A 122,307-nucleotide genomic window follows, 5' to 3' on the forward strand; every position below is an offset into this window, starting at 1 on the left:
AGAATATTTGACACAATATGAATACTGCTCCTACGCGTTATAAAAATACTAAATCGTAACGAGTACATATCCCGGAATTCATAAAGAGATCCTATATGATCAGATAGTCAACTTGTTCCAGTCATTCTTTATGTCTTATAAGAAATATTGTTTGCTTCAAACTAATAAAAGTAGTCATCACCATGACCAAGCATAGAACACGTTATCTTTAACATTTATCCAAACGCATTTCAGGTTGAACACTTTGTTAAAGAGTGAGGACTAACGACTGTTGATACAGGACTGTAATTACAATCGGAATCATGCTTTTGCTGCCTCCTTATAGAAACAAGTCGGGAAACCGGAAGCTGGACACTTCAGGTATGAAAGGTTTTGTGTATTTCTTTTATAAACACATTTGAGTGTGAATTTGTCCCATTAGTACGTAACACGTAATATACGCATATATTATGTGAGAATATCCACTTTCGGGTGATATTAACATTCAAAATCTTGAATTTTCAAAGAAGTGACAACTTTGACCTATTATAAGTCTGTTAGTAATGGTGCGATTTCTACCGAACTTGGTAGGACCAAGCTCTATATTATAGTCTACATTGCTTTCGTGGTGCAATTTCTGAGAATGCCAAATGATCACTTTGGACCCCCGAACTCTCCACCTTTAAACAAATGTCAAAACTAAGACCGGCTTCGGAAAGTACTAACGGAGACCTTTCATTTGATAACCCACATGACTATATTTGATGAAAAAAAAAATTACACCCCCCTTTTGCATGTATGGGGACCTCCCCTTAAATACAACGGAAGCGTTCACAGTTCCTACCTTTTCACCAAATTTGTTATCAATCGCTGCTGCAGCCTCCGAGAACAGACATACAGACAGACAGTGAACCGATTTTAATAAGGTTTTGTTTTACACAAAACACAGAACCCTCTACACTATATACTTACGCAACGAAATATGAGTCGTTTGATTCTAATCTAAAAACTACAGTCTTAAGCTGCTAGTCATAACGCGTTGTATCATGTAGGATCATCTACGTATTTCGTCAATGAAAGCGCAAAAAGAGTCAGTAACTGCAATTAGGAAGCAGATAGTGTTCCTGTAATTTAAAGCGGAAGAGAGTGGCCCAAACATAATTTTGAGATAAAATAATGATGCGGAAAATCTCGTTTCAACTAGTGATAAGTCCACAGGAAAGAATTTAGTTCACTCCATGACCATTATAATAACTCTGCAATTTTCTCAGGCACAGTACAATCACCGACAATCGTCCTCGAAATCGTTTATGAAATTTTCCATAATAGAGAAGAATACGCTACGTATTCATTGTCTACTCACAAAAGGAAGACGGTCACAATGAATGGCTTTTTGCATCGCACGTAAAATTTTTCCACTGAGTCGTTAAATTGAATTAAGTCCAATTGAAACATTGCGAATCTGATATTTGTTTGTAAACAGTAATATGTACGTAGCTACATATAAGCTAACAAGAACGAGTTATTCACTTTTCAACTTACGCAAATTTTGTTATGTCACCGTAGATTTCGTACTAAATTGTTATCAAATCACTTTCGCTCGGGGGTAAATTAATTCAAATTTGCACCTCAGATTGCTGCACGTTTTACATAACGAGTCATATCCCACGATCAAAATTCATATTAACTAGGATACTCTTCTCAAAGGAAGGGGAGGAGTGGAAGGGCGTAGTTTCAGCTATCAGGCCATTGCACTATAATAATCCATTATATTACAATTTGCCCCCTTTAGATAATTACAAACATCCATGATTATTGGCCGGGATTAAAACCCCAAGGGCCGACGTGGACACACCAACCATCTCGGCCATCGCAACGTCTAATTAAGATACTAAAGGTGAATAATGCCGAAATGTGCGAATGGTTTATACATAGAACACTAAGTTGTCGCAATGGGACCCCGCGGTTCAAATCGCACCGACAACAGAGGACTTTTACAACACGACCAGATATCTAATGCATCCCGAGTAAGCGCAATGCTGGCCACAATGCCTCTACAGTGCGCGAAATAATTATACCGAACAGTCAAAAATCACATTTATTACAAAACCAATCAACCCACTTTCCTTCTGTTTATTGTCTAGGCAAAGAGAACATAAATATATTAAATAATAAATACTAATTCCATTAAAATAATATGCAATAAACACCGATAAAAAATGATAACAGTCAAACAAGTTGAACGAAATAGATATATGGGAGGTAGGAAGTATAAAAATTTCCAAATAAATGGATTCCTTTCCTTTTCTAATACCCTCCATTACAAAAAGCATACTCTCTCGGAAAGTCTATAAGGGCAATATCTATGGTAGAAAAAAAAGACGAGGCAGACCCTGCCTCAGATGGAGCGATGGTGTGGGCCAGGACGCCAGACAGCTTTTAGGAATATCGAATTGGTGGACCTCGGCGCAAAACCGGGATGTCTGGAGTTCCTTATTAAGTCAGGCCTAGACCGGATACCGGTTGTTGCGCCGTTGATGATGATGATGATACTCTCAGTTTTTATCCCTTGACAACTTTCAGCGTTGATAGAGTCTCATACTGGCGGTCTGCAGGATAAATGCGGTTAGAAAAGGTCACCCAGTCATTTCAACATTACCATATTCCTCTACTTCGTTTTCTTTGGTCTTTGTTCCGTTCACAAGCGGGGTCAGCTCATTGCGATCGGTTGCGCTATTATGTTCTATTTAAGCCCTGATCTGGATGCAGTTGCGTGGCTTTCAAATCAATATCCAGCGTATCAAACCACCGTTGTTTTGGCTGTTTAGATCAAACATAGCGAGTGAATTCTCATTAGCACGAATTACATGACCATACTATCGAAGACTCTTTTTTCCACTGATCGTGGATATCCTCATTTTGGATGTCACCAGGCCGTGTCACGCCACTAGCCCAATGCAACATATTCGTCTCCATTAGCGTAAGACGCCATTTATTGTCTTTTATATTCGACCAACACTCAGAATCATAGAGGGCGCACGTGATTGTGGTCAATTTTAGGTTTGAGATGTTCGTTGATACGTCGATCACAAAGAACCCCATTTCAACAAAGTTGCGCTAATGCCTAAAGGAATTTCATAACGCAGTTCTCCATTGGCTGATAGCATTGACCCGAGATATTTGAATCGCTCAGTTCTGGGCAGGTCACTGCTACTGATAGTGATACTCTCTGTTTCATTGGAATCGGTCATCAAAAATTATGTTTTATTCAGATTCAATCTGAGAGGGTGTTGCATGAAGTGATCATTCCATTTTCGGACTAGTTGCTCGAGATCATTTTTGCTATAAGACGCCAGGAAAATATCATTTGCAAAAAGTAGTGAATAGAGCGCTAGGCGTTGAATGTCCCGTTGGACAGAGTCCATAACAAGAGCAGAGAGGAGTGGTGAGTGGGCGCTTTCTTGATGAACAACGATAGGGACAAGAAGCGGCGCCACACTTCAAACTTTACTTTTCGGATCGTGGTAAAGCAATTGAACCCAGCGCATCAGTTCTTCTGGTACTAGGTATTGTTGTAGAGCATACCAGATGAGTGTGGCATACAGTCAAACTCATTTTCTAGATACAAAAATACAATGTAAAGAGGTGTCCGGATGGCTCAAGTGGTTAGAGCGCTGGGTTGTCGTAATCCCACTGGTGGCGGAGGGATTTGTTATCGTGACTAGATGTCGGATACCAGTCGACTCAGCTGTGAATGAGCACATGAGTCAAATCAGGGGTGAGCGCAATGCTGACCATATTGCCTTCCACAGTGTACTGTAGTGTACCGTAACGGTTTTGAATGAAGTGCTCTAACACACTTCAAGGCCCTGATCCAATATGGATCGTTGTGCCAACGATTATTATTATTATTATAGAGGGTGATCCTTCTCACGATGTTTCTGCATGAGTAACCACGCAGAACGTATTACGTCAGTAGTTCCGAAGTTCCTGACAAACTCGGTTTGATTCACGCTTCTTCAAACGATCTCGCAAATACGGATTAAGAATGTATATAGGTGGTTTCCCAATACTGTCCCAACCAACTCTTTGATCCGAATGACCTATCGACTATAAAATCATGTTGCGCAAACCACAGCTCCTCGTTGAGCTCCTACATCAACAATAACGGTCGCAAACTGCATCGTCGGCTGACCATATACCCCGCTATTCATAATATCCCCAATTCAGATGGCATATAACGAATTTGTACCAACAAGCTTCTTCACCTTCCGCAAATTTATCTCTCTTCAGGACGATATCCTCCAAGCCATCTAATACAAGAGAATCCACCCCTCTTATTCTTTAACAATGACATTCATGATTTCGACCGGACAGTCCGTGAAAGTATCTTGACCCTGTATACCAACTATCTCCACAACAGTCTCTCTAATATCAAGCTAAACTTAAACACATACAGGGAGCCCAGGCAAATGTCCCCCACTACTCGGCAGCACTGTCAACCTTAACGACGTCCTTCTACAAAAAATATCCCCTTCCGCGAAAACAAACATCTATACGAATCAGTCCATAAAGACCAACCATTATACTCTCCATATGCTTAACAAAATCTTTGAAGCTGAGGTCAATGCATCAATTAACTCCCTTCGACCCTCGTCTTACTTCCACACAATCAGCCAGACCCGGTTTGATTCACGGTTCTTCAAACGATCTCGCAAGTACGGATAAAGAATGCGTTCAAACATTTTGATGGTATGAGATCGGAGATCGGTCGCAGTACATTCTGTTAGCAGAACTACCGGGTAAAGCCTGCGGCTCATATCGGTAAACCGGGCATGCCCCCATGATCAGCCCATATTTTTATACAAGGTTTTGATGGATTACCTTACATGCAGCATAGGTGCAAAACAGTTTAGCCAGAAACCTCTATAACGCCGAACCACATATTCTGCATTGGTCATTTTCCATGCACTCTTTTATTATGAGCTTTTAATAAGCTCGAGTGGGGACTACGCTATCTCGAATGGTACATATAAATCCCTCCGCCTCAGCAAAAGGATGCCCAGCACATAGCCATCTGTTTGACAATTACAAATGGACAAATAGCTGCCAAAGGCAATTCACGTATGTACCGTGCATTGCCTTCAACTGTCATTTATCGACCCGCTCCTGGACAGAGTATTGAGGAATCTTATATATTACGTGTTACGTACTAATGGGGCAAATGCACACTCAAATCTCTTCATAAAAGTAATACACAAAACCTGAAGCGTCAAGCTTCCGGTTTCCCGACTTGTTTACTGTTAGCACTGATGAAGGGAACATTCAAATATTTTAATCGCTAGAAATACCGCTTAATTTCACTCAGGTAATCCGTATGTTATAGTAACTGAAGACATTTCTTTGGCCTCTAATTGCCTGTCTCACAACTCGATAATAAGATGATCTTTGCAACTCCTTGATCCAACTCGGCAAGCCTTCTGTTCCTCGGACAGAATGTAGTTAGTCCGGAGATGCGCATTTACCTTCACATTATACACATATACATACATGTGTGGAGTTGCCAAATCTCCCATCAGGCGCGTCCCTTCGTGCGGATAAGGGAATGCTCGGCGAATGTGTCATGGCCATGCACATGCACGCATCCGGAGATGTGCGTGTATGGGCATGTTTATGCGCAGGCCGGGTAGGTGGGAAGTAAACGCCCACCCGTGGATAAAAATTGGCTATGGGAAGGATACCCAGAAATAAAACCAAACATGGAGGAGCAGAAGAAGAATGAAGTTACGGTGCAGGGCTTCGGAAACCCAGTGCCGGCGGTTTTTGGGAGTGAGCAAGCGGGCTCCCGGCCGTCGATATCCAACGACCGCAGTGCCTCAGTAGTGGGAACCTTGGCTACTGTGGCATCTAATGTTACAAGCGTACGGGAGGAACTTGAACTGGCTCCAGTGATGGATCCGTTCAGAAGGAGCTCGATTTTTCGCAGATCCCCTCCCACACGGGCACAAGCCCCCACGATCGCTACCCCCAGTGGGAAGCGTATAGCGGGAGTCTTCGATGAGGAAGAATCGCTGACGCCGATTCACCCGAGCGATGTTTTGGACAATGATCAGTCTGGAGCTGCCTTTACTGCCCTCGGTAAAAAGATCATGGAGCTGTGTGAGTTCATAAAGGAGCGCAGGAACATTCACCAAAATATAAGGGCCATGATAAGAGGCATCCGTTTGACGTACGGCAAGGCCCAGGATGAACGAGTAGGGAAGTCGCCGATTGGAAAAGTGAACCAGGCAACTCAAGTAACGCCGGTTCAAAACACAAAAGGGGAGAAACCGGGGAAGAGGCTGCGCGAGAAGCTGAATGACTCAACAGGCCAGCAAACCCCGAAAAGAAGAAAGGACTCAACTCCCAAAAAGGCGGAGTTCATGAAAATTATGTCTGAAGCTACCAGGGAAAATACTGCAGTGGCTACCTCGAGAAAAGGGATCGAACCTTCAAAGGCGGATGCGGAAGCTTGGAGGAAGGTAGAACCGCGGAAAAGAAACTATCGGAGGAAGATTAGACCGGAGGTGATTTTCATTTCCAAACGAGGCGAAGGGTCATACGCCGACATACTCAGGAAAGTGAAGGCAGACCCCGAACTCACCAATTTGGGAGACAACGTCAGCCGTATTAGACGGTCGCAGAAGGGAGATCTTATGTTGGAACTTAAGAAATCCAAGGATGTAACCGCGGACAAATTCTTAAGCCAAATCGGGAAGACTTTAGGGCAGGAAGCTGACATAAGAGCTAGCAGGCCGGAGATCACTATAATCTGCAAAGATATAGATGAAATCACGACGAAGGAGGAGGTTCGCGAAGCGTTGGAGAAACAGTTCGATCTTGCCGGACTACAAGAGTCAGCGGTAAAAACTCTAAGGAAAGCCTATGGGGGAACACAAACCGCCATCATCAGCCTACCAGTGGAGAACGCACTCAAACTGTTAGCAGCAGGGAGAGTGAGAATAGGCTGGGTTATGTGTCGCCTTAGGGAACAGGTGGCGTTAAAACGGTGCTTTAGATGCCTTGGCTTTGGTCACATTGCGAAGTCATGCACTAACCCAAATGACAGGTCAAAGCAATGCAGGAGATGCGGAGTGGAGGGCCACATCAGCAAGGACTGCGGAGCTGACCCAAATTGTCTACTGTGCAAAGGAAAGCAGGGTGTGGACCATCGGCACATTGCAGGCAGCAGCAGGTGCCCGGAATACAGGAGAGCCCTTAGCACAAATCGCAGATGAGGTTGATACAAATCAACCTCAACCACTGCGAGGCGGCGCAGGATCTACTCGCGCAAACTATCCGCGAGAAAAACATCGATGTGGCCATACTAAGTGAACCATACCGAAACCGCGGTGGTAGCGTTTGGGTCAAAGACCAAACGGGCCAAGCAGCGCTGTGGACTTGTGGAGAACAAGCCTTCCAGGAAATAATGGAGCACCCGGAGGAGGGCTTCATCAGAGCGAAGGTGAAGGGCATCCACATCTACAGCTGCTATGCTCCACCCAGCGCTACACTCGTCGAGTATGAGCGGATGCTTGCTGCTCTTGTTTTGGATGCAAGAGGACGTTGGCCGATCATAATAGGAGGCGATTTCAATGCGTGGGCTCTTGAATGGGGCAGCCGGATAACTAATGTGAGGGGACGTGTTCTCCTCGAAGCATTCGCGGAGCTGGACGTGGTACTGGCGAATGTTGGGTCTTCGTACACTTTCCGGGGAAGGGGTCTGGGGTCTATAGTGGACCTGACATACGTGAGTGCCACTTTAGCCAGTAGAATCGCTTGGCATGTCAGTGAGGACTATACTCACAGCGACCACCAGGCAATCTGCATAGAGATCGAGGGCGGATCGAGCTCGAAAAAGAGTTTTCGCAAAATGCCGGGTGGTATGCTTGGCTGGACAGTGAAAGCGTTCGAGGGGGACACGTTTTCCGCGGTGCTCAAATCCGACATATCCCTGAATGGTACGGCTGGAGAGAAAGCCACCCAGATCACTCGATGGGTGACGGAAGCATGCGATGCAACTATGCCCAGAAGGCGATTGCTCCCCAGTAGGCAACCCAACTACTGGTGGAACAATGAAATCGCAAGTTTGCGAGCCGCATGTTTTCGGGCAAGGAGGCTTTGCCAGAGGCTCAGGGGAAAACCCGGTGGCGACGGTCGAGAGGAGGCACACAAGCAATTGCGTGGCCGCCTAAAGGAAGCCATTCGGAGGAGCAAAAAGAACTGCTTCAAACAGCTGTGCGACCATGCCGACATAAACCCTTGGGGCGAGGCTTACAGAGTGGTGATGAAAAGGCTGCGGAAATCACCCCAGGTGACCTGTCCGCGCCTCCTGAAACAGATTGTTACCACTCTGTTCCCTCACCACGAAAATAGGGGAAGACAAGTTTTTGTCCAGCCAAATGACGGCATAATACCGCCTGTAACTGTGGAGGAGCTGCGGGAAATATGTGGTAGGTTCGGTGACAACAAGGCCCCAGGTTTGGATGGCATCCCCAATCGAGCTTTGAAACTGGCAGTGAAGACTAGGCCCGACCTTTTCGCCAACACCTTCGAGGCGTGCCTAAAAGAAGGAATATTCCCTGCCCAGTGGAAAAAGCAAAAGTTGGTGTTGCTTCCGAAGCCTGGCAAGCAACCTGGAAGCCCAGCGTCGTATCGTTTTATCTGCCTGTTGGATACAATGGGGAAGATGATGGAGAGAGTCATCTACAACAGACTCCTGCCCATCGTCGAAGCCAACAATGGTTTGTCGGAACGCCAGTTTGGTTTCCGACGCGCCCACTCTACGGTGGACGCAATTGGCATGGTGGTAAACCTGGCAAAAGGTGCACTGATTTCTGGCGGCTGCTGTGCCGTGGTGGCGTTGGATGTCAAAAACGCATTCAACTCGACCAACTGGAATAGAATTAAAGGGGCGTTGGCTGACATAGGTGTCCCCGGATACTTAGCGAATTTGGTGGAAAACTACCTCTCAGAGAGGACTCTCTGGTATGGGACGGATGAGGGCCCCAAAGAGTACATTGTCACAGCCGGGGTACCACAGGGATCGGTACTTGGTCCCCTGTTGTGGAATATCATGTATAATGGGGTGCTTGCTCTTCCCGTACCAGAGGGGACTACGATTGTCGGCTTTGCTGATGACCTAGCTGTGGTTGTTGCAGCAAAACACCCAGAAGATGTGGAGGTTTACGCAACGGAAACAGTGAGAGCGGTAAAGTCCTGGCTAGAAAAGGCTGGGCTGACCTTGGCGGACGCGAAAACGGAAGCGGTCTTGATAACGAAACGCAGGAAAAATAATACTGTAAAAGTGGAGGTCGGTGGATATACGTCGTATCAAAGCCGGCTATCAAATACCTGGGGGTAATAATTGACACCAAATTGAGTTTTAGGGAGCACCTAGAGTATGCATGCCAAAAGGCAAAGGTTTGCAGTGCTTTTAGAACCACATCAGATGAGGCAGTATTGGTGGTGGCAGGCATGATCCCGGTTGACATTCTGGCCAAAGAAATGAGTGTCCTGTACAATGCAAGACATATGGAGGGGCATGCACAGCGTAGAAATGCGGCAAGGTCAGAGTCGCTTGATCTCTGGCAACGCAGATGGGACGAGTCTGCGAAAGGTCGGTGGACGCACAGGCTCATTCCCAACATTAAGGTGTGGCTTGAGCGAAAACATGGGGATACCAACTACAACATTACCCAGTTCCTCACGGGACACGGTGGTTGCTACAGGCAGTATCTGCACCGCTTTGGGTTGGATGATTTTCCGAACTGTCCCAGATGCGATGGCATACCGGAGGATCCAGAGCATGTGATGTTTCACTGCCCACGATTTGCGATGGAGAGAAGGAGCTTAAACCAGGTGCTGGGCAGGAGCGGGACCCCGGAGAGCTTAGTTACTGAGATGCTGGAGTCCGAGGAGAAGTGGCTTGCGGTTAACTCCGCAATCATCCAAATGCAGGAGGAGTTGCTGAAAGAACAAAGAAGGAGGAAAGCTGCAAATAGGAGAAGGATGAGTGCCTAAGAGCAAACCTACCCCGCGAAGTAATACCTCAATGGTGGTCCCGCGGGGCGGGGGCTGGAGAGACCGGGGGTGGTTTTTAGTGGGTGTGAATCCCACACGCGCCCGCTGTTGTTCCGCCGTTCGGGCGGCGGAGCTGCGGCGGACGTGTCTTTCTAAGATTTTCCACCTCCGTGTACGCACAAAAAAAAAAAAAAAAATACACATATACATTATAATAAACGTATGATCTTGTAGATGGTTGGTAAGCAGTGTCTGTGGAGTTCTGCACCGTGCCGCTTGCAATAAGGTACGTAATCCCTACAGTGAGGAAGGGTACAAATTCCTCCGGCCGAATTATGACCTGATTTATACCATATGCCAACCAACCATGTGTACTGGTAAAGCCCAGGGTGCAAATTATTCGGGCCTGGGTTGAAAATTGTGCGGGCCCCCATATTATCCCTTTTTTATGGAAATTTCTATTCAGAACCCCCGAGAACACTTCGGACTCGAGGAGAACCCCCGGCTTGCCACGCCGCTTTCGTCAGGCCTGGATGGGTCTGATCTAAGCACACTTCACGTTCGAGGGGAAATGAGCGTACGGGAAGAATAATTGAATAATGTCGACAACAAAAGGATGACGGAGACAAAGCATTTTTGTAAGAATTATGGAAGGGATTTTGTCAAGCCCAGTCCACCTTTTGCTCTCGCTCAGCTTTATGAACATTGCTACCATTTCGGGCTTCAAGAATTTAAAAAGGGGGATTGAAGTTAGTCTGTTTGGAAAGAGAGGGTACTTTAAAAGTCCAGTCTGGCTGATTGTGTGGAAGTAAAACGAGGGTCGAAGGGAGTTAATTGATGCATTGATCTCAGCTTCAAAGATTTTGTTAAGCATATGGAGAGTATAATGGTTGGTCTTTATGGACTGATTCGTATAGATGTTTGTTTTTGCGGAAGGGGATATTTTTTGTAGAAGGACGTCGTTAAGGTTGACAGTGCTGCCGAGTAGTGGGGACATTTGCCTGGACTCCCTGTATGTGTTTAAGTTTAGCTTGATATTGAAGAGACTGTTGTGGAGATAGTTGGTATACAGGGTCAAGATACTTTCACGGACTGTCCGGTCGGAATCATGAATGTCATTGTTAAAGAATAAGAGGGGTGGATTCTCTTGTATTAGATGTCTTGGAGGATATCGTCTTGAAGAGAGATAAATTTGCGGAAGGTGAAGAAGCTTGTTGGTACAAATTCGTTATATGCCATCTGAATTGGGGATATTACGAATAGCGGGGCATGTGGTCAGCCGACGATGCAGTTTGCGACCGTTATTGTTGATGTAGGAGGTCAACGAGGAGCTGTGGTTTGCGCAACATGATTTTATAGTCGATAGGTCATTCGGATCAAAGAGTTGGTTTGGACAGTATTTGGAAACGACCTATATCCAGTCGGGGATTGTTTTTTGCGGCAATGTTAATCTCTTGGGTTTTAATGTCGTTGGCGGGAAGAGAGGATTGTGTTGTAAGGAATTTGTCGGAGAGCAATATTGGGGTGCCTCCGGCAAAGTATGATTTTGGCTATGATGAAATCTGTGCGGAAAAGGTTGAAATTGGAATGGAGGGTTTGCATCGATAGTGCAAGCAAGTTTCACACAGAAGCACGATTTTCTCCATTGCCTTTGGCAAAGTTAAGGCACTTTGGACTTTCGTCTGGCGTCTTCGAAAGTAAGTGTTCGTGTATGCCGTTATATTTGACGCCGAGATTTTGCCAGTGACAGTTTGGTGTTCCACAACTGACTCATTGGCACTGCAAAATCTATTTATTAATAACCCGCTCAAAGTGGACTAAAGTGCGGTATTTCGCTTTTACTGTGGTAAGATCGTCCATCTCAAAGGGGGCGTCAAAGGTGGCTAGACACAGGCTCAGTCTGGGGCCCACTTGCTTCGTCTTCAATGTAATGAAGGCTTTGGCTGACAGCACAATTTTCGGCAATTGCCTGTGCAAAGTAGGTGTGGCCCATATCACGAGTGACATGGTTTTCTCCGAAGGCAGAGTATACGTGAAGAACTTCACCGACGAGCAGGTTCCCTGTTGCGTTATAGTCGTCTAGCGATTGGAGGAATATTTGGTGATTGGAGTTTCCTGATTTCTTCATTAGGAAGTCCTTGGTTACGACATTGGAGATGGCAGTCTCTGTCACGTTGAAAATTTCCGTTGGGTCAACAATAACAATAGGAGGGATTTTATTACTCACTTACTTCTTCCGAGAAACCTGTAGAGGTTGTCATTGAGGTTTAGATGGTGTTGGGGCTTACTTCTAGATTTGATAGCCGAAGTGGCACAAGGTGGAATTGATGTTATGGATAAAACCAACCAAAGCGGAACTGATGCTACTTATCACCGAGGCAAGGGTACCCGAATTCTACTTCCCGCGTCTAAATGGACAAAGATTGGCATTTCCTTCCAATGTAATGTATTCAAGTGTGATCCTGGATTCTAAGTTAAATGGGATGATATTTTTTTGAACCCTGTAATATTTTTAATTTTGATTATTTTCACCTGCGTTAAGGTTCACATTCCTACAAAATAAGTTAATAATGTAAAATTAAAATATTATTGGTTTCAGATAAAAATTGGAGTCGCTACACTACCTGCGGTTGGATAAATCCAGTTACGACTTTCAGCGGAACAATGAAGTCTAACTTTTTCATTTTTGGATTAAATTATTCAAAAAATGCTCAAAAGTTGTTTGACATATGACTATCGTAATGTATAATTTCATTAAATTCCAATTATATCTTCCCACTAAAAAAACAATCCCGGAAAAGTAGGTAGAAATAAACCTTCTAGTGTGGTTTTCCCCCTTAAATACGTTGTAGCGTGTGGAGCGGCTGGCGATACTGGAGGCCTGCCGATGGCTGGGTCATAATCTGAGCCACAAACGTAACATAGGCTTTCTGACTGGCAGCCAAGCTCCCATTAAGGCTGTGTACTCAGTGGTTACATTCTCCAGGCTGGATTACCGTTCTTAAGCACATAGGAATAAGGGGATGGACTGCCCAGATGGCTCTACTCTTGACAGTCTCTCGGTGGGCGCAGTTGACGTCCTCCCTGTGAAGCGTGGAATCTACTCGCACTACTTAATTGACTTTTGATGGTAAAAGTTCACCACCTGCGCCAAGTCCCTCCTATAAGAAGAACCGACCACGAGAGGAGAGAGCTTTTGGGTCAAATGCAAATGCGTACAGAATTGCAATGGTTTGCACGAGGTGCTGACCTATAGGAGATCATCCCCCCGAAGTTACTGAAAGAAGGGGCCCTCCGGCAGACCTGAAATGTTGAATAATTTTATCAATAGCCTAAATCACAAATAGCCTAATCATAAAGACTTACGGATGGCACTTTTTTTAACGCCGGATTTGTATTTTTAATTTATAATAAGTGCATTTTTAATGGAATATATGTATGTTGAGTTTGTAATTAATTTATAAAATAGATATCAGAAAATTCCAAAGGTTTCAAGAGTCACTCTATTATCATAAATATAGTGATTGTCCCATGACATTGACAATATTTACTCGAAATTAAATAATTGTTCTATCGATCTTCATTATGTTAGGTCATGGAAGCCACTCTGTTCTCACAAACCTCTTCATTGACCGAGTTATCTAAAAATCTTCCGCGAGTGACAGCATGGAAGTTTTCTTTCAGAAGAAATACACGTGAACCCCATTTAATACAAATGATAAATTCGATATCGTTCTGATTGATGCAATTAGAGAACGAACATATTATGTTTATGACGCATGGAATATATGTAAGAATCTTCCAGAGCCCTAATCGGGGAATGTTGGCACTGCAATCATGTTCATATGTGTAGAGCGAATTCTTCATTGCCCGGAAAGTATCTTGGCCTGATCGATGGAAATTTCCATTTAGAATAAAATTGCTGGAACAAGCACCAAGACTTATGTTATGAATCCAGTTTTTTTCCTTAAAATAAGACACAAACCTCAGCCAGGCATGGTAAGGTTATATAATATATAAATAAACAGAACCTTCTGCTCTGCTTAAACATTCTCGGGGTAACGTTATTTCAAGATCAATCACAACACGGTTTTTTGTGTTTTGGCAAAGTGGAAATTATATATTGATGATTGTTGATATGCAGAATGGTCAGAGCCAGCTGCTACTATACCACTTAATTATTCATTCTACTCGGCCCCTCATCCTATATATAACGCCGGAATTTTTTAGACGTAAACTAGTCGCCATTTGATAGCGCTCTTTTTGAATTTTAATTTTAAATTACCTCCCAAAAACTACATATTAGTAGTTACAAATAACCCACTTGAGCTGACTTCAAACATAAACATTTTACCTATTTCCACAAATTATGTTGTCAAAAAGTATTTAAATGCATAAAATATGCTCAGAAAAATCTCATAAAGCTAAACGTAAAGTAAAATTTTAATATTTAATCACGTTGCCTTTTGCTGAAGTCATAACTCATATTCTTCTTGGCATAATTTCAATACATTTAATGCAGCTTATTTTTATTTCATTACTTCTAATCAAAACTGCAATAAGCGCTCCTATCAACTGTTTGGTTTTCTTCTAGAAATTTCCTTTCCTTTTTAAAATATAGACCATAGTCGTGCACAAAAATAAAACCGCTATTTGATAGCAATTCGTGTACTGATAGCATTCTGAGTTCCAAGGCCCTTATATATTGCTCCTGCCTTATTGTCCTTTGTCTCTATACTTTTGCTATTAGTAGCTGCGAGGGTTATGCTGAATGAATTCTTGACCCTTTTTAAGATGCAATCTTCTTTACTTTTTCACCAGGTCTTCTCCTCACAAAATCTGGTGCTGGTAAAAATGATAAAGCTCCCCCTTTTTTCAAGAAATCGCAAATTAATAAAACGAAAACCAAAAGCATCTTACATGATTCCACCACTTTCCATTTTACTAAGTGATTTATAGAACTATTCCGGTATATGTAGCAAGTAATTTAAAAAAAAAGTTGAATTTCAGGTAAGTAAAAATGATAACGACACTACGGAAAAAACATTGTGGGTGCGAATATTTGTACTGTAAAAAGGACGAAAAGTATTCAATTATTTTTTAATATTTGAAGCCGATTTTGCCTGCCAAAGAATTGGACAATAAAAAGATCATATGACGAAGAAAACCACATAGCGAAAATTGCTATAATTGTGTTGCGGAGCAGATGTATGGTCCGTGACTTTATTCAGCGGCCTGGAAACTACGACAAGAAAATCTAAAAATAACTCCCAAGAATTGTAAGTCCTCGATCCGAACGGAGAACTATTCGATTGGCATCTAATTCTAGACTTGCCGCACAACGAATTCCGGCAAGGGGGGCGTTGCTACTAAGATTAGAAATGTTAAAACATTGCGGAAACCAACTTACGTTGGAAGAAACAAGTCGGGAAACCGGAGGCTGGACTCTTCAGGTACGAGAGGTTTTGTGTATTTCATAGTACGTAGCACGTAATATATGCATATATTATGTGAGAGTATCCACTTTCGGGTGAAATTGACATTCATAGTCTTGAATTTGCAAAGAAGCAACGAATTTGACGTATTATAACTGTTAGTAATGGTGCGAGTTCATCATCATCAGATCATGCTCTATATTATAGCCTACATCACTGCACAATTTCGTGGTGCTAGAATGAAGTTAAGGGAAGTTTCCTTGTCAATTACTAAAAATTATAGTAATATACTATTATTAGGCACCATATTAGGCTCCTAATATGGCCTCCTGATTTTTTTTAGATCTTTCAGTTGGGTAGTTTCTGATAATGACCTCCTTAAAGAAATGATCGTTTTTAACCCTCCGCACTCCCCACCTTTCTAGCAAATATCAAAACTAAGAGTGGCTTCGAAAAGTGCTAACCGAGACCTTTAATTTGATACCCCACATGACTGTATTCGATGGAAAAAAAATGTACCCCCCCCCCCGTTTGCATGTATGAGGACCCCCTCTTAAATGCGACGTAAAGGGTTATAACTCACTGTATGCGTGAGCGTTGACAGTTCCCACTTTTCTCCGAGAAACATACGTGTGACGGACAGACAGTAAATCGATTTTAATAAGGTTTTGTTTTACACAAAACCTTAAAAATGAAGTTTTGCCATTTTCATGGACGCAAACAGATTTGATCTCGGCGGGTCCGTTGGTTAATTTTTATTTCAATGATTCAAAGCCAAACAAAAATTACGAGCAAGATGTATTATGGTGGCGCAAATGTAATAGTTTGGACTTTTGCAGGATACACATTGCAAAGGTTGGTAAGCAGGACTTCCAGCTGAAATAAATTATAAGCTCTGGATTTCCGAAAAGATCTTGGAAATTAAATATTATCGAAAATTGATGGGGCCATCTAGCCAAATTGTTTGGATAGAGACGCAAAGGTAAGCTACTAGCTCTGGACTCGGCCAGATTCTAAGAAGAAAGATTAGGAAATTGTGTAAAAGTTTGTCAAAAAGAAGAATAGGGTTGCCTCAATCGCATTCCACAATGCCAAAAATAAAAACTCTTCTATCTTTTTTACCCACTTGAACTTCAACGTTTTTTAATTACTCGATGGTCCTTAACGGTCGACTCCTCATCCACGATGACGAGCAGTTGAATAGGTGGAAAGAACACTCCAACATGGTCCGTAGCCTTTGATACGCCTAGTGAAGTGAAGATTCTCCTCTTGTAGATGAAATGGTTAGTCATCGTAATATGCGGATACGGACTGCTCCTCCAAGTAAAAGAGAAATAATTTCGGGCATCAATGGTCCCAATCCGAGTAAATCCTTGCGGTCTCTCCGCACAGTTCTTTATCGCAGATCTGCTATTTCCATTAACGGAAATTCTGGGAATCCCAGACGGAGATAATCGTTAAGATTCCAAGGAAAGGCACCCGTTTTAAGTATGACCATTGGAGATATCTGTGTGCCCCTTTTCGTTGCAAAGATAATAGCTAAAATAATTCTGGACCGTATGAAAAAAAACTCTTCGTTTCACCTGCCCTTCTCGATTTCGAGAAAGGCTTTGACTGTGTGCTCTGCGCAGGAGGGGCATTCCGGAGAAACTAATAGTAATTATTAGAGCGATATATGTTGACGCAAAATGTCATGTGATGAATCAAGGTGAAATTTCAGAGGAATCTGAGGTGCAAAGCGGAATCCGCCAAGATTCCGTTTCTTTCTTCTTCATGCTACCTTGTCCGGAGGACGTGGAGGAGTTGAATGCACTATGACATCTTTCCCCAAACACCTAAATTTGGACCTATTAATTAAGATCCGCTTTTGCTGTCTAGTCTAAGATCTGCAAATGCAGTTATCTCAATACCAAGATTGAGTTGATACTGTTCTGTGCTAGTGTTCTTACCATTTTGCTATTATAAATGGGAATAGCCGCGCACTGTCTGTGAGATTTGAGTTGCGACCTGCCACTGCTAGAATCTAGCGTCCTAACCGCCGAGCTACCAAGATAGAAACAACTAATGAATAGATAGGTACTTCCCAAGCGACGGCGTAGAAATCACGAATCCTAATTAAAATCAGTGTTGCGCAGTAGTTAACTAATTTTTTAGTTAACTGATTATTCGACTAATAATAAATTCAATTCAATCAAATTCAATCAGGAAGTGGCAGCTATTTTTTTCAATTTTTATTTATTATTCTAAGCTTGCAATTAATAATTAGAAATTGGAAAAGTTAGTTGGTCACTTGAGATTACGACTGATTAATTGTTAGTGGGTTATTGCAATTAATAATTAACTTTCTAACTAATTCTATAAGAATTGAGCCTACGAAAGTCGTGCAAGTTAACATCCTTTTAGTATGCTAATTTCAGAAAAACAGGTTGCTGTTGGAGAAATTTCGGTGAAATGGAATTCCAAAGCAGTTAGTTTGCTTGCTTGCTTATTTTCACTTTTGAAGTTATTTGGTCAAAATGATACCGGGAGACTCGATTAACATGTTAAAAACCAATTGCAAAACCATGTCACCAAACAATTTCAAGAATGGAAATTTTGCATGCGTTGCAAGTCTATTTCTCGGGATTTTACTCCATGGAAAAGGTCCAAACAGCAACCGGTTTTTCCCAAATTTTCGGGATACAGCAGCAGACCTGCGAGCCGCCATTCTCCCCCTACAAAAATCCATATCCAACAACCCCGTTCGCTAATTACCGCGTGGATGGTAGCACTACTCTACCTTCTTTTCCAAACACCTGTAAAGGCAAACAAAAGTGCCCATTCCCCTACCCAACGCACATCCATTATCCAACCATTATAAATTCTACATTGAGTCAAATATTTGATTGCAGCTGATATTGGAAATGAGATTGCTACTTAAAATGATGGTGATAGAAAGGATATAGGTAGGTTTTATTTCCTCCCGCGTTTGAGCGCTTATTGTTCGAAGGGATCTGAACGACGCACGGAAGTAATACATAATTTCAATTGTAAATCATTTTCTCAGTAAGTAGTCGAATGGTTGCCGTAGTCATAAGCATTTCCTCTCCAAAGCCTGATCTTTTTGTTTACTAGGATGTGTGTAATAAAATGTCTGAGTTTTATGAGGGCATTTTCCCAAATAAATGTAGATCACTCCCATGGCTTACACAGATGTAGACGAGAACTTTTATTAGTTAACCTGAAGGAGCAGCATTTATCTATGAAATGAACTGACTTATGTATTAAACCCAGGTAATTCTTACAGATAGTTATGAACATGCATGCAATTATGTACATACTATATAATATAATAAGAATGCAAAAGCTAATTTTGGTGTAAAACATAAATACGTATGTATGTACGTGGAAATATATATATGTGCATACTTGTATCAGATATATGTAATTATCTAGGAGAGGGCTGTTGAGATTCGCGGTTGAGAAAAGGAGGCATTAAATAATTTGCAATACTAACCCTCATAACCCGATATTAGGAAACGCTTACCTACAGTGAAGGTTTTCGTTACTGCTAATGAAGCGCATTTACCTGTATCCATTCTTTTTTTTTCTCAGAACTAAGGCCTCAATTGGTTCAAAATTAATTCATGCAGATAACATTTATGAGTAGTAAAAAACGAGATTCGTCTTTTTAGGTTTATAGATTTGTGTAATTGCTTATATGGTTAAGAGTTTAATTTACTAGAAACAACGTGGTTCGCTCTGTCAGTATTTCCATCATATTTCAAGTGAACTATTGTGTGTATTATATAAAACTGGACGGTGGGTAATCATTTCACATACATCCTCTTAATCTATTTCGTCAAATCTATGGGATTTACAATTTGCAAATTGGAAAGTAAACTTTAAGGGTTTTATTCACGACTTTGAAGTCCAGTATTTGTATCGATTTGGATGAAAAAACGCCTTGATGACTAGGGCTGGCTTTGGAACTGGATATTTTGGATACACAGATTTACGCGTGTTTGGGAGCACACGACTGTAGCAGAAGGATTTGAGATCCTCCCGACAGTCTGCCTACATACATATATCCAATCTGCCGAGAATTCCAGCAGACCAAATCATAATCACAATCTTAAGACCGGAAATTTCCTGAGTTGGACTTCATGTTCGAATGCTCTCCAGATTCAGCAGAATAGCTATCTAATTTATTAGAGAGCCTACTTGACAGATGCTCCTCTAACTTTAGCCTGCTGCTTTACGCAGCTCGCGAACCGTACTAGCCGGAAAGTTGGGAGTTGCCTCTGAACGTCGGGTTTCAGCCCATGACGTAGTAATTCAACCAATTTGTCTACCGTTAAGGAATTTTCTAGCCTATTGGCTAGCAAACGCATAGCTTTTTAGTAGGTATTGGTCTCGCATCAGTTCAAGTATATATTAGTCATCTTACTTCTTAAACTTCGTTCGGCGTTTCTTGTGGTTGTCTTTGGGACTTAATGTCTCATGAGTGATTGCCTTTGAGAATTCTATGGATCCACGGGCCCTTGTGGGTCTATGTTCGGGGGGTTCGTCGGGATTAAGTAACGAGTGAGAAGAATCTTTGATGCAGAGGCAATCGACTAAATGCTATACCGTTCCGTCCTAATTGATTCATCCTCACTTTTTTTCTGATTCCCAACGAAGAAGATCGAATTCTCACGATCCTTTTTTATTTTTTCTTGATTACTTGATGTACCAATGCTTGAACCAACTTTTGAGGTTGGGATGGAATGTTAACCATCTCTGAGTTTTGCGAAGGTTATTTAAATGAGGGTCGGAATAAATTTTGGAATTGAGCAGTACTGAAGATTCCTTTTTTTGTAGATAGTTGACTGTTTGGTTGAGCACTTCGATGGAGCTTCAATATTTGCGAGCGGACTTTCAAGGTGAATTTTGCCATCTTTTTAGGTGTTTGGGATAGTTCCCCACCTCTTGGTCGTCGCCGGCCCCTTTGTATGGGCTTTAGATCATCGACCAAACCCATATTGTCATTACATATTCTATGTAGCTCCTTTCCTGAAAGTTAATGTTCGCAATGGGAAACATAACCTGTAAAGTCCTGCGTAAACAACCTTTATAAGGAAACTTCGTTTTTAGTGCAATGTTATACATATGTACATATACATGGTATTATGGTATTGGTTTAAAACTACCTCTCAGAGAGGACTCTCTGGTACGGGACGGATGAGGGCCCCAAAGAGTACATTGTCACAGCCGGGGTACCACAGGGATCGGTACTTGGTCCCCTGTTGTGGAATATCATGTATAATGGGGTGCTTGCTCTTCCCGTCCCAGAGGGGACTACGATTGTCGGCTTTGCTGATGACCTAGCTGTGGTTGTTGCAGCAAAACACCCAGAAGATGTGGAGGTTTACGCAACAGAAACAGTGAGAGCGGTAAATTCTTGGCTAGAAAAGGCCGGGCTGACCTTGGCGGACGCGAAAACGGAAGCGGTCTTAACAACGAAACGCAGGAAAAATAACATTGTAAAAGTGGAGGTCGGTGGACATACGTCGTATCAAAGCCGGCTATCAAATACCTGGGGGTAATAATTGACACCAAATTGAGTTTTAGGGAGCACCTAGAGTATGCATGCCAAAAGGCAGCCAGTGCCACCACGGCACTTGCAAAAATGTTGCCAAATATTGGCGGGCCGAAACATTGTCGGAGGTTGGTGCTAGCCGGAGTGGTGCGCTCCATCCTGCTCTACTCGTCGCCTGTGTGGGCAGAGGCGCTTGCAAACTCTCAGAGACGGAAGCAGGTGAACTCGGTTTACCGGCGGATGGCTTTGAGGGTTTGCAGTGCTTTTAGAACCACATCAGATGAGGCAGTATTGGTGGTGGCAGGCATGATCCCGGTTGACATTCTGGCCAAAGAAATGAGTGTCCTGTACAATGCAAGACATATGGAGGGGCATGCACAGCGTAGAAATGCGGCAAGGTCAGAGTCGCTTGATCTCTGGCAACGCAGATGGGACGAGTCTGCGAAAGGTCGGTGGACGCACAAGCTCATTCCCAACATTAGAGTGTGGCTTGAGCGAAAACATGGGGATACCAACTACCACATTACCCAGTTCCTCACGGGACACGGTGTTTGCTACAGGCAGTATCTGCACCGCTTTGGGTTGGATGATTTTCCGAACTGTCCCAGATGCGATGGCATACCGGAGGATCCAGAGCATGTGATGTTTCACTGCCCACGATTTGCGATGGAGAGAAGGAGCTTAAACCAGGTGCTGGGCAGGAGCGGGACCCCGGAGAGCTTGGTTACTGAGATGCTGGAGTCCGAGGAGAAGTGGCTTGCGGTTGGCTCCGCAATCATCCAAATGCAGGAGGAGTTGCAGAAGGAACAAAGAAGGAGGAAAGCTGCAAATAGGAGAAGGATGAGTGCCTAAGAGCAAACCTACCCCGCGAAGTAATACCTCAATGGTGGTCCCGCGGGGCTGGGGCTGGGGCTGGAGAGACCGGGGGTGGTTTTTAGTGGGTGTGAATCCCACACGCGCCCGCTGTTGTTCCGCCGTTCGGGCGGCGGAGCTGCGGCGGACGTGTCTTTCTAAGATTTTCCACCTCTGTGTACGCACAAAAAAAAAACATGGTATATATTATTTTCTCCAAAACTTTTCGTATAGTAGTGTAAATACCATTGAAAGTCGTAGCAGATGCATTTCAAATTTAAGTATTCTAATCCAAATAACGTAAAATAAAGTGTTTTAGATACGGGCCACTTTTCCATCATCTATGATAGACCCTCCAACCCATATACCAGTTTGCTGATCTAATTTTCCTCTAAACTAGTGACTAGCTCCTTTCCTTGAAATTCTCAATATTAACGGACATAAAATTTTCCAAAAGATTTTTCATTTTCCGATCATCTTACCAAGACTTAGACTCCCGACCTATACATCACTACTGCGCTATGAAATTGCTTCACGCATCAAAGCAACCTGGATGAAGTGGCGTTCCACAACTAGTGTTCTTTGTGATCGACGTATCAACGAACGTCTCAAATCGAACATTTACCACAATGTCGTCCGTCCTGCCGCTCTCTATGATTGAGTGTATAAAAGACAATGAACGCCGTCTTGTGATAATGGGGATGAAGATGTTGCGTTGGACTAGTGGCGTGACACGTTTTGATCACATTCGAAATGAGGATATCCACGATCGTTATGGAGTTGCACCGATTGTGGAAAAACTGCGAGAGAGCCGTCTTCGATGGTATGGTCACGTAATTTGCGCCAAGATTGTTCTGAATAGCGAAGTTGATGGTAAACGACCAAAAGGCCGTCCGAAACAAGGGGGGGATGGGGATTTAAAAGTATCGAGATTGCATCCAGATCAGGCATTTGTCTATAACTGCTAGCTACATGAGCAGGTTTTCTGGCTTTGGGGTTATTTTCGGGCCCAGTTGAAAATAGCCGCATTTGACGCATGCATAGAAGATATACATGAGAAAGAAGATTGCTTTTCTTGGCAACTTCATTAAGCTGACAGCTCTCTAACCAAGTTTCTGAAATTAATGCAACATCAATTTTACTCGTTGGTAAGTACTCAAAAAATTCAGTTTTCTTATTTGCTTGGTTCGTTCTTATTTTTGTTACTGGATAGTTGTTACAACAGTTTCCGTGACAGAAGCAGAAACTCTTGCGCAGAGGAAAAGTTAACGATGATATTGATTGACTGAAAGTTGAGTTGTATAGTTTCCTTACATTGAGGAAAATTTCGTGTTACCTGGCTGAACTAGGTTGGCATATTCCACTATTTAACAGTGGTGTTTGCACTCACTAAATTAGGAAAGAAAGCCCCGGAAATTTGAATTGTCTCTTTGAGGCGGCTTTTGCCGCTGTCCACTCCTTTCTGCCAGCTTTTGTTTTAATACGATATTTTCAATTCGTCATTTACATTCTTAGTCGCTGGCTATGTGATGTTCCCCGCAGTTGGCACATTTGGCTCCCGGTTGTTAACTTCGCATTGTGGGAAGTAATGGTTCCCACTATAAATCATGCATAGTGAGATGACAAAGCGAAGAACCATGCCCATACATTTGGCATCTTCTGCACTACGTGGGGCCGGTTATTATCGTAGTAATGCCATTGCACCAATGTATGCATAATGGCTTTATGCGCCCTGAATGAACTCAATTTCGCTCCCCTTTCTAGGTATAAGAGATGAACGCTTTTATTTAGCACCTCCTCGTTCGGATTGATTCAAGCAGGGAAACGCTTTAAATGTTTCTTCAAGTGTTCGCATGGTATGTCATGCAGCCAATATTATAACAATATTTTGATGGTACGCAATTCCGTTGATAAGTGAAGTATTTTACATTTTTAGTCGTTAGGTAAGCTAATATTGGGGAATATGATACCCCAATATCCTCCAGCAAAAGTCTGCGTCAAATTATAATAATTTTTATAGAAAATTTTCCAATTTTCAATTCCCCAAGAATGGCGAGGATGGTCTCATGTTGTTGCTTCGTAATAGTTATTGGCGATACTTTAATTTTTCTCGGTGTTTGTTCCTTTTCGAGAACTGACGGATAAATAACCTCTATAACTAAAACCGAAAAACGATTTCGTGACGACACTTCCGCACTTATAGCCATTTTGGGCATTTTCAGTTTTCTCTCTGAGGAAGACTTTTTTCAGGGAATGCTCCCGGGACTGTTTTATTTCAATCGCTACTACTGGCATTATTAATATTCCTATGATTTTTATTTAAAAAGAAACTACCTTTTAGCCACTTGAATAATATTGTTAAATCACACTTGGAACTTAAAATCACTTCCGACTTCAATTTTCATGTATTCTCACGTACTATCAGATATCGAAAGAACATTAAACTCTTGCAACTCAGCACAATCCAGGATTGTGTGAGACTAATCCTTGTAGAATTTGAGTTTCTACAGCGTAAACAAATAGCGTGAGAAGCCAGAAAGTTGAAGGCATACACTTTCTTCTATTTAAGGCACATTAATAAAAGGTTGTATTTATACAGTCACCGAATCGCTAATTTGTTTCATTTCGTTTCATATTTCACGTAAGATATAGCGGTTCAAGTGCCGTATATATCACTAATCAATATGATATAGGAATCTGTTCTTAAAAAGACGCCATTTGTAACTTGTAATAGATGAAGTACAAATTATATATAAAATATATGATATACATTAATTAATGTTCAATTTATCCAGTCCAAACGCGATAATAAACTGTTAAAATGTGCTTTATTTTAAAATTATCTTAGAAAAATCTATTAGCTTCATCTTATACAATAAATAGAATAAATTTTAATAATTATGCGGATGTAAATGTAGATTTCGCCTTAAAGCATCACAAAATATCACCAATAAAGAAATAATCAATATAACAAACATAAAATATGCTTAGGATACGTTATAAAAACGTTTCAGTATTCAAGGGAAAATGCCGATCGAATGTCCATGAATGAATGGAGCGTTCACCGATTTTTGGAACTAGATTTATAAAGGAAGTCGTATTGCACTTTAAATGAATAACCAATATCGAAAGGACAGAAGCCAAGGTCTAACAATTGGAATCTACCTCTTACGGTCGTTATAGATTATTTCGAATTTTAAGACGAGAATAGACAATGAGATCTAGAATTGTTGGACAATTCAATCGACGATTCAATCGAATTTCCCGGATTGATGTATATATTTTTGATTGAAAAATAAATAGAAAATCTTTGGATTCTTATCAATATAGGCAATAATGGAAAGTGGTTGTTGCCTAAAAAATTGTAATTGAGGTAATTACTGTCGACACGGGGAGATGCAGCATGGTATCAGTGTCGCCAGCATTATGTTTCAAGGCTTTTCTTGCATTAATGAGGAATGTGAGCTTCTTATTTATGTGTGATAGCTATCTATTTTGTGTTTATTGAGAAAACCAAATCACATGGGATTGATTGACTTTTCTTATTTCGAGACGACAGAGGCTGCATCATAAATAAGTTATTTTCTCCATAAAAGCTGTCACGAAAAAGCAATTCTGCTATTAGAAGTAGCTGTTTGGATTGATCGATAAACTTGCTTTCTCCATTTATTTGTTTGGAAAACACTTTTACGATTGTACCATCATTGAAATTTGGGGACGCTCGTCGACCGCGTGAAAAAATGATATAAGAAATACTCGTAGTTGAAAGGAATGTTTCACGACTTTTGCATCTCATCGTAATTGGAATGAGAAAAATTAGAGAGAAGAGGTGGAAATAAATACTCGAAACGCATTTATAACAATTCTCCCCGCCACTAAAAAATCACACGCTTGCGACATGGAAAAAAAATACAAAAAAAATGGCGATAGCATTACAATTACAATATCATTCGAAAGCATATTTATATTTTTAACTTCGGACTTGCACTAATTGTCGACAATTTCCCAATCGCCGGAAATATGAGTTTCCGATTGTTCATTGGTATCGTCAACCCTTTCGATTCGCACATTCCATATTGATGGTATATTCATGTATTCGGGCATAGACTGAACATCCGGAATATCTTCAACTGCAAGATTTCCTTCAGGCCGCGGTATCTCCTCTCGTTGGTAGCTTGTGGACGCATCCAAAGTAGGACTTGTTGCTGTAAATTGCAGCGATTTCGTTAACTTATCCCGTTCGGTTGATTTCATGGGACTCATTGAAGTTGTGCAATCTGATTGTATCATTACATTTTTCATATCTCGAGATAGGGTTGTTTCATCATCAGTATCTTTCACTACACCAGCAGGATTCGCTGATTTAGGAGAATCTGGTTCATCATTGATGAAATGAAGCTTTTTGCGTGGTGTTGTTTGGACTTGTGCATCATCAACGCCACTTGAAATAGGATACTTAATTGGATACTGCAAAACCGGTAGCGAACTGTTTTCATTTGCCGCTAGTACCGACTTTTGCAGATCTTCTTTAGTTATTTCTACTAGTTTCACTGGTTCCAAATTCAAACATGCTGCCAAGGCCCGCTCTTTGGGTTCGAGAACTCTTTTTAGCGTGTCGGGTGACCGAGGGTCAGGCAATAGACTGCAAAATAAAAATAAATTTTAGAAAATTTATAGTATCTACAGTATATTATAAGATAGATTTTGCAATTGTTCTGTTTTCGTGGATGACCATAGCTAATTCGGATGGCCATTATAGTGTTTCCTGTCCGCTCTTTGGGGAAGAATAGTGTAGTTCATCGCACTTAACGTAGTACAAATGATAAGCACAAAGCAACGAGACAAACACAAAACGAACACAGATACCCATGACGACTGGGACTCGAACCCAGAGCAACGAGATTGGGTGGCTGACACTCTAACCCCTCAACTATCCTCACTATCACAGTTATTACAAATCATTGAACAAGTGGTCGAATAATGAAAAAAAACCGACGGATTACCCCTAACGAATACATTTTGTTAAGCAAATGTTTGAGATTTATGAGCAAAATGACAATATACTCTTTTTATTAAGCAATAAAGCGCTTTCTTCTTTACGGCTCCAGTGGGCATTTTTCGAAAGAAATGCTCTTGGGTGCGATATACTAACCTCGACTTGGTATCAACCACTCAAAATATAATTTTAAATCTCATACCACTTTTCTTAAACCACAATTTAATCCACCAAAAGCCTTCGGATTGGTCTTTGGTGGATGATATCATCAGACACTTCATATTATGTTGAATATTAAAACTATTTATGGGGATGAAGTTATGAATCGTTAAAGTGGGTGTAGGTGGTGCTGCTGGAATTTGAAAACGGCCGTATTTCCGTGCATGATGATCAGTGGAGCGAAAGATATTCAATTGTGGCTGACGAACTTGTAGAAAAAATCGTGAAAGCGGTTCGTGACAATCGCAGATTGACATTGATGAGCTTTCTGCGATGTTTACACAAACCTTTAGACTTTTGTTGCGCGAAACAGCCACAGAAGCCCTCGGATATAGGAAACTGTCTTCGAAATGGCTCCTAAAACACCTGACAGAACAACACAATTTGAATCGAGTCAAGCCTCCAGAGTTTTTGGAGAGAATTGATACTAAATTCGCTCCAGTAAGCATTTCTGAGAAAAGTGCGTCTAACAGACAGACAGCTCCGCGAATTACACGTCCCGATCTGTTTGTTTCCTCAGGAGAGCCCGAGCGGCAATAGCCTCCAGAGGCCTTTAGATGTGACTATAATATAAGACCCTCAGAAACAATGAAAGAATTACTGGAGATTTACAGTAGGAGGGGGAGACAAAAAAAACTGGTGCCGTCGCCTAAACCTGGTAAGCCTCCCGATGAACCATTTTCCTAGAGAGCTATATAGCTATTGGACACTATGTGGAAAATGTTGCGGCTAATATATAACAGATTGCTCCCGACTGCAGAGAGTCTAGGAGGCTTATTAAACCGACAATTTGGCCAGATCTACCTTCAACGTTATTAAACTCGTTACTGGATTGCTAAAAATGCGCAACACGGAAAGGGTAATATTAATAAGTATTGCGCAGCGATTGCCGTTGATGTGCAAAACGCATTCAACGCTGCCAATTGGAACCTTCTAAGTAGGCCTTTGGCGGCGATTGGTGTAGCGACTTATTTAACTGCGGTTGTTGACAACTATTTATCAGGTAGAACGTTCTGGTACGACACAGACTATTGTGAAACATCATGTGTAATGATGTTTTCAACATTCCAGTTACTAGTGAGGCCAGAATAGTGAGTTACACCGATGACATAGCGGTGATTGTTGTTGCAAAATACCTCGCAGATGTGAAATTGTATTCATCTGAAGCAATCACTTCTATAAAGAAGTGGCTGAAAGATGCAGGTCTTACGGTGGCGGTGGATGAAACAGAGGAGATGTTTATCGCCAAGCGGCATCGCATCAGAATGAACAACCACATCATCACTTAAAAACCAACAAATAAATAATTGTAGTGGTTGAATCTTACATCTGAATCTTACAATATGTTTGCATTAAGGCGTCTAATGTATTTTGGTCTGCAATGTACCGGCTGCTAATAAGTAGAGTAGTGAGCTCTCTACTACTCTACGCAGGTCCAGTTTGGGCAACTGCGCTGCATACCGCATGCAATGATCAAAAGATGAGCGTGGCTTATTGAAAGACCGCCTTAAGGCTTTAGAATCATCTCAGATGTAGCGGCATACGCAATGCCGATCGACATTCTGGTCGCGGAGAAGATGCGCATCTATGATGGACGCAGTTCTTCCTCTGATTAGCACGTGAAGAACGCCTAAACGGAGGGATCCTTGAACAGATGGCAACAATGGTGGGAACGGGCGGAAAAGGGCCGATGGACCCGCACATTGATTGCCAGCAGTGAGACAAATTATGATCTCAAACAGTTTCTAGCGAGACATAGCGTAAATATGTCCATAGATTTAAACTGGACAGCTCACCTATTCCAGCTGCGACGGTATTTCAGAAACCCTGGAGCATGCCATTGTCCTGGCTTCGCGCAGGAAAGGAAGAGTCTAAACATTTAGAGGAACAGTAGCACCGGAAACTCTAATTGGGAAAGTATGTAGTTAACCACATGGTGGTGGGGCGGCTTCAGTGCAGGTTGAGAAAGGTAGTGGTGGCGAGAAAGCCGCGATTTCGAATGCAATCGATGCACGAAGGTAGAAGCTAAAGCCACGTCCACCCCGAAACGTAATACTCTACGATATTTCCGCGGGGAAAGGACAGAAGTTAAGGAGTGGTTTTAGTGGGTAAAAAACCCACAAGCTGGAACATGTCTTTTGAAAATGTCCACTTCCGAATAAACTTTAAAACAAAACCTTAAAAAGGTTGAGTGGTGAAAGGGATGAAATTTCAGAAGGATATTCCGTATGCAATTATTTTTGGAGGTTATGAAATAGTCCCTATGTTGTGCACGGAGGGGTTTGCAATTAGCAAAGAGTACAATATTTTCTTCTACTATCGATGTTCTGTTGGACATCGACTGGCGATTGTGGTTATTGAACTTGATACCTGGAATCTTCACATTCACTACCGCATCAAATCTTTATTTGCCACCTTATTTATATATATAGCCAACTGAAATTTCAACGAGCACCACAGAAATCATTAAATTGGAAAATGGTACAATTGCAATCATAAGTTCGTTTGTTCCTATTAAACTTCTGCGCTCTATCATGGAAAAAAATCCGTCAACGGAAAAAGGAATGGTTTTCAGAGGTAAAATGCAGCGGGTTTGCGCGATTGATAATGTAAATAAATGAGTATTAGTTATTCCTGAGACAAAAAGTAAAAAAGCGTAAAAGATGAAAAGAAACTCACAATAAATAGTAGAGGAATATACATACCAAGTGTCTGTGCAAAAGCTAGCATCCATTTGAAGTGGTCGTGTCGTCACTTCTAATTTCATATTGCTCTTCTTATTACTCTCTCCACTAGTCTTATCAAATGAACTTGAACTGCTTGGCGTTTCATCCATTGCTTGCCCAATTTCCACAATGCCGCTTTTCGCCTTCTTCTTCTTCGAAGAATGGCCTTTACTAGAGCTTGGATCCTTTTTGTGTCGTCGGTTCGCGCCGCTTCGATAAAGTATCGAATCTTCGTATTCCATTTCATTAATCCTATCAAAAACTTCTATCCTCCTGCTCTGTTCCATTAACAATTTATTTTGCTTTGAAGTAGGGGATTCAGGTTTTGCCTGGATAGGAATATCTAAGTCGATATGTTGTATTGGAGGTAGTTCAAAACATTCTTCAGCATTGATCACAGCTTCTTCTTCGGCTTCAAATTCAAACGGTAGCTCGAATAATGAACGAGAAGGAACTGGCGGCGGTAGAAGTGGATTAAAAATGATCTTGGCTATAAAGAGAAGAATTGAATTAAGAAATATCTTGAGTAGCATTTCCCATGAAAAGTTTGGCTAAATTTTGAAGCAATGCCCAAATGCGGAAATCTCCAATTTCCAATGCCGATATTAGGAAAAATTTTCCCACTATTTAGATAATACGTAACATAGAAATAAATATATGCAACGCACAATCAAAACTGTTATGTTATAATACTTACTTGTCTTATTTGGTGGTTCTGGTGCTGATGACAATCGAATCAGACTTCTTGGCCCCTCTAAAACAAATATCTCCTTGCCACATATCGCCACATCAGATATTCCTCGCATTATTTGCGTGATAGCTTCAACTCGCAACTTATCCAAATTCAATACGAACAATCGTCCTTCATCGTACGTAATTATGAAATTTTTTGAGTACATAAAAACTTTTCCGAAATTCTGTAATGGTTTCGATATTCCCTTAGAAGGGTTTAGCAGAGGTATTTCCCAAACGGGCATTCTGGTAATTGCTTCTTTGAACAGTAGAGTTTGCTGCACGTTGCCGCTGCAGTCAGCGATCCAAAATCGCAGTCCAGGTCGACTGCATATGACGGTTGGTGTTTTGGTTGTTGATGTTGGCGATGCCGGGCAAAACGTACCACCGAAATCGCTCAGAACCTTCCGATCTTTTTTGCCGACTTGTGAAACTTGCCATTGACCATTCTTCTCGCGCAAGCATATAATTGACCGAAATGTTGTAGATACGAGGAGATACTGTTGGCTTAAACTTAATTGGACTATATCGTAAGCTTCGTTCAGGATTTCAACTGATTTACTTAAGTGCTGAAAAGAAAATGAAATTTAATGGAATATAATAGCTTAATTAAATTAGTGTTTCGCGAAGCTATATCATTAATCTTATCCAATTCAAGGTATTGCAATAATATGTTGTCATTTAGCAGCGTTAACTTGTAATTTCATAACAATATTGAAACTATAGTACAGTTTACCAAAAGTACTCTTAACAACAGACATTATTACCTTGAGGTGTGGTGAGAACTTCACTTACAGGCATATTATGGCTACTTAACAACATGTTTAATACTCTTTTGCCAATGAGGCAGTGATCAGGAAGATTAGTAACATTTTTGCCGTCTATTTGCAAATGCGTGTCCGGATGGCTCAAGTGGTTAAAGTGCTGGGCTTTCGTAGCGAAAGGTCGCGGTTCAAATCTCACTGGTGGCAGAGGGATTTGTTATCGTGATTGGATGTCGGACACCAGTCGACTCAGCTGTGAATGAGTACCTGAGTCAAATCAGGGTAATAAACTCGGGCGAGCTGACCGCATTGTCTCCTGCAGTGTATTGTACCGTTACGGCCTTGAATGAAGTGCTCTAAGACACTTCAAGGCCCTGATCCGACATGGATTGTTGCGCCAATGATTATTATTATTATTATTTGCAAATGCTAGACAATCTTATTAAAGGAGAGTGAAACTTTTACCTAGAGCAAAAACACCACAAAATCATATGATTCCTAATTTAATATTACAAACGGGGCCAGGATGAATAGACTAAACCATTTTTCGTTGACATTGATTTTCTCATTACCCAAAATATCTGCCCCTGCAAGCGCGATGCATTACCATTTTGAGCTCCATGGTGTGCGTTTGAGTGTGTATGTGGTGGAGAATTTTAGCCTCCTTAGGCGGGGGGTAATCTCATCGAAACTGTTCCGTGTATTCCACTTCCTCATTACAGGATGGGCACGTATTATCTTGTAGAATCTTGGATACCCTTTGCAATATATTAGTTTGGTCCTGACAAGAAAAGTTTACCCTGTTTGGCGGCATTTACGTTCTACCGCTTGTCTTTATGAAAATTTGTTTCCAGTTTTTGATAGCAGTATTAGCAAAGTTGCTGACACTCCACATGGCAAAAATTGAAACCTCGCTAAAATATCCAAGACTTCATGTTCCTCTGCCCCACAGTGACCAGATACCTAGATTATGCCATTCTATCGTATTGAATCTAGAATAGTAGATAGTAGAGTGTAAACTTCTACATTCTTGAATGATTTTTGAGACGACCAAAGCACTGCTCAACACCCTCAGCGCAGCTTGACTAACTACAGGTTATGATGTGCCTGTCCTTCAATTACTCGGTTTGTTGCAGATTTTAAGATGGCATACAGTTCAGCTTGAAAGACTGTTGGTTACTTTTATCCGGAAGTTCGATTCCTACTTCACACACGTGTTCTCTTTTTGAGTCATTGATTTAGAGGAATTCAGTATACCTCGCCAGGTATTCTTTTGATTTGCCTCAGTTCCCTTCACTTTTGAGGATATATTTATTTTTCCTGTCATACAGATGTATGAAAATCCTAAAATCAGAAGGCATTACAAGAACTATATCCACATTTCTTTCAATGCTATGTGCTCTTCGTGCCCGTTGTTTGTCCATAGATTTAAACGTATTGGTCTATAGGCTGATCTCATTGTAGAGCTTTGAGTTCTTGGCAGTGAGGCTTGCTTACAATAAAGATTCTTTTATTTCACATTAATCTACCACACTACGGATGCAGAAGCGAATATCATCCTAATAATAGTAATATAAATCCACATTACCACATGGAGCCTAAGTCCTCCCGTCGAGACAAAGCCCGAGCGCAGAGCCCATAGGCTGAGAGATCTCATTTAATTTAGTAGAAATCAAAAGCAAATTATGGGTTACTATCAGTAGTTTTGTTGGTGATGATTTTTCGCTTTTCTAACGTTAGAAAAGCGGACGGACGTACGAACGGAATTCGTCCCTTGCTTAACGAGGTTGATTGTAATTATAATTTTTTTCGGAAGAGTTCGATTTTGTTCAGATTTATCTTTACCTCATGCGGGTCCACGTCTGCTTCTTTTTAGCACGAAAGTACATACTATGAATAATTTGTTGAATAGTAAGATTCCCAAGATTTCTATTTCTCTTTACCTATTAAAGCTCTGTTAGATTATGGATTTTAGGTTTTCGATATATTTACATAGTATAGCCATAAGTCCTGCCAAATCAATCGAAAAGTACATCATTAGAAAAGGGACACATAGAGCTTTCAAACAACATTAAAGGTATGAAGCGACATTTCTTGAGCTGCATGCACGATGCTGGCCTTCAAACTCTCCGAATCGATGTAAGTTCGATTGCAGACAGTCTTCTCTAACTTAGCCCAAAGGCTGTAGTCCAGAGGATCCAAATCTGGGCCGCCTGAGGCCCATTCATCCGCGGTTATGAAGTCAGGAACATGCGCCGCTAACCACTGCTGAATTATCCTGCTGGAAGCACCACGGCTTCTCAGCGAATAGAGATTCACTCAGTGGCTCGACTACATCCTCTAACATCTTTTCGTACACGCTCGCATTGGTTTTGACACCGGCCTCGCAAAAATGAATACAGTTACTCCGTGATATGAGACGCCCCACCGTACCATGAGAGAAGTCGGATGGTGACGACGTTGGACTCGCGGAGCATTTTCTTTGGCCTCATAACAATTGTGAAGCATATACTCGATCATTTCGCTGGTTGAATTTTTCCTTATTCAGTTTTGGCGTTCAACATATGGTTAACGCACCGCCGGTACTCACCGAGACCGAGAACTTCTCGTAAAATACGACTCATACTTCGAGTTAAAACGCCCATTTCCGCCGACATTCTTTTCTGCTAGCGGCGAGGATTGCGATGAACACGCTCACACACAGCATGCACGAAATTCGGGCGACAAACAACATATTTCCACATTGGTACAACGCAATAATCGTGATTCATTTTTCGTAGTTACCGAAATTCATCGTGTTGTCGTTCAGGCGCTACTGACCTTCGGAACCAGAAAGTCGCAGTGCGCAGTGTTACACGTTTCGGTGGCCTAACATTTCTCGCTATGCGCATCGACTGACAGAACTTATGGCTATACTATGTACATATCTAACCGGGTGGGAAAAACGGACCACTCTATTGGTTGCATCCACAGAAAAAAAAACAAATCGGAAACTGGAAGCTCAGGCGCTTCAGGTATGAAGGATTTTGTTGATTTGTTATGTAAGAATATTTCTCTACACGATGGTTCCATTTATACCGAGAAGACTAAACACAGTTGGAACAAATCAAGTGTCTAAGAGATACGAAATGCCAGTTCCTAGTCGGGTAGGGAAGAGGTAGCCAACTTGTCGGTGGCCCTTGTGGTTCATGCATTGGTGTATCGGTGTGTCAATGGCGCCTCGATGGTTTTCTTGGGTGTGTTTCCCCATCCCGTGTGACAAGCCATAAACAACAACCATGTGGCGCACACCAATGCATAGCATCACATACACGCCACGAACACAAGAATCAATGCTTGGAGTTTTTCTTGCGCAAGTACCGAAGAAGGTCAAACATGATTTTGTCCATCATACAAATTCAAGCACTGCCCCGGGAGAGGAATCTCCTATTTGCAGCTTTCTTGATTTATACCTAGCTCGAACTGTATATACGTTGAATATAGTATTGATACTTTATGAGTAAACATTTATCTATTTCAAATGTTTTTTTTTTATTTTATAAATCAGAGGGCCTCGCGGAATGTGCCTTGCCTACATTAAATTTAGGTCTGGCCCCGCCACTGTTCAATTCGATGTGGTACTGACATTTTATTTCTTAGGGAGTAGTAATTTGACGCGAATGGGGCAAATTTGACTTACTACAACTTTGTTAATAATAGTAAACTTTCGAATATGGAACAATGTAATTCACCTAATGTGTGAGGGTTTACAGTTCCAATCTTTCTATTATTAGGCGTAACCGTTACTAAGAAAAGTCCGTGAGACAGACAGAAAATTGACCGATTCTAATAGAGAGCACATACAATCGCCAAAAAAACGCGACAACAATTCTAGTTAGGTGCTCTTCTGATTTACAACAGAATGATTTGCGGATAAATAGACGACAATGGAATCATGACATGGGCAGGAAATGGATTCAATGGGGAAACACATGACGTATTTTTAGTGGATTGAATGGTAGGTTTTCGTTACATTACATTCCTCCGATCAGCCAACAGATCACGCTGCTAAAATTGAGGAGAGGAATTATATTTTTCACACCGCCGATATTTGCGCGATCAAAAACATAACGTTCTTCCATGATCAGTGCGATTGCCGGACTTGAAAATAATCGAAAAGGATAAATTAGTTTTTGCCAAAGGACAACACGACCAAAATTATATCAGATATATGTACTTGTCCTTGCCAAAGCGGATGTGTGAAGTGCTTAGCAACTAAGGCAGAGCTCACTATTGAGGTCTATCCTATCCGGCTACCAATTCTACTTACGTTTTTTTTTATTAAATTTTTTACACTTTCTATTAGTAGTTCTATTAGTATTGAGGTAAAAGTAGCCAATCTAATAAAGGAAATTAATTATTATTGTCAGTTAAGTTCTCTAATATTTGTTCCATATCTTATACTCTTGTCTCGAAGTGTATATTGACTCAACGTATCGTGGCGCTGAAAAAGTTTTAATTTGGCACAATGAAGTGCAACTACTTATTCGACAAAAAATGGTTAACTTTCGAGTTCAACTTTGAAAATATAGAAGAATTGTCGGCACTGTACCCTGGCTTTTAATTTTCTTATCTCTTCGACATGACATTGTGAGCCTATAAAGGAAACAGAATCATTTGTAAATTAGCCACAACATAAGTGACGTAAAAGTAGTAATGCAGGAAAATAATGCAAAATATCCAATAGGAAACATTCTGTTCATTTCCTGGCTTAATCTCAAGGCGCCCGTCATTGTCGCGTGCTGCCAACTCCAACTACACAATTAGTGTGGATTGCCTGAAGTCCGCCCCTGGCGCCTTGCCAGCCAGAATATTTATCGTTTCGAATTTGCCAAGGCAACAACCACGTAGCTAACTGCTTGCATCAATGCATCGACGTCGCTATCAATTTTTTTTCTGTTCTTGTCTTGCAAATGTCACGACCTATTTTTCGGGTCTGATAACGTGCCACGCACATTTCGGACAATCTAATTTTGCACTTACCGCTTGATAGTCGAATTCGGTTAGAACAACAACTCCTTGCTTGTCCCCTGAGAACAGTTTCATGCCGTTCTTCGACCATTCACAACACGTAACCGGTCCGCGATGCAGGTCTCGGATCGTGTAGCGTTCAATTGGTTTCGTTTTCGTGAGCGGGGCTGCTAAATTCAAATCGGGCGGAAGTTCTTTTTGTATTTGAAAAACGTTGACCTGGCCCGAGGAATTTCCGGCGGCCACCATGTACTCCACGGAGGAGACAACGCGCAGACAAGTAATGGGCGATGTTCCCTGGCGATAACAATTGACGTCAATTTTGAAGGGAAAGTTCTATGAAAAAGATGAACTCACCTCATTACGAAGCTTTTGGATTTCCCCGGATGCTCGATTATACCAAAAGACGATGCCGGCATCCGTCCCGAGGGCAATAAACTCCGGAACGGCAGCCACGGATGTTATGTTCAGGTTCTGTGAAAAGATACCTTTCTGAATGCGAGCCGGGACTTTTTCCAGCAGATCAGTCAACGGTGCCCATTCCCTTAGACTTTCGACGTCATAATTATCCATTTACGGTACCGTAGTGAGAAGAACCTAACCGTAACTTAATACGCGCCCCTAACAAATGTGATTCACTTGTAAGAGTCGGGAAACTTTGTAAACAAAATGTGTGCCACACACGAAAATATATCATCTGACGGGCAACGGCAGGGCTGTGCGAAACCTACTGTCAGTAATCAGCTGATGGAAATGATTGGGGACCGTTCTGAGGATGAATTGCTTCGCACACCCTCAAACAGAAAGCGAATCAATAACTGAGTATGTGTGCAACTGTATCGCGGAGTACAAAGTTCTGAAATGACAAGTGAAACCATCGAGACGTAAATTTGATCTTACCGAGCAAAGAAACCAAATCCGGAGTCTGGGATTAGTCGCGGCGTTTCTATAAAATAAATATTTGTTCGCGCATAAATTGCAAGTATCAATGGCGCACAATCTCGGCAACTTTAGATCCCCGGTATTAGCGGAACCTCGTTTAATTCCAGGCGGATCTGCGAATCTAATCCAAACGCCTTTAGGAAATGTCCGGTCGAATCAAATAGTGAGCTCGGTGCCTCCTCCGCTGCCGCCTCCCCTAAATGGGCAGTCCAATAGTTACTCCTATGGCGGCGGGAGTCCTTACATGGGGTACAACAGTTACAATAGTTATAGCCCAATGTACGGGGGCTACGGCAGTGGAGGTCTCGGAGGATATGGTGGTTTTGGAAGTGGATTTGGTAGTTACGGAGGATACGGATCGTATAATCGGTACGGTGGCATGAATCCCTATGACCCAGAAACCAGGTTCATCCAGCTCGCAGAGGAGAGCTCCCGGCCCGCATTCCAAAGTATTGAATCCCTCGTGGGAGCGATAGGAAATATCGCGGCGATGTTGGATTCAACATTTTTCGCTTTGACAAGTTCATTCCGAGCCATCCTTGGTGTTGCTGCTAATTTTGGCCGACTAAGGGGCGTATTCGCGCAGTTCTGGTCGACGTTCGCAATCTTTCGAGGACTGAATTGGATCTATAGGAAGTAAGCCACGCCGATAGCTTCCTATTTTGGTTTAAATAATCACGAAACCTTCCCATTACAGACTCCTGTATATGCTGAAAGTTTCGAACATTGACCCGTCATCCGAGGCCTTTAAAGAGGCCTTTGCTGCCGCTCAGAAAGGCTTGCAGACCGACCCGCAGCAGAAGAGAAAACCGTCACCCTGGCCTGTTGTCGCGTTCCTCGGTTTCATCTTCACCGCCCCATATCTGATCATGAAACTTCTGAGCACAGTGTCCAATTCGGCTGTTGAAGAGTGTGAGTACAGCTTCAAATTTAGCCTCGTTTGCTTTTGATTTTTGCCACTTTTTAATCTCATTTGAACTCAAAATGTGTCCGAGTGTTTGTCGCTTCTGTGAATAATAGACGGATCTAATCTTATCTCGTTTTAAGCTGCTGGCGAGATTAGCAGGTTGACTCTGTGTTTTTTCATGTTGGCTTTGTTTGCTTGTTTGAACTTTCTGGCCTTGGGCCTGAAATTCGTTGGATCTTGTGAACAATCAAGTTAATACCTGCGAAAATAGTTTGGAAATTTCATTGACGATTGGTTTCATCGGCCAACACGATAGCTATTGAACATTGGGGTCAATACAGAACTTTATTGAGCTCAATAAAATCAGATGCCTCCTATGCAATATAAACATAAAAATAGCCTCATCTGCGTTCATTATTATCGAGTACCGACTTGAAAGGGTTGTTTTTATGTAATTTGATTCTTTGGCTGGAAATAGCGCATTTAATTTCATTAAATAAGCTATCACCCATCGCGTGTTTTCATTTGATGATTTATCTCTGAATAAAGAAGTCATTTGAAGATTATCATAATTTTTCCTATTCAGGCGTAACTTTTTTTTGAGTATTTCACTTGTACTTTGGAACGAAAATTACGCAATTAGGATAGAATGACGATTGAAGTTAGGTCGAAAGCGTTAACCTAGGAACAATACCGGAACATTCAAGGCTGGAATAGAAAAGGAATATAGGTGTCATTCGATTCCAAATTGCGACTACGGACTATGGATACGAGTTCTGACGAAAATGTGTTTGGACTTGAGACCAGGGGCGTTTGAATTTACACTGAAGGAGGTAAAAGAAAGCATCAAAAAGGTCTCAAATTTTCGTGAATATGTTTCTCCAAAACAAAGACTGACTGTTATTTCAAGGTATGAAAACATTTTACTGTGTATTCAGTTCTTTACTCCAATGGAAATTTGAAATATTCAAATGGCGCTTACATCTTCAATTATATCTTGAACTTGAACTCTCGTTTCGAGAGTTTGAATTTCTTTTCTTTCCTTAAACATTTGTATGTTTTCTTCTTCAAGCTTCATCAATTTGTTAACCACAGTGAGATTATTCACCTCGGCATTTTTTTTTATAAGCAATAGGAAAGTTTTGCGGTGGCGTACTTTCATCTGTTGTCTTCACTGAGATGATACAAGAGTTTGTGTTTCTGACTCTGGTTCGTCTGCAGCAAGATTAGGGGAAACGTAGTAGTTAAATTATGAGTGTTTCCATTAAAAGTTGTCCCACTCAGGACATTACTCTGCCATTTTTTTTTAATTGGTTTTTCAAAAATTATGTTTTTAAAATAGGCCCACTTAGACTCTTTGATGGTTCCGTTGAAAGCGAACACTTTAAACATACCAGAGAATGAAAATATTCCATCAAACGACATTTTAGCATCCTATGTTCTTTTGGCTGGATGTTTATCCTCTGAAATCGTATCTATTGAAATCAAATTTAAGAAAAACACTTAGTATCGAAGAACGGATTTCCAATTGTAGACTATCAAGAGCCAGTAGCTAAGTGGAGGTGCTTAAAAACTGAACTGCAAATTGATTCAGATTAAATAGGCATCGTAGTTAAATACGTTTGTCTTTTGTATAACATAATCATCGATAAGGAAGGTCTTAAGCTTCGTTTACATCTGATACTTCTCTCCAAAAATAAATTGCCGATTGCCGGACAGAAATTGCTTTGAGCGTTTACATGCGGATGGAAATTGCGAAATATTTATGTCATGGATAAGTGTAGGGCAGAAAATCTTAGAATAAATGTACGAATTGTTGTGTCTACTTGTTTTTCGGTAGTATACATATTTATTTTATTCCGGACACAGTTTAATTTATCCAACTCGCACTGTGAATTGTGATGCTATTAAGAGTGGACTGTTATCGATACAGTTGTTTGAAGAACAAATTAGTTATGTTAATAGTTCTTGAGAACAATGCACAATTGAATGTGTACCTATGTACAACAGGAACTATCGTGTATTCAAGATTTCTCACATAAAAAAGTACACGTTCATTGCTGCGCTTCCGGTTCCCCGAATTGTGTAATTATCCTAAAAATCAAGGGGTGAAAAATCGACTTATGTGGGTTTGGGAGTGGATTTTGAGACGTGGAAAAGCCAATGAATGTCAGAGCTCAGCATTGAGGATTCTGCAATGTTTTGGATTTTTTTAAGGATAAAATTTCGTAAGGCTTGTTTTAAAAATGGTATGCTTGGAAACGCGCTCAAGATGTGGTAAACTACCTCTGGGATATCAGGGCAGTCATAACTACTGAAACGACGCTAAAGAAGTACCCGCAGAGTATATAGAATATTTTTCCAGCAGCAAAGGGAAATTTCTTGGCCATATAGAGATACTGTGACATTACTACTCATCACTACTTTGGGCGGATCTTGTATTTCTGCATTTTTAAATTCACCATAAAGTTGCTAATTCAAGTTATGAGCTTTGCTTTGAATTTTTCGGCCGTCGTTCTAAATTATTCCGCTATTTCCCTTAAAGCATCTTGTTTTTGCAGTCTATTTTTATAATTACTGCTTGTACCATCCAATGCTTCCCATTTACTGTGATACATATTAATCAATTTTTCGATCTCGACTTTAAATTACTCTTTTTTCTCACCCATATTCACCCGACACTTATTTCTTAATTCTGAAAAAGTAAATGAACAACTAAATTTCGCGGTAAGTGTCAGGTAATTTTGAATTTGCAACTAATCAGTGTTTACATTTGTCCTATAGAAAGACATAAATTCTTTATCGTTCACATTAACTGCGATTCTGTTCGATATAAATGTCGCGACATAAGTATCAGATGTAAATGCACCTTTAGTTCCCTCGATATTCCTAAGATGAACTTTGTTTCCCTACACAATGTGTTAGCTTCACGGAGATATAATAACTACGGAAGAAGCGCAAATGAGACTAGAGAAACGTTGAAAACTTATTTTCTTAGCCCAGTAGATGAGGTTCTGTTTTAGTACGACCGAGTGTAATGATCTACAGCTCTACAAGTCATGTTGTTGATAATGGAATTTGAACATTAATTCTAATTGTTTGTGTAATTAACCTGATCCATAAATCAACATCAAAAATCGCACTTACTATTAGTGTTGGGTTCTGAAGCAATTTTCTCCCACTTACCCAGATAAATATCCCTATTATGGATAATTTTTGATCTCACAAACACCTGTTCTCTTGCACAAGAGTAATCAATTTATCAATATTCATAGTGAAATTAAACCCCACATTACCCTAATTGGATCAATCCGTTACAACTCGCATCCGTAGTATCTGTATCCTTACCCTAAACAACTCTAGCCATTAACAGGAGCCGAGCTTTCTTTATTGTTAAATTTAGTAAAAGTTATCACATCTCGGCCTTTCGGGGGACGTTTGAAGTCATTGTAGAGGAGTGTAGGCATATTCCAAAAATCGATCAAACCTTCTTACGTAGCCAAATTCGCAGTCGGCCAGTCTATCGAAGGCGTAGATGATGTTTCAATAGGAATTTATTGATGATAATTTTTGTTTTAAGGTTTTGTGTGAAACAAAACATTTGAATCGATTCAATGTCCGTCTGTCACACCCGATTTATTCGGAAACTTCTGTGAATCCCTTTAGATAGCAGCAGCAAGTGGCGCCATTTTCTGTTAAATTTAAGGGTGGGTACATGCGAAAGGGCGTTCAATTTTTTTTCACAGAATATGGTCATGCGCGGCATCAAATGAAAGGACTCGATTAGTACTTTTTGAGACTGAATTTTATTTATAATATTGTCATTTGAAATCAAATTGATAGCAACAGTTGGTAAGCTGATGTTATAATCCTCTGTATGTCTCCCTGCAAGATAATGCTGCATCATTATGCGGCGACTTTTGAGAGCTTGCACATAACGGTCCTCGGTTTCTTTACATCGTTCGAAATATCCTCATCTTAAGATGTTCACAGAATTTCTTCCCCTCTTTCTATCGCACGAATCGCATATGCCTAATCCTCTAAAGTTAACGTTCTATAATTTGATCCTTTAGGCCTCGGGGAAGTGTACAACTCACGAATTTTTAAAATAAACTTAAAATATGAACAAAGAAATCTCGAGAGTCAAATTTTTGGATTTTTTTGTAGATCCTTTTCGTACGGAATCTAAAAAACTTTTCTAAAATTCGTCTTCAAGAGACAAAGAAAAAAGTTAAATTTATTCCTGTCTTCGAATCCTCCAAGTTCGAATTATCAAGGTTCGAGTGTACTTAGCCACGAAAACAAAGTCTTTTACGGCTATTCAGTTGCGAAAATGAGCCTTGCATTTTCATTTCATTTCAAATAATTATATATTATAATATATTATAATAATTATCATGCCGAAGAAATTATCGAAGCGAAAATATATATGTACAGTGGTCTTAGACTTTTATTGACATTCAAAACATTCAACAACTTCAAGTAAGTAAAGTTTATTCAACAATTTCAAGTAAGATTCAGCACCACTGGTTTTTAATTTATTCTCAAGTAGTAATAGATCTATCAAATCTCTCACTTTACTTAAACAACTCGCCAGTCAAGGTTTCCACGTCATTGGATCGGATGCAGCAGTTTCTCCATGGCCAACCAAATCCACTTCTTTCTAATTCCACTAACTTCGACTGCCAAATACTAGTTCACTGTAGTAACCCCTTTAATGAAGATGCCTATGTAACAGCACCCACAGCCCGAAACTTTGATATTGTCAAAGAGATTTTGCGATGGAAAACCGATGAGGTGATAGTAAGTGGAAGGCGACATAAACTAAAGTTGGTCTCCATTGGTCTCTCCTTCCCCCAATCTTTCTTGCAGTGGCTGGTTCAACCAAATTAAAGTTGAACTTGAAACCATAAAGATCATATTTATAATCAATGCGTGCTCGCGGTATTTCTAGCAAAAAGTGTTTAGGAATTAAAACTCAACATCGCCTCCGTCGCTAGTAGCAATTTTTTATTCCATATATATCGGAACAACTTTTCCCTTCTTCAGTGCCGTGCGTATACTGCTAGCGATGGAGACTGTGTGGAGTTTTAATCCATAAAGATCAGATCACACAGAGAGACTGCTCACTAATCATGCTTTAAACAAATGACGGGTGGAATGAGTGCAATGAATGTGTTTCATTTCCAAAAATACACCAATATCAAACCAGCAGTACAGTTTTTTCGTGAGATTCAATTCGCTGACTAGCTTTTTAAAGATCGTTTCACCACTTTCTGCATGGAATTGGCTAGCTTCACCGAAGAGGCAAGGCTTCATATCTAATCTTCATATAACAGTGTAAAACACCGAACTGCAGGTGTCATATTAATCGTACAGTTTCATCTGATCACACCAATTCAACACTCTTGAATCGAAGTATAGCATCTATAACGGCTGCTACACATATCACTCCTAATTGAGTATTCTCTGGCAGTCAGGGGCATCACTCGATTCGGTCGTGCGCAATGCTTGGATTCAACAATTTGTAAATAATTATCAATCGTTGTCGCTAGGGTCATAGGCATATTGCCTGCCAATCAGTCCGCCATTTATTCATTGTAAGGTAGAACACCCCCGGAGCACCGCAGGACCAACACATATGTTACGTGTGTACATACATGAAAACCATTACCAGAAGTAGTGATTTATATACATACATTTAACATTCAGGCAAAATTACCTTAAATAAATGGTGTTTCCCTTTAGATTTTTGGCAGTACTGCTCAAATACAAAATATCGTTTATTTTGTTGTAATATAATGTGTTCCGGATCTTAAAATGCCGTGAAATAAGAAAGACCGTTTTGGTTCGTGTCAATTTTACAACTAACTTTTATTAAACTTCAAGAGCTTACTAACTAAACTGATCATATACAAGTTTAGAGTTCAAATACCTTTGGACTGTGAGTGCAATGTGAAAAATGATACAATAGGATTTAACTTTGTACAATTAATCTAAAACTGAACCCTGAGCTAGAGTGTATGTCTCAATTTTAACTTTGATAATTTAACAATATTCTTATTTCTAATTGTCTTTGTTGAAATCCAAACATACTTTATCTATAAGATCTGTGTACAGCAGGTTTTGGACTAGATACGAAAATATTACTGCTTTGTAGTTGCTAGATTACTTTATATTTGTATGCATATAGCGGTGCAAAACTGAAGTAAAAACAGATCTTTAAGTGCCAATTTAGTATTTTCAATAAAGTTGGCAACGTTTGTAATGGACCTTCGAAGATTTTTTTTATTAAAGTAGTAAAAGAGTTGAGTTTCCCAAAACATTTGCAGTGTTTTCTTTGAATTGAGTAATTACCGCAATTTAAGAGGGAGTAGTCGTCTGTCTCCCTGTACTGGTATTTTTTTTGCATGGTAGCAGCCGACTTTAGAAACTGAAGTATGCTTGGCCCGCAGGCTTAGGCAGAATGTTTAAGATAAAGTCTTTATCTTTGCGAAGCGTACGAAACTCCCGTCGTTGTATATATTCTCTGTGATCTAATTAGATACATTTTTCGCCAATGGCAGTGCATCGTGGTGGACCCCATCCACGCGGAAACCATTTCCACTAGATGTGTCTCATTGTTGGCACAACTCGATGGAGATGAATTTAACAAGGTTTCATAGATGGCTGCCGCTCTCTAATGGCTAATCCTTACTACTCTGAAGGACCTTATTAAGATGTTGAGAATCACCAGTAATAATTACAATTTTACTAAAGTTTCTGTTTCGGGCCAATTATATAAATGTGTTGCTTAGAAGGTTTAAAGTGGCGGAAAAAACCTGTGTTGATTTTTAAGTTGACTGGTTTTGGAGAGGTAATATTGGATTTGAAATGGTTGGATACCTCAGGAGGATACTGGCATAACGACTTTAAACAAATATGTTGTCGGAACGACGAGATAAATCTGTATCAATTTGTTAAAACCTGACACCAGTGCATACGCGTTGCCTGCCTAAAGACGAGCCGCGACGAACAGATGGCGCGAAGTATTCCGGCCAGGTTTCAAAGCAAGAATTTACTCAGCCAGTATACCAATCCCTGCCCACATTTAAAGCAATTGACGAGATCGCAACTGAGTTCTACAAAGTGAAAAGCCCCTTATCCAGTTCTTCAATCACGTTATTGGGGAGGAAAAAAACACCAATATTGAAAAACAAACTTATCTTGTATACATTGCGGCAACACTTAGTATAAGGGGAATTCTTCCGCCAGGTTAAATTGTTCTACCGTGTTCCAAAGAGTAAAGTTAGGAGTGTAAGGTACTATATCAAAATCATCCCTATCTTTCTTGGTATTCATCAAAGAAGCGATCTCTCGCCACTCCTCTTTGTTCTTTTAAGGACACTGCCACATGGAACGTTAACGTTTAATGCCATGCACACTGTCCTATAGCATCTCGCAACAAAGGTGATCTCGAGCAACTTGTCCAAAAGTGTCACGTAGCCGGCTTTCCGACTGAATCTGAATAAAACAGAGTTTTTGACGACCGACCCTAATGAAACCGACACTATAATTGTCAGACAACGATAATATAATATAACTGAATGATTTAAGTATTTCGGATCAAGTCAATAGTGAACTATGATCAAGTCAGTAGTGAGCTATGGAATTATTTTCTGTATGAGCGCAACGTAGATGAAGTGCGATAGCCTGATCCACTACATGGTGATTCGAGAGCCTTTTGACTACCTGGACCAAGCCGATCTACACGAACTGATCTTTCTATTAAATGGGACAGAGTCTAAAGAAGATATCATCTCGTTTTGTCACAGATTTTTCATCTCTTTGAGTCAGCTTTTACGATAAGAGGGAAATTATTTGAGTGGATTCCTAATCCCCAACTCAAAGGAGAATCAGTGTTTCACTGAGATATTTACTGCCATTATTTTATAGTGAATATGACTATGGTAATTTTCCTCTCCTCTTTTTTCCAATCGTTTTAAGACCGTCTTTGTTATAAAACTGAGTCCAGAAGGCGATGTGACCTCCTTTATTGACCTAACAATTCAGGTTCTTCGCAGGATACAATCTTGTAGCGAAGGCAATATTAAAATCGTTTTTTTTTTGTGTAAAAATCAGCTACGACCCAAAAGGAAACAAATAAGAACGGAAAAGGTGACTGACGGTTTCGTCTAGGGCAGAGGCACAAACACAAACAAGTCGGGCTATCGAAAACTGGACATTTTGGATATAAAGGTTTTGCGTTTATTTTATATACATATATATGTATATAAAAATTTATTGTTTTGAAATTACCCTTTCATTGATACCACCCATCATGATCATATTCTGTGAACAAAAAAATCTAACATCCCCTTTCACATATTGTATTGGATTATGGAGATGGGCTCCTTAAATCCAACGCAAAATGATGTAATCGTAATGAATTGGTAGTAATATACTATTATATATTGGCTTTATTTGTGCGGTTGTTGGAATGGAATACTTTTTGAGGCATGACCTCGAATTTTTTTCAGATTTCTGTGTTGGACAGTTTCCGAAAATGAGTGGTGCTTCATTTTCAGTTTACACATTTTAACTCCTTGCTCGCCTTTTCAAGAAAGTATAATCAAGTTTTTGGTTAATGATGGTTTAAATCCAACCGAACTTTTACTATGATTGAATGTACAGTCAGATACAATACTCTATCATGGAGGCATTTCCAGCTTCATATTTCCGAATTGCACGGTAAATGTTTAATGAATTCAAGCTATATCAAAGTATTTGAATTTAAAACTGCAGCTTTTATTTGTCTTTAAATAATGGCAAACAGAAGGTTGTAAGCAAACGATAACATTTGATTAGGAGCAAATGAGAAACAAATAAATTGCAGTTACATGATCGATTAAATGTAAACACATTTCAGCCTTAACGAAAGAGCTGATGCAAAATAACATGCACATTGGAGCATTCATGAACTGTAATTATAATGAAAGTAGAAGTATTCTCTCTTAATGTGACCTTATCAAATTTAGGTTCCCAATCGATTGTTGCTGGGGGTGCTATCTGGTGTTCCATGATAACGGCATTGTTTATTCACTTGATCACGTTTTAAGTAGAATCAATACAAACATAATTGTTTTCGTAATTGATAGAGACACAAAGATTTTGATTATCGCGGACCCAGATCTTATGTATTTTCTATAAATGGAAAAAACGAAATATTAACCTCTTATTATACTATTTCTGTCTTTTCAATGTGACTGGTGATTTTTCACTTTTGATAATTTTGTATTTATCTTGCAGCTCGGAACCCGCAAACCTGGGTTCGACCAATAAAATCAACAGCTGTCTACAGTTTCCAAGGACGCAATCCAGAAGAACTTTCAATTCGTGCTGGACAAACAGTTTTAGTTGCACCGAAGGAGGTACAAAACACACATAAGCTAATGAGTTCTGGCTGGGCGCTAGCTACAGTAGATGGGCGAACATCAGGACTAATTCCAATTCAATACGTTCAAGGCCCGAATCAAATTAATAGGGAAGCGCCAGTAGTACCAAATAGTAATATTGTAAATGAATTTCCCAAAGAGTGGAATCTGCCAGTTGAATGTGAAACACTAGAACAAGTTCAAGTTCCTGCTGCCCCTGCGGTAGATTCTTCCGTGTCAGTATCAGCGCCTGTGGCGACGGAATCCACAGGGGAATGTGAAGCTAGTGAATCGGTTAAAGAGTCCTGAATGTACTGATAATTAAGTCTTTAATGTAATTATGTAATTTTAAGCTTAATTATTAAATTTCGTGTCAACTAAAACGCGGTTTTTAAATCGTGGACCCATTTTCCATAAAGGTGTTGTCTCATATTGAAAAGCATTTAAACGTGGCAATTTTTAATGTTTTTGGTTTTTTTTGTGAAAATTGTTTATAATACATTTTGTTTTTATTTTGATAGGCATTGTGATTTTTTCTTTATGCGAATTTGTGTAATAAATTAGGATTGCATCCTGTCAAAGCTTATTATACATGACATAGGTTGAGAGCCTTTTTATTTTTATCTTTTTTATACCGTAGTTCTCGGGTTTGCTGTTTATTATTTTTACTTGAAAACACACGCTCACATATCGCACACACGGTATATGTAATTAGTACAGGCTGGAAAAATATTGAAATTCGTTGAAATTTTATTGGCAATCGTTCTAATATCATCAGTTTAGGTTGAGCTCAATGCCTAGATTTCACATTGGCAACCGTTAATTCGGGGTATTCAGGTTGAAGATAGTTGCGTAATTTGCTTTGAACCTTATAAGATAGCATAAAAACGTGTGTGTAAGTTAGTGCTTTAGGGCATGCGTGATTTATTTGTGCAGATTGCTTCTGGCCAAATTTTGTCAATTGGACTTCAAAATATTTTATGTGAAATTAGTTTGCAACTTGTTTGTAAGGTTTTGTGTAAACCAAATCCTTTTTAAAATCGGTTTACCGACAGACGTCGGTCGTCGGTCTGTCTGGCACTTTGTCTCAAAACGGCGATTCAAACGAAATTTGGTGGAAATGAAAACTATTGAATTCCACGCATACAGTGAGTGACATAAATTTGGGTGGAGTTTGAAAGAGGACATACGTACCAAGGGGGATGTACATTTTTTTTCTCGTAATGGAGTCTTGGGGTATTTATTTAAACAAACGTCTCAATTAGTATTTACACGAGCGGATTCTAGTTTCGGCGTGATTTGCAAAATAGGCGAGTAGGTGGCAATCTCAAAGTGAGGCACGACTCGAAAACTATCCAATCTGAAAAAATTTGGGGGGGGGGGGGGGGTGCGCTTATATGAAATCTAGGTCATCTCATCCCAATATTTGCTAAAATAAGGTTAATAATAGTGTATTACCAATTTTTTTAAATTGGCCGGAAACCCCTCCTTAAGTTTATCTTACGAGCAGCAAAGGATGCGGTAGCATAGAGGATAGTATCGCTTATGCAACTGGAATTATTAATGTCAAAGTTTAACAGTTCGAACTTATTAATTTCGCTCGAATTTATAATTAACGAGAATAATTGACGTACGAATGAAATTTTAAAGTCCCACATATGAAGAAGCTACTTTCCCCAGTCCTGTTTAAGGCTTTTTTTGTAAAACAAAGCCTTATTAAAATCGATTCAATGTCTGTCTGACCCACGCACTTTTCTCAGAAACGGTTATATTGATTGTACGAAATTTGGTGAAAAGGTGGGAATTGTGACCACATATGAAGTAAGTTAAATCTTTCTATGTTGAATTTAAAGGGCGGGGGGGGGGCTTTATACATGCAGAAGAGGGGTGTGATTTTTTTACTGAATATAGTCATGTTGGCTATCAAATGGAAAGTCAAGATTAGTACTTCTCGAAGCCTTATTTTTTATATTTGTTTGAAAGATGAAGAGTGCAGGGGGTCGAAAGTGATTTTTTTAACGGACCCATTCTCAGAAACTACTGGGCATACGGTGTCTAGGGCTCAAAATATTCTCCATATCGATATCTACTCAAATTAAGTTAATAATAGCATATTATTATATTTTTGCGAAATGGATTAGAAAGTATCCTTAAGTATATCCCAGAGTTATATATAAATAAATAAAAGTAATATAAACTATAGTATGAAGCACGATATCCCCAGAATCGTATTATTACTGATAAAGTTACAGTAGCTCAAAGTTGTTTATTCCGTGTAAATTAACTGCAACCCAAAATATTGGATATCAATATCACAATAAAGTCAGTAGTTTGACATGCTAAATATGTATGCATATACATATCGGGCTACTTACAAATGGGATAGTTCTGCATGCAAATATACTTACATAAGAAACAAACAAAACCGTTCATATCTGACGCGCCGAACTTACTGTTTCCGACTAGTTTATATATGTTTTAGTTGTCCTTTTGCACACTTGCTAATGATGGTGAACTCCTAGTGTGGAACATGTAAATTTGGTTGTTATCGATGCAGTGCTTTCCAGATCAAATTATTTTGTAAACGGTGTACACATACAACCTTTGATATCTGAAGCGACCAGCTGCCGGTCTTTTGACTTGTATTTTGTTTATTTCTGCGTGAACTGTTCGCATAAAAAGGCTAGAGTAATTCACTCGAAGCGAGCGATATTCTAAAGGGAAACAAGCTAAACATCTAAGTGATGAAACTTTCATCGTCTGAGATGATATCGGAAACCAGAAACTTATGCAGAAGCCCTTAAGAGTATAGAGAAGGCACAATAGACCTGGTAATAAAAAAGAAATAGCATCGATGAATGCAAAACTTGGGAACTTGTTGGAAGTATAATGATTTGGCATGTACCCCGGCCGCCATTTGCTGTCTTCTTCGGCGGAATAGGTAGACCCACAAAAGCACTTGACCTAAATTTATACTAAATATTTTAGCCTAATTATTATTAAATATCCTAATTTATCTATCCCCTCTATAGTGTTAATGAAAACAGATGAGTACCTATTATCTATTTTCAAACGGTGCTCGTGATGGTCTTTTCCGATAAAGAAACTCTCATAGGGGTCCAATTTTTTGTCTGTGACTTCTTTGAGCACCGTCACTTTCTCTATTTTATAATCATCTTGCACAATGGGTCGTGTCACTGCAGAATTAATGTATTTTTTACTGCCGCATTTTACTAACTCGGCTTCCTTTAAATGTTTCTTGATGCGAGTGCTGACTAGGCATTTGGTTTGTCCAAAGTAGGTAAATGGGCAATCCTCGAAAGACATTTTATAGATGACGCTTTTTAGAGCACGGTTTGTTTTCAGCAAAAGAGGTCAGCTGTGCAGCTCTTGCTTCCTAGGCTATACATTTTGGTAAAGAAGGGTTGCAGTTTAAGCATTTTTGCCAAAGTAAAATCGCAAGACATTGAGTTGCCGAATGTGAAAATTTCATACATTTCATGTAATTATGTGAAGATGAATAAAACAGTTCCTGGCACCTCGCAAATAACTTGCTAAAATCTAACTGCAAAAAATGTCTCCAAATAACACCGAAAATGAAAATTTTTGCAAGTAAAGCAACATTATTTTTCTGATTTTTATCCGCCAGAACTCCTAAAACGGCAACCATTTTTTTTTCAAATTTTAATGAATTTGGGTTCTAGCTCCCAGTCCGTCGACCAGAAACCGGGAAAGAAAGTTTCTTTCCTCTCCTTCATAATCCTAAGAAAAATATGTGATGGCTTAATTAAAGTCTTTTGGTCCACGACAACTTGACAGACCGCAACTCTAGCAATTTTGTTCTGAATTCTCCTCCACTAACTACATCAACACACTACGGAATGGACCAGTGTGCGGACTTCGGATCTTCGTCTGCTCTTCATCGATTGTGCGAGTTTATCAGCGATACTTTATGCAGGGGCGAAATTTTAGAGAAACTAATAGCTCCTATCAGAGCAACCAATATTGGTGCAAAATGTCATCGAGGTTAAATTTCCAAGGAATTTTAAGTATAAAGCTAACTCCGACAAGGTTACATTCTGTTGCCGATACTATTCCCTCTTATTATCGGTGAAGTTTTCAACGCTGCCTTGTACGGAGAAGGGATCATGATATTTTTTCTTAAACACCTCGACATGATATCTGTTTACTCTCTCACTGAGTCATGGATGAAGATAAATACGAATAAAACTAAGGTTCTTAGTCTAAAAGGTCATTGCATTCTTCCTATTTGCGTTAACGTGCAGAACATCAAGGGTGTCGATCCACTTGTCTATGTTAGTAGCCTTGTTTGTGAAGGTGGCCCCGATCTTAATGATGCATAACAGTGGTAAATCCAACTTCATTGTTTGTCTAAAATCTGAGAATGGAAATGCCTCAACACCAACATTCAGTTCAGGTTGTTATATTGCCAATGTTCTCTGTGTGCTGCTAACTGCTAAATGGGGGTAGCATATGACAAGCGCCCTCCACTGATACATGGAAGTTCCAAACCTCCTTTACTCTGTGTGTACTCTGGCTCCATTGACGGTTTCGAACGCAGAGCGGCGTCAGATTTCGGGTCAGGTATCGAAGGATGTGTTGATTAGAAGGTGGAAATAATAGTGCATAGTTGTCCTGGAAACCCATGGCGCAGAATAGCAGAGAAGTGTAGGCTTCTCGGGAAAATCTGAAGCATATTTCGGGGATTCGGTAATGATCGTGCCTAGGTCTGGGCGACTCACTGTGCGCCACTGAGGGGATATTGACAACTATGTATATCCATATATAAAAAAAATGCCTTATTTAGTTTTACCTCAAGGCTACAGCAAACACGTAAGCTAAAAAAATATATCTTAATGTTGAAGATGGACTGATCGAGCCTGTGTTACAGAAGAATCTACCAAATTTAGTATAAACATTGTATGTTATGTCGGTTTCAACCTAAAATGAACTGAACAGTCAGTCACTACAATAGAGAAATATTAGTGCAAAAGTCAGCTATCAATGAATAAACTGATCTTAAGATTTGGGATTTTTTTCCTGGCTTTAAATACGCTAACACATATTCATAATCAATAACGTTCTTGTATAAAAGCCACTCTTAAAATTAGTTTTGCTGGGGTTGGGGCAATTGTATGTAGTTGGAATAGCAGAGTCAAGTTGACAAAAATTTCATGAATCATATTATTATGATTTCTAAAAGTTATAGCGTGAAACAGCCTAAGGCCACTAGAGCAGCATTTTTGTTGTCCCTTAAGAAGTGGGATTTGAAAATCCTAGTAGGACTTTTAACGGGACACTGCTCCTTAAAGTACCATATGGAAAAGATTGGGGGAGTGGTTTCGGCTATGTGCAGCCAATGTGAGGAGGAGGAGATGACCCTGCACTTTTTATGCAGCCACCCGGCATCCTCAGATCTCAGACGAAGTCACCTTGGCAAGGTTTTCTTCAATGAAGAACCTGCACTCAGCCTGGAGAATGTTCTCAGATTCGCTAAAGCCTGCGAACACCGTAGGCAGGAAGCCTTTGAATAGGGGATTTACGGGGTAGCACAATGGGCCTAACAATGGCCTGAGTGCTCGGAGCTGTGGCTCCCCCCAGTAAACTAAACTATAGCGTTTTTAAACTTCAAACGCGTTTTTCTCGAAGCCATGTCTTCAAAGCCGGCGAGCAGTAGAACTCGAAGAGTTTTCATGCGATCGCCATGAACATTTAACTTCTTAACTCGATTATCTTGTGAAGTACACACGATTTTAACAGTCTTTTTTTTTTGTCGAAAAAGTGCCATTCTGCGAACAAATTCTAAAATTATAATTGTGTGTACTTCACCAGCTAAACTTGTTTAGACCACAAAAAAAATAATTGTGTTTCCAAATGGTGGGGGAGTTTTACTGCTTGATGCGGAAGACCTTCAGAACATCTTGTTCTCTTTATACAGGCAAGCAGGTAACCCCTATTTTGTAAAAAGTGTCAATAATTTTTTTCTTACACCTGAAGAGTTGCTTAATCGATTGGTATATTGGTTGTGGATTATAATTTAAGAATGTACTCACTGAAAAATCTTGAAAGAACAAAACCTTTTTTTGGGCCTCCAAGCACATATAACCCCTTAAGGTGGAAGTGAAAGTAGCTGATTCACTTCTTAAAAAAGTTTAGCGGTTTTATTGAAAATCATCTTATTTCCTGAAATAGACTTCCCTGGCAAGGCACATTATGATTGGTGAATCACTAGTGCATTAGTCATGTGCAGAAACCACATTCATCTATAAGTTTCCTACTGGATGTTATTCATAATTGGATGTTCTGTGTGTATAGCGACGGTAACCGTGTGAAACCCGTATTTTGCTGCAGGTCCGCGCAAAAATCTAGATAAGATTTCCTGCTTCTGTGTTGATAAAGGAATTCTTTAGTATTCCGATGAAAAAACACTACATCATATAAAAATTAGGACATAATTTTATTAAAACAAAGTAGACCTTATCCTACATACATACAACAAGCTCAAGCTATCTCACAGCATTTACAATATCCTGTTTCCTTGAATATTGTTCTGATTGTTTATTTTAATCTGTTGCTGCCGCTTCTTTTCATCCTTGAAAGCCAGGGCGTTCGCCTTCTTTTCCATTCTTCTCTCGGCGCGATATTCCTTGAGTAAACGTTTTCGCTCGTGTTTCTCCTCTGGCGTTTCGTCTTTTGGACGAATTGACAGCACACTCAAGGTGGACAGAACAGATTTCTCGCAAAGAGATTTCGGTCCACTGGCGCCTGATGTGGGCAAGTTCTCATTATCGAACTTCGCCAGCGATTTAGTGGTCAATTTGTCGCTATCGGCACCGCGCAAGACATCCATTGGAATGCCTGTTTTCGGGTCGATTTTTATTTTGCGACTGCGGCGCGGCTCTTCGATGAGCTTTGGGTGGTTGTAAATATTTGAATATGTGGATAAAATGCTTTCACAGTCTACTTTCTTTTCTTTTTCGTCTTCTACTTCCATTTCAACTTCTTCTTCCGAGGAGTCGTGCTCCTGAAGTTGCTTAATTCGTTCTTTATCCCATGCTTTGTCGTACTTTAGAGGTTTCTTTCCTTTTTTGAATTCTTTCCAGCACTTCATGAGTACAGAGTGCGATGTGTCCATGTGTCCGTCGATTTCCTCCAGATCTAAACCGCCAATTTCCGTGTCGTCGTAGGTCGCGTAGAACTTTTCGAAACGCTCGTCCAGAAGGTTCAGTTGTTCGTTGCGGCGGATGACGCTGCTGGACATGGAATACTCTGTAAAGCGTGATTTCGTCTCCTCATCGCTAAAACGGCGCTCCTTCATCAATGGTCCCAATTTATCCTCCAGTTCTGCGTCGCTGACATCACTGTCTCCTAAGTTATCCGAATCGAAGTCAACTTCTTCTTCGTCTTCCTCGTCCTCGTACTCCTCATCTTCATCGAACTCATCATCCTCATCTTCTCCACCCATTGCTTGCACAACGAAGTCATCCTCCAACTGATTTTCTGGGTCTTCAAAATCGAAGTCTTCATCGAGCGCCGCAACGACATCCGGGTCCCAGTCCGGCCGTGGACCAGGACGCGGAGCTGCCTTATTCAGCATGCCCTCCTCCTCCTCAAACTCGGACGCGAACACAGAGCTGGGCAGCTGGATGGACACTTGCTTCTTCTTTTCCTTCTTCTGGTTCGGAGTCTCGACATATTCCCAAACAGTGTCTCCGCCAACTTTCTTCAAGTGCTGTAGGTAATCGTAGTCGTCGTCGAAGAGGATTCCATATTTCTCCTGCTCCTCCTTGCGCTTTTGAGGGTCAGTTGGCTTCGCTGCTTCGACGAGAACATGTTGAGGTGCGTTCTCATCAGTGATCAGCGGATCGTGTTGGCTTCTATGGACTAGGTGGAAGGTGACAGCGTTCTTCTTGTCGATGAATTTCTTCTTACTTTTGCCCTGAGGAGAAAACAGTTGCCATGAGTTGCTGTAATTGAAGCCTGGGCAGGAATCGTCTTACCATTTTGCGGAATTTCGCTAACAAACAGCCGTATTATGTCCTAATCCTAACAATTTTCGCACGTGTCGTCCGAAAACAGAGGAGAGAAAATATAAAAAGAATGTGTCAAGTTAATGTCATAACAGAGTTCTTTCCACAACAAACAAGTTTTCAGATGTAGATGGCACTAAACAAAAGCGAAATGTCATTTGACCAGAGCTGCCGTTATTAAAACTGCAATTAAATTAAATATCCACAATTATTACAATTATGTTTGCATTTTTTGCAAATGAAGTGATAACCGAAAATTCGTGTCCTCCTAATTTAATTTTATCTTAATGTTGTTTGAAATATGCAAACCCATTATCTGAAAATTTCATTACTCTCCAAAAAGATTATATTTTTCATATTATGAAATGAATTTAAATAAATAATGTGCTGTTGCTACTACAACACAATCGTTTGCGCGGTAGTGGTTTGAGTGACGGAAGAGATCCCCCATGGAAAATTCGTTTGGAATGTTGGCGGGACTCATTACGGTAGGATATTGCTGGACTGACTTAAATCAGCACTGGCAATGGCAGCAGATGGGCGAAGAGAGGGTATATCGGAGCTATGCCATCCTCACTGAGACATCATTAGTTAAAATTCTAGACAAATTAAAACAGAAACTCTCTGTCGTATGCAGTCGGTTGCGACGGTATGGAAAAAATCACTTCAGACGTGTCCAGAATGTAATATCTGCGAGAAATCAACGGAGCTTTTTCAGATTTCTTAACGAATTCCAGCAGGGCGTCCAGTCAGTGCAGTTTTTGGTAACGGAACCGTAAGAATATTGGGGTGGATTTTGGGGGTTATCCGCTCAGCATGTCAAGTGGATTAGCGGTGAAGACACCTACCATGAAACTAGCGAGCAGAAGCGCTGTCGAGTCAAGTCACGGAGTTGCAAAGAGTAATTTATTATAGACTCGGTAGTTGTAGGGCAAGCAACTAGAGGCCAAAGACACCTCTTTAGTTGCTATATCGATTTTGCCAAGGGTTTCGATAGCGTCCCGCATACCTGGCTAATCGATGTCCTACATCTGTATCGCATTGATCCGAAACTAATAAAGTTTTTGGCAACAGTCAAGGAAGGGTGGCATACCAGCTTATCAGTGCGTACATCTTAGGGTGCTAATACCTCAGAGCCTAATCGTGTACGGAGAGGCATCATCCAGGGGATTCGTTGAATCTCCTTTGGTTTTGCATGGAATTGAAATCCCTTTCATGGCTACTGAATGATACTAGAGAGCATGGTTTTGCAATCAAATATGGTCCACATTCTGAGTGCAAGCTAACACGCTTTATGTACTTAGGAGATATCAAGCTGAATGCTGGTACTGACGATCACCTAAGAAGTTTATTACGGATGGTGGACATGTTCAGCCGCGATATTCGGGTGGAATTTGGATTAGACAAGTCATCCGCAAAGGTCATCGCGACCCGCATGCCGGACATAGCATTGATGATCTCTACATCTAAGCTATGAGTGAGTCAGACTTCTAAAAATACCTAGGAATTCTGTCGAAAAACCGATCTGTAAAACGTCCAGCGGAAGATAGAAAGTCCGAATGCATTCAGAAGAAGATAGAAAGTCCGAATGCATCATCTAAGCTCTGCAGTGGAACCATGAATGCATCATCCAAGTCTACCGTGAAGTGGATGAACCTGTCTCGTGACATCGGGGGTAGGGGTTTGGTTGACGTGGGGCAAAACATCACCGCCAAGTCGATATGTTGCGCGCTTAGTTTTACAGCAAAGATCAAGCGGGTTCCTTGCATGCGGCTGTTTGTTAGGCAGACTGTGGGTTGACTCCACTTAACTTGAAGGATTGATGTTTCAATCCAGTGGGGTGGAGTCAGACCAAGAGCGGATCGATGAATGGAATTCGAAGGCAATACATACAAACACGTAAATTGTCTTTGGCAACCATTTGTCGAACAGATGGCTGAGGAGCTCTTTGTTGAGGCGGAGGGATTTATGTGTGCCGTTCAGGATGGCGTGGTTGCCACCCGAGCTTATAAAAACCTCATAATGAAACAGCGGATGGAGAACGATCAGTGCAGAATGTGTGGTACAGCATTAGAGACGATGGACTATCCCATTTCCTGCGGCACTGTAATGGAACCTGGCACAATGCAGTATTTAAAGTGATTCACCAAAACCCTGCATACAAACATGGGTTGATCACGGGAAAATGCCTGGTTTGCCGATATGAGCCGCAGTCAGTTCTAGATAGTTCCCATAATATCAACTTTGAACGGAAATACGCCGAGAAGAAGGTGAACTATGAGCCACTGGTTCGGGAAATCAAAAAAATTTCGCGTCTCGACAAATTGGTTGTAGTTCCCATAATATTATCAGCTACAGGCATTGTACCTAAATCTCGCACGGCTTCCCTTGATGTTCTGGGACTTTCACACAGTCTGGTTCAAACCATACAGAAATACACTATTCTGCATACGTGCTCGATGTTGCGGGGAGTTCTCGGTAGGATCGTCCAAGTTTAATATGTGCTCTAACGATTACCTTTTCTGCTTTCTAACTAATGAGTCTACCCGCATCTGGCCCGCACGTATATCGAACTCTTCATCAGTTTCGCGACTGAAGGATATTGATGGATCTTTAGAGAAACAGTGGTGGCGGCAGCTTTCCAAGCCTTGCTCCCATATACGACTAAGACTACCTTAGTTTGATGTTGGTAAAATTTTGGATACAACATGCATGTTTCCATGCAGTAAGTTCGTTACCAACGCCTGCAAAAATAACGCTGCTTCAATATATAAATTGTTCGAAGCTTACCCATTTTGCTATGGTCCACGGGGTTGGCATATGTTTCTGGCCAGGCAATAACCACATATAGAAATAGTGGCAGACTCTGCACCAACCCGCCCATGCAACGTCTTGGCCCCCAATATTATGCGTTCACCCGTTGTCGGGTATAGTGCGTTAATCGCAACTTGGCGCCATCTCTCGCGGTTACCCGAAATGCGGTTTAGCTTCCCCAAGGACTTCCTTAAACGCCTGCACCGTTTTTTACTGTTCTGCGTCAAGTGCTCTTAGGTCGACCCACTCGTTGCCATCTTGGGAGAGTGGATTGCACTAAATGACATAGCCAACAATGGAATTGTCATCTTTCCTTAATGTGTGACCTATTCCCTGCTACTTCCGTCTTCCGATCGACTTGGTGTCGACCAAATTCTTTAATTGAAATATTATCAGGCCAACATACTGAAATGTACGTTGCTGACAGGTGTTGACGAAGGCCTGGAGTTTTCGAGTGACGATTGGGGTAATTTTCCATGTGTTACCCTCATATACCAAAACAAAAAAAACGATACCGCAAAATTTCAATCTACCATTGTTAAAGCGTTGAGCAACATCCATTTTGGTGCCATCGCCGGTAGATAGGGAGGGTGCGATGACCCGTCACACTTAAACTTTGGTTTTGTTTCTTTTCAGTCCAGCAGTACTTGCTCTCTTCCCAATTCGAGACAGGGCAGCATGAAGAACGTCACTGATAACAAGAAGAATTAATATCAGTGACAAGATAAACCCTACCGGACTCCGCTTTGGACCTTAAATTGCTCTGAGATTTATCTCGGTGCAGCACGTGACAATTTAAGGCCAATTATTTTCTCCAGATTGTCCCTCCTGCGTAGAATACTCCATTCTGGGCATTGTTTCGATGGGTACTTGATATTTATAAAAAACTAAAGTACATTTCCACTTTATTGAAGCATCTAATGAACATAAGTCCACAAAGAAGGCAAAAATGTTTCACAGAACCAAATAAGTAATTCTTAACTATTTACAATAATACTGAACTCAGCAAGTTAATCACAACGGCTACTTAAGTCTCATTTTCTTGATCCGAAGACGCCGAGAATTTTCTCTGCGAAATAGAATAATAATTTCTAGTATTTCTTCAACTGAGTTATTGTAACTTTATCCTTACTGGTGTTGGAAAGATTATACTCTCGCCTCGTTGTTGCATCTGCTCTTGGAAGGACAACGTTGACATGGGGGAGAGTTTTTTCCTGTTTCCTTTGTACGGGCTTGTTGAGGCTCCTGTGAAGTTTGGGAGTAAAAAATCATTCCCGGACTCCCGTGCAACGCTTTTCCAATCAGTCAGTACTTTCTTTGTTGAAGTTCCCGTTGTAGAAGTTGTGGATGTTTTGTTTGAATGTTGCGTTAGTTTAGGATTGGCAATGGTCCACGGATGTAAGGGAAATAGTCTTGGGCTTGTTTCTTTACTCACTTCTGGACTCGGCCCCAATCCTATAGGCAGTAGGTTTACATCGAGAAGGTTGGTACGTGTTTGCTTAGGAGGATTCGTACGAGATGTTTGGATGCTTGGTGGATAGCTGAAGTTAGCAAGAGTAACAAAAAAAAAAAATAATGAGAACAAGATATTTCAATTAAAAAAAAATTAAAATCAGAGAAGATGAAATTTACTTTTCTACTTATGCGACATGCATTTTTCCATAAATATTCGCATTTCTGAGTCTGTCTGCTTAGAACGCTGATCAGAATATCTGCAAAAAGGAGACTTCTGTCGATTATGGCATATATGGCGGCAGCGTGCCTTTTTAAAACCTCGGCGATGCAAAGAGAGGAGCTTTAAACCTCGAAACTGCTCAAAATGTTGGGCATTTCACACGGCCGCGGAGAGTGTTTAGAAGCGAAACGGAGTGCAAAGGAAAATGAACCAAGAACAACATAAGCCGCATCAATTACACATTCAGTAATATTCCGGTGTATGTGTACAATAAGAAGAGGGGCTGAGTAACAATTCAGTCAAGACCGCCAAGGACAGTAAAGACAGAAATCAAACAGGAAGCAGAGAGCAAATATTTGGGAATTATACTAGATCAAAAGTTACTACACCGGAAATAAATGTGAAAAAGTTTCAAGAGATTTGATGATTTGTAAATCTATAGCAGGAAAGACATGGGGTGCATCTCGAAAATACAACTTTGCTGGGACGGTTATCTGGACGGACAGAACTAACCTCGGCACAACAGTGATGACAAAACTGGAGCCATGAACATCCCGGGAATTCTTCTGGGATTGCCTCCTTTTCATTAAGGAGGAATCGGTAAGCTGTTTATACCGAAGGAAAATTGACATTCATTCTAGGTGGTATCCCCAATGACTGGTATCGAATTACATGTTAATAAAGTTTTATTTTGAGTGGAAATTTGAAGCACATGCGCTTACTGTGAGAGTAAAGCAATGATATTCCCTACAGCAGAGAGACCAATGGATGGATAGTCGTAGAAATATATGCCATAGATAGGTGTGCTTCCTTTAACCTCGAAAGGAACCAATGGGGTGAGAACATTATAATCATAACTCACAGTCAGAGCTTCAGGGCCATAGTGAAAAAACTCGTAGATCCCTGCAGGTTAAACTATCATCTATAGAAACTGGAGATATCTGCGACTATTGTCTGTAGATTCTGCGGATAAGACAATGGAAGAATACCTAATTACAGATGCAAGGTTAAAACGAACTACGAAAATTCCAAATCCAAATTGGTATTAAACAGGATAATAATGCTATAATCATGAAGGGGCATAATAGTTCTTAAGGATGCAGGGCAACTTTCCTTGAAACTTGTATTATTATTATAGAATATCCATCAAAATACTGAAAAGGGGAGGAATATGAAAGCTACGAGCTTGAATACTTGAAAAGTAGTGCAATTTTCTTACGTCCGCTGAGCTCAAGCAAGTATTTATGAACTATTTTATAGTGGAACATTGTCCAAGTGCACCAAAAATCACCCTCGCGGGGAGTGTCGCAGTGCAACGAATGCATTCTTTTGGAGATCCGTCCAGTTGTCTTGTGGATTAAAACCACAAAGATATTTACTGCTTTGAAGTTTCCCTTGCAATTTAGTAACCGATAGCAAATACTTTCCCGTAACTTTGAAAGTGGAAAAATCATGCCTGTGTGTAAGAAGGGCAAATCTACGGTTCCGATTAATTTCAGGCCAACTTGAGAAAAGTTTTCCAGTTGTCATACAATATTCAAACGACTACGGTTTCGTACAGGGCAGAGGCGACTTATCAGGCGTTCCCACGCCCCTGCCCTGGGAGTAGCGCAATCGAAGTGGTTATTAGATGTTTTTTGCTCCTTTATGTTAATCCGCAGCCAAGTCATGGGCGCGAATTATATCCATAGGACGATTCGCCAAGAATTTCTGACGTACTAAGCCGCTCCGCCATCCCCTGTGTGTTGGGGCTTCAGAATATACTCAAATTCGTCACTCATAAAAGGCGACTAAAACGGATAGAAATTTGTGTACTAACAATCTGCAAATTTTGAAACTTTACTGGTACTGAAGCGTCAGAAATCTCTTGGAGGCTACGACCTTTCGTTATCAAAAAATAACTATGATTGGTTACTGGAATGTGCGTACGTTTCTCGATAATCGCATAGAGAGTTCACAGAATGCTTTCTCGAACTCGAGCGAGAATTTCAACGGGCATTCTGGGCTTAAGCGAAGTAAGGTGATAGGACTATGGACAGTACTCCGCTCTCTCTCTCTTGCCACATTTATGCCAATGTGCTTTTGTAGTTTGGAAATTCGAGTGGTAACAGATACGAATCCGGTATTGGATTATTTCTGACGTCTAGGGCGCAATTTCTTGGCCTGGAAGTCCGTTTCTAACAAGATTGTCATTGCAATACTCCGATTCAGGGACTATCATAATTGTACAGTGCTATGCACCAACGGAGACTTCCGATATAGTAAAGAAGGATGCTTTCTACAAGCAATTACACGCAGTTCAGGAGAGGATTCAAAAAGGAGGCATTGTGATCGTGATTGGTAATCTGAATGTCAAGGTGTGCTCTGACAAGTGATGGGGAGATACGGTCTTGGCGATAATGCCGGGGGGTTTGTAAATTTCTGCAACTTCGACTGTCTCGTCATTGTTGGTACATTGTTTGAGCACATATCCTGCCATAAGGTCAGTTGGGTTTCAAATGGCCAACACCAATGAAATTGATCAATTTGCGATCAGCAGTAGATTTAGGAGTTGTCTCCTAGATGTGCGTAACAAGAGAGGCGCTGACATCGGCCTCAAAAGGGATTAGCATCTGATATCGCTTACGTTCGATTGCGCGCTGTGTTCGCCACTTGTACCGCTTGTACGATCCAGCTGTCGTTCGACAGTAGGAAAGCTATGTTGTTTACTGGGCCGCAGATACATTGAGTAACTCTCCTGAGAATATCGATAAGCGTTGGGTCAACAAATGTACATACTGAAATAATGTCCGGCACTTGTACAAACTAAGAAAACGCACCTGGAAGAATACGTAATAACAGATGCAAGGTGCGAGAGCACGATGCACGAAAATTCCCAATCCAAAATCGTTACTAACCAGGATAATAACGCTATAACCATCAAAAAGCGTAATAGTTCTTAAGGGCGTAGAGCAACTTTCCTTGAAACTCGTATTATTCATGCTACGTAGTCAAAAATGTTCTTTTCTCATGTCCTAATATGTCATAAAATCTGGCTGACTGTGGAATCATAGAAGTGGATCGATGTTTGGCAGGGGTTGAAGGCTATATTGACCGCTGCGAATGATGGCGGGGGTGATGCACTCGAACTCCGATACCGAGCGAAATCCCGAGAAGATCAGCGTTGTGTAGGTCGTGACAAGAGAGAATTTGTAATTGCGCTGGTCAGGGAAGCGGAAGATACACCAATGATTTCCGCATCTCGAAAGAGCTTGTATATCATCGCAAATATTTCGACGGTGAAGGACGTTAAAAGTCGATTTCCCATCTATGACGAAGAGCAGCCGGAAAGGTGGAAAGAACACTTCACCACGGTTTTTATCCGTATCACGTCTGGTGGGGTTTCTCCTCTTGCGGATGAAATGGCTGGTCATCGTAACATGCGAATACGGACTGTTCTTCCAACCAGAAAAGAAATCATTTCAGCCATGAATGTACTCAAACACAGTAAAGCCGTTGGGCGAGTTCTTTATCGTTCCTCCTGCAGTTACTTAGGATCTACTACTTAAATTTGTGCGGAAATCTTGGGAATCCGAGAATTTCCCCAGTGAGTGGAAGAAGCGAATGATCGTTAAGACTCCAAAGAAGCTTACCCGCTTTGAATGCGCCAATTGGAGTATGCTCCATGTGTGTGCTCCCTGCAGTGGCAAAGATAATAGGTAAAATAATCCTGGAATGTATTATTAAATAGCATATCGAAGGCTTAATCGACAGAGAGCAGGCTGGTTTATGCTCTGGATCCTCCTGCGTTGACCACATCAACACCTTACGGATCATTTCGGAACAGCACGCGGAGTCCAGATATTCGATTCATTTGTATTTCATTGATTTCGTGAAAGCTTTTGATAGTCTGAATCGAGAGCGTTCCTGGACTGCTCTACGCAGGAGGGGCATTCCGGAGAAAGTAATAGCTATTATCAGAGCGGCATATGATGGCGCAAAATGTCACGTGCTGGATCGAGGGAATTTTGAGTTCCAAAGCGGAGCCCGCCAGGGTTGCATCTTGTCACCGATATTATTTCTTCTTGTTATCAGTGACGCATTTCGCCTCCTGGCCCACACATTACATATATTACAATGTCAGACTTCACATGTCCAACGTCACGATGCAACTCCTGGACTTGTTTGGAAGGGACGTTTTGAAGCACCGCTGCATTCCTCTGATCTGGCCTTCCCCCTACCATTCACTTCTTTGAAGGTGTACATGAATTGAAAAAATTTTCAACAAACGAGGAGGTATAGAGGGGCCTCACCACCTGCATCTATGCATTTTCTTAAAAATAGATTTTTTTGAAGCCTACACAAACTGATTGCACTTCAATACGACGAGTTGGTACCACCTAGAAGTCGGAACTGCTGCTCCGACAAAGTGTTGGAGCTAATACATACACATATGTATATATTCGGACATAAAGTCGGGTTTTATTTGAACAGCGGTTGGTATGAGATGTATTTTGAGGCACATATTTTACATAGAGGCATTGCCATTTTCTCAGAATTTTCGATCAGATAGTTGCTGAGAATGGCTCTTATCTCATTTCAAATTTGTACTTTTTGACCTTTCCCTCACCTTGCAACCGATGTCAAATTGTTTTGTTAATACTAATCCAGCAGGCCACGTTAGAGGGTGAGGCCTTCGATACCACTGGTTGTGGTTGCAAAAGATTTTCACAAAGCTGAGTTACACTCATGCGAAGCAATCAGTCCTTTTAAGGCTACCGCACTGGATGGAAACTTACGAAGGAAATGGTCTTCATCACGAGCACCATAACAGAAATTATGCCTGCATTAGAATTGGGAGCAATATCATCTCCTCCAGGCCGCTAATCAAATACTTAAGAGTGGTGATAAATGCAAAGTCCAGCTTTAAGTAGCATGTAGAATATACTTGCAATAAAGTATCCACCACAAGTAAGAATGATAGCGAATCCAGGAAGGCCCAATTTGGGGAACGACATTGCATGTTTTATGTAACGTACATAAACTGAGTGCCATTTATATGGTAAAAGGACAGCACAAGGGGTATATTCAATTCCGAGAATGATGCCGATGTGTGATGTCCATCGTGAAGTCCATTTCTATTTCATCGTCGACGAGGAACGCCGAGAAGTCTAACGCTGGTACACGAAAATCTGGTGCGAAGAATGCTAGCCCAGGAGGATCAACTCCATGATGGGATCTATCCAAGGTAAACTGCGAAAAGGGGAGGCGACCAAGAAAGTGCAATTATGGGAGTGACGCACAGAAGTAAGAAGATCTCGCCGTCATGTAATAGTTGATGGTGGTACCGAATGTAAAACGGAAAACCATATCGTAATTTTGTAATTGGTGAAATTGAATACATAATTTGAATTGCAGTCAACATCATTTACCTTATTTTGTTTTGCTTATGTTGCGCGACCTGGTGCAATCCTAGTATGTTTGTACTTCGCTTCTGATTAAAGTATTGACCACCAACGGATAGATTACTAGTGGGGGATAATCGCCTTCCATGCATAGCAAGATCATGATTTATTGTACTGGTGACTTCCGGTTGTAAAGATTGAAATTGAACAGGCGAAGATGGAGTTTCAGCTTGAGTCTGATTCGAGGATTGGTACTTTTCGCCCTGTGTTTTTTGTGGTTTAGCTGATAATACCCGGGGTACTTTGTTACTATTGGCATCATGGAAAACAAGATTGTTTATACTGATTTGCTTCACTTGGGGTTTTTGCTGTGTTTGCATGTTGTTAAGATAATGCCGGAAGTGGCTAAACTGTTCTTCGCTACCAAAACTTGGTCGATTTCCGGCCAAGGAAAGGAGTGATATTCCGTATTGGGAGCTTCTATCTTTGCTTGTACTTGTCGATTTAGCTGCTGAATCTTGCTTTGAATGTGAACGATCATCACCGCTTTTATTACCAGAGTTAAAATCGCTCATTCTTTTTAGTAATGGATTCATTTGCGTTTCTTGATTGATTTTAGATCTAAGCTCTGGGAGAAAGTTCTCAGTAAAGTCATCACGGGTGAAAAGGTCATGTTTTAGCAAACAAGCTGTTGATGGTCTCAAACTTCCATCCATTACCAAACATTGCGTGAGGAAATCTAGACTATCACGATTCCAATCTGGGAACAGTTCCATGAGACTCGTACATTGTTCTTGCTTCATTCCTTTGAACATGGAATTCTGATGGATTAGAATTTGGTGATGAGTATTTAGCTTCCCTAGGACTCTGATGATTTGGAATAATTGATCGATATCGCTTTCACCAGGGAATAGAGGTTCTCCAGTCATCATTTCGGCATACAGGCAACCAACAGCCCATATGTCTACCTCCTTTCCATAGCGGGGGTCACCAACTAGCAGCTCTGGAGATCTATACCATCTGTAAAGAACATTAGTGATGATTAATGTTTTTCAGAGGTCTTATTCTTACCTAGTCGCAACATAGTCTGTGAATGTTTCATTTTCCGCATACGGTCGAGCGAATCCAAAATCACATAATTTGATGACGCCTAGTCGAGATACGAGGACATTCTCAGGTTTGACGTCCCTATGGATAACCTGGAAATCATAATGAGTGTTAGCAAGGTTCAAAGAAGAGAGTGGACCTGACAAAACTTAGTACTTATACTTACATCGTGAGAATGTATGAAATCTAATGCCCTAAGTATTTGGTAAATATATTTTCTAGAAGTTACAAATCCTAATCCGCCAGCTCGTGCTTCCAATTCCTCGAGAACAGTGTGTTCTAAATACTCGAATACGAGGAAAAATCGCTTCTTGCGTCGAAATACTTCGAGTAAATTGACTAAATTCTCATGACGTAGTTTCTGGAAGGAGAGCAATGAGGGTTTTAAATTCTGTTAGAATAAAAAGCGGCTTTCCTAAAAAACTTGAGAGGACGATAACTATAAATTGAATGTTCGAAAGAATTAACAGAATAACATTAAAAAATAGTAATATTCTCTGAGTCCGATAAAAGCACTCAAAGAATAAGTGTTCCATAAAAGGAAAAAAACGTTAATCAAACGTTATTTTGCGTTGAGCAAACTTCAAAGAGAAATTTTTTGATACCAGCGAGCAAGGTATCAACGAAAGTTCTAGATTAAGGGAATATAGTGCTATAAGAACTTGTGTAATGCCTGGTAGCGCAAAAGGGTTTTTGCTGTATCTGAAAATTTCAGCTGATGCATTGTTATGATGAAGTTAGCTGCTAATTTTTAAATTATCCTTTGCTGTTGTAGATTTATTCTGAATCGCGTAAGGGTGGACTCGCCGGTTATGAAATTCTGTTACAGTACATGAATTATGGTGTTTCTTATGGGAATCTGATAAGAAGTATTGACCCGGTAATAGATGAGATATCAGTGTCGGATTCATGCTGACAACCTTTGTAGAGCGCGCTTTGATAACCAGGAAGCAGGTTTCAGAAAGAGTTTTGGGAGCAAGATTCCCTTGTAGCCTCCAGCATCACAATAGTGCAGGACTACACATCAATGGAAACCTCCAATAGATAGTTAGAGAGCCTAGGATATGCTTTCTAAAGATATGTTATCTTTGTAAGTGTCCGGATGGCTCAAGTGGTTAGAACGCTGGGCTGTCATAACAGAAGGTAATGGTTCAAATCTCACTGGTGGCAGAGGGATTTGTTATCGTGACTGGATGTCGGATACCAGTAGACTCAGTTGTGACGGAGTCAAATCTGGGTAATAATCTCGGACGAGCGCCATGCTGACCACATTGTCTCCTACAATGTATTGTAATCAGGTAGTGCACCGTTACGATGTTGAATGAAGTGCTCTAACACCATTCAAGGCGCTGATCCAATATGGACTATTGCGCTAACGATTATTATTATCTTTGTGGTAGTTTCTAGGAAGACGAAGAGGTGACTCTGCGTACTATAGTTATGCTTGTAATCCTGCTTCTGGGAACGTCGTTAGATATGCAAACGTTTGGGGAGTAGACTTACGGCAGTCCTACGAGGGGAATCTGACAATTTCGAAGTAAGCAACACCAACGGGGTAAGTTTCGTAGAGTTCTACAACTATCATCACCTCATCACTGCCCACCCTAGTTTAGAGGAGAGGAGAAAAGATCTACATAAAATTGGAGAATACTTAAATTGGAACTTGATACAAATTAAGGCTTTTACAAACTCTATTCATAACTTTATATCTGAGGAGGACATATTAGTTGACCACATTTGTCATTCTACGATTTTAGGTATTAATCCTTTTCTGGTTATGTCTGGCAAAGAAACCACACAAGCGAAAGGGAAAAACCCTAAACTTTTTGACAAAAAACTGAAGGTCTTAATTAGCAAATATAAAAACGAGTCCTTCAACAGATGTGCCTCAAATCTGACAGCACAAAAAGACCTACTGTGGAAGGCTCCGAAAGATTTAAAACGATCCAGACAACAAATCCTATCTAGTAAACAGAAAAATGGGGAAAGGAATCGTTTTGTACGATATAAGGCAGATCTCTTCATGGAGCATCTAAAAAGTACCTTTTAGCCTCTCTCTTGCTTAACCCCAGTCAGAAAAGTGGACGATTTCCCAATACGCCGTTTCCCATAATAACGCTCCTGGCTATGAACTTTACTGAAAGAATTGCCAGAAAAGGGTCTAATTAAATTATTATAAATAGTTAATGCAGCTTTTGGATTAAAGAACGTCGACAATGGAAAGTGGCCAAAGTTATAATTGTCCCCATATCAGTGAACGGGCAGCGCGATAGTTGAGGATATAGAGCGTCTCAATCTCTCTACTTTGGGTTCGAATCCCAGTCGTCACGGGCATCTGTGTATCTTGTGTTTGCCCCGCTGCTGTCAACTTATCGCTTATCAGTGTGATGATAGTGAAACTGAAGCACAATCTGACTGTGTGGATGCCCTATACTCCACCAAAGAGTGAACAGGAAACAGTAAACCTAAGAAGAAGCCAGGAAGGGTCGAATCGTATCGAGCAATATCGCTACTCTCTAGTACAGCCAAGCTGTTTGAAAGGCTTCTCGTTAAGAGACTGAAGCAAATTATTGTGGATTGAAACCTATTACCATCTTACTAATTCGGTTTCCGCGAAAATCAGTCCACAATACAACGGGTGCACAGGATCACGAATCCGGTAGTAAATGCAATTGAAAAAAAGCAATTGCGCCATTTTTCTCGCGAAGGCAGAGCGCCTATTCAGAGTGACAACGAACGAACATACTCCGAACTGAAAAAAAGTGTAGTTGGGCCTAACACTGTTTCTTTTGTATACCAATGATATACTTTACTGGGAAACAGCCAAAATAGCGATATTTGCGGACGAAACTGCTATCTTTACCACGGGTAAAACTACGGAAGAAGCAAAAATGAAGGTAAAGTTAGCTGTAGACAACATTGTAGAATGGACCAAAAAGTGGAAAATAAAATTAAATGAAAGCAAATCAATATATATTAACTCCACAAACAAAAAAGAGAATCCAGTTAAAGTCATTATATATAGACAAGTTATGCCACATGTGAGTGAAGTCAAATATTTAGTTACTGACACTCGATATTAAGCTCAACTGGAAAAGACACACCCTAAGAAAGAGTTAAATGCCAGACACAGACAAATATCCTGGCTGTTGGGCAGGAATTTTCAAGTGACCATCGACAACAAGTTGTTAATTTATAAGCAGATCCTGAGGTAGCCGCACGGTATCCAGCTTTAGGGCTGTGCCGGAAATCAAACTTGAAAGTCATGCAAACGTTCCAAAATAAAGTGTTTAGAAGCATAGTAGACGCTTCCTGGTTCATTCATAATGAGGATCTGCATCAGGACCTTAGAGTACAATTGTTTAGTTAAGTTATTAAAGACCAAGCAGTTAAGCATAACCACAGACTACGATCACATGAAAATAACGAAGTCCGAAAATTTACTTATATCTCTAATATGATGAGACGACTGAAAAGTGTAAACCGAAATAACTTGCTAATATATAAAGGACGCTTTATTCCTAAGCTACTGAGGAGCAGCAATTCCCCAGCGAAACTGACCAAAGTGCCTTGTCCCAATAAAAATGAAATCTAAATATGCAAAGAAAGCTGGTGTTTGGGGAAATCTCTGTCAGTGGAGGGAAGTGGTTTTAGGGGATAAAAATCCCACACACTCAGGGATCGTAAACTCTGGGGTTAGTCTTTTGAAGAGTTCCACTTCTTAAAAAAAATCATTATTATCATACTAAGTGCTGTGCAAGTAATAATACGCCTAAAGCAGCTCGATTACGCAAAGACTGGCACAAGTACATATGTTTGTCTAGCACAGAGGTTATTTACTGCTAATAGGTAATCATAGGATAGCTCAAAATGTCACAATATAAACAAGGTGACTATCAATACGATGCTGCGACTATAGGACCCGGTTATGAAAATTGACTTGCAAACCCAATCTTTTGTCAATGACTGTTTGCGCTGTATCATCGGTATACGCATGAAGACTTAATGCAATCTCCAACAAAAAACTACCTTATCGTTCAGGTCAGATTTATATACATAACTTTTTAGCCCAAATATAACATGTGTATGTAGACTTGTTGATAAGGATGTTGAAGTTGAATTAGAGGCCTAGGTATTTAGTGGAGTAGACAGGTAAGCAAACAGATATTTCTTCAAGAAGGTTGGAACAAAGCTGATCCTTTTCACTCTAAATCTTTCAGATAAATTTGGCAGACATTGTTTGTCCTTAAAACACATAAGGTTCTAATGGATAATTTCCAATATCCATATGAACGAGCTTATCGCGGCAGGATGGTTAAGCAAAACTGCTCTGTATCATTTGAAATAATTAAGACTTGCCTTTTCTTTTCGCTAGTAATATTTATTAATCTTGCAAGTACCGATATTTCGGGAACCACTTGTTCTCTTCATCAGTGCTATATTGGACGAAGCAATTGGTTCCCGAAATATTGGTATTTGCAAGATAACTAGGGAAAAGAAAAGCAAGTCTTAATTATTTTAAATAATTCAATCGCTAGAAACACCGCGAGATTACACTTAGATGCTCTGTATTAGCTGACGGACATATTACGGGATCCAGTGGATACCAACGTAATCGTCTTATGTGCGTTTTTGGATGTTCAAAGAACTTAGACAACACATCGCATGTAGAGGTACAAGATGCCCTAATCCGGGAATACCTTGGCCTTCTTGAGTGGCAAGTTCTATAATATTTTTACGAACACTACTCAAGATTATCCACGTTGTGGGGTATTATCACCCTTAATGTGGACAGCAGTAATGGTTGAACTACTAGGAGAGCTAACAAATACTAAAATACAGATCCTGGTTACGCTGATAACGTTGTATTAATTTTACGGAAATATGAAGAAACCAAATTATGATAGAATTCAAAATTGGATTGAGGTGGGTGAGGCTACGCATCAGTCCAGCCAAGACCACCATAGTACCATTCATTAGGAAGTGCGAGCTTGATCACCCGAAAGCCATTGGACTACATGGCATAGAGGTTAAACGAGAAACAGAGGTCAAATATTTGGGAATTATATTAGACCAAAAATACTCTGAAAGACGCATGGTGGGACATACCTTGGAATGTTAGAAGTGCTTTCATGACTTGCAGGCGTATTTATCAGGGTGCCAATAAGGATATTTTCCCTGGAGCTCGTTCTGGGATTGACTCCGCTCCATCTTCAGATACAAATGCAAGCAAGGAGGGCAATCTTCAGAATGTTTGGGAGTATCGCCAAGACAGTGAGCTTCCTAAATTGAAATTACTGTTACTAATACTAAGTGGTTAATATAATACTAAATGGTTTTATTTCCATAAGAGGTTTTAAACACGATGACGCAATAGGGCAAACTGGGAGCAAATGGGAAAGCATATTAGTATGTTTCTGACGAAAATATACACCAAAAATGTGAATCTTTCAACCTCCAAAGAAACTATAGAGGGAACAGCATTGCTATTGTGACCGACAGCCAAATGGCTATTAAGGCACTTAAGTCCAACCAAGTGCAATATAATCTGCTATGGGGATGCCTTAATAGACTGAATATGCTCGCTTCGCACAATAATGTTTAGAGTTTCTAAGTTCCAGGCCATATTGAGCTAGAAGACAATAAGGAAGAACCTATTTTGTAGAATCAGAGGAGGGTTCATGGCTATAACCCTAAGATTGAGAGAACTTTACTCATAGGGGGATACGAACCCAAGCCCTCAAGGGATTGTTTAAACCTCATTAAGAAGAAGGTTAGGATCGTGGTAGAAATACTTGCTAGTCATTGTGGCTAAATTATAACCTGGGAGAAATAGAGATGTCTGTGGATATTGTCTGCAGACTCTGTAAGGAGAGCGACAAAACCTCCTTACATGTTCTAGTACAAAGTCCCGCACTTGGGCAAAGTAGGTTACGGCACCTGGGAGAATACTTAATGTCAAATTCTAGGTTGAAACATCTGGAGGTAAAGAACATCTTAAAATGCCTGCAGGTTATAGGCTTGATGCAACCATTAAAGAGGCACAATAGTTCTTCCAGAACGCGGTGCAATTGCCCGTAACAGTATTTTTTTTCAAGCTAATAATCTCGGCAGGGGTATCCCTATTAGGGGTTCGAACATATTTCACATCTGGCCCACTTTTTCCCGTATAATTTTCACCCTGGGTCCGGATTTTCTTTTTACGTCCCTGGATATCTCATTGAAGCACTTTTTAATCATGGTAATTTAAAGTCCTGGATGGAATGAAATGAGTCGCGTGATCTTAATGCAGATACGCTACTCACTGAAGAAGTAATCCTCAGAATCACCTCTCTCCTTAGCTGCGGTAGAACTTGCAAATGATTTCGAGTAGAATGTCGTATTCTACACTAGCTCATTTGTCCTTGAGTGAAACACCTGTGAAGAATACGTTCCGGACAGTTTGCCCAGGGTGGAATTTTATCGAGGAATATATATGCAAGTTCTGAAAAATTTCTAGCCATTATCTCTTTATTATTCGCTTTGCGGAACGAATTGTTAAATAAATGCTTTTCATGTTGTTTTAGCCTTTTCACGAAAATTTCAACGATGAATAGTTTGGCAGAGTGATTGCCATTGCTGCAATGAATTTTTCGTACCACTATAATACGAGTATGTATAATATAATGTTTAGAATGTACGAAATGGTTCGTTCATCCATTTTTTACTAATTAAAAGTTCGTTATTTGTTTTGATTATAATTGGATAATGAATCTTTCCTATCATGCTTCTTACTATAGTCAAGATTACTACATGTTTATAATTCTAGGATAAGCTTAAAGGGGGTTTCTAGTCAAACTATTATTAACTTAGTCTGGGCGTCGTATAGAGGCAGCTTCATGATTTTTCAGTTGGGTAGTTTCTGGGAATGGGTTCATTAAAGAAATCATCACTTTTGAACCGCCGCACTCTTCGCCTTTCCAACAAAGTCAAAACTAGGACTGCATTCGAAAAGTACTAATCGAGACCTTTCATTTGATACGCCATATGGCTACATTTGGTTAAAAAAAATGTACGCCCTTCTTTTGCATGTATGAGACCCCCCTCCGCTTAATGTCAACGTAGAAAGATGTTGCTCACACTCGCAATTCTGGGCGTTCACACTTCCCACCTTCTCACCAAATTTGTGCGTGTGACAGGCAGACAGACAGACGGGCAATGAACCGATTTTAATAAAATTTTGTTTTACAAACAAAACCTTAAAACACGCCACGTCTATGAATTATATACAGGAAAAAACTACTGAATAATTAGATGACACTGCTCCCAGGGCAGATGTGAGACTACTGCCTCTGACCTGAGAAAATCGAAAATTTAATTTTGCAATTTTAATGCTTGCCCAAGACACCCAAGACGACCGGGGGAAGTAAGTTGCTTCCCGACTGGTCCAGTCCGCCATTAACTGGATGGCAGACTCCCTGAATTACTAAACAAAATTTCTTCTATTATAATTTTTAGACAATTTAGTCTGGGGGATGGATGTCGAGCGAATTTGTGTGAAGGAACAGAATTGGATGTCACTTTTGAGGAGTCTACCAGGGAATATTTGCTAGAAAGTGTCGGTGAAACAGATTCTGCTCCAGTGCTAGAGGAAAACCTAATCATACCCTCTGAAGGCGAAGAAAACGAAAACCGAGTAACTACATATCACTATTTCTATGAAATTTTTGTATTTCCAGAAGTTTCATTAATCAGATTCTTAAAAAAATTGTACTTTCCATGTTCGAGCTCTGTTTCAAACCTACTGATACAGCTAAGGACTGGCTTTTTTCAATTTATCGATCTTGAACTTTACTATGCATTCATAGTGAAGTTCATATGAAGAGCTAGCTCGACGCAAAATGTGTACATGAAACCATTGAATGTTGAATAATAGTATGGAAACAATGTAACTCATAGATAGAATAGACGTACGATCTGAGTCTACCACCATTGGGGAAAGAATTCTTCTGAAATTAATAAAACAAAAAGAACGTCCCTAAATTTGCTAGAAAGCAAACTAGAGGAGAATGGTGGCAATGCACACCGGATGGGTTCTAAAGAAACTCACTTTGCTTCCGATAGCCATTCATCAACCTTTGAAGAAGTTGAGGGAAAACAAAACAAGTCGGTAAACTGGAAGCTGGACGCTTCAGGTATGAAAGGTTTTGTGTATTTATTTTATAAAAATATTTGAGTGAACATTTGTCCCATTAGTACCTAACACGTAATATATGCATATATAATGTGAAAATATCCATTTTCGCGTGCTACTGATATTCAAAGTCTTGAATTTGCAGAAGCAGCGATTTCGAACTATTATAACTTTGTTAGTAACGGTGCGGTTTTCACCAAACAAGGTACCATGCTCTCTGCCTACATTACCTTAAAAATTACAGTAATGTATTATTTTTACCATTATTTGAACAGATATCGGTGTAGAGGGTATTTCGGAGCTTAGACGCCATATAGTGGTAGCCTCTGGATTGTTTTCAGATTTATGGGGTGGGTAGTTTCTGAGAATGGATCCGTGAAAAAAATGATCACTTTCGACCCACCGCACTCCGATGTAGAATGATGTAACTTACGGTATGCGCGAACGTTCACAGTTCCCACCTTTCTACCAAATTCGGTGTCAATCGCGATAATCGTATCCGAGAAAAATGCATGTGACAGACAGACAGTCAGACAGTAAACCGATTTTAATGAGGTTTTGTTCTACAACCTTAAAAATAGGACAAGAAAGAAAAAAAAAATGCTCTACATGTATCAGCGACTACAACATAATGATGTGAGGAGTCGCCTTAGCAGATCAGAAGACCACTTGGATTAAAACTCTCGTAAATGGTAGAAGAAAGTGTCCTTCAAACCTGTGATGGTCAGCGTAAATGTTTCGCCAATTTCTAGATAGATATTGTCAAAAGTTATTCAAGTTTTTAAAATATAACTTCCAAAAATGTTATGTTAAACTTAAAAGATGCTGTCGAAAATAAAGACCGATGTCGACTTCACAAGTTTTTAACTCGATAATACAATCGGGTATAAGTTTTGGTTTCCTGCTGTGTTGTAAATGCAAACTAATTCTGGACTAAGGTTCCTCTTAGAAGTGAAGTTTTTATACACATACTGGGAGTACCCAGACAAATTGTAAATGAATACATATGTGGAAGTCTCGTTTTTCAATGTTCCAAGGGAGGTCTGAGCACTCCCATCGAGTAAAATAAACGTTAGATCGATTAATTGAAGATATAAACTACATTATCACTTATATTCCCAGAAGGTAAAGCTAATGATTTAACTAAATTCCATAAAAACATTAACACCAACCTTCAACATTCTGATCTCCCTGATGGCCATCTTCCTTACAGTAGGATCATCCTCTGTTTCTAAGAACTTCTTGATAGCCACATATTGTCCAGATTCTCGATGGCGACATCGCATGACAAGTCCATAAGATCCTTCGCCAACGACATTTATAATGTCGTACTTCTCCATATTTTCTGCAAAGGAAAAAGAAAGTGGAAAAATGTGAAATATATTCGGGATAACAGAAGGAAACTTTAAAAACTTTTAGAAAATCTATCGAAAGAACTTGGATTTTACCAATGTGCTCCGCGTATCCGCAATTATCGGGAACCGTTGAGTTATCGGCCATGTTGCACGCACGACGTCCATTCATCAATTGGACATTTACAAGGACCAAACAAACTTGCCGTACTGATTCAATAAGAATTAATTGAATGCATAATAGCTGTTCGGGTTAATGGAGGGTTAGACATTTTAAGAGTTTATTATTTTTTTCAGAAGTACAAAGTATCGAAAGGAATATCGATAATAAAACTACGGATACAGGCACTGGTTTCTAAATTTCACTGATTTCCAAAGTATTTATGATCCTTTAATTCTGTCTACTCGCCAGCGAAGCAACCGAAACAATAGTTACTGTCCTTATTTTTTCCCAGAAGGAATCATTCATGAGTGGTGTATACACGAAAAACATTTCAGATACTTTACTGAGTCTACTGAGTCTACCCTACATTTCGTCCTACGAGTCAATAACCATGAAATACCAAACGTGTAATTGTTCTAAGAAACTGTACCGCACGTAAATACATGCCAACCAACTGGACGGGCAATTAAGGACGAGGGTTAGAAATATATTCTGGTGCACCTCGATAGCGACCAATTCACTTATGACGGAGTGTCATTGACCGGACAAAAATTGTTCGTGTCTCATACTTGCTTTTGGGGGTGAACAGGATTATGAGTGGGTTGTGGAAAAGTTTTACCTGTTTCCACTTAAAATCGATTCTCAATTCTGCCTTGATCTTATCATTGATGAATCAGCGTCAACATATTATTCATGTCTCGTCTTCCGTTAAGAGGTTTCTAGGTCTTTTTAACAGACGTGACTTTGGTAGTGTGCATAGATTAGGACAACGTGTCAATGGTCTGAATTTAACGAGGTTGATATTCTTATTGAATATTAAAGGTTATTAATGGGCAGAAGAAAAGAATTCCAGCCCACGTACGTATAGTGGCACCAAGCTTATTTGATACAGTCACTGGTTTTAATTTTACATAACTGTAATATTAAAGGTAGGAGGTTTATCGACAAATTTTAAATGCAGATGTGTCGGTACATGTTCAATAAACGGTTTTCAAATAAGGGAATCTCAAAAATTCTTGTTTATGGCACACAGGACCAATGTTCTAGGAAGATTGCCGAATTTCAGCGCACAGCTTGTTTGATACAGTCTCCTTCAGTGTCAAAAAGCTTTGGTTTGTCGCGCACTTCAGAAGTATTTTTTGTTTTATGAGTTTTTTGTCGTGCTTGGATATTATAACATCAAACTAATTTTGGAACTCGGAGTACAAATATAGTTAAGTTTTTTCGTCGTTTAAAAAAGGTGAGTGAGCAGTTTGTACACACAAATTTATTGGGAAATAGGGACAAAAAGTTGTCAAATAAAATTTTTAGCGAGCCGGACAAGTGTTGAATTTTCTGAAGAATTAAAGCAAACCCCAAGCTATCTGCTCCCACGTTGGCTAGTATGGTTCATGATAAATCGGGAAAGTCATGCAGTTCTGACACAGTCCGACCTTTGGGCGACCATGATTGAAATGGCCAAGTAGCTCGAAAGACAAGCCAAATTGCCTTTGCTATGCTCCCTGAGCATATAAATAATGAATCTACTTTTTAAAGTATTGTAATTGTCGCGGACGAGTCAAAGTGTAACATTTTAGGCTCTTATGGAATGTCTTATGACTTAAGTAAAGCAAATACCTAGCTGAACGAAGAGAACATTAAAACAACTGTGAAGCATGGGAATGGTCTTGTTATGGTTTTGGCCTGAATGTCCGCAGCCGGAGTTTATAGCTAATTTTTATTGGGGGAACAATGAATTAAATGCATTTGCCCGATATACTAAAAAAATTTACTGTAAAGAGTCGAAAAACTGGGCGCACAGGAAGATTTCTCCTCCTATCAAAATAATGATTCGAAGCATAAGTCCGGATATATGTAAACTTGGCTTATTTGAAACTGCTCACACATAATGCCACCACCGGCACAGTCTTCTGATGTAAACGTCTTCGAGGATTTATGGCCAATTTTAGACAACAAGATAAGTATAAGATCTTGAATAAGGAAGACCTCAACAAACCCTTGCTGGCAGAATGTCACTCCTAATTTTACACAAAAATTGCTTGATTGAATGCGAAATAGGCCCCTGGCTGCGAACGGCAATGGCAATTTATCAACAAGTCCGGAAACCGGAAGCTAGACACTTCAGATATAAACGATTTTGTGTTTCCTTATGTGAGGAATGATGAATGCTTGGGGCAGTTCCGTGTGTACATAGTTACACATTCCATTACCCTCTATTTTTTAGAACGCGTTTTAAATAAATAATTTGATGGAAAGTACTGTATTGATAATAGTCAACCCCATACGCTTCACACTCGGAGTTTAATATAATTAGTAAATATGAAGAACTTAACCTACAACAGAATCAAACAAGTCGGGAAATGGAAAGCTTCACGCTTCAGGTATAAAAGGTTTTGTTTTCCTTTACGTGAGGAGCATAACGCAGTTCTCCATTGGCTGCGAGAATTGATTAGAGATATTTAAATCGTCCAGTTCTGTCAATGGCAGTAACCTGCCCAGCCAATGGAGAACTGGTTAATGAAATTGCTTCACGCATTAACGCAACCTGGTTGAAGCGGCATTACACAACTGCTGTTCTTTGTGATCGACGTATCAGTGAACGTCTCAAATCTAAAATTTACCACAATGTCGTCCATCTGCCATTCTCTATAGTTCTGAGTGTTGGCCGACTATAAAGGACAATGAACGGCGTCTTCCGGTAATAGAGACTAAGATGTTGCATTGGATTAGTGGCGTAAATTGCTTTGATCACATCCGAAATGAGGATATCCGCGATCGATATGGCGTTACACCGATCGTGGAAAAACCGCGAAAAACTGTGGAAAAAAGAAGAAGATGTGAGAGCGACGAGTGCATGACAGCTCCGTGTCACATAGCTAAAAATTCCATGGTCCTCTAGTTTTTAGAAAGCTATTTAAATGAATCATTTGATGGCTTCACACTCTGAGTTTAATATTATTAGCAAATGCCAAGAATTTAACCTACATCAGATACAAAAAAGGACTGGGTAGAGGTAGATTCTTTATGAATGGAATTTTAATATCTCAGTCGAATGTCAATTATGACGTCAGCATCTTATTTGTATTGTTTAGGATGCTGTTAATTCGCACGAAATTGATAAGTTTGAACTGCTATAACTCTCACACTAATATTTGGATTTTCCTGAAACTTGGCATGCGTACGCACAATACTGTCCTCTATGCCGGTGCAGTACTCCTAGGATGAATTTAAGGGGAGTTTTTCAGTCAATTTATAAAAGTTGGTAATATACAATTAGTAAGTTTTTGTTAGTAGATATCGGAATGGGACATCACTCGAGGCTTAGATTTCTCAAAAGTGTTTCACACGAAACCTTAAAAAGGGCTGGGGAGAAGTAGATTCTTCATAAATGCGACTTTAATATTTCACGCGAATGTCAATCATTCTCGCTAATTATGGCGTCAGCATCTTATTCGCATGGCTTTGGAAGCAGTAAATTCGGGCGGAATTGGTAAGTTTGAACTGCTATAACTTTGACTTTAATGGCCAGATTTCCATGATATTTGGCACGTGTATACGAAATATTGTCCTAAGATGAATTTAAGGGAGTTTTTAAGTCAATTTCTAAAAGTTGGTCGTATACTATTAGTAAGTTTATTTGAGCAGATATCGGAATGGGACATATTTTGAGGCCCTAGATTTCATCTAAGCGCATCATCCTGATTTTTTTTGGATTTTTGGATTGGATAATTTCCGAAAATGAGCCCTGTCTCACTTTAAGCGTGTACATTTTGACTCGTTACTGGCGGACTTTATAATTCATATCAAAGCTAACATCAGATTCGGAATGTACTAATTGAGATCTTTCATTCGATATCCTACATGACTATATTTGATGAAAAAAATTTGACATCCCCCTTTACATGTATGGGGAGCCCTCTTTAAACTGCACTCAAATTTATGTCACTCACTGTATGCGTGGGATTTGATAGTTCCCATATGTCCACCAAATTTCGTTCGGATCGGTTTAGCCGTTTTGGAGAAAAGTGCGTGTGACAGACAGACAGTGAATCGATTAAGGTCTTGTTTTACATAAAACCTTAAAAAAAAACTGGGGAGAAGTAGATTCCACAGGAATGGAATTTTAATATTTCACCCAATTATTCTTGTTAATTATGACGACAGCATCTTATTTGCGTGGCTTAGGATGCAGTAAATTCATACGAAATTGATAAGTTTGAACTGCTATAACTTTGGAACTAATACCCGGATATCCATGAAACTTGGCAGGCGTCTGTGCAATACTGTCCTCTATGCATGATATGTCCTCTATGTATCGTACAAAATTTAGTACTCCTAGGATAAAATTAAGGGGGCGGGTCAGTCAATTTCCAAAAGCTGGTAATATACAATTAGTAAGCTTATTTTGAATATTTGAAATCTACGTCGAAACTAACATCAGTTTTGGAAAGTACTAATCAAGACGTTTCATTTGATACCATGACACAAATCTTACACCCCCCTTTACTTGTATAGGAAGCCCCTCTTTAATGCCCATGTAAATTTATGTCACCCATTGTATGCATGGGATTTCATAGTTTCCATCCGTCTACCAAGTTTCGTTCGGATTGGTATAGTCGTTTTGGAGAAAAGTGCCCGTGACAGACAGACAGATAGACAGACAGCGGATTGATTTTAATAAGGTTTTGTTTTACACCCCAGGTTAGGTAGCATGAAGGACATCATCGATAACAAAATAAAAAATAGAATACTACCCCACCTCACCTACCGCACTCCATTTTGAACTTCAAATTCCTTTGAGCGTTTCGTGAGGTTCCTTATAGTCAACTTAATCCTCTTTTTCCGGTTGATTAAGGAGATTGTCATGATTATTTCACTTCCTCTTCAATAGCTCAATTGGAATTTTGCTGTCTTTCGATACTTAACTCTTGGTTGTGCTTGGCTATTTTAACCACTTAAAATGAGACAGGTTCGACTGGTTTCAATTCCTTCAGTTTCGTCAAAGCTGTATACCTTTTTCCAATGTGTTCTTGCGGTTTTTCTGGCGATTAAATTAAATGTAAATAATGAAGTGATTTTCTTTCTTCGGTAGTCGTTACTTATTTTAACAGTCATATACCGACATCTCAAGAGCAACTGGTTGTTTTTACAGTACTATACCTTGTTTTTTCTACGGTATATCTTGCTGGATTGAGCGGCTCCATCCATATATTCTTAATGTCGCCAGGATTACATAGGGTGTTGCCTTTATCATTTTCACAGGCTTTCATACTATATAATTTCGCTCCAGTGCGCCACTGGTCAAACGGGAAGAATAAAGATAGGAGAATACAACTTTGAGACCGTTGACAATTTCTCAGCTACGATGATGAAATCTGCGCACGGTTGTTGGCAGCCAACAGAGGCTATTTCAGCTTACAAAAACGGTTCCGCTCGAAACGTCTCACCATAGGGTCAAAGCTCTTATTGTACAAGACAATGACTTTGCCAGTTCTTATGTATTCCTCGGAGACTTGGGTTCTTAGCAAGAAGAATTGCGAACTCTTGGCCGCGTTCGAGAGAAGAATCCTCCGAAGAATTTTTGACTCCCTACATGAGGATGGACGATTCCGTAGTCTACATCACGACGAAATCTATGAACGATACCATGACCGTCAGGTTGTGGATAAAATCCGGCTCAATAGGTTACGGTGGGCGGGTCACTTAATCCGTATGGATGAGGATGATCCCACCCGGAAAGTCTATAAGGGCAATATCTATGGTAGAAAAATAAGACGATGCAGACCCTGCCTAAGATGAAGCGATGGCGTAGGCCAGGACGCCAGACAGCTTTTAAAGATATCGAATTGGTGGACGCCGGCGCAAAACCGGGATGTCTGGAGTTCCTTATTAAGGCAGACCTAGATCGGATACCGGTTGTTTCCCCGTTGCTGATGAGGATGATAATTTCGCTCACTTCAGCATATGCGGTTTATAAATATTTGCTATTGAGATCGCCGTCAAGTTTTTAAATTTTGTCATTGCTGTGTTCTTTTTGTTTTTTTTTGGACGTCCGCATTGTTATTCGCCTTTAGTTAATTCGGTTATAGCATCTCTCGTCAAACAAATTATTATCAGTGCATTTCCTTGAAGCCCATTTACCTTTTCATTTAATGTTTTTTCCATTTTTAAGGTTTGTGTCAAAACTAAAACTGGCAAAACTGGAACAGATAGTATAACTCAATAATTGATACCCCCCGTTAGATACATTCCTTAAAATTATAAATTAGATGTCTTAGATGGACTTAGGGAAGGTTTCTAAAATGAACTTAGATAATTTTTTTTAAAGGAGTGAGGGAACCTGAAGGATCCGTCGAAAAATTGGGGTAAAATCAAGCCAATCGAGCTGATCATAATAAGTAGCTTAATATTGCCCTGCACCACGGTAAACAATGATTTATATCTGCATTAATTAGTCTCTTTCATTTGGTAAACCCAATGCAGGTAGTTTTATACACTATTTAGCTCCTCATTCGATTTGTTCTTTTTGTACACTCTGTCGCCTATGATTAACATTGCTGATAATATCCAAATATGTACCCTACCTCCGAATACTAGCGTTCTTCAAGCTATTATTATTCCGTTTTATCTACGTTTGAATACCAAAGTAGTTATTTTAAGTCTTGTGGTACATGACTCACAGAGGAGTTATTTTCTTAGGATTTAACTTCTTAAGAAAGAGAAAATTATCTGAATCAAGGCGAGACGGCTTAAGACGTGAATTCTGTGCAAAATAAAAACGATGATTACAAGGAGCCTAGCGTACAGCGTTAAACGTAAGCAAAAAGGTAACCAATTGCGTTCTATTATCTTCTGCGATTGAGCTGCGTTTGGATGCTACTAGTCTTTTACTTGGGTGCTTCCAGACTTGTAAATATTGTAGGTCTCCACTCTTATCGTCAATATCTACATATACTATGAGCTTAAGGGACCCAGATAATTGAATAAATTTCTATTTGTAGGATAACTCCTTAAAAGGCTTACTAAGCGACTGTAGGTCTGTTTGTGTTTGTTTGAAAATACAAAGTGTTTCGTATTCCACATTGTCAACGAATGCGGCAGAACCTCAAATTCATGTTGGAATGCGAAGGAATAGAGGGTTTACATAATAGTCACATTGCTAAGAGCACCATATTCCTGGAAAGAAAAAATAAAATTAATAAAGTTAATTCAACTCTCGAAGAGTCGCTCTCGCTCTCAGGCTAATTCCGAACTCAATCTTATAGAAGTCCTCTTAATAATAGATGGATCGCAGATTAGATTGAGATGCACATTCCCCCAAAATAAGTGTCCGGATGCTCAAGTGGTTAGAGCGCTGGGCTGCCGTAGTGGTAGGTCGCGGTTGACTGGATGTCGAATACGAGTCAACTCAGCTGTGAATGAGTACCTGAGTCAAATCACGGTAATAATCTCGGGCGAGCGCAACGCTGACGACATTGTCTCCTACAGTGTACCGTTACGGTCTTGAATGGAGTGCTCTAACACACTTCAATGCCCTCATCCAATATGGATTGTTGCGCCAACGATTATTATTATACCACCAAAATAAAAAGTGAATGATTGTCCAGAAGGTGACAGTTTAGACTAATCGAGGCAGTGCTTAAAAGGACGTCAAGTTGGCTGCGTAACGAAGTAAAGGACACACTCGAAAAGACTCTGCTCAGAGATGAACCTAAGTTTTTCGTAGATTTGTTAAAAAGTTGAGAACCACTCAAGAGCCATATGTTCTACGTGGATTAAAGTCCTGCTGAAAATCATTTATTATTCCTTCAGCAAAGGGGAAATCGTGGCTATTATCGGAGTCTTAGGAGATGGGTACTACCTGCAGGGATCAGAGAAACGGTACTGGAAATTTGCAGTAGAATATGCAGACTAGAAAATTTGGTCCGGAAGGCAAACTTAATAACGAGACAAGGCCGGACACGTTTATTAAATTGTCAGAAGCATGCATTGCAGAGAATATCTTCTCCGCATTATTGAAGTAGAAGTAACTTCTTCTAGTACCAAAACTTCGTAACCCTCCAGGTGAGCAGTGTTTTATTGCCCCATATACATATATTGACAGTAATGGTTAGATGATGGCTTAGTAACCTTTAAGATTGGTAATTTGGTTTCTTGGTTGAAAGCAACTATTTTGTGTTCTCCAATGATGGTTGAAATTCCCGTCCATCGCGAGTTTCTCGACAATCATCAAGAATAAACACGGCGTTGATACGACGCTGATAATGGACTCAAAGAACAATATCTCCACAGGTATGTCATGTACAACGATCTTCTTAACTTTCACCAAATGAATAACGCTAAAGGATTGCATTGGTGGCATTGCATTGTTCGTGGTGATAAGACTTCTGAACGACGTCTCTGTCCTCAATTGAGGGGCGGGCAACATTCAATTTGAGTAACTTCTGCATTATACTTGTTATTAAATTTTTAGGGGGCGGGGGTGGGGTAGGGCTGACAACTCTACACGGAAAACAACTTGTTACGAAGCCACAACAGGAACCTCGGACAGGACGGACCCGGCAACGACAACGGATGAACGATGGACAGAGACCGATTTCCTGGAGAAGAGCCACTACACCATATATTATAGCGGTCATCCAGTAAACCATGTGGCCGGAGTAGGTTTCTTAGTCACCCAAAAAATGAAACCTGCTGTTATCGGCCTTGAAAACATAAGCGAACGGCTATGCACTCTGCACTTCCGAGGTAAGTTTAGAAATATAAGCCTCATAAACGTTCACGCCCCTACAGAGGAGACAGCAGAGTCGGAGAAGGTAACCTTCTACGAGGCAGTAGAACGAACCCTGTCCCAGATATGATATCAAAATCATACTTGGGGATTTTAACAGCCAAGTAGGGAAGGATCCCGTATTCAGGCGATACGTTGGCTCCCATAGCTTACACGAAAAAACAAATGATAACGGACTGCGGATTATTCAATTAGCAGGGTCACACGAAATGGTTGTTGGAAGTACCTGGTTTGCTCGGAAAGCGGTTTACAAATATACATGGACCTCTCCAGACGGGACCACTTTCAACCAAATTTACCACGTGTTGATCGAACGCCGCCACCTCTCAGCCTTGATGAATGCCAGAACATATAGGGGGGCCAATATAGACTCGGATCACTATCTCGTTGGCATGGTGCTCCGAGCTCGAATAACAATACCACCTAGAATCTCCTCTGACAATCAGGTGAGATTTAACACTGAAGTCATCCACAACACAACCCTCCGCGACACCTATAAGAGGGAAATGGATGCCGCAATAACCGCAGTCAACAGAGGACCTGGAGATGAAGCATCAACAAATGATCTTCACAATCACCTGAAGAACGTTATCATGGATACGGCCACAAGCATACTTGGCCCCAGCCGCAAACGGAGTCGGAACGGCTGGTTTGACGATGAATGTAAGCTAGCAACGGAACGGAAGATTGCCGCATACCGAGTAGTGTTGCATTCTCAAAGAACGCGGGCACGCGCAGAGACTTATCACGAACTCCGTCGAGCGGAGAAGCGACTTCACAGACAGAAAAAGGAAGCCTGGGAGAACCAACAATCTGTGAACTAGAAAAGTACAGGGAGCAACCGCACCAGGTGCGCAAGTTATACTAACAAGTCAGCAGGATGAAGCCTTATATACCTCGATGCTCATCCTGCCGAGACAAAGAGGGAAATCTGATTTCCGACAGAATGGGCATATTAGAGCGATGGGTTGAGTACTTTGATGAGCTACTGAACAACCAGAACATCGGCCAGTTGCAGGTCCCGTCAACTGAAGACGACGGACAAATACTGCCACCACCAAGTTTAGGAGAAACAGTCCAGGCAATTCATCGGCTAAAAAATCATAAGTCGCCAGGAGCCGATGGAATTACAGCCGAATTGGTTAAATATGGAGGCGACCAGTTACACCAAGTGGTTCATCAACTTGTGCTCAAGGTATGGGACAGCGAATCAATGCCTGATGATTGGCAACGAGGCATAATGTGTCTGATACATAAAAAGGGAGATATCACACAGTGCAGCAACTATAGAGGTATCACGTTGCTGAGTACCATCTATAAGATATTCTCCACTATCTTGCTAGGCTGGATAGCCCCATATGCCCAGAACATCATTGGCCCATACCAAAGAGGCTTCACTCCAGGCAAATCAGCAACAGATCGGATTGCTGCGGCAAGCGATGGAAAAACTGTTGGAATATGGACAACAGTTGCACCATCTGTTCATCGACTTTAAAGCCGCCTATGATAGCATAGCCAGGGTAAAACTGTACACGGCCATGAGGGAATTCGGTATCCCGACGAAATTAATAAGACTAGGCTGACCTTGACCAATGTGCGAGGTCAGATAAAAGCAGCAGGATCACTCTCAAGACCAATCGACATCAACAACGGTCTACGACAAGGTGATGCCCTATAATACGTCCTCTTTAACCTGGCCCTCGAGAAAGTGATCCGTGATGCTGAGGTAAATACAAGAGGTACGATCCTCTTTAAGTCCACCCAACTACTGGCCTATGCTGACGATATCGACATCATGGGAAGAACCACCCGAGACGAACAAACTGCCTTCATCCAGATCGCGCAGGCGGCAATCGAGGCGACATCTTGGGCTACACATCAATGAAGGCAAGACAAAATATATGGTGGCAACGTCAGCACCGAAGACGAATCAACCAACAACATCAAACCGCACTGATCAAACAGGAAGAATAAGGATAGGAGAATACAACTTTGAGACCGTTGACAATTTCTCCTATCTAGGGTCGAAAATCACAACCGATAACAGCTACGATGATGAAATCCGCGCACGGTTGCTGTCAGCCAACAGAGCCTATTTCAGCTTACGAAGACTGTTCCGTTCGAAACGTCTCACCATAGGGTCAAAGCTCTTACTGTACAAGACTATGATCTTGCCAGTCCTCATGTATTCCTCGGAAACTTGGGTTCTTAGCAAGAAAAATTGCGAACTCTTGACCGCGTTCGACAGAAGAGTCCTCCGAAGAATTTTTGGCCCCCTACATGAGGATGGACGATTCCGTAGTCTACACAATGACGAAATCTATGAACGATACCATGACCGTCTGGTTGTGGATAAAATCCGGCTCAATAGGTTACGGTGGGCGGGTCACTTAATCCGTATGGATGAGGATGAATCCTCCCGGAAAGTCTATAAGGGCAATATCTATGGTAGGAAAAGAAGACGATCCAGATCCTGCCTAAGATGGAGCGATGGCGTAGGTCAGGACGCCAGACAGCTTTTAGGGATATCGAATTGGTGGACCTCGGCGCAAAACCAGGATGTCTGGAGTTCCTTATTAAGGCAGGCCTAGATCGGATACGGGTTGTTGCGCCGTTGATGATGATGAAATTTTTAGGGGCAGTATGACCCAGGTGACTATATGCAGAATGGCCGAGTGACGTGGTAGACTCTCTAGCTTTCGAGGGCACCTCGGGCCGGGGGAGACACACGCAGAAAAATAGCTGAAATTAAGGGGATAATCGAGGGGCCCACTTAATTTTCAAACCGGGCCTTCCTCTATAGCTTGTGTATTTCATATTTCGGCGCATGGCTATTTCATTCAGCTGTAGCAAACATTTTTGATTTTGATAAAAAGAAATGAAAAAAACATCTGTCCATATTCCTAATCTAAAAACAAATAGCCTCCTAAAAAACTTAATCTTGATGACCTGTAGCATAGGTTGACTAATTAGAACATCTGCGGTGTAGTGTAATGGAATATAATATCGTATTATGTCATGAGTATATGTGTTTGACAATTCGACATTGCTTGATAAATGAGTTTTACTAGAGCGGGCTCCAGAGTGATTATTCAGTGATTCACAATTGGTCAAAATACTAGCATCATTTATATATATATATAAATGCCTTTATTAGGTAAAATTTTTCACTTTAACTGGATACTGACGTTCTGTGATAACCAGGCGTGCAATAAAATCGCACGGAAAGTATGACATAATAATCATCGGTTATAAGTTTTTTAATCTTGCTCTAAATTGTTACAATTTCTAGGATAAATTTATTAAACTAATTTTGTAAATATAGTAATACATTATTATTAATTTTATTTGAACAGATATCGGAATGAAATGTATTTTAAGGGGGTCATCCCGTGTGAAGGCCGTTTTTCTGGCTTTTTTTAGAAATTTTTTGTTAAGAACTGGAGAAAGATACAAAAACAAATTTTTCACTATAGATTTATTAATATCTTGAACGTGCATAGTAATTTTTACAGCCCGATCACATAGTTTATTACTGAAATACAGAGCAATTTATACACCCATCTCCAAAAAAATGTGTTTTTCTGCTGCCACGCTAGAGGGCGCTGCGATCATCTTACAGAAAAAAGTAAACGGCATTTTAACGTACAGACTTAACTAAAATATTAAAAACTAAATTTTTGGTGCCGCGTTAAACTTTTTTTTTGAATTTAGATTTTTTTTTACGGCTTTTCCAATGAATAAAAAAAACTACTAAATGAATCGCAATTATTCTAGTTTGTGGACCGTAGAAATATGTTCTGAAAAAGTCGTAAAAATTTCAAAGAATTTCGTTTGATCGATTTTGGGCTATGGTGGCAGCAGATTTTAAACATGCAGTTTCGAGAAAAACGCATTTAAAAAGTAGAATGCGATTTTTAGCTATAAAACCTTAACTAACCATTAATCTGCTATACCTAGTCCATAAACCTCAAGTTTCTTGAAGAAACACAAGTGCGGCCATGACTTCAATTCTTGTCCTTTTAGCGAAGTCATTCGAACGTCATTCGGACCGATAAATACGAGCTTTATTACGGCGATCGATATCGCATGTCACTTATCACGTGTTTAACACTATAATTTCGACGAACGACTCCGAATATCAAAAAATCACTTTACCCATATATTCTATACTATCTCTAGATACAATTGATGGCAGAAAAAAAAATTCGATTCCGCGGATCCGACACACGGGATGACCCCCTTAAAGTCGAGACTTGATTCAGATTTCAAATTTGTTTGTTGGGTAGTTTTTGAGAACAAGTCTTGTCTCATTTCAAGTTTGCTACCCTCTGATTACTTATTTCGCAGCTAATGTCAAATCAGAGGCTTGTTTCGAAAATACTAATCTAATCTATCTAATCTATTTGGAGGAAAATAAAAAAACTGCACCACCTCCCCCAATCATAACATTTCATAGCTTGCATATACCCACCGAATTTTGCCTCAATGGATGCAGTCATTTTGGATAAAAGGATGTGTGACAGACAGTAAGCCGATTCAAATAATATTTTATTTAAAAAAAAACATTAAAAAATTATGCACTCTTCCCTCTTCGGCATTGTTTAGGAAGACAATGGAAACGAAATGTTTAATTTTATCAAAATCTCGACGATTAAGTCCACTTATTCTTGCGATGAATAAATCCATATGTCCTTTCATGTCTCCAAACAATATTCCTGTAGCCTTTCCTCATATTCCTTGCGCATATAACAGCCTACGACAACCCGTTCATACAGTCAAGGATAACTTTTTTGGAGAATTTTAAAGTTTACACTAGACGAGTAGATACAATCGCAAAAGGCCGATTAAATCATTTCAAGTGTAGTTTGAAAGTTTGCGGTGAAACTTTCTATTATCATTAAAAAGGAATCAACACTTCCTTTCTCAAGATTGGCGACATGAAGCGTTTCAGGGGTGACATTCGCATTTTCTGTTCTCGTTATGTAATTATAGCTCAGGATTGTGTCGAGGTGTTTGCCTTTTTAGGTTGGTGCTGACTTGAAAGGTTGAAAAACTTTTGTTTATAATTGCGACTGTACAGAAGACCGCATTCAGTCGTAGTATGCCATTATTTTATATGGCACGAGGATGTATTGCACAATATAATATACGAGTAGCTGACTATCTCATTTGCATACGAAAATTTCTTCTGCACGCAAAGGAACTGTGCAGAACGAGGTCTGAGGAAAAAATTAAAAAGGGTTCGGGTGGAGGTTGACAAGCTATTTTGGTTCTTTGGTAGGAGTAAATCAATAGAAATAGTAGGAAACCCACCAATACACTTGACTGCTGCCAAATGAAATGGGCATTCAGAATTCATAATTTACAGATGATTATTGTCTCGACATGCTTATGTTTTGCATATCCATTGCAAATTCTTGTTAATGGTTTTTCTTGTAAATACTATTTCCACCCTCAATACTCAATGTTTAACGTATAACATATTGATGGAATAGAAGTTTTTAATTGATTGCGGTAGTGGTCATCACTACCAAGCAGTAGTGATTATTCAAGTTTGCTTGGTTTAGTCCTGCCGGAAGTACTAATCAAAGCTTATGAGTACATAAAACATTTGCATATCTAATATATAATAGTGCCCTGTGAGGTGGGGCTTAAGAGTACACTCAAAGTCTTGCCTGCTTGTCGTAAGAGGCGACTAAGTGGGAGAGAAATTTGTTGATTAGCCACTTGAAGCAATTTGAAGCTTAATTGCTACAGAAATGTCAACTAAGCCTTGGATAGGGACTGATCTTGCGGCTCTAACCTTTGGCTATCGAAAACAGCTGATAGTTTTCTTCTGGAGTGTTCGCCCGTTTTCTCCAATTCGAGCAGGAATTAGAATGATATAAGCTATACATTCTGGTCCTAAACGAATTAACATGGAGAGTACACTCTCTTTTGTGGTAATGTAATTTTGTACTCCGAAAAGCCAGGTGATAGCAGACGTGAATCCAGTGTCGGGTTGTTTCAGACGGCTACCGCTAGGCGCGCTCTTTTGACCTGGTAGCCGGTGTCTGACAGACTTCTGACTGCAAGATTCTGACCCACATTAAGGAATATGACAATTGCACTTCTGACATAGTGGAGAAGGATGCTTTCTACGAGCAATTATACCCGGTTCAGGGAAGGCTTCCTAAAGGTGACATTGTGATCGTGCTGGCTGATCTGAATGCCAAAGCCGGCCCAGAGAACACCTTGCACCGACATCGGTTTTGGCGACCGCACCGATAATGGTGGGAGGCTTGTGGACTTTTGCTTCCACCGCTTCGTCATTGTTGGCACATTGTTCGTGCACAGAGCCTGCGACCGTACGAGCAATAAGATCGACCACTTTGCGATCAGCAGTAGATTTAGGAGTTGTTTTCTGGATGTGCGTAACACGAGAGGCACTGACATCGGCCTCGAAAGTGATCACCTTCTAATGCTCGCTTAACTTTGCTTGCGTGTAGCGTTCGTCACTTCTTGCAGGATTGGTGAGCTACGGCCCCCCCAGTTCAACATCGACCGCCTATGTGATTCAAATGCCGCTCGACAGTAGGAGAGCTATCTTGCTGATCGAACGGCAGATATACTGAGTTAACCCGCCTGAAAATTCGATGAATTTTGAGCTGCCACCAAAATGCTCATTTTTCGAGTGCTACGCAGGTCGTCGCCAACGTCCTGCAGGCGTCATAAGATCTGGCTGACTTCAGAATCGTGGAAGTGGATCGATGAACGGAAGAGGCTTAGGGCTCTATATCACTATGAATGATAGCAGACGTGACGTGCTCGAATTCCGATACCAAGCAACATCCCGGAAAGGTCAACGTAGTGTGTACCGTGACAAAAGCGAATTTGCTATTGCGCTGGTAATTGAAACCGAAGATGCCGAATCACGAAAGAACTTGCATGTGATCGCAAATTGTTCGATGGTCCTGTGAAGGACGTTAACGGTCGACTGGTTGATCCTCCAAGAAGAACAGAAATCATTTTGGCCATCAATGTACTTAAATGGAGAAAAGTCGCTGGGTTTGACGGTTTCCCCCGCATAGTTATTTATCGATGTATCTGCAGTTTTGGCAGATCTGCTGCTTGCACTTGTATGGAATTCTTGGTAGTCCGAGATCTTTCCCAGAGAGTAGAAGAATGGGACGATCGTTAAGATTCAAAAGAAGGCACCCGTTTTGAGTGTGATAGTTGGAGGAATATCTGTGTGCTCCCTGCTGTTGCAAGACAATAGCTAAAATAATCCTGGAACGAAGGCTTGGTCAACAGAGAGCAGGTCGCTTTCCGCTCTGAATTCTCTTGCGTTGACCACGTCAACACCCTGCGGATCATTTCGGAGCAGTGTGCGGAGTTTAGATCTTCGCATCACCTGCTCTTCATCAATTTCGAGAAAGCTTTCGATATTGTGAAGGGGAGATGTATCTGGCGTGCTTTACACACGAAGGACATTCCAGAGCAATTAATAAATATTATCAGAAGGACATAAGTTGGCGAAAAATGTCACATGCAGCAACGAGGTAAAATCTCGGAATATTTTGAAGTATAAAGGGGAGTTCGCCAGGGTTACATCTTGTCACCGATATTATATCTTTTTAAGGTTTTGTGTAAACACAAAACCTTATTAAAATCGGTTTACTGTCTGTCTGTCTGTCTGTCTGTCCGTCTGTCTGTCTGTCTGTCTGTCTGTCTGTCTGTCCGTCACACGCATTTTTCTCGGAGACGGTTGCAGCGATTGGCACCAAATTTGGTGGAAAGCTGGGAACTGTGAACGCTCACGCATACAGTGAGTTACATCCTTTACTGATGAATTTAAGGGGGGGTCCCCATACATGCAAAAGGGAGGTGTAAATTTTTTTTTCATCAAATATAGTCATGTGGGATATCAAATTAAAGGTCTCGGTTAGTACTTTTTGAAGACAGTCTTAGTTTTGACATTTGTTGAAAAGGTGGGGAGGGCGGGGGGTTGAAAGTGACCATTCCTTTACGGGGGCCATTCTCAGAAACTACCCAACCTAAAAATCTGAAAAAAATCAAGAGGCTGCCACTATATGGTGCCTGGGCTCCGAAATACCTTCCATACTGATATCTGCACAAATAAAGTTAATAATAGTATATTACTATCATTTTTAGTAATTCGCTGCAAGACCCCCCTTAAGTTCATGCTAGGACTACAAAATTTCGCAACAATATATGATATAACATAGAGCATGATCTTACCAAGTTTGGTGGAAATCGCACTATTACTAACAAAGTTATAATACGTCAAAGTTGTCGCTTCTTTGCAAATTCAAGACTATGAATGTCAATATCATCCGAAAGTGGATATTCTCACATAATATATGGATATATTATGTGCTACGTACTACGAAATACACAAAACCTTTCGTACCTGAAGCGTTTAGCTTCCGGTTTCCCGACTTGTTTTGATGTTCTTTATACTGCCTTGTCCGAAGGGAATGGAGGAATTCAATAGACGATGGCATCTTTCTTCAAACCTCTTGATTACGCTGATGATTGCTGATTGCTGATTGCTTTCTTACCGAGTCATAGACTTTGATCAAATGGCTCTGGATTTGGAAAGAGAGAAGTAAAGTTGCACTGAAGGCAAACACTAACAAAACCAAGGTTCTCAGTGAATTGGTAACCACGGGGCAGCAAAAACGCCTACTGAATTAACACCAATAGCTGTGCTGTTACCTACGGGTGGCGATCGCTGGGAGCGATTTCTTATTAAAAAACTTCAGACGGAGACCAACTGGATCTCCAGGCTTAAGGCTAATTAGAACCCTACATGGTAAATTGTTTATTACTATATGTTACGGAGCCAGGAAATGAGCTTCGGATTGAATTGATTTTACAACGATCAAACCGTCAACGAAAATGAGCAAATGATTTGCGCATTTTCTCTTGGAACGTGCGCTCCTTGTATAGAAGTGAAGTGGGCAAGCAGCCAGTTGCCGACATAAAGCTAATGTTACAGCATTACAAGAAATGCGCTGGATATGGACCGGTTTCCTGAAGAAGGGCCACTGCTTCATATATTATAGGCGAAAATGACGTTTTAAGCCGTTCATAACAGAGTCCTCCGTTACACATATAAAGAAGAAATAGGCGCCGCAATAATCGTAGTTAACAAAGATCCTAGAGGTGAAGCATTACAAAACGATCTTTACAAGCACCTAAAGAACTTTATTATTGGTTCTGCTACAAACATATTTGTGGCTTCGTCGAGTGGAGAAAAAACTTTATAGATAGGAATAGGAAGCGCAGGAAAACCAACAGATCCTTGAACTCAAAGTACGGTGAATAACCGCACCAGATGCGAAAGTAGGGGTTGAATATTTGAATAAACGGACAAATGCTGCAACCACCAACCATGGAAGAAACTGTCCGTGCAATTCATTGGCGCAAGAATCAGAAGTTGCTAAGAGCCGGTGGAATTACAGCCCAACTGGGTAAATATGGATACGATAAACTATGTCAAGCGGTTGATCAAATTATCCTTGAGGCCTGCTCTCTCCGAAATATAAACAGCGTTATATCATGTATCATTAGTAAGATATTCTCAGGCCGGATTGTACTATACGCCTAAAACATCATCGGCCCATACCGAAGAGATTTCACTCCAGGTAAATCAGCAACAGATCAGATTTACTCTATGCGGCAAGCAATGGAAAACTATCGGAGTGTGGACATTAATTGCACCATCTGTTCACTGACTTCAAAGTCGCCTATAATAGCATAGCCAGGGTAAAACTATACGCAGCCATGGGAAAACTTGGTATCCCGAATAAATTGATAAAATTGACTAGGATGACCCTGACCAATATGCGAATATGTGAAACTAAACAGAAACGATAGTATCACTTTCGACACCTTGCAAAATCAACAATGGTCTAAGACAAGGGAACGATCTATGATACATCTTTTTAACTTGGCCCTAGAAAAGGTGATCGATAATACTGATGTTAATGCAAGGGGCACCATCGCCGACGACGAAAAACAATTTAGTTCCCGTCGGGATATTACTAACATTGTAGACGAGATTCAGAAGCCCTTTCAAAGCAAAAAGACTTTTTAGGGAAAAAAATAAACCAGAAACGATGAAACTGCGACAGCCGAAGGAACAGATCGTCATCGATATTGAGGCAGGCACTCAATTTCGAAACACCGAATTGAAAGAAGTAACCCGAAATTATGTCGCTAATATCCTCTGCTGGTGTAATAAATCTGCCCTCAAGGAACCACGAATGGCGCAAAGATAAGGAAAGTTCATAAAGAAACTGAAGGAAAAGCCAATATTTTATTTATAAGCAGAAAAAAGGAAAGGGGTAGTAATAGTAGAGAAAACGGACTACGTTACGGACATATTGGAAAAATGTCGGGTGGCAGGACATTTTGAATTGGGGAAAGATCTTTTACCGGATTTAATCAAACGGTTGGAAGAATATTAAAGGAGGAGGAGGAGGGAAATGCAGCCAAACTAAAGATGCCCAATCCCGTACTGCAAGTAATAAATAGTCTATCTAAGATCTTCAAAGCTTGCAACGAATTCCGGGAATTATAATAGTTACAAACTTTCCAAATAAAATATAGCCAAGTAGCTGTTTCGGCAAGTTGAAGAAACTAGGATTACCCTCTGTGAAAATCGTAAGGAATAGAGGACCTCATCAGGAAACTAAAGGATGTGGAGTTCACAATATGGAATGAGCGGCTAGTGACATTCGACGTGGAGGCGTCGTTTCAAAGCATCCCGCTAAAGCAGGCACTTCTTCATCTCGAGGAGTGACTACTAGGCGTATCCTTGACGTAGAAAGAAGATATTCCTATTTCTTCTTTCCACGTCAAAACTTTCGGCGATATGCAAGACAGAGAACTACTTGACTTTTCAGGAAAGTTCTACAAAGGAGACAAAGGGGTGGAAATGGAGAACCCCGTATTCTCTTTTTTGAGTAATTTGTTCATGGATAGGATTGAGGATGACCTACATTCCATAGGCCTTCCCCTAAAATCTGAACAAGGAGTTGCTGGATGTTCTGAATAAGGTGCATCGTAACTTAAGGTTTACAATGGAAAGCGAAGCCGATGGAGAGCTCCGATTTCTAGATTAAAGAATGATTAGAGGGGAAATAGGAGACATTTATAGGACATAAAACGAACGGTTCCGGAAAATTCTCTCAACCATCGATTATTTAAATTTTCATGACGTCCCTCGTCAACAATTTGGAGGTGCAAAGAAGAATAGGGGTCATACACATCGAGCAGGATGAACCATCTCAAAACCAGGCAAGGATCCGCCAAAGACCACGAATTAAAACAAGAGTTCAGATTGCGAGAAGGGCTAAATAGGACGAACCAAAAGACTGGTTCGGTATGCTAGGTAGAGGATGAGAGAGAAGCAGAAACGAATAAGTAAAAGAAGTAAAAGAAGAGCGCAACTGTGAAATCGATGATAGTATGGCACATCATGGAAGGACACAGCTTTACATGGGGCATCGCATATGTCATTAAGGAATTCGGAAGCAGCAGGAAGTTAGATGCGCAACGGAGCTTCGCAATCTTACAGGAACCAAGCGTTTGCATTGACTTTCTACGCGGTAAGGGAAGACACATTTTGAAAAGATGATCATCTGAAAATACGAACGTTACGTACGATATGACGAGCCCTTTGAACTTTCTTTGCTATTACCTCTTTTAACACCTGCCTTAAAATTAAAGAGCTAATCGCAAATCAGTTTCAGTTAGACTTGAGTTTGTGGGCAGATATTCAGCTGCATGAGCCTGGTTGGCTTTAGCTCCCCCGCTTTCCGAAGTTGTGACTTGCATTATGGTCTACCCATTAACCCGGGCGCCACTATTCGCATATGTCAATGATTTCCGTCGTCTTTCACCTTGCGTACCATAAAATGTGTATTCAAATTATATCTAACCAAAGCTAAGGCCTCTCTAGCCTCGCTTTAGTGGCATTTGATTTCTAAGCAGGACTTAATCCACCGTTTTCGCAATTTTCTTATCACTAACAGTTTTTCGACCGCCTTTCTGTTAGCCCGAATTCATGATTCAAACAAACTTTTTTTTTATAATAGACCAACAATGTTTGCAGTTTAGTTAGTAACTGTGACCAACAGCGTGGTAATTCACATTTACTGCAAAGTTGGAAAGATTGTGTTGACAGGACACTCCTGTGTAAGTGATGGAGTAGGAAGAGCATAAGGATGCTCTCAAGTAATTTTAAACGAAATCAAACATCGACCGAATTCGCTATTGTTCGCGATAAATATAGGGGCTGACTCTATTCCTCTACTTTTGCGGATTCAAGACATTAATTAATTCAATTAGGGATTCTTAGGTCGAAATTTACCATTAAACTCTTTTCCTATCCTATCCTATCTCTTAGTCCAAATCCTTAAGTCCGTTTTGAGAAGGGTACTCCCGGAGAGCCTTCCGCTGCAATTCTTTATCGTGACTAGTCCACGAAGGTCGTCTATATATACATATTCTACTTGACCTGAATACGTAATCAATCTAAAAGTAGACAGGACAGCAAACATCATTGGTATGGAATGATGCCCAAAAGGGATATTCAACAGAACAAATATTTAACTACATCAAACATCCTATATTAGCATGACGCTCGCGGCAGGTTTAATTACTCACCTAATCTAGCAACAAAATGAGTAATTACGGCGGTAAGGTGCCTTTATAAATATCGTTTAACCTTTAATGCTCCATTCGCTGGTTAAAATACTATTCAAAGGTTACACCTTGCGGCCAATGACGTCAAAGCAATGAGAATGAATTTCGGGTAAATACTGGAGGCCAAAAATAGGAACAATAGTGGGCGATTTGTATCCATCTTTTATCGGTATTATATCACGCAATTCTGTGATTGATGTGTTGCATTTGATGTGAATAAAGAACAATGACGGCACTTTCCTTGAATTGTGATGGCTTAGGATGATAACAACAAGGTTACTGAATATTTTGGCAGCTTTCGCATGGTTTGATGATTTTTGGCGAAACGTGCAGCTTCAGTTCTTGGAAATCACTTAACACGAAGCAGAAATAACTTACTATAAACGTACAGCAATAATCAGAGGAGATTCCTTGAATTTTAGTCACTTCGATTGAAATCAGGACGTAAACTTGCGTTTGGACGAGTGCTAAAAGTACTAACCATGGTAGAGTGATGGTATGTGATGTAGATACGAATACAAGCATATAAAGTAATTACAGCTTATATTATTACGTGAACACACAAACCATGTTGGAGACTAACTGCAATTTGCTAACATTACTATTACCGCTCCTATTAGTTCCTTGCCTCTAATTGTCCTGTCGCTAATTTCCCCACGCGAGATCTTATCGAGAAGCCAATGCTACCCTCCGACAGAGGGTAATCGACTTTTATTTCCCTCTTCCAATTTCGATAATCAACAGACACGACAATTTGCCTGTGCAATTCATGAATATTTTTAATATACCCTTTCTCCCCCTTATTGTGTATTTCATCTTGTCCTAAATAAGGAAAAAAATCAATAGCCAAAACTTACAAGTTTACATTAAACGATATCCTTTGCTGGAGGAAAGCACTGACTCTCGGGACTCAACTGCAACTGTGTCCTATATAATTCTTTCGCGAGACCACAATCACCACATTTCAATATTGGAAAGTTTCTACGGTTTGAACTCTGATATTTCTGTTTCAGTTATGTTACCAGCCAAAGACGCACATTAACGTAATTTTAGAATAACACAGTAAATTACTTCATTTAACTTTGCCGAACATTTAATCCTTCCGCTCCAAGTTTTCACTGGCACGCAAACGATTGTAAAACTTTAATGGCAGTTAAATTTAAAGTTTCGCAAATGGTTGAATATCAAGGTCACATGAGTTGCTCCTCAATAGTCCACATGAGCTCTGATAGAGCAAAGAGGCTGAACTGCTGTTTCTATAATTACACTGCTAGAGAATGTTAACGCTTGCAACAGCTTCCTCCGATAGTTTCGTCTCAACTGGGGATCCTGTGCCTGAAGGTACCTTGAATGGGTGATGTCGCTAGTATCGCTATTGTGTTTTGGTAGTAGCCACGGTGAAGGACTTTGTTTGCTTTTGTCACGGCTAGCCCAAATAGAGTAGAGAGGAGGAGAACTGCCGCTCCGGTTGAAGGATACCCTGGTTGGTGTTGTCACGCGAATTTGGGACATACTTTCGTAAGCATGAAAACTACAGTAAACATATGGTTACCGGTGGCTTCCGTTGCTCTGGAAACCTAACGTATTGGGTGTACGTTTGGACAATTGGACGGATTTTAACGAATGTTTTGGGAATTTCATTTCCTGCTGAAAAATGGTGGGAAATTTGATGCTTCTGGTAACAACAGAAAGGATATAAAAAATTTGAAGTTTCAGCCTTTTTTCTCCTAAGTGTAAAAGTTTGCGAAATTTTTTAAGATGGCAATCCAATAAGCATCTATAATATTGCGAAAACTAGCAGATCGATTAAATTTGTGGTAAGGAAAAAGCTATGGCTTCTGAACGCTCAAACCATGGTGGCCAATTGTACTCGGCTCCCGCAGAATTTTTTATGTATCGCAGGGTTTCCTTCAGTGAATGTGATGCTACTTTGCAACTGGAGCATATGAGTACCAAAGATCTGATGTCTGATGTATCCATAAGCCGGGCAATCACAAAGAAATTGCTTCGTGGATTCCGCTTTTTTATTACAGGAGGGACACGAATCATCTTGAACAATTCCCATTCTAAACATATGTATGTCCAGTTAGTAAATTATGGCCTGTCAGAATGCCTACAATACTCCTGCAAGTTTTCGTGCTTTTCGGCAGAGATAAAGTTTGTGATATGCATGTTAGGCTCGGACAGGAAAAGTTTGGTGAGTCTAACAGCATTTAGGCACTGCCATCTTCCTGTATGGGAAACTTGTTCCCAGTGAATTGAGACAGTCTTAGCCAATGCTACTGATACTCCAATTGTTGGTTTCGATCTACAATACACTGGCCAGGTACTCAAAGTAAATGACAATAAGCCGCAACTTGACAACCAAAATGGATGGTGTTAGTTGAATAGATCTCTTGGAACCAAACCACTAGGCCTCCTCTTTTTCTTTAACCTTCGTCCCGTTCACAATCCGCGTCGGCTCGCCATGATCGGTTGCGCCATTTTGACCTGTCAAAGGCCTGATCTGAATACAGTTGTGAGGCTTTCAAATCCCCATCCAGCGTAAAAAGTCGCTGTTGTTTCGGTCGTCCTTTAAGTCGCTTATTATCGACTTCGATGTTTAGACCAATCTTGACTAGTGAATTCTCGTTAGCGGGAATGACGCGACCATACTATGGAAGATGACTCTTATCAAATTTTTCCACGAAGGTACATCCTCATATTGATCGCTGATATCCTCATTTCGGATGTGCTTAAGGCATGCCACGTAGTGTTGAATTGGACTAGGCAAAATTTTCGTCTCCATCACCGCGAGACGCTGCTCATTGTCCGTTATAGGGCAAACAACATTGCGGCTTGAGTCATTGGCTGATACTTTGATCACAAGTTGCGCTACTGCGGGTAGTAATTTCATAACGCAGTTCAGTATTGGCCGATCCCGCTTGCGAACGGGACAAAGGCTGAAGATAGAGAAGAAGAAGAATCATTCCATTTTTGGACAAGTTGCTCGAGATCATTTTTCCTATTGAACGCCAGGAAGATATCATCTGCGTAAAGTAGTAGTAGAGCTATTTAACCTAACGCACTAATTCTTCTGGCACTAGGTGTTACCGCAAAATATACTAGATGAGTTCATGTCGCGCACGGTCAAACGCTTTCTCCAGATTCAGAAATGCAATGTAAAGAGGAAGATGCTTCTAACGGTGTTTCTCCATGAGTAACCGCGTATATTGTAGTTCTTAACAAACCTGGCTTGATTCAGGGTTATTTGAAGGATTTCGCGAATACGGTTGCCAGGAATGAGTTAAAAAATATTCATGGTATGGGGCAGCAGCCGGATTGGACAATAATTTGAACATTCGTTTTATTGCTTCCTCGACTTCAGTGGCGCTGACAGGTGGAATTATTCCAAATTCAAATCTGTTTCAAATATTTTCGCCATCTTTTCTTCGCGGCACGTTGGTCGGCAAGCAAAGTATCGTTTTTGTCATTAAAGGAACTCAAGTGTTCTATAACCTATGTGGGTTGGTGTCAGCTTTTGACAAGTCGATATAGATCTCTCTCGTCATCCCGAGTGTCCAGTTTCTCGTAAAGATTGTAATGGATTGCTCGGGTAACAGTGATCGCTTTCTTTGCTTCCCAACTGGCATTTTTGGAAATTTGCCAATTGAGAAGCGTTTTATCTTCGAGAAACTTGTGGTAGAGGCGTTTTTTTCACGAGCCTTCATTTGATTCGATTCTTCTACATTCGTAATGGTTGGTAATCGTGTAGTGAAATCATTTATTTTTTCTTCTCTCGAAATCACCACCATTGAATGCGCGGTGGGCCAGTGGGTTCCTCAAGCTGTTATCAACGGCCAATGTTGAGGTGCGATCAGTGACGGTGGTATTATAATTTGTTGGCGTCTTATAAAAATATAGTCGATTTGCGTTTTACTTTTCGCACTATAAAATATTGGAAGATGAGACAATCGTTGAACCATGTATTCACAAATATAAGGTCATGGGTATCCGACTATACGCTCAGCACCGACATTGCGTACTCCAAATTCTTTTCCCCCATGACACCTGTTGCCGTCTGCCTTTCCATCCGCATGACTATCAAGGTGTCGCCTGCAATAATGATATAGTTATCAGCAGGGACGTTACAGGTGGATGCATCAAGAAGTGGCCAGAATGCATCTTTCTCAGCATTAGGTCGACCTATCTGTGGTGCGTACACAGTGAAGAAGTGAATAGTGCATTCAGTTGATATAATGGTGAACTTCATCAGCGATCATCAAATCGTTCGACTCCTTTAATGGCATCATGGAAATCCCTAGAGATGGGAATTCCAACACCGTATTGAGTTTGTGAACTATCAAAATGAAGAAACTCATAGCCACTTTTGCCGCATTCACGTTCTATGTTGCAGCTTTTGTCACCATAACTTCGGGTTTTTTGTAGAGCGCAGGTGTCAATGCGCCTTTTCCGAAGCGCTCTTGCGACCTCCTCAGCCTTTCCAGGGAAGGTGCCAATATTTAGCGTGCAGATATGTATTTGTTTTGTTCGGACTAATTTGCTTGCGTCCTGATGTCGTCAATGTGTCAAGAACCCTTGCCTTTTTTGCGACAGGACCAGGATTCGTCCTGCCGCGTCGACTGAGCTGAACGCCCTAGCATTTTTCGAGGCTTATGACTCCACCCGATTATTTTGTTTTTAACGATATTGGTTGCATTTTCTTGCTCGGCCTGTCGCGGGATCTGTCACTAAAAAAAATCAGATAGGATTTAGCATAGTGGAATAATTCCAACTATACTTTATTTACCCCTTTTTTTGATTTCAGCACTTTTTTAAGGTTTTGTGTAAACACAAAGCTTTATCTTGACAAAAGGCGGCCTGTCAAGTTTGATTTTTCTCCGACGAGACGGTAAAACCAAATTAAAATGAAAACAACGACAATATTTTGACGATCGAAACCTGGGCGAAGAGTGCTCTTGAGCTCATCGACGGAAAGTTTGAGCCGGAGTTAAGTTTTCCACACATTCAACGCTCAACTGACGAATCAAAACAAGTCCCTTCCTATCGCACAGCAGCTCGCATCACCTACTGAAGCAAAAGTCATACTTATGCATAAAAATCTATCCTTAGGTAAAAAACAGTCTACCGATAACAGACGGCAATCAGGGGTGGAAGGAAAGGATCTTCGGACCTTAATAATATTGATAATAACTCCGTTGTAGCCGGTTGTGAAGGAAGAAGGGATGGGTAACTTCAGTCTAAATGGCTATAGGCCACCGCAGCGTGTCAGGGGTCAGGTGAGGGGAATGCAGGAACTTTGCGATCTTGAAGATTACTCAATCTGTGGCGAACACTTCAGCAGGTTAGCGTAGGCCGACATTCAGATTGTGACAACTTGGAAATAATAAAAAAAAACTATTGTGTCACTATTACCTACAGAAATTTAGAGACTTTTCCTATTTCTAGGTGTTTCAAGCTAGCATCATGTATTAAGTATTCTTCCAGGTGGCTTAACCTGCTCTAGAATGTTGTTTATAATGGGGTGCTTGGCTCCTGTCCCAGAAGAGGCTACGATTGTTGGTTTTGCGATGACCTTGCTGTAGTTGTTACAGCGAAGCACCCAGACGATGTGGAGGTCTACGTAATGGAGAGCGGTAAAGTCCTGGCTAGAAAGAGCCCAGGTCATCTTGGCCGACAAAAAAAACCGTAGCGGTCCTAATAACGAACCGTAGAAAATGGAATTACATGAACATACGGTTGTTTCGAACTCAGTGATCAAATGCTTGGAGGTGACGATTGATGCCAAACTGAACTTCAGCGAACAACATAGAGTAACATATGCATGTCAAAAAACATCTAGTGCTTCAAACACCGTCGGAGTTAGTTTCAAGCCCGAGTGGTGGGATCCATTCTTTTTTACGCGTTATCTGTGTGGCGGGGGAGCTTGTAAACTCTTGAAGAAGGAAGCAAGTGAATGTTTACAGATTGATGGATTTAAGAGTTGACAGCACTTTTAGAACCATACGATGCTAAGATCGACGGGAAACTGGTACAAAACGAGGAAAGTAGAAAGGAGCAAAAGGACGAGTGCCTAAAGGCAAACCCACCGCGTGCCGTAATAATTAAATGGGTCATCGGGTTGGGGTCGGAGAGATCGGCGGTGTTTTGTGTGCGAGCGAATCACAAATGCGCCTGATCCAGCTCCGACGTTCGTGAGGCTGATTTAGAGTGCACGTGTCTTTCTATGATTTTTATAGATCCGTATATGAACGAAAAAGTTCTCTTAACCTAAAATATGTTCCATTCCAGGCAAGTTCTTAGACTACCCATAGTATTCACAACTAACTAAATTTTGAATATTGCCCTGCTTGCCTGCATCTGTAGGTGAAGGTGAAGAGAAATGAATCCCAAATTTTTTGAAATTTATCCAATCCCCTGACTGTTGTGCTGAATTTGGTCTGTCAGATTAACAAAATAATAATCGTTGACGGGACAATGTAATTGGATCTGAGCCTTGAACCGTGTTAGATAGCTTCATTCAAGATCGTAGCGCTGCATTATAGGGCAACGGCACACTTTAGGGGCAAATGTAGTCAAAATTACGTTCACCGTGATTATTACCTTGAGTTAACTTAGATAGTCATTCACAGTTGAGTCGACTGGTATCCGACATCCAGTCCAAATACAAACCCCTCCGCCTCTAGTGAGATTTAAAGTGCGACCTTCTACTGGGACAACCTGGCCCTCTCACTACTAAGCAACATGGACCATCTGGATCTGTCCAGAATACCGCTCCATAGGTAAGAATTAGTTTTACTATTCCAGTGTATTCCAGCTTAGGATTTTCGGGATGCATCCCGATTTCTTATCTGCTGCGGACCTGAAAATAGGTTGCGTGTATCTTCCAAAATAGCTTTTGGCCTAATGTGGTAAACACTTACTTAACCTTTGTTTTTCGTTAAACATCAAAAGGTCCGTGTCCGGATAGCTGAATGGTTAGAGCACAAGGCTGTGGTACGGAAGGTCGCGGTTCAAATCTCACTGGTGACAGAGGGATTTGTATCGTGATTTGACGTCGGATACCAGTCGACTCACTACTACCTGTCGAATGAGTACCTGAGTCAAATCAGACAGTATCAGACAGGGTGATTGCCATCACATACGACGCATAACTGTCACACGCTTATTTTTTTTTTAATTAATAATGAATTCCTAAAGCTGGCAAACCCTCCTACAAGGCCGCAATAAGCTTCTAATTGATCAGTCTAACTTCCTTTTTGCTAAAGAACTGAAAAGTCTGTAGAGGGTGGTCAAATTATTAGAGCCACTCACATTTTTAAGGTTTTGTGTGAAACAAAACCTTATTAGAATCGAGACGGTGTCTGTCTGTCTGTCTGTCACACCCGATTTATTCGGAAACGGCTGAACCGATTGTCACGAAAATTGGTGAGAGTATGTAATCTGGTGTTCTCTTTACAAGCAGTAAGTGACGCCATCTTGTGTTAAGTTTAAGGGGGGGCTCCCCATACATGTGAATGGAGGGTGCAATTTTTTTTTTTTCATGTAGCCATCTGGGATATCAAATGAAAGGTCTCAATTAGTACTTTCCGAAACTTTTTCAATATTTAATGTTGGGTGAAACATAGGGGAGCCCAAATATGACCCCCAAAAAGTGTAACAGGTCTCGTTCTCAGAATCTATCCAACCGAAAAATCTGAAAAAAATCACAGTGGTGCATCTCTACGAAATCTAGGCCTCAAAATATATCCGGTTCCGATATCTGCACAAATAAAGTTAATAATAGTATATTTCTACATTTTAGAAATTTACCCGGCACCCCCTTATGTTCATCCCAGAAGTACAAAATTTGGTATGCGTGTAATGAAGAGCATAATGCACAGTTTCGTCAAGTTTGAAAAAAATCCAACTATTACTAACAAAGTTATAGGGGGTGAAACTTTACAAGTTTTTGTGAATTATATCTATAACCTGCATGACGTCATCATCACATATCAATTCGTCAATACCACACCGAAATGAGTTCTTATGAATTGGGTCGCAGAGAATGATTTTCTTTTAGTTTTTTTAGTTATTTGCCAACCAGACATGTGTGCATGCAGGTATATAATATATGCGTGCTAATGAACTTTGCGGGTAGTGCCTAATTCAAATAGATATAAGAAATAAATCGGAAATATGGGTACGATCAATTTATATACGTGCATATATGTGTACAGTATTCGGAAATAGGCAGTTTGTTTGTTGAGGGTCAACGTAATATCTGTGGCTGTAATATGTACGTATGTTTCGTAGTTTGGAAACATTTGAACGAATATGTTGGATTTGTAGCGATATACGGATAGAAAAATGTACGTTGAAATTTCTTACATAAGATGAACACAAAACTTTTATACCCGAAGCGCGAGCTTCCGGTATTCCGACTTGTTTATATAATTTTAAGAACATGACATTTTTTTCCATATATTTTTTCATTTTCATATCATATATTCTGCATTATCCCCTCATTTCTTCATACTTGCGTCGAAAGCCTCTAATGCTGCTCTTTATGAATTGCATGGGCTCCCAGTTGAATAGAGAAAACGTACACAGTGTCCCCATCCGGGTTCGACATCTGCACTTAGTGGCACTTTTAATTTTTTTTAACTTTCGGCTATGTTCAACTTCTTCCCGTCCACAGACTTCCCTCTCTCAAAATTCATCAGTTTTTTTGTCCTTCTAAAGCATCAATTCCATTTGGTTACAAATGAAACAATAACACAATTTCAATACATAATACACTCTATGTAGCTGCGAAATCTGACCAACCCTCAATTAAAAAGGAGGTCATTCGCACAGCAGCGAAAAATCCCTTCATACTTGTGAAAATGGTGATTATCTTTCCCTTACTAAAATAGAGTAGTACTATAATATAATAAACTGTTTTTCGACAAAACGGTGGTCAACTATCACGCGCGAGTGCGGAAGTGATTGCCAAGTGATTTACATTATGACATTGACCTTTTATGATAGGAGCTTTGCCGGAGAACTCCCATTGTCTAAAGCAGCTAAATAATTATCCTCTGAAAACACCAGTTTTGAAATACAGACAATCACTACAGATCTCAGCGTGAACCACACTGAAAAATACTATTCTAAACGAAGGAAAATTTGTGTGCTTGTGCCTACACTCTCTTCTGCCATCACTTTAGTGATCTTTGCAGAATGAATGATTCAAAATGCTTGGTAATCTTAGATATTTTTAGAATCTTAATGGAATTCACCACACAGAAAAAAGCTAGGGATACATGTGTTTAGTGTGCGTATGGCGGAAAAGTAATAAACTCGTGCGCTCTGTTTAATATCCAACATGTCCCCACATTCAACACTCATGGAAAATGTTTATGTTCACGGGTTCGGTCACTGACACTCATGAAAGACTGAATTCCCAGATTTTCCATATCCAGCATGCTCTTTGAGCTGCATCAGTCTACAAAGATGCTCGGTGTAGGGTCTTGGTATTGGAAAAGTGAGCCTTTTGATAAGAGTATAAATTGTAAAGAAGATAACAATTCCAAAATTCCTTCTTAAAAAAATAATAATGGAAATTTTACTCATGTGCTTCCCATATTTTAAGAATTTTTAAATAATTTGTATCTAAACTGCTCATTCAGATGTCGCATGACTGCCATTCAATAGTTTGGCCATTCATATTCCGTAATAAATCATGCTTTCATGAAAAGGAATCTAAAATGGGGAACATAGCGTTTTGGATCCCAGAAATATTCACATATTTTATTCCCTGTTCTTGGTTTTGCGACTTTATAATTTATTTAAAATCTAACATAATATTTACATTGAGAGTAAGAAGGACTGTCTACTGAAAATTAAAAAAACCAAAAAATGACTGACGGTTTCGTCCAAGGCAGAGTTAAGTAGCTCCTCATTTGGTCCGGTCCACCATCATGTGGATGTGAACTTAGGATCCCGCATATCCTAAACAACTGTCTACTGAAGATTCATAGAAAAAGTACGAATAATATTGACCAACAAAAGCTATTATCTGGTGGTAAGAAGATGTAAAAATATAGAATATGAATTTGCTCCCTGTTCACTATTTTATGAAGCAGAGAAAATTAGCAGTCTTTTTGCTGTTATTGTTATTTTTCCCTACTTTACTGTGATAATTACAAACCTTTATTGATTTTCTACAAAGTACAAATACATAGTTAGCAATATTCCAGAGTTCAGATCTAGAACCTTTTCAAATTTATTCTTAAAATCTAATAGTTACACTGAAAGTTACATGTATATTATTTATATTTTGCGCCAGCAAAAGTTCACACCTAGATTAGCTGCTAACTAACTACCTTAAGTCCAACTTAACCTATCTTAATAACTGCCTAAAATCTATCCTTGCTACGAGCAGAAATTATAGGGCGGCTCTCATTAGTGGGTTTTCCAAAGACTCAGCTTTTTGAAGAAATGCTTCTAACTTTTCCAACGTTTACTAGGCGATGAAGGTGATCAGTTGAAGAGCCCCTTGGCTTGTTAACCATCATTTTAAGGCATTTCCTTTGTGGTACCGGAAGTTTTGTTTTGTGACTCTCTGCAGCTTGAAACCAAACCAGGACCCCATATGTTGTTATGGATATGTTTTATACGGGAGCATTTTATTCTGGAGTGTCATCTCTAAATTCCTCTTAATGAAAGGATATAATGCGCAAATACATCTTATCATCTTTATTATAACATCGTCGACACGAATTTTGTAAGTCCGCCCAAGAGATACATTATCCAATGAAATTCAGATTGGATTGAGGAAAATTCGATTTTTGCGTTTTCTTCGAAATGTATGTCATGGTTGTCTTACCTGCATTTATTTTAATACGCCAACGACGAAAAATTGGTAAATTAGACTAAGTCCACTTTCTAATTTGCTTATAATGGAAGCTGGGTCTGACCCTCCTGTATAAAGACATATGTAATCCGTGAAAATCCCTATCTTATAATCAGCTTTCGGTATGTTCGCTGAATAGGCATTGAAAAGAATTGGCCTAAGACATGACCCTTGCGAAACGCCAGCAGGTATGTCACGATACAGAGATAAAGAGATATTAACTCTTACTATATACCGACGATTTGTTAGAAAAGATTCTAGAATTCTGGTTAGATAGGAAAGGAAAAGGAAACCCAAATTTTATAAGTTTATATGTAATATAAGGCCTTCATGCTAGACAGTATGAAAAACTTCCTCTATATCAAGCGTCACAAGTCCTACCGATTGCTTTCTTTGTAGAGCGTTCTTAGTAAAGTGCTGATGAGTGGTTGAGTGAAGTTCAGCCTATGACCTCCGTGTTCGAAGGCATCTCATCGAACTTTCCTTCTGTCATACATGACCTCCATTAGGATAGCATTATCCTCGCTATCATAAGGAAGGGTCTGTAGTGTCCATTCAGGATTATTATATTAGAAATTTAATCTTGCGGCGGCTAAACACAAATCCAGATAGGAATTTGCCCTGTGCAATGTAGGGCTATCTGATCAATAGAGCTTACATTTACTCTTTCTCTCGTTTTGGTCTACCCAGGAATTGAGGAAAACCCCCTCTGGGATTATTTATGGCGTTTAGTCAAGATGTATGCTTGGCCTTAGATCACCAGCTATAATATAGTAATTATGCAGCCTATATAATTCGAGTATCGTAAACAAGGAATCAAAATCCTCCTTAAATAGAGCAGACAGAATATATAAATTCCCTCCTCTGGACAGGGAGAAGAGGGTACAAGAAACTTTCAAACATTAACAATTTTCAAATTCAGGCTTATTGATTTGTCTAAAACGATACTGGCAATCCATCCCGGTACCCCCCATTACAATTCCGCCTATCGTTTCTCACAAATTCGAAATTTTGGCACGTTATGAAATGCTTCAGATTGAGGGGAGTTTCTGAAATCAAAACAATGTCAGGCTTTTATCTGACAGTGAATTCGAGGAGCTCTGCTCTTCGATAGATCCCTGCAATGGAACTGTCGTTGATCGCAATAATCCACACACGCAGAGCTGATTTAGGTGTCCTCTGTACCAATCCTTTTTAGTGTGAACGCCGCGATGCGGGCATTCTTAGCTACTAAGGTGGCTAAATTGGAACAACCTACGACATGTACATGTATAGGAGACACTTTTTCCCCTTAATGTTCTGGCCTATATTTCCAGTCCCATTGCTCTTATCATTATTAGCTACCCTGCTCTCTACTTTGTTAATAGTTTTTTTTTATTTTTCCTTTTCCTCTCTAACTTTTTACTAATATGACAATAAAGTCCGTTGCCGTAAATGAATTGTCCTCTTTATTGGTATTTCTGAATACCATGCCTTCGCTCTTTTCTTTGTTGGTTGCGGTGAGCCGAAATCTTTTCCGTTGTTGCTCTGCAGTTCCTTCTGATGCCACTGCCGACGTTAATGCCGTCGCCACTGCCGCTGTCATCGTTGCCATTGTCGCTGTCGACGTTGATCTTATCGCCGATGCTTCTACCGATGGTGATGAAATGCCAGATTTGATTGCTCCGGGTACTACGGTGGCGTTAAGGAGCCTGCCGTCAAATTTCTTACTTGCTCCATTAGAACTTGATTTTGCCTCAGGAGAACGTCGAATTTCAGCCTGAAGACCTTTTGATACTATTCAAATTAGAACGTTCAAATATATTTCCTCCTCTCCCTCTTGCTTCTGTAATCTGGAAAGCCAAGTGATAGTAGACATGAACCCGGTACCGGATTGTTACCGATGACTACCGCAAACCGTGCTCTCTTGCTGTGGAATTCGGTTTGTAACAGGATCTTGACCGCAAGATTCCGGCCCAGGAAGGAAGGGATGAAAAGAGCGCTTCAACTCACTACAGCGAGTGAATCTCCACCTATTGTGAATGAAATAGATACAAAATCTTCCTTTAAACAAGAAAGAAATCATCTCAACCATCAATGCGGTCAATTGGAGTAAGCCGATGGGCTCGACGGTATCCTTACAGAACTATTAATCGCTTCACTTACTTCTACGGAATTATTGGGAATTCGGAAGAAGGGAATTAAGATTCCAAAAAAAAGGACACCCGCCTTGAATGTGGGGTATCTTCGTGTTGGAACGCATCAAAGAACATCTTGAAAGTTTGATCGATAGAGAACAAACTGGATGCCGCTCCGGATCCTCCTGCATGGATCACACTAACCCCAGCGGCTGTTTTTGGAGCAGTGCTTGGAGTTTAGATCTCTGCTTTACCTGCTCTTCTTCCATTTCTAAAAGGCTTGGGACGTCGTTAATAGAGAGTATAACTGACGTGCTTTATGCAGGAAGACCATTCCGGAGAAACAAATAGCTATCGTTAGAACGGTATATGATGGCGCAAAATGACCCATGCTGCAAAGAGGTAAAATCACAGAGGAATCTGAGGTCGAAAGCAGAATTCCTAAGAGTTCCATTTTGTCTTGTCGTGTCTTGTCCGGAGGACGTGGTGCAGTTCAGTGGACTACGATATTTTTCTTCCTACACCACGACTACACTGATGATATTTGTTTGCTCTCTCACAGAGTCATGGTTGTTGGCCAAATGACTCTCAAAAAGATAAACGCAAATAAAACGAAGGTTCTTAGTCTCACTTTTCATCGAACCCTTCCGATCTGCGTTAATGAGCTGAGCATTCAAGGCATTGATCAATTTGCATCTCTGGCAAGTGAGATTTCTGTCGACGGTGGCACCGACCTTGATTTCCCCCCGATAAACTACTTTTCGAAGATAAGACGATTTCGTACCGTTGCTTCCCCAGTATTTTAGTTCCCCACTGGGAAACAAGCCTCACCTCAACCTGGTTGCGTCGTATACTTTAATAGTCTTTGGGTTAACTGTTTCATTTTCTGTGGTCATCAGTGTGCTCGTCTCAGAATCCCTGGCAGATTAGTCAAGCACTTTTCTTGTTGTAACTACGAATTTGTTTCCTAATGCTTGTAATTATTTTATGGCTGTGAACCACTCGTATTATACTATTCCTGCGTTGGGAAAAAAACAGCAGCTGTAGATGAGGATGGGTTGATTTTAGCACCTGCAAAATCGGTTCAAGGAGCACTATGTTTATTATTAAAGGGTGCGCTCCCATATGCGATTGTGTAGCAATGGAATTATCGTCCTTTCCCAAAGTGTGACGTATCCCCCGCCAATTTTGCCTTTAAATAAAGATGTCCACGGACGATTAGCACCAGGCTAGATTTCAAGAAGGTTTGTTTTTGTTTTCATTATTTATTGCTTAAGGAATAACTTTGAAATATATATGTATATAAATATTTTTTAAATATGTAGATTCAATCCCTCCTCTTCGGGGACCATTTTTTAGGAATCTTACTATTTGCATTTAAATCTACTTAGACCTTCCCAAAAAATTTAAAATTTCCCAAAAACTTTCGGTAAATCTTCAGAGCCCTTTCCATTCAATGTTAAACGTACCATCATGCATATGTGCCACATATAGATTTGGCTACCAATAAGTCAGAAGCGTGGCATACATTGTAGCTCTTTAACTTGATGGTCACTGTTCACAATGTTGTTCTGACAGCACGCAATATACCATGTACATACATATAGCCATCCACCGATGGAAGCGATCATCATGGTGACGCGTCTAAATCTTGATTGGGACAATTAATGAGATAAGGGTGAACTCATTTCAATTGGACAATTAACTACAAATTAGAATTGAATGAATGATTTCTATGGCAGTTGACTTAAGCAACACTTCGATTTGGATTAATTTAGAATAGTTTCAGATAGTTTTGCTGTTATAGATAGTGTGTCACAAATATTTCAAGATTCATTTACTTGCTGAGCTTGAAGCATGTATACATAGTAAATACACACATATCATATCTGGTTACATTTTGAAGCAGATAATAGAGTCCTGAATTCCTAATAATATGTTCTAAATTGGGAAGAATGCTTCCTTTAAGGGGAGCACATCGGAATTACATATATTTTTCAATTGAATTGATATAACGCTTTCATGCGATGTGATCTTGCTTTGTAATATCGAAAATATCACCTTTCATTACACTAACCACACATGCGGTGTTACATCACCAACATTAGATATTATTCTAAGCTGCTGACATTACAAAATTTGTGTAACAAAAGTTATCCACACATAAAGGGGAGAACATTACTTATCACCACATTAAAATCATCATTTCTCTACTGCGCGGGTGATGGGATGATGTGATATTTGACGTTCCCTGATTGTGATGTCATATTAGACTTGAAGGTAATATCACTGTCTTCTTTTTCTTCAGCCTTTGTCCCGTTCACAAGCGGGGTCGGCTCGTCGTGATCGGTTTCGCCATTTGCCTCTATCGAATGCCTGATCTGGGTGCAATCTCGAGGCTTTCAAATCCCCATCCAGCGTATCAAGCCACCGTTGCTTAGGTCTGCCTTTTGGTCGTTTACCATCGACTTCGATGTTCAGACCAATCTTTGCAAGTGAATTCTCGTTTGCACGAATTGCGTGACCATACCATCGAAGACGCCTCTCTCGCAACTTTTCCACGATCGGTGCAACCCCATAACGATCGCGGATATCCTCATTTCGGATGTGATCTAAACGTGTGACGCCACTAGTCCAACGTAGCATCTTCGTCTCCATTACCGTGAGACGCCGTTCATTGTCTTTTATGGTCGGCCAACACTCAGAACCATAGAGAGCGACTGGACGGACGACATTGCGGTAAATTTTAGATTTGAGACGTTCGTTGATACGTCGATCACAAAGAACACCAGTTGTGGAACGCCACTTCATCCAGGTTGCGTTAATGCGTGAAGCAATTTCATAACGCAGCTCTCCATTGGCTGATAGCGTTGACCCGAGGTATTTAAATCGCTCAGATCTGGGCAGATCACTGCCGCTGACAGTTATTGTGCCTGTTTCATGAGGATCGGTCGTCAAAAATTCAGTTTTGTTTAAATTCAATCTGAGACCGTGTTGCATGAGGCGATCATTCCATTTTTGAACAAGTTGCTCGAGATCATTTTTGCTATCAGATGCTAGGAAAACATCATCTGCATAAAGCAGTGTGCAGGGCGCTGGACGTTGGATATCCCGTGTGACGGTGTCCATAATAAGGACAAAGAGGAGTGGTGAGAGGGCACTTCCTTGATGAACTCCAACAGAGACACGAAGCGGTTTTGATACACCCGCCATACTTCGAACTTTACTTTTCGGATCGTGGTAGAGCAATTGAACCCAGCGCACGAGTTCTTCTGGCACGAAGTGTTGTCGTAAAGCATACCAGATGAGTTCGTGTGGTACACGGTCAAACGCTTTCTCTAGATCCAGAAAGGCAATGTAAAGAGGGCGATGCTTCTCACGGTGTTTCTCCATGAGTAACCGCGCAGCGTGTATTGCATCAGTAGTTCCGCAGTTCTTGATAAATCCGGTTTGATTCACGGTTATTTCAACGATTTCGCGAATACGGTTGTCAAGAATGCGTTCAAAAATCTTCATGGTATGGGAAAGTAACCGGATCGGACGGTAATTTGAACATTCTGCTGGACTACCTTTCTTTTTCCATATTGGAGCAGTGGTACTTTCTTGCCAGTCAGATGGTGTTCTTCCTTCCTGAATAACCCGGTTAAAGAATTCACTCAGCCACGGTGTTGGGTCCCAGCTCTTCGCTTTCCAGAGCTCAGATGCGATGTCGTCGACAGAAGTGTTCGATATCCTGTGTGCGTTCATCACGGCTTTTAGCAAGTCGGTACAGATCTCTCTCGCCATCCCGAGTGTCCAGTTTATCGTAAAGATTTTTGAAATGGTTCGCTCGGGTGACAGCGACCGCTCTCTTTGCTTCCCGGTTGGCATTCTTATAAATTTGCCAATTAGCAGGCGTTTTATCGTCGAGAAATTTGTGGTAGAGGCGTTTCTTTTCACGGACCTTCATTTCAACATCATCATTCCAAAGCCAAGTATCTCGGTTGATGTACCGCTTACCCGGCTTGGTGACCACGAGGGTTGCAGAGGCCGCTTTGTGAATCGTGTCTTTCATTTGGTTCCATGATTCTTCCACATTCGTAATGGTTGACAATCGTATGAGTGAGACCGTTTCTTCGTTCTTCTCACCAAATCGCCACCATTTAATGCGCGGCGGGCCAGTGCGTTCCTCACGCCGTTTTATCGGTGGCTTAATTCGCAGGACAGCAATCAACGGCCGATGTTGAGGTGCGATGGTCTCATAGGGAACGACTTTGCAATCAGTGACAGTGGTAAAATGTTGACGTCTTATGAGAATATAGTCGATTTGCGTTTTATTGTTCCCACTATAAAATGTGGGAAGATGAGACAATCGTTTAATGAACCATGTATTCACAAGTACAAGGTCATGGGTGTCCGCAAAATCGATTATACGCTCGCCACCTTCGTTGCGCGCTCCGAACCCCTTTCCCCCATGGCACCTGTTACCGTCTGCCTTTTCACCCACATGACCATTAAGGTCGCCGGCAATGATTATGTAATCGTCAGCAGGCACGTGACAAGTCTTTTCATCGAGAAGTTGCCAGAAGGCATCTTTCTTGGCATCAGGTAGGTCTGTCTGTGGTGCATACGCGGTGAAGAAGTGAATAGTGCGATCAGCTGATATAATGGTGAGCTTCATCAGCCGATCATCAAATCGTTCGACTTCTTTAATGGCATCACGGAAACCCTCTGAGATGGCAATGCCAACACCATATTGAGTGTGTGGGTTACCAAAATAGAGAAGTTTGTAGCCATTTTTACCGCGTTCGCGTTCAATGTCGCAGCTTTTGGAACCAGACCATCGGGTTTCTTGCAGAACGCAGATGTCAATACACCTTTTCCGAAGGGCTCTTGCGAGTTCCTCGGTCTTTCCAGTTAGGGTACCAACATTTAGCGTGCAGACACGTATTTGTTTTGTTCGTTGTGTGCGGACTAACTTGCTTACGTCCTGACGCCGTCCATGCATCAAGAACCCTTGCCCATTTCTCGACAGGACCGGGGCCCGTCCTGCCGCGTCGACTGAGGTGGACGCCCTAGCATTTCTCCGAGGCCTGTGACTTAATCCGATCATCATGTTTGTAACGACATTCTATGCATTTTCTTGGTCGACCTGTCGCTGGGCCTGTCACCAAGAGAGATCAGGTAGGATTTAGCATTGTAGAATAACTCCAACTATACTCTATTTATCTCTTTCCCTGATCTCAGCATTTTATTTTTGTTTTACTGAGGATAGTACAGAGTACGTTGCCTCAAACCCTCCTCCTTTACCTGGGCTTGGGACCAGCATACTATGTTATGAAAACTTCTGAAGACTATATATATCACTGTAGTGATATATATAGTCTTCAGAAGTTTTTCTGAAGATATTAAATTAAAAAAAATCTCCATTTTCGCAAAAATCGATGTATTGAAAAATCCTAAGTACTAATTATAATGAAGAGCAAGTAGAGAACTCTCTAATTATGGTACTGAACACTGTTAACAATGGTCACGTTCTTTCTCCCAGCGAAAAAGAGCTCTAAACTTTCTCCAAGCCTCCACCTCGGACACCGCCTTGTCGTGATGGGGGAGCCTGTGGTAGTTTACTGCTACACTAAGCGTGTCCAAAAACACACGCAGATAGAAACAAAGGTTTGTAACTCCCCAAGTGGTAAGAAGTCACAGACTTCGAATCCACCTGAGACTTTGAGAAATCAGATCGTGACCGTGGCACGGACTTTCGAAGGCTTATCAGATTCATGCCCCCCACGGAGAAGTCTGTAGAAGACAGGCTCTCCGCTTTAGTGGAAAACCTATACCCGGTGTCTACGATAGATAGACAGTACAGCAACTTCCTTAATGAGAGGGACTGGAAGTCTGACTACGGGCCGTCGGTGGTACTGTTGCCTAACTCTTCCAAAAAACGGGCGAGGAAGGCTCGGCAGAAGGAAACTTCAGTCGCAAAGAGAAAGGACTACAGGCGGAAGGAAAAGCGGAAGTAAAGGAAGCTGGTGATGTGGACGCAGCAGCAGACTTTTCAGTTAGCGTCAGTTTTCATATTAGAATACACTAATGTATAAAAATATAAGAGTTATTCAAATTAGCCTGTAGCCTGCCAAAGCCTCTTCCTATCTACTGGCGGTAAAGCTGACAAAGTTGCAGGACTGCCCCTATATATTATATTATAATTCAAGAGCCAAGGTTTGTTTCAACAAAATCTGTGGTATTGGATCAGTCAAGGGGGCTAGGATCGTCTTCGATGAAAAATCCTCGAGACCGAGGGCCTTGTTGCGATCAACTTGCAATACCAGCTTAATGGTAAGAGGAGAAACGTCGTAGTTGCCTCTGCTCACTTACCCTATGATCCTTTGTGATCTCGTAATGTATGCAGAATCAAGTGGCCTTGAACTCTTAATAGGTTGTGATGCTCAGCATATCTGCTAGGGCAGTAGCAAATGCAATCCTAGAGGAGAGAAGCTGTTTGATTTTATCACTTCAACTGGTCTGATGACCACGAACGCAGGGGGCGCCCCTATACTGCAAAGAACTGTATGTCTTGAATTCACCAGTGCCATGAGAACGACATCCGGCGTAGCTCTGAATGCATTACTCAATTTGCAGCCATTGGATTTGTTTATTCAGAGTACTGCAGAGAGAGCACCTCATAGCCTCATTCGATTAAATGAACATGTAGGAACATGTGGGGCACAGAGCATTGGAAGAGTTATTCGGAGAACTAGATCCAGTTTTCGCAATGTTTTCTGATTCTCTGATCCCCATCCATCTATTTGGTAGAAGATATGAAGTTATCTTGAAACGAAATCTGGGGCGAACCAGAAGAATGCGTGTCAGGATATACTGCCGTCTTTTACATCGATGGCTCAAAAACAAAGTTTCTGGAGCCGAAGCCAGCCTTTCGAATAAAAACGAGAAGTGGGCTTTTCCCTTGGGACAATATACAGCGGTCTTTCAGGCGGAAGTGTATGCGATCCTAAGGGCGGCAACTTGGATGATTGACGACGTTGAAGCGCAGGCGCATCGCAATCTGTAGCTTTATTTAAATTGCATTGAGGGCGTTGAGGATTCCTTTGATCACTTATAAAAACATTCAGGAATGTAGAAATCGATTGACCTCTGTTTCTAGATTCAATACGGTGAAACTACTCTGGGTACCTGGTCATTGTGTTTTAGAGGGAAATGAAATCTTGGATACTTTAGTGAAAAAGGGTTCAATCTCCCCCATGGCGGGTGTAAGTACCCGGCCTATGGACGTATCAGACATCAGATTCTTGGTGCTGATGTGCTGCAACTGCAGCGGGTAGTTTCACATCCGCTAACGGAAATTCTGCGATACATAAACGAATCCGGAATATTCAGTTAGACGAGTACAATGGACCACTAGGGCCTGAGTGATCCGTGATCCGAACCCAAACCGAATCGGGGACGGATTGAACACTTTCGGGGATTCGCCCAGTCCCTTTCTCTTCTCCGATATCTGCACAAATAAAGGTAATAACAGTATATTAGTATGTTTTAGAAATTTATCGAACCCGCCCCCCCCCCTTAAGTCTATCCCAGAAGTACAAGGTTGGGCATCAAAATAGGCGATAATACTGGGCATAATTCTAAAAAGTTTAAAGGTAATCCAACTATTATTAACAAAGTTATGGAAGGTCAAAATTTGGCCTTTCAGGTAAATTAATTGCACTCCAAAACGTGTATGACGATGACGTCATGGTGATGACATCATATAAAATGAACTTGTATGAACGACAAAGCCAATGAGGACATTTCCTTTTCCTTTTCCTTTTTCTTTTCCTTTTCCTTTTCCTTTTCCTTTTCCTTTTCCTTTTCATTTTCCTTTTCCTTTTCCTTTTCCTTTTCCTTTTCCTTTTCCTTTTCCTTTTCCTTTTCCTTTTCCTTTTCCTTTTCCTTTTCCTTTTCCTTTTCCTTTTCCTTTTCCTTTTCCTTTTCCTTTTCCTTTTCCTTTTCCTTTTCCTTTTCCTTTTCCTTTTCCTTTTCCTTTTCCTTTTCCTTTTCCTTTTCCTTTTCCTTTTCCTTTTCCTTTTCCTTTTCCTTTTCCTTTTCCTTTTCCTTTTCCTTTTCCTTTTCCTTTTCCTTTTCCTTTTCCTTTTCCTTTTCCTTTTCCTTTTCCTTTTCCTTTTCCTTTTCCTTTTCCTTTTCCTTTTCCTTTTCCTTTTCCTTTTCCTTTTCCTTTTCATTTTCCTTTGAGTTTTCTTTTCTTGGCTTTTTTAGTTATCTGCATATCATCATCAGTTTCAACTACTCGAGGTAGACACTACCCGCTAGTAAAGCTTGCGGGTAGTAACCAATATTATAGGCATGTGTTTAGTTAGTTACCGGCGGTTTTTAATTTACGTACTTAACATATATATGTACATGCTTTTATGCACGAGGTAAAGTGGAAGCGCGAAAATGCGTTAGATCAATTTAGATACGCAGAAATATATGTTTTCATCGAATTTAGGGCGGCATATGATAGTAGAGCCAGGGTAAAACTGTACACGGCCATGAGAAAATTCGATATCTCGACAAAATTGATAAAACTGACTAGGCTGACCCTGACCCATGTGCGAGGTCAGATAAAAGCATCAGGATCACTCTCGAGACCATGGGTAGAACGGCCGGAGACGTACAAACTGCTTTCATCCAGATCGAGCAGGCAGCGTGAGATCTTGGGCTGCATATTAATGAAGGCGAGACATAATATATGGTGACAAGGTCAGCACAAAAAACCAACCTTCCAACAACGTCAAACCGCACTGGTCAAATGAGAAGAATAAAGATAGGAGACTACAACTTTGAGACCGTTGATAATTTCTCCAACATAGTGTCGAAAATCACAACCGATAACAGTTACGATGATGAAATCCGCGCGCTTTTGTTGTCAGCCAACAGAGCCTATTTCAGCTTACAAAAACTGTTCCACTCGAAAGGTCTTACCATAGAGTCCAAGCTCTTACTATACAAGACAATAATCTTGCCAGTCCTCATGTACTCCTCGGATACTTGGGTTCTTAGCAGGAAGAATTGCGAACTCTTGGCCGCGTTCGGGAGAAGAATCCTCCGAAGAATTTTTGGCCCCCTACATGAGGATGGACGATTCCATAGCCTACATAAGACCGAAATCTATGAGCGATATCATGACCGTCAGGTTATGGATAAAATCCGGCTCAATAGATTACGGTGGGCGGGTCACTTAATCCGTATGGATGAGGATGATCCCACCCGGAAAGTCTATAAGGGCAATATCTATGGTAGAAAAAGAAGACGAGGCAGACCCTGCCTGAAATGGAGCGATGGCGTTGGCCAGGACACCAAGCAGCTTTTAGGGATATCGAATTGGTGGACCTCGGCGCAAAATCGGGATATTTGGAGTTCCTTATTAAGGCAGGCCTAGACTGGATACCGGTTGTTGCGCCGTTGATGATAATGATGTTGATATATAAATTTATGCGTTGATATGTATATATGTGTGTATCTTGGATTTTGCAAAATATGGCAGAATATTTTGCATTCCTAGTTATGTACGAATCGAAAATCATGCATAGAGAATTTCTCACATAAGATGAACCCAAAACCTTTATACCCGAGGCGCCCAGTTTTCGGCATCTCGACTTGTTTAACATTGTTTGAGCCAGGAGCACCATGCCAACGAGATAGTGTTCGGAATTTATATTGGCTATATTTGCTCTTACATTTTTAGAAATTTACCTATTTTTTCCAATTTCAGATTGCAAATGGAAAGTCCCTCGTGAGCACTAGTCTTCCATGCGATGTTCTAACGTATTTTTGTTTCGGATGTAATTCACCAACTTGCCCAAAATCATCTCTGAAGAATTATTTATAACATTTCGGTATTTTTGAATAAATGAACATTATCAACTTGAACTACAATCAATAATCGAATTTATTGTAAGACGTAGCGAAACACGTTATACACGGCAAAACGGTTGTGACCTTTTTTCAATTATTTCTATTCTGTCAAAAATAGTTGGCAAAGGCCTACTTCGCCACGGAGAACACCGGTGGTGGCATCCGTCAGTCGCATTAACAAATTTATTTCGAATGTTGCTAACCCTGCTGCACTACACATTCATCAAGGGTGAGAGGTGGCGGCGTTCGATTAGCACCTGATCAGTTTGGTTGATAGTAGTCTCGTCGAAATGGCCCACGAATGTTTGGGGACCATTTTCCAGGCAAAACCAGGTACTTCCTGCATTCCAGCACTCACTTATATTTTCAAAGCCGATAACAGCGAGTTCACTTTTTAGTTTACTAGGGCACCTACGCCGAGCACATGGTTTATCGGATGGCCACTATAGTATATGGTGTAGGCTCTTCTCCAAGAAATTGGTCCATGTCCAGCGCATCTCTTACAACGTCGTTATATCACCCCTATATTGGGACAAGGTATTGACCAGCTGCTTGGCAGCTCCTTTTCTGTACAGGGAGCATACGTTTCATGAGAAAATGCGCAAATCGTTAATCCGTCATCGTTGCCCGTTTCTTCGTTCTTTGTTGTCAATCCAGCCCGAGGCTTCTTTTGTGACTCCGTAACTTTGGTTTTCCGTGTAGGGTTGTCGGACCTACCCAACCCTTATTAACATATAGTGAATCCCCCTCGGTACAAAGTGATAAGGGAAACTATAAAATCCTCTGCACTAGAAATGAAACTTTTCAAAAATTCGAAAAATAAAGTTAACTGAGAGAAGGTCGTGTAAAATAGCCACGTATTAAGCAAAATGAAGATGATTAGATGCAAATTTCTGTTGACAAATAGAAACAAAGCAGGTGACTCTTAATTATTTTAAGTTTGAACGTTTGTGAGGATCATCCTAGCTGGCACGTTGCCTAAAGAAATCTACGTATAACTCCAGGTTTTTCTTTCATTTATCAATCAAATTACCAACAGCAACAATTTTCAGACATGACTACACATTTGGTTGCATCAAATATAACTTTTCCATTTATTTAAATGTTTTTATGGCAAGTCCTTGGATTCTTATTGACTTCGGCTATCATGTATGTGCATATACTTCTTCGAATAAATAATAAACTACCTCAATTAAATGGTTTTGTCTCACCATTGCCAAACATAAACAAGGCAGAGTGAATGTGATCCCCTTTGTGATCGTTAGTCGATTTGTTGTTGATAAAATATGATAGGATCATCAAAAAACTGCGGTGACTGGCAAACATTCCTTCTCTATATGTGTGGTTGCACTAATTAATACTGTAATTTGTGTTGGTGGTACAATCATCCATCCAATAGGAAATGCGTTGCTGGCCGGAATGCAAAGGGGTTTGAAATTGTTGGCTTGCATCTCAGAATATTGATTGAATTATGTATATGTTTGTCAAGGTACCAACCCAGAAGCCCTATCAATAAATTTTCCGTTTTCCCCAGTCAGTGAAAAGTAAATTAATCGACTTGAAACTAAGAAGTAAATATAATTC

The 122,307-nt window shown here is 40.6% G+C and overlaps 4 protein-coding genes across 4 annotated transcripts; 1 reads left to right on the forward strand and 3 right to left on the reverse strand.

Annotated features, from left to right (window-relative positions):
- Nucleotides 1–24,697: 24,697 nt before the first annotated feature.
- Nucleotides 24,698–36,933, reverse strand: LOC119656292 (WD repeat-containing protein CG11141). The gene is made up of 5 exons (XM_038062728.1): nucleotides 36,693–36,933; nucleotides 36,348–36,632; nucleotides 30,527–31,130; nucleotides 29,809–30,319; nucleotides 24,698–26,530 (listed from the first exon to the last, which is right to left on the reverse strand). Exons 1-5 carry the CDS (start codon nucleotides 36,906–36,908, stop codon nucleotides 25,876–25,878), a joined length of 2,271 nt encoding a protein of 756 aa, XP_037918656.1. The 5' UTR covers nucleotides 36,909–36,933; the 3' UTR covers nucleotides 24,698–25,875.
- Nucleotides 36,934–37,184: 251 nt separating this feature from the next.
- On the forward strand, nucleotides 37,185–48,183 carry LOC119656293 (probable peroxisomal membrane protein PEX13). The gene is made up of 3 exons (XM_038062729.1): nucleotides 37,185–37,913; nucleotides 37,975–38,189; nucleotides 47,473–48,183. The coding sequence occupies exons 1-3, from the start codon at nucleotides 37,324–37,326 to the stop codon at nucleotides 47,904–47,906; spliced, it is 1,239 nt and encodes a 412-aa protein (XP_037918657.1). The 5' UTR covers nucleotides 37,185–37,323; the 3' UTR covers nucleotides 47,907–48,183.
- Nucleotides 48,184–54,051: 5,868 nt separating this feature from the next.
- LOC119654873 (protein LTV1 homolog) lies at nucleotides 54,052–55,769 on the reverse strand. The gene is made up of 2 exons (XM_038060468.1): nucleotides 55,619–55,769; nucleotides 54,052–55,557 (listed from the first exon to the last, which is right to left on the reverse strand). Exons 1-2 carry the CDS (start codon nucleotides 55,619–55,621, stop codon nucleotides 54,139–54,141), a joined length of 1,422 nt encoding a protein of 473 aa, XP_037916396.1. The 5' UTR covers nucleotides 55,622–55,769; the 3' UTR covers nucleotides 54,052–54,138.
- A 3,597-nt stretch (nucleotides 55,770–59,366) lies between these two features.
- On the reverse strand, nucleotides 59,367–99,163 carry LOC119655018 (cyclin-dependent kinase-like 2). Its single transcript, XM_038060690.1, has 7 exons — nucleotides 98,688–99,163; nucleotides 75,974–76,146; nucleotides 66,795–66,989; nucleotides 66,593–66,720; nucleotides 65,549–66,541; nucleotides 59,595–60,003; nucleotides 59,367–59,531 (listed from the first exon to the last, which is right to left on the reverse strand). The coding sequence occupies exons 2-7, from the start codon at nucleotides 76,139–76,141 to the stop codon at nucleotides 59,490–59,492; spliced, it is 1,935 nt and encodes a 644-aa protein (XP_037916618.1). The 5' UTR covers nucleotides 76,142–76,146; nucleotides 98,688–99,163; the 3' UTR covers nucleotides 59,367–59,489.
- Nucleotides 99,164–122,307: the final 23,144 nt, after the last annotated feature.

Source organism: Hermetia illucens, chromosome 4 (assembly GCF_905115235.1).
Source record: "Hermetia illucens chromosome 4, iHerIll2.2.curated.20191125, whole genome shotgun sequence".
Lineage (NCBI taxonomy): Eukaryota > Metazoa > Arthropoda > Insecta > Diptera > Stratiomyidae > Hermetia > Hermetia illucens.

What these genes read in the sequence shown, in the direction of transcription:
- LOC119656292 (XM_038062728.1), bottom strand. Translation starts at nt 36,908, where the DNA reads ATGGATAATTATGACGTCGAAAGTCTAAGGGAATGGGCACCGTTGACT. An exon ending in TCCAAAAGCTTCGTAATGAG is followed by an intron (nt 36,633 to 36,692) that starts GTGAGTTCATCT and finishes TGTTATCGCCAG; the next exon opens with GGAACATCGCCCATTACTTG. An exon ending in CCGAATTCGACTATCAAGCG is followed by an intron (nt 31,131 to 36,347) that starts GTAAGTGCAAAA and finishes TTTTCTTTTCAG; the next exon opens with CACTTAAGTAAATCAGTTGA.
- LOC119656293 (XM_038062729.1), top strand. Translation starts at nt 37,324, where the DNA reads ATGGCGCACAATCTCGGCAACTTTAGATCCCCGGTATTAGCGGAACCT. An exon ending in CTGAATTGGATCTATAGGAA is followed by an intron (nt 37,914 to 37,974) that starts GTAAGCCACGCC and finishes TTCCCATTACAG; the next exon opens with ACTCCTGTATATGCTGAAAG. An exon ending in CAATTCGGCTGTTGAAGAGT is followed by an intron (nt 38,190 to 47,472) that starts GTGAGTACAGCT and finishes TTTATCTTGCAG; the next exon opens with CTCGGAACCCGCAAACCTGG.
- LOC119655018 (XM_038060690.1), bottom strand. Translation starts at nt 76,141, where the DNA reads ATGGAGAAGTACGACATTATAAATGTCGTTGGCGAAGGATCTTATGGA. An exon ending in GGGAGATCAGAATGTTGAAG is followed by an intron (nt 66,990 to 75,973) that starts GTTGGTGTTAAT and finishes CTCTCCTTCCAG; the next exon opens with AAACTACGTCATGAGAATTT. An exon ending in GTATAATCTTTCCAACACCA is followed by an intron (nt 59,532 to 59,594) that starts GTAAGGATAAAG and finishes TCTATTTCGCAG; the next exon opens with AGAAAATTCTCGGCGTCTTC.